The following is a 132,637-nucleotide window of genomic DNA, read 5'->3' as shown; positions in this document are numbered from 1 at the left end:
CCTCGACAGACCCGACCAGCCGCTCCCCAGGACTGCCTTAGCCCGGGCAACCCGTTCAGAGGAGAAGGGATTCATGGGGAAGACGAAGGGACGGACATTCCAGGGTTCCTGCCACCGATAGGGCAGGAAGGACGACACCCCTCACTGTCAGGGCTTACGGGGAATGAGATCCCACAGACTATGACAGGAATGTTCCTGTTGAAACATATAGGTTTACAGCCAGCAAGAGGGAGGGGCAAATGGTGACGGCTAGGATACCTTGGAGGGAATCCGACTTGACTGCTATGGAAGAACGGGTAAAAACCTTGATAAAAGATCAGCCTAATCAAGTGTCCGAATTTATGCGAATATGGATACAAAATTCGCAGGCGGATTGGCGAGACATCTGCCATATGGGAAAAACTATATTGCCCACGCGGGTATGGAAATATGCGAAAATACACGCTCATTGGCCAAATGCAGACCCAAACCCACCCCAAGCGCCGGGGGTGTGGGCCAATACCATCGAGAAACTGCTGGCTGGAGTACAAACCACTTTAATGCCAGCTGCGGGGCCCGACTGGAACAAAATATTCGCTTTAAAACAGAAACAAGGCGAACCGGCAGCGGACTGGAGAGAAAGAGTGGAAAGAGCACTGGTTAAATGGGGAGGGTTTGCCCAGGCACAGGACCTTCCCAGAGTAGTGAACAACTTTCTCGTGGAAGGGATGAGGCCCGCAATTTAAAAAATGCATACAATTAGTTAAACTTGGGTGGAGGAATGCCCCAACCGACGAATTATGTGAAGCAGCTGACCAATGTAGTGACTGTGATGAGAAAAAAGCCGAGGTAAAGGAGGACATATTGCAAATGTTGATACAGGAACGACGGGCCCAATTCAATCATAAAGGGGGAAACTGAGACCGGGAGCACGCTCAGAACTGGAACGCTAGGGCAACTCCCCAAGATAATTGGGACTATGATGACGAAAATGACTAACAATGATGGTGATATACAAGTCAATATGCAGACGAAGGGACCATGTGGACCACCCTGGCTGCAACAATGGGGACAACCGGACCAGCAGCCAGCCAGGCGATCGAGGCGACAGGGACCGTGTAATAACGGCAGACACCCCGCACGCTCGGCTCCGCCGGCTCCACGGGGGCGTGCTTCCTCTGTGGAAAAATAGGACATTGGAAACGTGACTGCCGACGGCTCCGGCTCCGTGGACCCCTCCACCGGGAAACCAAGCAGCCTATTGACGGGACGAGGACGGGTCGCCTAAAGAATGTCCCCTTGTAACAATGTCACCTACAGAGGAGCCGACTGTGACTGGACGTGGACGGACGACAGATAGAGTTTCTTGTGGATACGGGGGTGACCCGTAGTACTATTAATAAAGGGCAATTACCATCACTACGCCCCACGCATAAGAATGTCCAAATAATGGGCGTTTCGGGCTTACCGCAAGCGCTCCCAATTTCTGAAGAGGTGAGAGTGGTGTGCGGCCCGCTAGAAGCTAAACATGCTTTCCTAATGACAACCACCGCTCCTATTAATTTATTAGGACGGGATTTACTTTGCCGATTAGGCTGTCAAATTTCATGTATGGAGCAGGGAGTTTTCATAGATATTGCAGAATCTAAACGTGACCTATTAATGGCACTGGACCAACGTGTATTGGTGGAGGCCAGCAGGGAGTTTTCATAGATATTGCAGAATCTAAACGTGACCTATTAATGGCGCTGGACCTACCGTGTATTGGTGGAGGCCAGACGAAGGGGCTCTGACGAATGTGGTAGAGATAATTAATTGATATGGTATGTTCCGAAGGTGAGGAACTGCGAGATTGGTTACAAGTAAATCGAATCACGATGAACGTAAGATACGACCCACCCCACTGTACAGCTTATTACAACGCAAAGGGGTACAACGAGGAATATCGGGAGCTAATTAAAGACTCGCTGGGCAAGACCTCGAACGTGCATTTGTCACGCGTATGGATTGGCCGTGAGGGGGTAGGGATCGAGGTAAATCTGACACCGGAGCAACATGCGCAATCTCGTTACCCCGACGGAGTAGAGGCTCACGTCACTGTCACAACTGCTCAAGGTTGGCCACCGGAGAGTGTGGGCTGGATGATGGGACGGCTACATCGTCCAGGCAAAATAAGGTTTCACTTGGAACAAATTGCAACAGAAATTATTTCACCACAATGCATTTCTAGAAGGTCCCCAGAACAACATACTAAAAGTCCCAAGCAATCCCAACATGGGAAATATGTCTAATTTGCATAATCCAATATGGCCGCCAATCTGCAATATTTCTCTCATATAACGAATGATGATCTGTCTATTGGTGACAGATACACGAGTTTCATTACAAAATCACCATACTATGCTTATATAAAGATGTTCAGCTAGTGAAAATTGCTGTAGTGATTGCTGTAGGTATACAAAATGCTGGAACATCCAACTCAAACGATTAAACAGATTTGTCATCCTCCTCTGTGAAATCTGGCAGTTCTGCATTGGTACAACTTGTACCATGACATTCCCCGCACACAGCACTGCATGTGAGACCATATTTTCTACAAGTACATCTTCGTGTATTGCAGTCCTTTTTACAGTTGCAGCAGATGACGTCCAGGAGTGCTGATGGTGCTGCGGCCTGATCTGTCAGTATTGGTAGGCAATGTCCATCTACTATGTGCCATCCCCACTCCAGTGGATTTAGATCGATCCCTTTCCACTGCTGTATTTGGTGGTACACACGAAGGCTGTGGTATCTTGCAGCTGCAGAGGTGGGTGGCAGGGTCTGTGGCTCTACATGTGAAACATTCTTGGTGACCTTCTCACAAAACCGCTTGTACCGTAAGGTGTCCAATCCTTCCTCAGATCCTCCATACGACACTAGTGCATGTTCTCCTGCCTTGGCGATAACCTTCTCCTCCATTTGATGTGTTTGACTGAAAACTTTAGCTTGTTGATAGAAGAAGGCATCGTTCATGATTGTTTTCAGTGCTAGACCCTTTGCCAAACCAATCAGACGAGAAGTTGTATCGCAACCAAGAATAGCATGTACGAACAGCATACAGTCACATACATCACTGCCAAGCAAATTCTTTGATTGCTTAATGTTCCAAATCCTGTTCTTTCTTGAAGTTTGCTTTGGTTCTGGTATCAGGAACAAGTCATGTGAGTCCATTTCAGCATGGTGAATAAGAAGGATGAGTAAGTCCGTATCATCTCCCACCAGGACAGTGTCTGTTGTTCGTGCAGAGGCGACAGCTGTTTGAACAATTAACAAATCAGCATCCTGCTTCGCATGAAATGTATTGCACCCAGCTGTCTCCAGTTTGTCACTCAGATAAGAAATGAAGTGCTGTTTGTTCCTCGCATCGTTCAAGAAATCCTCTTTTCTGGATTGAATCACCATTTCACCCGCGAAGTGAACTGTCACACCAGTACAGGCTGCTGTCCTTCTCATGTGTGTGGCATCTTTCGTTGATGGGTCATCATTGTAGCCATCAAAGACAACAGTAGCATCAGCATATTTCTGTACAACATAGTTGGTGTATATATCACACACATAATCAAAGGTAGAACCTCTTGGCCAGGGTAGTCTGTGAAGTAGAGCACCACCATCAAGGATGTACTGGACATTTTCAGTAGGTTCTCGTTGTTTCTCTGGGATGACTTTCCAGATAGAATCAGCAAGAGTTGCCTTATTGGCCTGCAGTGGAAGGGAGGAAGATTCGAACAATGCAGGAGGGTGACTACAGAGTTCATACTTGAACAGTGATGGAACATCTTCACAGCGTTCAGCGACAGTTATCAGCCTCTGGAATATCAGCTGTGAATCCACCTTCACAGATTCGCCTTTGATTTGGACAGTTGATCTTGTACCGAGTGTCTTTGCTCGATCAGCTTTTCGGAAGACAAACTCAGACAGATTTCCCAACCATTGACGCTATAATCCGTTCACCAACCCCTCTTGATCTTTCAACATTGACTCCTTCCTGAGCTGTCATGCCATTTGCAATGTTGAGCAGTGTACTGTTATTAACAAATGGGTTTCTCTTTTCAAGATAACTGATAAGGTCAAGGGTGTCGCTGACATCTCTAGCTTGTCTTGCTGATGATATGTTCTTGTGTTGGTCACTGGTTTCATATGACACACCACTGAGCTTTTGCATGGCATCATTGATGTTTGCACACGCTGGCATAGATAGGAGCCACACCAAGCGCTGGGTTTCTGTCATCCCCTTTCCTCTTGTAAGTCCCCCACTTGTCTTAACACTTCTCATGAGCACTTGTTCAATAATGAGATCGGTCGACAATCCTGACCAATATCTGTCGCTATGTCTCACCACATGGTATCCCTGCTCAAATTTCTGGTCGACTTCTGGGTGTGTCTCTGGCAGATTTAACATCATTTGAAGATAGATATATGCAGACTTTGCATATAGTATGTGTCCAGATGCTGCAAAGTATTGTAACATTTCACGTACTGATTGGAGATGCATTTTCCAATTGCCTGTGCGTTCAGCCTTGAGAAACCTCTGTAGAATGTCTACCATTTCCATATATTGTACCCAGAGTTCTGCAGTCCGCATTGTGGTCATTATATCCTTCTTTTCCTTCAGTTTACTTTGAATTCTGGTCCAGACATCTGCCAAACACACGTTTTCTCCAGATGTTGTAGAGGAAACTGCATTGTCATATACTTCTGCTGCTATGGTCGTCGGTTGTGTCAGAATGTTGTTCGACATCATCACCTGTCATCACTTCATCAGGGTCCTCTGCTTTCATTTTGGATGGCACTGGTACATTGTATGCGCTGGACAGAAGGATGGTGTTCAGTGCAGCATCTACTAGCATGTGACCACGGACTGCTCTGGACACAGCCTTGCCAGTCAACATGTGGCTCAAGGCTCAAGGTTTCAATGCCAAACAGGAAATTAGAGCTGTCTCCCTCGACATATCACGTGCCTTCGACACGGTCTGGCACCCCGCTCTGCTCACCAAACTCTCCTCCTTTGGTATCCATGGAAATCTCCACGCATGGCTGGCGGACTTCCTCTCTAGTCGTCGTCAACGTGTGGCCCTGAATGGGTTTCTCTCATCTCCTCTTCCTGTTCAGGCTGGAGTTCCCCAAGGCAGTGTTCTGGGCCCCGTGCTTTTTCTGGTCTTCATCAATGATCTCTCTGACTCTCTCGAAAATCCTCTCTATCTCTTTGCTGATGACTCCACTCTCTGCCGCCCCATTCCTCTTCCCTCAGATCGGCAGTCTGCTGCCTCCTCACTCTCTGAAGACCTGGACAAAATCACAGACTGGTCAAACAAGTGGAACATGTCTTTCAATCCTGACAAATCTCACACTCTTACTATGTCTCTCCGAAAAGATCGACTGGACAACCCTCCCATCTACTTTCTCAACAATCCTCTCCAAGAAGTTCTGTCGCTCAAGATTTTGGGTCTCACTATCTGCCATGATCTTTCTTGGGAAAACCACATTTCCAAGCTGGCCTCCAAAGCCAGTCGCCGACTGGGCATCCTCCGTCGTGCGAAGTCCTTCCTCGGCACACCTGAGCTCCTCACCACATACAAGGCTTTCATCCGCAGCTCAATGGAATACTGTTCTCCCCTATGGGCCGGTGCTCCTGCCTCACACCTAGCTCGGCTTCACGCTGTTGAAACCAAAGCTTTCAGAATTATTGGAATCTCCCGCGATGAAGCTATCTCTGAGGGCCTTTCACTCACTCACCGCAGGCAGGTAGGTGGTCTTTCTGTCTTCTACCGACTCCTCTCCGGCCTTGCACCCCCAGCTCTCTCTGTGCTCTGTCCCCCAAATATTCCTACAGGTCGCACAATATCTGCCAGCAACCCTCTGATGGTTAAACTGCCGAAATCTCGGCTCTCTGCTCACCTTCACTCTTTCATTCCTCTTTTCTCCCGCCTCTGGAACAAACTCCCTCACTCCCTTCAATCCCACTCCTCCCTCCAGGTCTTTAAAACAGCTGTTCACCACCATCTCTTATCTTCCCCCATCCAAAACCTTGATCTTTTCTACCCCCGCTAATTCACCCCAGATCCACCTTGTTTGAAATTCCAACTTCTTTCCTGGAAGTCCTGGCAGTGTCCATATGTTTTATACCTCTCCCACCGCCCCCTTCCCATGCCCCCCCCCCCCAAAGCCCTCGCCCTCTCTCAGATCTCTCGATGTCTCCATGTCTCTCGGTCCCTGCTCTCAAATGTTGTGTTTGTGTCCTTCCCCCTCTCTCCCATCTTGTCTACCGCTCCCGATGTTATATGTTTTATGTGTCGGTTTGTCTTTCTGTGTGATTAATGTTCGCTCTTTCACGAGCCTCGATCTTGTATACAAAAAAAAAAAAAAAAAAAAAAAAAGGTGTTACCAGCGTACACGACCTCAAGGACTTCTTCCAATCTGGAACCTGCCATCAGATGCCCGATGCTACCCAGGAAACTAATTTCCATGTGAAACCCTCCCAGTTTGAGGACCATTCGCCGGAGATGACTGTCAACTGGTTGAGATCGAACAATTGATAATGCTTTCCAACACAAGGGTTGATCGAATGTGAGGACAGGAGTAACACCATGTTGCATGGCCTGAGCTGACACAAACTTTAGTGTGGAATAGATACAATTTGGATCACTAGGATTGAGATCAATCATTGGAAGTGTTACGTGTTCCTCCCCGCCCTCCTGGTCTCGGTATACGTCCGAACCCCGAGAGGAGCCACGGCAGAAAAATACGTTATCCTGTGTCAAAATTCACTGGTGAAACCACACCAATTGCAAATAATACAAACACGAATAATACAAACAAATATTGTATTCAAAATCACACAAAAATAACAGTACAACAATTAATAGGAATCAAGAGTACAATCAATATCTCCTATGATGGTACCATCCGCTAACATGCATAAGGTAACTCACTGTGCTCCAAGTGAGTGGAAAAGAACCTTCCCCAGTGTCTCTATATTCCCGTCTTCGAGCTCAGAGTAGGTCCCCTCCAGTGATCAACGGAACGATGTCGAATCGAAACCAGAATCTCGTTGAGGACAGGCACAGACACGCCGCCCAAAACGTCACAAAGGCGCACACGGCCCAAAGCGGAGAAAATGGTCACGTGGTTAAAGCGGCACAAAGGCGCCCTCACGGCGATCGTGTTTTTGGTATATTAATAAATCTTGTTACTCCTTTTCATCCTTGGTGGAACTTCGATTGATTCACCGACATTTGGTACCAGGAGTGGGGTTTTCGACTCAGAGTCAAGGGAGAGGACGGACCCCGGAGGGATCGAGCAGAGAGACTGGCCAGCATCCGATTCGATTAAGGTGAGCCTTTGTGCTGGGGTTATCAAAAAATTACGTGCTTCACTCTCTCGCTCTGGGTTTAGTCCATCCTCCTCTTCGTCGTCCAAGCTCGGGCCATGGACAAACTGTAAGCACGGGTGTTTTGCCCAGAGTAACGAGTTTTATTGAAATACCAAGGGTAGGACAGTTAGCAGGAAAGGGGATTGTGAGGTAGACGCAGGGCGACACCTGTAAGACCAAGAACATCCCAGGAAGGAAGGCCTAGACAGACAAGATGAGAAACAAACCAGGAAGGGAGAGTGAGCCCCTCAAAAAGACCCAGTCATATTTTATGTATAACAAGCATAGTTATGCTGCTGTTAGACCAGGGAAATCATGGGCTGAGCTAACGAAGGACCTAAGTAATTCCTGGCCAGAGGAAGGATCATTTGCGCTAGAGAAATTAGGAGCGCTGTATGGAGCTTTAGACAAGCTGGAAAAAGAGAAAAAACATTTCCCATCCGACTATTGGAAGGTTTATGGTTGGTGGAAAGAGGAAGCTATGATAAGATAGGCAGCGTCGAAGCAAGCTAGTCTGACAGGAGAAGTACTAAAACTACAAGGAGAAAGGAAGCAAGTGGATAAAGTTCAGGAGAAAACGATCAAAGAAATAGTTAAGCAGGCAAACCAGCGATTGATGCCGCTGGTTCAGAGTAGAGACCCCGCATCAGGGGAAATAATTACCAGACACCTACCCTCCCAAGACCTGGGCCCTGTCCGCGGGCTCCAGGCACCACCCTCCCAGCCCCCACCCCTGTAACCAGCGTATGGGCCCCCAAAGGACGGGACATCAGCCCCCTCAATAGGACAAGACACAGGGACAATGGGTCGTTCCAGCGTACGTTAAAAATGGATGTTGGTGTAGCGGCTACCGCTGGGTTTTCACAATCGCCTTGCACCTATCAAGGACGCGGAGCGATCACCATGCCGGGCTCGTCCAGGACGCCCGGGCAGGCCCGCGCTCAGCTTGCCAGGCCTCGGTCGGGACGCCCGGGCATGCCCGGGCATGCCCGGGCAGGCTCGCCGTCAACTTGCCAGGCCGCAGCCAGGGACGCTGGGCCACGCCCCCTCTCGCCTTTCCTGGGCAAACGCTCCGGGATAATATGTATATATATTGCTGCCCGATAAACGGGCTTTTCAGAGTGCCTGAGTGTTTGGTTTGATTAAAGCAACTCGGATGAATTCCAGCTTTTTGTCGCGTCCATTCTTCCGATCGACGTGGGAGCCCCAGCTCCTTCATATATATATATATATATATATGTATATGTATATATATGTATATATATGTATATGTATATATATGTATATATATGTATATATATGTATATGTATATATATGTATATATATGTATATGTATATATATGTATATATATATATATATATATATATATATATATATATATATATATATATATATATATATATATATATATATATATATGTATATATATGTATATGTATATATATGTATATATATATATATATATATATATATATATATATATATATATATATATATATATATATATATGTATATATATATATATATATATATATATATATATATATATATATATATATATATATATATATATATATATATATATATATATATATACAGTATGTGTATATATATATACATGTGTGTGTGTGTGTGTGTGTATATTTATAGAGCGGATCCGCAAAAAAAGCGGAAAAGAGAGCGGATAGGTAGGAGGAAAGGATGTAGACCTCGGTTGAGATGGGAGGATTTGTGAGGAAGGATATCAGTAAGGTAAGGATGTCACCCCCAGTTGGAGAGTGGAGAGAGTTGGCTGAGGAACGAGGGAAGTGGAAGTATATCGAAGTCAAGTCAGAGCAGAAGCTTGGTACAGTTGGACCTCTCCCCCTTATAAATGGGAGAGGGGAAGGAGAAGAAGAAAAACATTCCCCAACGCCAGTCAATCTTGTGACCCCCCCCCCTCCAACCCCCCGCCTTCCCGTGCCTCCTCCCCTCAAGCCCTCTCCCTCCCACAGATCTCCCGTTGTCCCTGTTCTCTGCTGTTGTACTTGTGTGCTTCCCTCTCTCTCCCCATCTTGTCTCCCGCTCCCTTTATTGTATGTTTTGTGTGTCCGTTTTTTTTTCTGATTGACGTCAGCTCTTACACGAGCCTCCATCTTGTATAAAGAAAAAAAAACGTTTGCATCGACCTATAGGCTATGAGCCAAGGGGGTTGGTCGGTACCATACAGATGGAGTAAGGCTCATTGTGATTTTTAGCAAGATATATGTCCCTAGATATGAAAAAAAAGTGATAGCAGTGTATAACTCTCGGCCATCTCTGTGTTATCACCCGAAATATTATTATACGCCCGCTTCGCTTCGCCAAAAAATGTGATATTTGCTAAAATTGGAATAAATATGTTTTTAAGGACCACAGAGTGCCAATAATTTGCATACTGGATGACAACTAATATAGTAATAGAAATATAGAACATTTGTGGGGGTTATTTATCAGAATATTGATATAATGACAAAAAATATGTTAAATTTAGTGGAAAAGTGGTCGAAATCGCTTCGAGTTCAGAATTCACATTGTACATTTTTGTCAATATTTCAAAAATGAAAACTCCCAGAGTAACATTTGACCCCTCAAAATCTTCGCAAGGAACCACTGCATTGGAATATATCATTACTTTGTAATATGGTGGTTGTTTGGGGCACATATTTTGGCAAAGTTCAAAATATGTTCAACCATACCCCCTAATTTTGATATTTTGGAACGAAACATAGCTTTTGAACATTTTAGCTTTATTCGTCTACTACTTTTGGTATCTCAGTGTAATTTTTGGTATTAGCTAGTATCCTAAAGTAGGTTTGTAACATCAGCTACATTATATTTCACAATGCATGCAAACTTGCTCCACACTCTAGGTTTATCATGATCTCTCGAACAAATACGATCTCGATCTCGATCTCGGCACTCTGTGGTCCTTAAAAACATATTTATTCCAATTTTAGCAAATATCACATTTTTTGGCGAAGCGAAGCAGGCGTATAATAATATTTCGGGTGATAACGCAGAGATGGCCGAGAGTTATACACTGCTATCACTTTTTTTTCATATCTAGGGACATATATCTTGCTAAAAATCACAATGAGCCTTACTCCATCTGTATGGTACCGACCGGTCAATTTGGGGGGTCTGGCTCATAGCCTACCACGAAGCCGTTCTGGAGAAGCTGATTTTTAAAGGTTTTTATTTTCAATCCAATATGACTGCAAAACCATGTGACTGATGATGTCACAATTATCAATGCAAATTCTACATGACTTGTCACTTATGTTAAAAAATGTGTGTCAATCGGACAAGTGTTTGCAGAGAAAATGAATTTAAAACAAATAAAAGTGAAAAACCTGCAGAAGTAAAATGTACAACAAGAACGAGCAGTCAGAGATTGCAGACCCTCGTCATGACGTGTTTGTGTGGTTTTTTTTAGCTGCTGTGTTTGTGTGTTTTATTGACGACGTAGATTTATGTTCAATCCAATATGGTTGCCGAACCACGTGGCCGATGACGTCATCAATTTAAATTACCATTACAATATTTGTGTAGACCACGCTCCAGAAATTTCAAACGGATCGGACGGATTAAGCATTCTAGTTGTCTAATTATGACGTCATAATAAAGGCACCAATGACATCATGAATACAATATGTTGTTCTCTATGAGGAGTCCTTGACAATGAGCCATGTTTCAATTTTTTTTTCCATGGAGCGGTTTTGGAGCTATAGATGTGCAAAGTTCTTTGATGTGCAATGACGCCACATTGAGTAGCCTTTATGTTCTCCTGCAGGTGCGTTTTGACTACTTGGTGGGATGGCGCAGAAACTCGGGCCCAGGTGGAGAGTGTGATGAACCGGCTGTGACGTCTCGGACACTTCTGACAACTGGCATCCATTGGAAGTGTGTGCAAGGTTGCTCTTCATCCGCGCGCCCGAAATACCGATGTATCGGCTACAACAAGCCGAGTAACTGGATGATCGGATCTGGCACCTTCAACATGAACGTCACAGGTGTCCAAACCAATGCTATTGAGTGAGTTTTTGAAAGCATTACCTGTCTCTAACATTGTACTTCAATGATAGTTTGGATTGATATTTAATTGATATTTAGTTATGGGATCGTTTTGTTATTATGCAATAAATCCTAATATTTAACAATAATTTATCGAAACACTATGTCCTATTTTCACGGTGGATATGCATTGTTCAACTTTTCCCCAATTTGTGTAGAAAACCTATTTTTTGCACGTGGATGGCCATGGAATGCATGATGACGCCATTTTACCACATGTTATGTATGCTACAACATGTCATGTGCAATATGTTGTGTATGTCACATGTCATGTGTCATATGTTTGTCACAATATGTCATGTATCATATGTTGTATGTCACATGTCATGTATCATATGTTGTATGTCACATTTCATGTATCATATGTTTGTCACAATGCCATGTATCATATGTGCATGCCAGCTGTCATGTATCATATGTGTATATCTCACATGTCATGTATCATATGTTGTCTGTCACATGTCATGTATCATATGTTGAGTATGTCACATGCCATGTATAATATGTTGCCATAACATCATCTACCATCTTACCATCTCTTACAGTTCCTCCTTTCTACATTCCCTAAACTATCCAGAACTCCATCCCTCCTCCAGTGTCCTCAAACGTATTTTTGACTCGAAGGTCTCAAACTCATTTTGCAAAAAATGTTCGTTTCCCATGAATCGTACACTTTTCAAAATCCAATCTCACCCCTCCCCTCAAAATCCTCCCCATCACCCATCCCTTTCAAATCTCCCCCCTTGCCCCTTCCCTCCCCTCCCTCCGAAACTCCCCCCACACCCCTCCCCTCCGAGACTCTCCCTCGCTCCTCCCCTCCTAGACTCCCCTCTCACCCCTCCTCCTCAAAGCATCCTCCCTGCTTCTTCCCCCTTCCAACTTTCACCTTTATCTCCCCCAACCTTCTGCCTCGCTCTTCCCCCTCCTCAAATAACACCTCACTGTGCCTCACCCAATCTCCATCAAACCTCTTGTCCGCCCCATTCTTCCCTTTCTCCAAGCTATTCTGAAATCTCTGAAAACTCTGACACACCTTCAACAGCTCTCCCTACCTCTTCCTCCTCTTCCACATCTTACCCTACCCCTCCCCCCCCCTGTTCTGGACCCGATGCTCCCCCTTCCTCTTCATTAACGGTATGGACTAGGCTGGGCCAAATCAGGGGTGATTCTCAATTTTTCATACTACAAGGTTGTAATTTACCTAAAAGTTGTGGCTGGGTAACAGAAACAAAACCATGAAATTTTTTTTCAAAAATATTGACGTCTTACGGTAAAACAGCCCGTTACCATAGCAACCATTACAGACGACTCAAAAAATTATTAAAATCGATGATTTCTCAGGCTGTGTATGACCCCCAGAGTTGATTCTGGTACCAAAAGATTCAGAATTGAAAGCCAAGGATGATTGGATAGCTTAACAATGTCTGTGACACAATTCAATACAACTTTTATCCCAAAAACTCATTTTTATCTCAAATTTAAGGCATTTGTTTGAAAAGAAAATGAAAATTTTGCTTTTTAATCATAGGATAATCATTAATCAGAGCTATAGTCAAATTAAATGTACTTTAAATTAACTTTTGTCATTGATTAAGCTTTTTTGTCTCAAATTTAAGGTCTGACATTGAACATTGATAACAAAATAAAAAACCTAGTCCCAATTGTAATCAATGGAGGCCAATGACTTCTTAGTCACAACCTCAGTGGATGTTGCCAGTCCATGCAGCTTCTCCCCGACGCCCTTCACAACCCTGTATAGAGCCTGGAGCTGCGCCTCAGATTTGGGGGCCTTGTTAGTGTTAAAATCTGTGGCGAGTCCAAGTGTCCGCTCTGCTGCGTCATTGACAACTGGGAGTTTGGCCACAACTTCCTTGCCATGACGATAGCTGTCTGAGGTGGGCCACTGTGCAACGGGGAGCTTGACAAAACTGGAGTCAATACCCAAGAGTTCAAACATGCTCCAAGAGTCGTAACCAACAAAGTCTTTGAGGGCTTTACTCCCCAATTGCTGTGAGGCTGGCATCTCCTGTATCATGTTATGTGCAGTCCCATGGTACCTGAGCATAGCCCTTCTCATAGTCTGCTTGTCAGATGACGTTCTGTCCGAGAAGAGTGCCAAAGACACCAATCTCTCTGAGAGGTACCACAAATGGTTTTGTAGCTTCTCTCGGGCCACAGTCACAAAGGACAGAAATTTGGCAGGCCACTTTGTTGGATTCTTTGCGATACTGGCCTCAGCCTTGAGGAGGTTCTTCAACAGGTACATGTCGTTAGATGGTGCATCTGCAGCACTGGTACATGTCAACCATGCTTTAGTGTAGAAGACTGACATGAATGCAGCGAGACTGGTTATGTCTTCCAGCTCTTCGGGTGTGTAGATATCTCCCAGCTGCCGACGGAAGAGTGCCACCTTTATAGTGTATAAAGTCTTGCTCATCCAACGGGCGTGGTCGAATGCCCCAGGAGCTTTGATAGTGATGGTCCTCATACCATCAGGGGCAGTCCCTCCAAGAAACAGCAGTGTGAGGTGTGCCAGCTCCAGGTAGTCGTGTCGAAGAGTCTCCTTTGTGCTATTGTCCATCCACGTCTGAAGGAAGGTGATGGTGGCATGTACATGGCCAGCCAGCTCTCTCTGTTGAGCAGACACCTCGACCAATGTGTAGTTGCCCTGGTCCAATTCACTCCAAGTGTTGAGCAGTCGCTTGAACAGCTGTTCATTAGGTTCTGTGGTGGGGCCATACACTATTGAGCAAGACGCCCCTCCAACCAATTCGTGGATGTGGTGCCGACACGCCAGTTGCAGAAGACTCCTGCCAAGCTCAGTCTCCAGTCTTACTACGACTCCACTCTTGACCCCAGAGTTCACTGCCGTTGTATCGAAGACAAGAGCGCCTATCCTTGATGTGTGCAAGAGCGCCTTGAACGCCCTGATGAATGGTTACAGTAACAACCGAAAGCAGGCATTAAAATTAATGATTGTAAGCTGCTTTTGTTAACTTTTTTGTATTGAAATGAAGATGGCCAAATTTAAACAACGTTATAACAGTTATAAAAACTGGACAATACAAGGTTGTAAAAGACAATTTAAAGTAAATTTAATCTGATTAATGGTTATCCTATGATTAAAAAGCAAAATTTTCAATTTTTTTCCATAAATATGCTTGAAATTTCAGACAAAAATCAGTTTTTTGGGATAAAAGTTGTATTGAATTGTGTCACAGACATTGTTAAGCTATCCAATCATCCTTGGCTTTCAATTCTGCATCTTTTGGTACCAGAATCAACTCTGGGGGTCAAACACAGCTTGAGAAATCGTCAATTTAGGCATTTTTTGAGTCGTCTGTAACTGTTGCTATGGTAACGGGCTGTCTGACCGTAAAACGTCAATATATTTGAATTTTTTTTTCATGATTTTGTTCCTGATACTCACTCACAACTTTTAGGTAAATTACATTGAATTAGGAAAATCACCTCCGATTTGGCCCAGCCTAGTATGGACCTCAAACATCCGGGGCCTTCGCTCAAACTTGACTAACCTCTCCATACTGGTTGCTTCTGACAAACCAGATGTGATCTGCTTAACAGAAACTTTCCTCCTTCATGATGTCTCTGATGGCTTGGTATCTCTCCAGGTTACTCCCTCCTCAGGTATGATAGACCTGAGCCTCGTCCTGGAGGTGGGGTTGCTATCTTTATAAAAAAACTCTCTTCCTCACTCGCCCTCCACTGCCCTCTCTCCACCTCACCCCCAGGAATACCTTTGGCTACGGCTTCCCCTTCGCTCCCACCTTTTGTTCATATGTGTGTTGTACCGTCCACCAAACAGCGATGACTCCATCTACATCTCGCTGTCTGATAATATGGACCACCTTCTATCTACCCATCCCAACTCTCTCTTCCTCATATGTGGTGATCTCAATTGTCACCATGCCAGTTGGCTGGGTGTGGGTACCCCTCTCACCAGCCATGGCTCTTCACCAAAGACTTCTGCGACTCACTGGGACTGACACAATCTGTCAATTTCCCGACCCGGATCTCAGTCAACGGAGCATCTTCTCTTCTGGATTTGGTTATGACAAACTTCCCTGAAAATGTCTGCTGCTCTTCTTCTGCTCCAATCGGCTCATCTGATCATGTGCTTGACAAAGTGGACATCTCTCTGACCATTCTCAGAGAGCCTCCTCAGCGTCGACGAGTCTGGCATTTCACTCAGGCCAACTGGAACGATCTTCAAGCAGCCATCAATCATCTGGACTGGTCTCCCATCTCTACCGCCTCTGACATCAACTCATCCTGGGAATTCTTTCAAAGTAAATTGCTCTCTCTCATGCACAGATTTATCCCATCTCGTCTTCAGTTGTCATACCCTTCCTCCCGTCCATGGTACACGGAATCTTGTGGTGAGGCTGTTGCCCTGAAACAACTTGCTTTCGTCTCCTGGAAAGCAAATCCAACGGAAGGAAATCTCATTTCCTTTCACAAAGCCCGAAACAAGTGTGTGTCCACCCTCAGGAGAGCCAGGAAACAATATCTCACAGTTCTCAAGACCAAACTCTCTTATCTGTCTCCCTCTTCCAAATCCTGGTGGCGTCTGGTCAAATCTGTTTCTGGTGTTTGTTCCCCCTCCATCCCCTCCCTCACCTCAAACGGCTTAACGGCTGACTCCGCACGTGAAAAAGCTGAATGCCTCAACTCTGTGTTTGCCTCTAAATCTTGTGTCCCAAACCCATCCCTCTCTGTACCCACCGTACCCAGTCGTACCCAGCTGCTCCTGGACTCTGTGTCCTTTCCTCCTGACAAGGTGGAAAAGTTTCTGTCAACCCTCGACTCTGATTCTGCAACTGGTCCTGACGGCATCAGCCCACGGGTCCTAAAATCATGTTCTTCCGCTCTTTCACTCCCTCTCTCTGTTCTCTTCACCCTCTCTTTTGCTCAAGGTCATCTGCCATCTGCTTGGAAATCAGCCAACATCACCGCTTTGCACAAAAAAGGTGCAAAAACAGATCCCAGCAACTACAGACCAATCAGCCTTCTCCCAATTATCAGCAAAGTCATGGAATCCATCATTGCTTCAGATATGAAATCTTTCCTCTTCTCCAATGGCTTGATCTCTGATCATCAATTTGGTTTCAGACCTGGTCACTCTACTCTGGGCATGCTGCTTCTGCTTTCTCAACAATGGATGGAGGTCCTCAACGCCAAACAGGAAATTAGAGCTGTCTCCCTTGACATTTCACGTGCCTTCGATACGGTCTGGCACCCTGCTCTGCTCACCAAACTCTCCTCCTTTGGTATCCATGGAAATCTCCACGCATGGCTGGCGGAATTCCTCTCTGGTCGTAGTCAACGTGTGGCCCTGAATGGGTTTCTCTCATCTCCTCTGCCTGTTCAGGCTGGAGTTCCCCAAGGTAGTGTTCTGGGCCCTGTGCTTTTTCTGGTCTTCATCAATGATCTCTCTGACTCTCTTGAAAATCCTCTCTATCTCTTTTCTGACGACTCTACTCTCTGTCGCTCCATTCCTCATCCCTCAGATCGGCAGTCTGCAGCCTCCTCACTCTCTGCAGACCTGGACAAAATCACAGACTGGGCAAACAAATGGAACATGTCTTTCAATCCTGATAAATCTCACACTCTTACGATGTCTCTCCGAAAAGACCGACTGGAAAACCCTCCCATCCACTTTCTGAATAATCCTCTCCAAGAAGTTCTGTCACTCAAGCTTTTGGGTCTCACTATTTGCCATGATCTTTCCTGGGAAAACCACATTTCAAATCTGGCCTCCAAAGCCAGTCGCCGACTGGGCATCCTCCGTCGTGCGAAGTCCTTCCTTGGCACACCTGAGCTCCTCACCACATACAAGGCTTTCATCCGCAGCTCTATGGAATACTGCTCTCCCCTCTGGTCTGGTGCTCCTGCCTCACACCTAGCTCGTCTTCACGCTGTTGAAACCAAAGCGTTCAGAATCATTGGAATCTCCCGCGATGAAGCTAACTCCAAGGGCCTTTCACTCACTCACCGCAGGCAGGTTGGTGGTCTTTCCGTCTTCTACCATCTCCTCTCTGGCCTTGCCCCCCCAGCCCTCTCTGGGCTCTGTCCCCCAAATATTCCTCCAGGTCGCACAAGATCTGCCTGCAACCCTCTTATGGTTAAACTGCCAAAATCAAGACTTTCTGCTCACTTTCACTCCTTCATTCCTCTTTTCTCCCGCCTCTGGAACAAACTCCCTCACTCTCTTCAATCCCACTCCACCCTCCAGGTCTTTAAAACAGCTGTTCACCACCATCTCTTATCCTCCCCCATCCAAAACCTTGATCTTTTCTACCCCCGCTAATTTCGGTCCCCTTGTGTTTTATACCTCTTCCCCCCCCCCTCCCCCTCCCACGCCTCCTGCCCCCAAGCCCTCTCCCTCCCACACTTCTCCCTGCTCTCAAATGTTGTGGTTGTGTGCTTCCCCTTCTCTCCCCATCTTGTCTTCCGCTCCCTCTTTTTGTATATTTTGTTTGGCTGGTTTGTTTTGTTTGTTTGTTTGTGAAATAAATGTTAGCTCTTTCACGAGCCTCGATTCAGTATACAAAAAAATAAATAAAAATAAAAATCTATCATTTGTTGTGTTTGTCACATGTCATGTATCATATCTTGTGTATGTCACATGCCATGTGTCATATATTGTCTGTCATAATGTCATCTATCATATGTTGTCACATGTCATGTGTCATATGTGTAAGTCAATGCATTCCATGTATCATTTGAGTATGTCACATCATGGATCATATGTTGTGTATGTCATGTCAGGTATCATGTGTAAGTCACATGTCATGTATCATATGTTGTGTGTCATGTCATGTATCATATGTTGTGTATGTCACAACATGTCATGTATAATATGTGCTTATCACAACATGTCATGTATCATATGTTGGGAATGTCTCAACATGTCATGTATCATATGTTTTGTTTGTCATGGTAACATTGGACATGTTTGATTTCCCCATGACAATTCTGGTCCTTTGACGAATGGGTAAATGCGAGAAACACAATTGGCCATGATGGGTAAAGGTACAATGCTAGTCATCTGAAAAATAACTCAACAGGTGGAGGAGTCTATAGAGTGTCTAAGTGAACCCAGGCTGTTGTAGAGAACAAAAGATAGACATGACCTCAAGATACGAGTCACCTAACAACATGTGGGCAAATATGTGCTCACTTAACATGAATATGAAAACAAAGTTTCTATTTGGAAAAAAAATCGTGATTCATTCCAGATTCAGGTTGTATGTACCTGTGTTCTCTTTTTGGGATAACTATTGCTGTTTCCTAATCTTATCTTCTGTAATTTCTTACAGGTATACTGGGTGTTGTTACATCACAACATTCGTGATGACTCAACCAAACACTTTTTCAAGTATGGATGGCTCTTGGAGATTAAGAACATCCATTGATATCAGCATCCGTCAAGACATCGGGAAGCCAAACTCCTCTCCAGTAACCACTTCAAAACCACAGATCAAGTGAGAAAGGAAAATCCTTGTTGGGTATTTTTGTGAAGAGTCCATAGAGAAAAACGTGTGAAGGGAGAGTGAAGAGGTGGTAGAAAGCGTTATGTGAAGGGAGAGAGAGGAGAGTTATCGACGGAGGTTGTTATGTAAATAGGAATGTAGAGTTGGTAGAGAGTTGTCAAAACTCCACTGGGAGCATAACCTAATAGGAAGTCTTCGGAAGAGGATCCCCCTCGTCAAAGAGTATTTTGGCCCTGTTGTGGAATTTTTTAATAGGCTTTGAATTGAATTGAGAAGGCTCAAGAGAATTAAATGTCCACATTCGTCTCAGAAGACAATCAAAGATTCTAATGACACATGGGAATACTTGATTCACTTCCACCAAAGGTATTTACAGAATACACTTCCATTTGAGTTACACATACACGAATAAAACGAAATCACTACGCTACATTCGACACAGATCAACACTACATTTAATACATCACAAGTGAACCTAGAACTCTCCGAGGCTACCGTGAAATGGCTTTTTATAGTCAAAGATCAAAGAGGGGTCAGGTAAGGTTCAAGAAAGATAACAAGCATTGCGTGAGTCTCCAATCCTCGGGTCAGCTGTTTTCTTTCTTCATCAAATGTAAACAAAGCCTCCTGCTCTTTCTGATAGCGTGCATGGAGACATCGGTTAAAGAGAAAAACAGGGTCGGAGAAAGTTCGAATCATTGAGGATTATCCATCATTCTTATAAGTTCTATGTATTAAATCTTTTTAATACATATGTGCATATAGGTGTCGTATGAAAAGTCGTATCATATAAAAGTATACTATTTAAGCAATATCAGGCTAACAATGGACTATATCTCTCTATATATTAATCGAACTTACTTTGCTGCGTGGTTATAAAACGAGATAGGCATCACAGCTTGGGTTGAATGTCTGCCTCTAATGCGAGCCTATTGAATTGTGATATAGTTCATAGAATGCAGTTAACACCGATTAACATATATATTCATTAAGTTTACGTATTTTCAATGGCAAAGTCGAGGCTCAGGTAAAGCTACTTGATTTACACAAATTACGTACACAAATTAATTTTCTTCTTCTACAGCCCTTAAGGGAGGCTTGGTGGTCAGACAGGTGTTTTCCTGATGACCAGTCGGAGTCTCCTCTTTTAAACCAGAGCCACGCTGACGCCTCTTCAGCAGCCGACGACCACTCCTTCAAAACTCTTGTTCTGTCTCTACTTGTCAGGTCGAGATTTTTTTTACAAAGTTATAGGCTGACCTGCCAACTAATCGAGACTTTCGCTCTTTCACGAGCCTCGATCTTGTATACAAAAAAAAAAAAAAAAAAATCAATCCCCTTACTCCATTTTCCACATTAAAGAAGTCAGTAACATGTCTTTATTTGCGCAACTTGGTGATCAGCCCCTCATATTTGGCTCTTTTAACTTCTCCATCTATGATGCGCCTGCTCAACTCTGATTGAATGACAATATCTGGTCTTTGATGCTTCTCAGCGATAATTCCAGGAAATGTATTCATGCCAGGTAGATCAGCCTACATTATCTGATCATTCGCATCACGGAACACTGTATGACGAGGTTGCTCTTTGTGGATGCTTCTATTTTCCATTGTTTTCTTTGAAAAAAAAAAACAGTTTTAACAAAATTGCAGTAACTCAGATTTTCGTTGACTAGGATAGGTGTGTCATTGTTGGTACATTTTCTGTATATATGGTTCTTGTGATACATTTGAATACCCGATATAATGTCCTTTTGCTAGGACAAACTTATATGCAGACAGCGTACGCTCTACCGTTTCATAGCTCTCACAAAATTTACATGGAGCATCAGCCTCAACTTTACATTGAAAGAGATTGGGCTTTCAACTGCTTCGTGGACATTAAATTTATGGCCGGTTCTTATTCTCAGTTGTAATTTACGAATTAATTCATCCCTATAATTTTTGAGAGAAAGAAGCTGTCTATATTTAGCCATCTTAAATTCCTCTGTCAAGGATTTTCTAGTTTACATGTCAAGGATTTACATCACCTTCTCGAAGAATAATGCAAGTGTTGCCACATTAAAGCCATTTTCGCATGTGTTGATCAAACCTCTTCTCGGGGCTCTTGGCAGTTGACAAGGTGAACTCATACATTTCAAGTGGCCACAACAATTTGGGGATCAACATAAATTGTGGTATCCACACTTTGAATCTACCTTTCAATCACGTCTTGTCTGTTAGAGCTAGATTATGAAGAGCTTCTTGAACAACCATCTAACAGGAAAATGTGTCTTTTAGAGACTCTTCGGAGCAGCGTCAAAGGCTCTTAACTTCGATTAATGTTGGAATTTTATGACTTGATACTTTAAAGAAGATGCTAACATGATTTCGACTGTTTGAAATTCAAATGACACCATGTCAGGTGATATAGCTTTGCCAAAATATCTTGTGTTTTCTTCTGGGAATTTGTGAAGATTGTTGTATCATCCATGAACACTCTCGGTGAAGGTGTAAGGATACCATTCCCGAGTCGTGCTGTCACAGCTATTTCCCGCTGGGCTGAATCAATTGTGACGGTTGTCAGTTCACTCAAACCTTCACACGAATCTTTTGTAGAAGTCGTAGTTTTCATTTTGGAAATGTTTTGGATTTCCACAGGTGAGAAGTCGTAGCATAATGTATCTGTTATTCTTAGTTTGTACGGAGAGAAACCATTAATTATACATCAACAACCCATGTTAAACCACATTTGATTATTTGTTATAAAAGACTTAAAATATAGCAATGATATAGTCAGCACACATGCTCGGTACCTATGAATCATGCTTGTGGTGCAGGAAGTTACATTTATTGGTTCCACAGAGTGAAGTCTGGATGTCAAACTCAAATCCCATTGGCGGTCTCAGACCCTGACGGTGACGACGTTCACTGTCGATTGGCTGTTGGACTAGAGGAGTGCAATGAAATTTGTGGAATTGTCCCTTATGGTAGTCTGAATCAGGTGAGTCCAAATTTACTTCTCTGTGTTTGACCAACAAAATTAATGTGATACAATCCCTCATATTCACCCTCGTCTGCCCCCACCTGACCAAAAAACGATGTCTGTTCTCACATAGCATAACCATACACATTATAAACATGATGAACAAAAATTGACTGTTAAATACCATCGTCGTCATACTAAAATATACAATTACAACACACTCCCATTTACAACACACTCCCAACACACTCCCATTTACAACACACTCCCAACACAATTACAACTAACCCTAACAAAATCCTCCTCTTGACATACAAAGCCCTCCATAACCTGGCCCCATCCTACCTGGCTGACCTCCTCTCCAGACACACTCCCACCCGCAACCTCCGCTCTGCTGGTACCAACCTCCTGACCCCCCCCCCCATGCGGACCAAATTCAGATCCTGGGGGGACAGGGCCTTCTCCATCGCTGCTCCCACCCTCTGGAACTCACTACCTCACACCATCAGAGACTCCTCCTCACTCACCACATTCAAAACATCACTAAAGACCCACCTGTTCAACACTGCATTCAACATTCAACCCACTGCATTTAACCCCTGACTATCTCTTCTCCTTCTCCCTCCTTTTGCTTTAAATATTTCCCTATTGATTCTTGTCTTTTTGCAATTGTTGTTTTCATGTATTGTTATGCATTATGTTTTCCACTCTGTCAAAGCGCCTTTGGGCTTCTGAAAAGCGCTATACAAAATAAATGAATTATTATTATTATATTATTATTAATTTGGTGTCTGGCTGTCTGGCTGGCTGTCTGATGATTTTTGACCGCGATACATTTCGTCGTTACTATCCAATCTCAATCAAACTTGACAGGAACACTAAGGGTCACATGATGAAGGTTTCATCAAATTAATTCCCCCTCCTTCACCAAGGCGGTTTTTTTCCGCCAGTGGGGTTGCGTGTTGAGGTGCATATCCATGTTAAGATAGCTTCATCATGGCGTTTTTCCAAAGCCTCTTCCAATAACAGCTCTAATGATAATGGCATAATATTAATGTTATTACAAAACAATATTAATACTCATCATATCCTGTCTCCCCAAGGGGTTTTTCCTCCTTGAACAAACACCATGATAAATTGTATAACTATCCTATCATGCTGTTTTTGTGGGAGCACTCCCTACCAGAAGTATAAATATTATAAACCACAAACACATGTGATTACCTTTTGAAACAGTCACTACTAATGTTTAACACTAAACTGAAAGGGAGGAAACTCAGGGTGTTTTCAGTTTCTAAGCAACTAGATTGTGCTTGCCAACGCAGCCAATCCTTATCAAAAGTTGTGAATGGAGTGCTTGCTCGGATGTTTAAACCACTTGGCAAGCACTCCACAAGAAACTTGGAAAATGAACACTATACTCCTTCTCCCCCATTTATTGAGGCTCGACCCTAGATCTACTGTAATCTATATATCCCAGAGAAGATTGATTCTTCCTGCTGCTCTCAAAGGGAGCGAGTATACTACGAGTAATAAAACTGCAAATTAATAGCACCCCCATCCCCTCTCTCTCTCCCTAGCATTCAGCAACAACCAACCAACCAAACAGTAGCACCACATCACAAAAAATGTCAACAGAAAACCACTGTTTAAGTGGTAAAATAGAGTTGGACAAGGCAACAACTGCCGGAGGAAAGCTAACTGCTATTCCTAAAATGATTTGTCCGACACCTTTCAAACCATATGCAACAATGGTATTGGATGATAGTTGTAAAATTTCGCATCGATAGGGTAAACGGTTTCAGAGATATAATTATTTAATATTCTCCTTCAATCCATTATGGCTGCCACACCATGTGACCAATGACATTTTCATGGTCAACCTTTAATCGCCATGCCTAGTCAATGCCACACGTAAAGTTTTGAGTCAATCGATTCAGTGGTTTGGGAGAAGATGGGTTTAAAAAAAGTTTTTAGGTTAAATCCATTATGGCTGCCAAACCATATGACCTATGATGTCATAAATTTAATATTTCAATACAAATGGGTCATAGATCATGTGCATGCAATTTCAGATTTTGAGGATAAGGGATTCGATTAAAACATTTATGGCTGGTATACCACTTCACTGATGATGTCATCATTATCATGCTTTTATTCCCCATTGGGAGTACTTGACAATGTGCCAAGTTTCCAATTTTTCCATTCAACAGTTTCCGAGAACTATCCTTTTGATCATTTGCATTTAATCCAAGATGGCTGCCATACCATGTGACCTATGACGTTACAATTATCATAAAACCATTCTGCATGGGTGTCACTCCTACCCTGAAAGTTTCATCTCAATCGGACATGTGGTTGCTGAGAAAAACGAGGTTTAGCCCTTACAGACGGATGTACATACGTACGGACTTATGGACAACCTGAAAACATAATGCCTCCGGTCACCTTCGGGGTCGGAGCCATAAAAAAAATACTCGCTCATTTCAAACCAACCTAACATCAAGCTTCAGCAACACCAAAATCACTAAACCAAACACAAAATCACTTTAGCAACGACTAAAAACAACAAAAACTAGATGGTATTCTTAGGATACTTAACCTGTGCAGTCAACTTGGTGCGAGCCAACTCTTCTGTTTTTGAAGGTTTTTTTTTTCTTTGATCCAATATGGCTGCCAGACCACATTTATGATTACATCATAAATTTATATTCTCCAATATAATTGTTGTATGGATCATATAATTGTTGTATAGATCACACTCAATAAATTTCAAACTGATCAGACTAAGCGTAGTCCGTGTCAAATTATGACGTCATAATTATGACACCAATGACGTCATCCTTAACAACACTTATTCCCCAAGTGGATTACTTTACAATGAGCCACGTTTAAATTTTTCCCATGGATCGGTTTTGGAGATATAGAGGTGTAACGTTTTTCAGTTTTTCCAAGATGGCGCCTGCCTGTACCACATGACCTATTACATCATAATTATCATTACAATATTCTACAGGAGGAGGCTCTTCTGTGGTGACAATTTCGTGTACATCAGACCAACAGTCGCAGAGAAAAAAAATTCATACTGATCGGATGAAGCGTTATACTTGTCGAATTATGACGTCATAACGAAGGCACCGATTACATCATCACTAACACATCTTATTGCCCATGGGGAGGACTTGATAAAGAGCCATGTTTCAATTTTTTCCATGAGGTGGTTTCAGAGATATAGAGGTACAAAGTTTTTCCAAGATGGTGCCTGTACCAGTGTACGACGTGACCGATGACATCAAAATTATCATTAAAATATTCTACAGGAGGAGGCGCTCCTATGCTAAAATTTCGTGTCAATTGGACCAATGGTTACCGAGAAAATGAATTTTAAAAATGCAGACATATACGCCATATGCCGTTGTGTACCCCGGTTTAGAATAGGTACACCGTATCCCTGCGCATCGTAAGAGGCGACTAAGGGTTGGCGTCAAGAAGGGCATCCGGCCATAAAAACATTGCCTCAAAAAGGGAACCATGATTGTCATGGGGCCCGCAAGGCTAACCCCCGCTCTAGTGGGGAAAATGGCCTTATAAACGATCATTCATTCATTCATTCATTCATTCATTCATTCATATTCAGACATATACGCCACATTTACACACGCACCCGAATGCCTTGCCCTGCTTTTCGCTTTGCGAGCGCAGGGTAATAACCACATGACTTCTACTGTAAAGAGCGATGAATCCACCAACCACTGTGTTCCAAATCTGATTGTATCAATTGTTAAAAACAAGGGTCTTGGCGAAGGGTCTAACCAAGCCAAATTTGGGGCAAATGCAACCTATTTCCCCTTACCTGTTCCACTTCTCTTACATCCCTCCACAGACAACATGTATCTTGCACTTCAACCCCCCTCGTAACATACAAGGTCTCTGGACGCTCGCCCTCACCCTGGAAGACTTTGCTACGGTGAATGGTCAAAGGAATGGACCTTTCTCCTCCATACCGTTGCAGGTTCTCATTGAATGTGAGTTGTGTTTTCATTCCAATCTTAGTTTTCCATTATGTCCTTCCCTGATACATTGACATTGTGTCCTTATTCCCACAGACTTTGTGTCCAAAAAAGGTTATTTTCATTGTCCATGTCACGTGTACCTTCCTAACCAAGGATTGCATCAATGAGTATTCAATCCCTTCGAATATCTTTCACCAGTTCAAATCTTGGGTCTGTCGGGTTTTCAAAAAAAGTATAAAATTCTTCCATTGTTTTATTTGTATTACCTTGACATAATTCACCTGTGCAGTTTTCTCTGTAATTCCCCACTTCTCTTCTGTTTATAGTTTGTCACTCAATCCTCCATGAGCTTTATTGTTCCCCGTCGCACCGCGGAGCGAAAGAGGGACTATGGTTTTCCCCTCCGTCCGTGTGTGGGTGCAACTTGGCATATGGAAGAACCCTATTGAAAATTAGGTCGCCACGTCAAAATCCAAGATGGCTGTCACCATATCTAAACCTTGTGAGCGCGATATCTTGAAAAGTAAATGTCTGAACCTTGTGAGCGGAATATCTTGAAAAATAAACGAACTACTAGTACCCGACTGCAAAGCCGCAATGAGCCGGCGAAGCCAAAGCCTCTTGCCACTATTTTACCCATCACGATGGCATCAGTAGGTTAGGTAGTTGGTAGTAGGTAGGTGTAGTAGGTACCGTCGGTGTAGTAGGTGTAGTAGGTACCGTCGGTGTAGTAGGTGTAGTAGGTGTAGTCGGTGTAGTAGGTACAATTTGCATTCTGGATGAGATTAAAATTGATAAAATTTACTTCTTGATTAATTCGGTGAATTCCGTCTCAACTTCGGATATTTCCAGCCGTGAAAAACTATCCCCTACGGCCGAGGGAATTCTAAAAAATAATTCTTCGTCAATTTTAGAATATTTGACGCCGTTTTCACCCTCCGAAACGCGTAATAAGCCTTTTAAAAATATTCTTCAAATGCTCGAATCTCATTGGTTCCGGTGTTTGGTGACGATTTTCGTTGAAGATAACGAGGTTGGTTTTAACGTTTTTTTGTTTTTTTTGTTTTTTTTGTATACAAGATCGAGGCTCGTGAAAGAGCGAACATTAATCACACAGAAAGACAAACCGACACATAAAACATATAACATCGGGAGCGGTAGACAAGATGGGGAGAGGGGGAAGGACACAAACACAACATTTGAGAGCATGGACATGGAGACATCGAGAGATCTGAGAGAGGGCGAGGGCTTTGGGGGGGTGTGGGGGGGCACGGGAAGGGGGCGGTGGGAGAGGTATAAAACATATGGACACTGCCAGGACTTCCAGGAAAGAAGTTGGAATTTCAAACAAGGTGGACCTGGGGTGAATTCGCGGGGGTAGAAAAGATCAAGGTTTTGGATGGGGGAAGATAAGAGATGGTGGTGAACAGCTGTTTTAAAGACCTGGAGGGAGGAGTGGGATTGAAGGGAGTGAGGGAGTTTGTTCCAGAGGCGGGAGAAAAGAGGAATGAAAGAGTGAAGGTGAGCAGAGAGCCGAGATTTTGGCAGTTTAACCATCAGAGGGTTGCTGGCAGATCTTGTGCGACCTGTAGGAATATTTGGGGGACAGAGCACAGAGAGAGCTGGGGGTGCAAGGCCAGAGAGGAGTCGGTAGAAGACAGAAAGACCACCTACCTGCCTGCGGTGAGTGAGTGAAAGGCCCTCAGAGATAGCTTCATCGCGGGAGATTCCAATAATTCTGAAAGCTTTGGTTTCAACAGCGTGAAGCCGAGCTAGATGTGAGGCAGGAGCACCGGCCCATAGGGGAGAACAGCATTCCATTGAGCTGCGGATGAAAGCCTTGTATGTGGTGAGGAGCTCAGGTGTGCCGAGGAAGGACTTCGCATGACGGAGGATGCCCAGTCGGCGACTGGCTTTGGAGGCCAGCTTGGAAATGTGGTTTTCCCAAGAAAGATCATGGCAGATAGTGAGACCCAAAAGCTTGAGCGACAGAACTTCTTGGAGAGGATTGTTGAGAAAGTAGATGGGAGGGTTGTCCAGTCGATCTTTTCGGAGAGACATAGTAAGAGTGTGAGATTTGTCAGGATTGAAAGACATGTTCCACTTGTTTGACCAGTCTGTGATTTTGTCCAAGTCTTCAGAGAGTGAGGAGGCTGCAGACTGCCGATCTGAGGGAAGAGGAATGGAGCGGCAGAGAGTGGAGTCATCAGCAAAGAGATAGAGAGGATTTTCAAGAGAGTCAGAGAGATCATTGATGAAGACCAGAAAAAGCACGGGGCCCAGAACACTGCCTTCGGGAACTCCAGCCTGAACAGGAAGAGGAGATGAGAGAAACCCATTCAGGGCCACACGTTGACGACGACTAGAGAGGAAGTACGCCAGCCAAGTGTGGAGATTTCCATGGATACCAAAGGAGGAGAGTTTGGTGAGCAGAGCGGGGTGCCAGACCGTGTCGAAGGCACGTGATATGTCGAGGGAGACAGCTCTAATTTCCTGTTTGGCATTGAGGACCTCCATCCATTGTTGAGACAGCAGAAGCAGCATGTCCAGAGCAGCGTGAACTGGTCTGAAACCAAATTGATGATCAGAGATCAAGCCATTGGAGAAGAGGAAAGATTTCATATCCGAAGCAATGATGGATTCCATGACTTTGCTGATAATTGGGAGAAGGCTGATTGGTCTGTAGTTGCTAGGATCTGTTTTTGCACCTTTTTTGTGCAAAGCGGTGATGTTGGCTGATTTCCAAGCAGATGGCAGTTGACCTTGAGCAAAAGAGAGGGTGAAGAGAACAGAGAGAGGGTGAGATAGAGCGGCAGAGCAGGATTTTAGGACCCGTGGGCTGATGCCATCGGGTCCAGTTGCAGAATCAGAGTCGAGGGTTGACAGAAACTTTTCCACCTTGTCAGGAGGAAAGGACACGGAGTCCAGGAGCAGCAGGGTACGACTGGGTATGGTGGGTACAGAGAGGGATGGGTTTGGGACACAAGAATTAGAGGCAAACACAGAGTTGAGGCATTCAGCTTTTTCACGTGCGGAGTCAGCTGTGTAGCCATTTGAGGTAAGGGAGGGGATGGAGGGGGAACAAACACCAGAAACGGATTTGACCAGACGCCACCAGGATTTGGAAGAGGGAGACAGATAAGAGAGTTCGGTCTTGAGAACGGAGAGATATTGTTTCCTGGCTCTCCTGAGGGTGGACACACACTTGTTTCGGGCTTTGTGAAAGGAAATGAGATTTCCTTCCGTTGGATTTGCTTTCCAGGAGACGAAGGCAAGTTGTTTCTGGGCAACAGCCTCACCACAAGCTTCCGTGTACCATGGACGGGAGGAAGGGTATGACAACTGAAGACGAGATGGGATAAATCTGTGCATGAGAGGGAGCAATTTACTTTGGAAGAATTCCCAGGATGAGTTGATGTCAGAGGTGGTAGAGATGGGAGACCAGTCCAGATGATTGATGTCTGCTTGAAGACCGTGCCAGTTGGCCTGAGTGAAATGCCAGACTCGTCGACGCTGAGCAGGCTCCCTGAGGATGGTCAGAGAGATGTCCACTTTGACAAGCACATGATCAGATGAGCCGATTGGAGCAGAAGAAGAGCAGCAGACATTTTCAGGGAAGTTTGTCATAACCAAATCCAGAAGAGAAGATGCTCCGTTGACTGAGATCCGGGTCGGGAAATTGACAGATTGTGTCAGTCCCAGTGAGTCGCAGAAGTCCTTTGCTGAGGAGCCATGGCTGGTGAGAGAGGTACCCACACCCAGCCAACTGGCATGATGACAGTTGAAATCACCACATATGAGGAAGAGAGAGTTGGGATGAGTAGATAGAAGTTGGTCCATATTATCAGACAGCGAGATGTAGATGGAGTCATCACTGTTTGGTGGACGGTACAACACACATATGAACAAGAGGTGGGAGCGAAGGGGAAGCCGTAGCCAGAGGTATTCCTGGGGGTGAGGTGGAGAGAGTGCAGTGCAGGGCGAGTGAGGAAGAGAGTTTTTGATAAAGATAGCAACCCCACCTCCAGGACGAGGCTCAGGTCTATCATACCGGAGGAGGGAGTAGCCCGGGAGAGATACTAAGGAATCAGAGACATCATAAAGGAGGAAAGTTTCTGTTAAGCAGATCACGTCTGGTTTGACAGAATCAACCTGTATGGAGAGATCAGTTAAGTTTGAACGAAGGCCCCGGATGTTTGAGGTCCATACCGTTAATGAAGAGGAAGGGGGAGCATCAGATACAGAACAGGGGGGAGGCGGGGTAGGGTAAGATGTGGAAGAGGTAGGGAGAGCTGTTGAAGTTGTGTCAGAGATTTCAGAATAGCTCGGAGAAAGGGAAGGATGGGGCGGACAAAAGGTTTGATGGTGATTGGGTGAGGCACAATGAGGTGTTATTTGAGGAGGGGGAAGAGCGAGGCAGAAGGTTGGGGGAGATGGAGGTGAGAGTTGGAAGGGGAAAGAAGCGCGGAGGACCCTTTGAGGAGGAGGAGTGAGAGGGGGGAAATTGAGAAGCAATGAGGGTGGGGAGATTTGAAGGGGAGGGGCGAGGGGGGAGTTTGGGAGGGAAGGGACAAGGGGAGGGATTTGAAAGGGATGGGATATGGGGGAGATTTGGAGGGGTGGGGTGAGGGAGGAGTCTAGGAGGGGAGGGGCGAGGGGGCGTCTTGGCGGGGAGGGGTGAGGGGGTAGTTTAGGAGGGAGGGGGCAAGGGGGGAGATTTGAAAGGGATGGGTGATGGGGAAGATTTGGAGGGGAGGGGTTATGGGGAAGATTTGGAGGGGAGGGGTGAGATTGGATTTTAGAAAGTGTACGATTTATGGGAAACGAACATTTATTGCAAAATGAGTTTCTTGTGACCTTCGAGTTAAAAATACGTTTAAGGATGCTGGATGGAGGATGGAGTGCAGGAGAGTTTAGAGAATGTAGAAAAAAGGCACTATAGGAGATGGATATTTTTTTGGGGATGAATTGATTTGGTGAGCAAGTCGAAAGCAGCCTTTTAAAGAAGAAAAAGAAAAAGGTGTTATAATATATGACTGAATACATAACTTGAGGGGAAAGTGTAAACATTGAAGGTTAATAACAGTGAAAACTATCTGGGGAAATGGGGGAGAAACACGTGGTCGAAGAACGAACGAACGAATAAGAATGAATAAACGAATGAGAACAGAGAAGGAAATGTTTTTTTTTTTGTTTTGTTTTTTTGTTGAGTTGAGATTTACACAAGGAAGTAGGCTATGGGGTGAAAAGACTGGGAATACAGAGAACGAAATTTATTGGATCACAAACGACAGACCGCTGAGAGAAAAACAAAGCCTCAAGGTTGTACAGTGTACACTGTACAAGGCCTCAAGACACGACACGAATTAACACGATTTTCAATACAGGTATGAAAGATTTGCACCGAAAAATCTTCGTCGGGACACAATATACGTACAACACCATAAATAAATACAGTTTTAACGAAAATACAAATGGGAACAATCACTTAACTTCGATTTCAAATCGTTTGCGACGCGGCAAACAGACGATCAATTTATGAAAGATAAACACCGAGAAACAACCAAAGTTGCACACAATAACTTCACACACCGAAAGATAAATACAGTTTCGACAAAATACAATTGTGAACAGACTTAACTTCGAAAAACGTGGAGACCGTGTGGAGCTTCGAAAATCCCTGCCACCGTCTCCGAGATCTCGCGAGATCCAATCATTTTAATTACAAATTAGAGGTGCATTAGATTGTGAATCAAACAAAGACAGGTGAAACAAACTCCTATTGAACTTTTTCGCAATTGTTTTATGCAGGTATTTTAATTACAAATTAGAGGTGCATTAGATTGTGAATCAACCAAAGACAGGTGAAACAAACTCCTATTGAACTTTTTCGCAATTGTTTTATGCATTCAAATGCTCGAATCTCATTGGTTCCGGTGTTTGGTGACGATTTTCGTTGAAGATAACGAGGTTGGTTTTAACGTATTTTAATTACAAATTAGAGGTGCATTAGATTGTGAATCAAAGAAAGACGGGTGAAACAAACTCCTATTGAACTTTTTCGCAATTGTTTTATGCAAACTTCCGCATCCGGTCGATGGCGGCCTCCATTGCGCGATTTGGTTTTAGTAATATTTTTTCAAATGCTCGAATCTCATTGGTTCCGGGGTTTGGTGACGCTTTTCGTTGAAGATAACCAGGCCCGTGCGGGCCGAGGTTGGTCTTAAAGTATTTTAATAACAAATTGTATGTGCATAAGATTGTGAATCAAACAAAGACGGGTGAAAGAAACTCCTATTGAACGTTTTTCAATTTGTTATGCATACTTCCGCATCCCCAAGATGGCGGCCTCCATTGAGCTTCGGAATTCGCAAGCCAAGGCATAATCTGGTTTTCGACATAATACGTATGCGTTTATTGACAACACCGGCTTCGCCGGCTACTAACATCTAATCTGGTGTGTGGGTGTGTCTGGGCATAAGGAAGAACGCTATTGAAAATTGGGTCGCCACGTCAAAATCCAAGATGGCCGCCGCCATGTATGTCTGAACCTTGTGAGCGGAATATCTTGAAAAATAAGCGAAGTACCAACTTCTAATCTGGTGTTTGGGTGTATCTAGGCATAAGGAAGAACGCTATTGAAAATTGGGTCGCCACGTCAAAATCCAAGATGGCCGCCACCATATATATGTCTGAACCTTGTGAGCGAAATATCTTGAAAAATAAACGAACTACTAACTTCTAATCTGGTGTTTGGGTGTATCTACGCATAAGGGAGAACGCTATTGAAAATTGGGTCGCCATGTCAAAACCAAGATGGCCACCTTGCGTCTTCCACTTTGTCAACTCATATCACTTCACCGACGGGGGACCTAGGCATAACACTTTTTCTCGATGACTTGTAGGAAACCCCCATGACCTCCAATGGTAAACTTCGACCTAATTGACTCGCCTTTTATCGAAATGTGCACATTTTGATATAAATTAATTGCCAGATATGCTTTTCCTCACTGATCATGTACTTTTCCTACAGTCCAACCGAATGCCGCATGTGCATCTCCCAAATTTGTCGGGCGTACACCAAACAACAACGACAAATTCAATATCGCCATCAGACAACCCTTCAGCTTCGACATCGACATCCGGTCGAGTTCATCAAGGTACAGACAGACAATAGAAAGACGAATCCACACAGATGAAGTTATAAAACATCATGTCATTCATCAACATGGAAAGCTCCAGGAAGTTAATGTTTGATGTAAAATGTAATCTCATCGAGTGCAACTATGAAGTACTTCCTATCACACCTTATTAATTCGAGTTTGATAACATATACTTAGATCCAGAAGTTATCTATTCAAATTGAAGTTGAACATATGAATGAATATGAATGAATTATTGTGGTTGAGTGGTCTTCCACCACCAATGGACCACCAGGCAGGTAAGCAATGAAGAGAAGTTGCCACATCTACCCATAATTTGCTGTCAGTCGGTGATTTAAAAGCCACGCACCATTCCAAATCTGCCCTCCAAAATTTGGGAATTTGGAATCCAAAATTTGAGCAAAGTGATGCTGAAGAACAGTTTGATTTTAACTAATGGCACCGCTTCCCAATTTCCCATGCATGGTTTTATGTGCCAAATAACTCGCTGCAGAGCTCCCGTTCACTCAGTGACCACAAACGAAGTTCTCATTCACAAAGGATTTATTCACAAGAAAGAAATAGGGAAAGGATATAAGAGAAAATAACATAACCGGTGAAACAAACTGAAACAAATTAGCATTTAGGTGGAGCGCACTGCATTAGGTGGAGCGCATACCGACACCAGGCTGAACAGTTTACCTTTTGCATTCCACCGATAGGCCGGATCTGGATCTGGACCTGAAACAAAATCTAACCAATTCGTCCTTGTCACACTCACAACCTGTCTGCCAAGTTTCATCCAAATTCATCCATACAGTGTCCTGCAAAAGTATTCACCCCCAACCAATAATGCCACATTTGATGAATTACAAATTATGTGGAAACTATTTTCTAAACTAAACAGACCAAACTAAACACTGTTATAGTTGAAGGAGGTTACACGTCAGGAATATCTGCAACAACCATGTACAAATCACCATTCAATGGTTGCAAGAGTATTCAGCCCCTTAGTTCAGTACTTGGTGCAATCACCTTTTGCAGCAATGACTGCTGCAAGTCTTTTTTGTGGAGGTCTCTACCAGCTTTACATAATGGGATGGTGAAATCTTTGCCCATTCTTCACGTGCAAATTGCTCTAGTTCTGCAAAGTATGATGGGGATCGTCAATAGATGCAATCTTTAAGTCTTGCCATACATTTTGATTTGGGTTCAAGTCAGGACTTTGACTGGGCCACTCAAGACATTTATTTTCTTCTTATTCAGCCACTCCAGTTTGGCTTTAGCTTTGTGGTTTGGATGATTGTCCTGCTGAAATGTCAATCTCCGACGCAGTTTCAGATTCATGGATGACTCAAGCAGGTTTTCATCAAGGATTCTCCTGGACTTTGCACCATCCATTATCACTTCGATCTGCTGATGAAAAGCAACCCCATAACATGATGCTGCCATCACCATACATGACAGTAGGGATGGTGTTGGCTGGATGATGTGTAGTTTTAGGCTCGCGCCAGACATTAGGTTTTGAATTTAGACAAAAAAGTTCGTTTTTTGTCTCGTCTGACAAGACTTTTTTTCGCCACATGCCTGCAGTATCATTGAGAGGTTTTTTTGTAAACTCCATGTGAGCTGTTAGATGTGTCTTTTTCAGTAATGGATTTTTTTGCCACCTGTCCACAGAGGCCAGCTTTTTAAAGGGAATGGGATATTGTTGATTGATGAACACTGACTCCCATCTCAAACATAGAGACTTGCAAATCTTATCAGCCATTATTGGATTTACAGTGACATCCCAAACCAGTTTCCTGCTTGCCGGCTGCTGAGTTTGGATGGGCAACCTGATCTGGACAGAGTCTGGGTGGTATGATACATCTTCCACTTCTTAATGATGGATTTCACCATACTCAAAGGGTTAATGAGTGATTTTGAAATCTCCTTATAACCCTCTCCTGAACAGTGCTTCTGCACCACTTTATGTCTGACTTCTTTGGAAAGCTCCTTCATCTTCATGTTTCCCTTCTTGATTGACCAAACGAGTTGCACCTTAAAACTCCTTTGATAATTGGTGGAGTTTAATTTTTAAGTTAAACCACCGATTACATACAAGTGAAACCTATTACACTCATTTTGTACACTTTAAACAAATAATTTGCTCCTAAAGTGATTTAGGGTTAATTTGGCAAAGGGTTTGAATATTTATGCAACTGAGAATTGAATAGCTTTATTACTTTGGAGTAGTTTGTGAAGACTATATCTATTAAGTTTGATTTGAAAGCTTCATGGAATTAGCTCAGGTGCCATGAAAATGTGAAAACTCTGGTGGGGGTGAATACTTTTGCAGACCACTGTATCCTTTTGAGATATCCTGCTCACAGACAGACAAACAAGGGAGAAAACACACCATCTGTCCACCTTCAGTGGTGGAGGCAATAATTAACCCTTATGACCATAATGCCAACGACGGACTTAGTTATTTAATCTTGAGAACTCTCTCTCTCTTTCTCTCTCTCTTTCTCTCTCTCTTTCTCTCTCTCTTTCTCTCTCTCTTTCTCTCTCTCTTTCTCTCTCTCTTTCTCTCTCTCTTTCTCTCTCTCTCTCTCTCTCTCTCTCTTTCTCTCTCTCGACACAAACAAAACCCGGGGTAGGGAGAGGGGGGCAAGCGGCCCTTGCTCGCACCTCATTTTGGTATTGAGATGCAGCAGTGTGTGGCGTTGAGGTGCTTTATCCATGCCACAATTTCCTGGCTTTGTTACCATAATGCACCATTAACGGCTGGAAACAGTGCCAAGACACCTATAGGACCAGAGTGCCGTGGGAATCGAACATGGGCGCAGAGAGCAGGAGATCCCGTGGAAAGAAGTCTAGTTAGTGTCACGAAAGGCAGGTCCAAGTTAGTGTATAGAGGTCCATGAGTTCGTTACAAGCAAAGAAAAGCTCTGCAATAGCCACTGGAAGACAAGACTGCAAGATTCCACCTGTTGGGATGACTCATTTTAATTTAAGGAAAACACATGACTGATCACAATTTGGAAAACCCACATGGAACACAAATGTGAGGGAAATGAGGCTCAGAAAGTCTCAGTCAGATTGAAGGGATCTCCACGAGAACAAACTCGATGGCAGTTATTCACTTATGACATACGCTTATGCTGAAGAGGTTTTTTTCGCTTTTGCGAATCTCACTCTTGTCAGTTTCTGTAAACGAACAAATTAAATATAGTTTATGGGTCATATTTTTGTTACGTACACATGGGACGGAAATTCCACAGTATCTGCGTACGCAATAATTAGATGAAGCCTTGTGCAAATGTGATGACTTTTTGATTTGGATGATTTGAAAACCGAAAGCGAACCTTGCTTGATAAGTTGTTTGCATCTGCACTTGTCCCCGAACCAATCTTTTCCACCCCTAACCAATCTCTCATTGTTTCTCTTCCAGTGAAAGTATCGTTTCGCTCAGCACAATTAGCTCTGAGTCCGTAACATGGCAAAATATCACGAGAAACCCTTTCTCTTCCGGTGTATTCCACACCAGCATGACCTTGACTCCTCAAGCGAATTCAGAAGGGGAAAAGCAGATCTGCTTCTTTGCTACAGAATCCTCTGGGTTAGTTACTCACGATCATCTCTACCATTGCCTGGAAGTCTTGATATTGCTTCATTTATTTATTTTGGCATTTTATATTTCCGTTTTTATTTTTCACATGTTGTGTATTTGTTTATTTCATATTTTGTTGTTTTCATTATTTGTTGCTCATTTTTGAGTTGTTACTTTTGTCAGCTGACCGACAGGATGATGCACATGTAATACTTAACTTTGAGCTGTTTAGGCTTGGTTTGATTTCCAACCCGATCGATTGGTACTTCCCAGGTAGGGAATTGCATCACAAAGCGTACCATCCATGTTATGGATGTTAAGCCGGGTGTCACATCTGCTAGCATCACTCAATGGACGTTAAATATCCCATGGTGTCCATCGCAAAGATGTGAGTTATCGCTGCACCCTGAACATATTTTAAATTTTTGGCTAAATCAACTTCAGTCCAACATCAGGCCTGGCCAGTTGATTCCTGAAAAATGTTCAGCCAAAGCTTTCTTCGATCCATCACCAAAACGGTATGAATAGTTTGTGCAATTAATTTCATAGTAATATTTATAGTCGTGATTGTAGTGGTCCTATTGTACTCTTTGTTGTCTTCACCAGTTTGTCATTATGAAAACATCTCTAGGTAAATAATTCATGCTGTTGGGATCATGTGCATGTGAAGCTATAACCCATCCATCGTGTGTCTGTGCAGACAAGAAACCGAGCTGCGTTGCATCATCATCACAATTATCCAAAGTGAGTGGCACAGACCAACTGTCATGGCACAATATATTGTTGCGGTTTTGAGAACCCACACAGGTAACATCATTGAAGGTTAAAGGTTGCACCCCATAGTTAGGCCACAAGCAACACATAGGTCACCTTAGAACGTTAGTTATTTCTTGGTCTATGTGAGATAAGGCCATTTCCAATAGTTGCATCTGCATTGTGTAAAACAAATAAGAGTAGGCCCCGTTCAGTCTGCAGCCCTCCCTCCAATCGACTCCATTGAGCACTATCCAGTCTGCACCCCATGCCCCCTCACAGTTTGTTACGCGTTGGGCCGGCAGCGTTAGCTGCCAGTTGCTCGCTCAAACCAGCCCAAATGCCACGAGGTAAGGCCTGGACAAGGGGGTGGAGCGCAAGGGTGGAGGAGTGGCCACGTCAAGCAGCCATCAAGGGCGGAGCCGGTAATACCCCATCAACCAACCAGGGCTCGAGTGGGCATGGCTAAGGGGCGCGGTAAGTGTGTGGCTAGAGATTCCAGAGGGTTCGCTGGGCGTGGCAATAAAACCCTTCGCGCGAGGCACCCACCTCAGTTATGAGGAGAGACGTGCTGTGACAAGCATTGAAAGGATTGATTGTGCTTTACAAAGGACTGGCGAAGGACTGCAGCATTGTGAGGACTCGTGAGGGAAGCCAAGCATTGGCATTCGTGCAGAAGGACAATTGTGGAAGGCGCCAGTATTGAAGGGTTTACGTGGCATTGCGGAGGACTTGAGTTATGAGGAGGACATGTGCTGAGTCAGATCCCCAAGGGGACGCTTGCTGAGTTATGAGCCGGGGTCCTCTGTTGAACGAGTGATGAGAAGGGAGAGGCGCTTGTCAAGTTCGTGAGCTGAGTTATGAGGAGAGTCAAAGGACTTTTGTGGGGACTTTTGTGGAAAGGCGCTTTGGTGACATCATTGTGGAAGTGGCGCATTGTACCTAGCGATACCGGGGGCGCGTATAAAGGTGCCGGTACAACTATTACGTATGCAGTATAATCGCCAGCTTACCGATCCTTCCCAGTGTAATTGTCCGATCCGCGCCACCGACACGGGACGATCTCGCCTGCCGTCTGCCGTCTACCATCACCAGCTGCTTCGTGGTATGAGTCGGGGACCGGAGCGAGCTGTGGACGCCATCGGTGGACCCTCAACCCGACCATCTACAACCCCGTGTGAGTGAGTCTGAGATTGAGTCTGATTGCGAACGGGCCCGTGTCCAGGGATAAGTATAAGACTGAATCAGGCTGCCCTGTGTATCTGCTTCTTCCTCTTCCCTGTACATTGCTTCTTTTTCTTCCTCTTCTTATTTGTACAAAGTGTGTACTTCTCTTCCTTCCCATACAATTGTAAATAAATTACCTGTTCTTCCTGTTTTCCTCTTAATTCGATCACCTTTGTGATTTCTCCATTGCGTAAGCGTGGCACGATTAAGAACCGCTCCAATCGCGTTAGTTCCCGTTAACGGCCCGAATCGCGGCTCACTTTCGCTCGGCGTGTCCACTAACGCCGTGTTTCGTGTGGGGTTATTTCCTTGCTTCACGGCCGGTGTTAGTACTTAGGTAATAAGACGAATTCGGCTTACAACCCTATTTAACACCGACCGGAAGGAACGTGATAGCCCCGGATCGCGTTGGCTAGTAAAAAGACAAGGGGATTAATCCCCCCTTGATAAGGGGTAGGCCGACGTTTGGAGATCCGCTTGGAGATCTGCAATATTTATATATTTACAAGTGGGGCTTGCTCGCAGACTGCAAGCGCATCCTGGGATGCATGCTACGTGTAGACATAATAAATTACAAACTATATTTGATGAAGTGGATTTTGCTTGCATTGTGCATGCAGCTAAATACATCAAGTAAATCGAGAATGTGTTATTTATTCAACAGTTTACAGGAAGGTAACTTTTAATGTAAAAAAATAAATAAATCAAAAGTTGTTTAATTCCCATTAGGTATGTAACGAAATTGAAAGATAGAATGACCCAGCTCATGGCCTGTGAGAGGAGGTGAGCAGTGATTCAGGATTTGCGGAGTTTCAACAGAAGAAGGAGTTTAACCTGGTTTTGGGTTAGCGGTTAGGGTTCCGGCTTTGGATCCTAGGATCCTGGGTTCGAATCCCGGTCGATCGCTGAATTAACACCAGGTGGGTTGACTCAGCCTGTCATCCTTCTGAGGTCAGCAAATTGAGTACCAGTTCACTGGTAATTCCCTGTGTGTCGCAAGAGGCGACTAACAGGGTTGGTGGCAGGAAGGGCATCCGGCCATAAAACATTGCTTCAAAAAGGGGACCACGGTGCCCCAAAAAGACCAACCCCTGCTCTGCAGAGGAAAATGGCCTCTAAAGGTGGTTCTTCAACAGAAGGGGGTTGGCGATGGACCTATGAACCTTGCTGCTGACTGGTTTTGAAGGGAGGCCAGCTTAGAAATGTCGTTTCCCAGAGACAGAGACAGAGAGACAGACAGAGAGAGAGGCAGGCAGGCAGGCAGACAGGCAGACAGACAGAGATTTGTCAGGATTGAAAAATATATTCCAAGTTTTTTTTTAGCAGTTTGTGACCCATCGTCCAGCCTTTCAGCCAACGAAACCTGCTGCAGCCAAATAACTCGTGCTTCTTCTTCATCCCAACCTGTGACGGACCACCTGAGTGCTTACAACCTGAGTAACACAGCCATCGACACGGTTTCTGTGAGTAACGTTTTCATCTACACCTACGACGATGGCAAACTCAAATCGGGCTCCCAAACAATGGTGCCTTACTAAATCAGAGACGATTAATTCTTTTGAAAACTGGAAACAAAATCTCCATTACACGTTATCGCCAGACCTGAGTTTCTCCCCCTTTCTTGTGACTGGCTCACAATGGCTCAAGAAAACGAGAACAACACCTCTTCAGGGCTTCACTGACGATGGTGAAGATATTAATCAAGGCAATCCCCGCACAGCTCAGCTAAAAGTCAACCCATTGGAGATGATGCTTGGTTAAACAGCCAATTATTGCCCAGTCATTGCATGCAACACAATCGTCCATGATTCTATCTTCTTAGGTCATATATGGCAAGTCATCCGCCTGCATTTCGTTTTTCAGTTGACCGGCGCACATTTCCTAGATTTGTCTGATATCCGTTTAGAACTAGAAGAACGCCCAGAAGACCTGCACCAGCGCTTGGCAGCTTTTATCGACGACAATCTGTTACGCCATGATGGAGGCATCTCGCACCATGGTGAAGTTCCTGCAGATGACGAGGAGCTAACTCCATCCCTCGAAAATGTCGACGTCCTCAGCTGGCTTCAAATAATCCACCCGACGCCACCGAAAATAGTCAAACAACGTTATGGTACTGAACTACGTTCTCATACATTGGCGTCCATCTAACTGGAAATCTCTCTGGCCCTACCATCCTTATTAGATGAAATAACGTTCCGGTGAAGATACAACAGTCATGCGGGCCCGGGTTTTTCTAAAAGTCAAAAGAGACCTGTCTTTCCACGTGTAACATCTACTCCTAAACCAAGATACAAACCTTCCCAGTGCTGCCAAAAATCCTGCCCATTATGTCACCAAGCGGGGCGTGCGGACTGCCATTTTTTTCAGCGAGTGCAGCTACATCCCAGAACAAGATCGTAAATATATGGCCACATTGAGGCAGATATCTAACATCTTGGACCCCTCTGACGATGATGAGGAAGTGGCAGACCCCACCATCGACTCTCCAGATGACTCTGACAAGTCCTCCACCCCTGCGTATAGAATTCAAGTATGCCAGTCACCTTACTTGGACACATTTTACCATCACCACACTATCCGTGCCATAATTGACAGTGGTGCCACTGGAAACATGATGAGCCTACCGATTGCCAAACGTCTCGGTCTACCCATGAGAAAGAGTTCTGTCAGCTCACCAGGTTGATGTACTTGGTGAAGTACTCCCTACTCACAGTACTTGGTGAAGTCAGTTTTATCATGACCCGTGACGACTGACAGTTTACCTTAAAAGGACTTGTTATTGAAAACCTGGACGTTGATGTCTTGGCAGGGACACCTTTCATGGAGCTGAATGACATTTCTGTTCATCCACCTAAACGACACATCATCCTCAATGATGGGTCAATATACCGACACGGTTCATCTGATTTATCTCCCACTCACCATGCAGTCCGTCATGCCCATTTGCTCCGTGCCCCTCCACGAACTTCAACTGTATGGCTCGGTGAGTACATCGAGCTAAACCTCCCTGACAATTTGTCTGATTCTACATACGCCCTTGAACCTCGCAGTGACTAACAGGCTCATCGTCCTTCGACCGAAATATGGCCTTCCCCAAGTCTCGTATCGAGTTCATCAAATTGTTAGTTCATCAAATATGATCATCAAATTGTTAGATCACATGAACACTTTTGTCAAATACGTCCCATCTTCATGCCTTCAAACCTCACCGGTGAGACCAGTACCACTCATCCACTAAGATTCAACCCAAACCCCCCAAAAAACTGCCCCAAGCCTTTACTCTGCCAGTGGCACACTCGACCCGGACAATTCCTTTCCCCTTGATATTAGACGTAAATTTCAGGCCCTTCTTCAAGAGTATGACGATGTCTTCGACCCCAGGCCCTAAGAGTACAATGGTGCATCTGGTTCATTCCATTCGGTAGTTAACATGGGTCCTGTCCCTTCCCCTCAATGTAAGGGTTGCCTACCTTTATACTCTCACAGCAACCTCACATAACTACAACGCAAGTTTGATGAACTAGAAGATATGGGTGTCTTTGCTAAACCGGAAGATGCAGGAGTCGACGTCGAGTACCTCAACCTGTCTTTCTTGGTGAAAACGTCCAGTGGCGGGTTCCGACTGGTTACTGCATTTGCCGATGTTGGCCGAGATAGCAAATCCCAGCCTTCCTTGATGCCCAACGGCGATTCCACTCTTCGACACATCTGGAAATGGAAGCACATTATCACTTCTGACTTGACTAATGCCTTTTATCAAATCCCACTATCTAAAGAGTCAATGAAGTACTGCGGTGTTGCGACTCCATTTTGTGGTGTTAGGGTCTATGCCCGATCCGCCATTGTTATGCCTAGCTCTGAAACGGCACGAGAATAACTAACATGTCGCATCCTTGGATACATAGTGGAGGAGGGTGTTGTGGCCAAACTCGCTGATGATCTCTATTGTGGTGGAGCAAGCATAGACGAACTGTTAATCAACTGGAAACGACTGCTTTACGCGCTCCAAGCCAACCGCTTAAATCTGTCAGCATCCAATACTGTCATTGGCCCATCTTCCATCACTATCCTGGTGTGGAATGAAGGCACTATAACAGCCCGTCCCCATCGCATCTCCACATTATCCATGTGTGCCCCCCCCCCCTCCCCCAAAAGGTCTCCGGACTTCGATCCTTTATTGGCGCTTACAAAGTCCTAGCTCATGTTATCTCTGGCTGATCAAGCGTACTCTCGCCATTAGACGACGCTGTGGCTGGCCGCCTATCCCAAGATAAAATCGCTTGGACCTCCGACCTCATCAAAGCAATCCGCACTGCCCAGAAAGCCCTTTCTTCAAACAGAACCATTATCCTTCCATGCCCTGAAGACCAATTGTGGATTATCACTGATGGTTCAGTGATGAAAAATGGCATAGGAGCTACGATGTGACCTATTAACTTGCTGGTTTTTTAGCGCTAAGTTGTGAGGATACCAGGTCACTTGGCTTCCCTGCGAAATTGAAGCACTCTCAATCACTATGGCTACGAAACACTTTGGACCATTCATCTTTCAATCCAATCATAAAGCTTGCATACTGACCGATAGTAAGCCATGTGTACAAGCCTTTGAAAAGCTATGTTGAGGAGAGTTTTCGGCTTGTCCCCGCATTTCAACCTTTCTGTCGACGGTCAGTCGGTTCCAGGCCTCAATCCGCCATCTCGCGGGCTCCGCTAATGTCCCCTCAGATTTCGCCAGCCAGAGTGACCTTGATTGTGACAATCTCCAATGCCAAATTTGCTCATTTGTAGAGTGGACAGAAAACTGTATTATACGTCATTCCTCCATCCAAGACATCATCACCGGTTACTCCAAATTACCGTTTACAAACCGTTATGCCTGGCTAGCCCTACAGTCTGAGTGTGCAGATTTACGCAGAACACATGCCCATCTCAATCAAGGTACCCGACCATCGAAAAGCTGACCATTATTAAAGATGTGAAAAGGTTCTTGATTTCAGTTACTATCTCAAAAGACGGGTTATTGGTTGTCCGATATCACGACCCCTTGCAACCTTCCCGTGAACGCATCGTTATTCCTCGCCTGGTCCTGGACGGCCTTGTCACGGCTCTCTACATCAAGCTTGATCACCCGTCTTGCCACCAACTTAAGCAAGTGATGCATGCCACTTATTTGCTCTTGACATGGATAGGTCCATCAACAATGTAACTACCAGTTGCCACCACTATGGTGGTTCCCTGCGAAAAATCACTCCATGCGCCATTCTTCAACCGTCTGATGATCCTCCAAAAACAGTTAATGTGACATTTGCAGCAGATGTCCTAAAGCGTGGGTGTCAACTGATCTTGGTCTTGTGTGAGTGCATTATTTCATACACCCGTTCCTCTCTCATTTATGACGAACACCATGACACCCTACGTGACTTGCTGCTCGGACTCATCAGTGAACTTCATCCGAAGGAGGGGCCACCTGCTGTCATCCAGACTGATCAAGCCTTTGCATTCAAGTCTCTCACTGATGACAAGCTCCTACAAGATCACCGCATCTCCTTCGAGCTTGGTCGCATCAAAAACCCCAACAATAACCCTGTTGCCGAGAAAGCCATTCAGAAATTAGAAGCTGCATTACTACACCAAGACCCTTTAGGAGTTCCAGTGTCGCCTCGTCAGCTTTCCACAGCTACTGCCTGATTAAATTCACGTATCAGTTCTCACGGCATGTCTGCATGGGAAATGTGGACACAACGTGACCAGTTCACTAACCACTAGATTCCGATCTTGGATCAGAACCTTATCCGAGAGCAGCATGCCTAATGCTCCCGGAACCATATTTATAGCGAGAGGTCCAAGTCCCCATCAACAAAATGCCCTGCTACTCCAGCAGTTCATGTTGGAGACCTGGTGTACTTACATTCAGATGGGTCCAAGTCTCAAGCACGGGAACGTTACCTGGTTGTGTCTGTGGATGGGAACTGTTGTGACATCCGCAAGTTTGCTGGCTCCCAACTCCGACGTTCATCGTATCGTGTACTACGAGTACAATCTGAATGTTACATGGTACCCACGTGGACAACACATACCATCCCGCATCCGCACAGTGATTCCTGTGATGATTCTCTCGGTTATGAAGACGACTCAGATAGGCCACATATTGCTCCCCCCGATCCACCTCACATACCTCCCATTCTGTCGACTCCAGCTGAACGTGTTCTGCCCCCAAGTCCTCCTGCGGTTCTACCCTTTATGTTTCAACCATCCCGTGATTCCCAGGTCCAACGCCATGGTGTTGACAGCACAGCAACTGCGTCACCTCGTATTAGGAAGTCAGGACGTCTACATTCACGTCCCAAACACTTGGATGACTATGTTCTTGATGGATGAGTGGTTGCATATGTGTCAATGTGGCAGTATAATCCCGAGGCACCTGAGGACAGTCTATCCAGTGATGGCGCTTTTCCTCGTAGCTTGGCATCGTCGGTCTACTGCCTTCAGGCACATGTGCAAATACTGTTCTGGTTTTCAGTTTTGTGACATCCCGGCAATGCAGTAGTGAATGGTTTGACTGAATTTTGCTGGTGTGTATTCCCAATAGTGTACGTTTCGTCTACATCTTGATATATCACAAGTGCATGCTGATTTGTATGAGTAGTGAAAGTCAGGAAGCCATTAGTGGTGTTGGCCTTGCATGTCATAGTCATACATAGAGAGTTTGAAGAGTAAGGTGGGGTGGCAGACTGTATCGAAAGCTGAAGATATGTTCAAAGAGACGGCCGTTATCTCAGGGTCTAGAGAGATGGCCTCAATCCATTATTGGGAGAGCATAAGCAGCAGGTCCAAGGTGGAGTGACCAGATCGGAATCCATATTGATGATCTGAGATGAGGACATCAGAGAAAAGGAAAGATTTGATGCCAATTGTGACTGCGATTATGGATTCCATGACCTTGCTGATGGTTGGAAATAAGCTGATGGGGTTTATAATTTAGGGGAGCCGCTTTTGCACCTTGTTTATGCAATGTGGTAATGTTGGCAGATATCCAAGCAGATGGAAGATGACTGAGAGCAAATAATAGGGTGAACAGAGTAGAAAGAGTATGTGCAAGAGCAGCAGAGCAAATTTTTAGGACTCGTGAGCAGATGCCTTCAGGTCCAGTTGCAAAATCAGGGTCGAGGGTTGCGTACTGTTTTTGTAGTTACTATTTTTTGGTTGGGTACATTTTTTAAAATCAACTACGTGTAATTTTTCTCATATTTACAAATATACATAAACTCGTGGATTAGCAAGGTTACAGAGTATAAAAAGGCAATGTACTGATAGTAAAGCAACAGTGTACATACAACAAGAAAGGAAATGAACTAACACAAAAAGAAGAGCCAAAGGTGGAGTGGAACCACAACAACCTGGCTCTTTCTTCTCTTCTTCTTTCCAATCTCCCATCCCGCTTTTCTTTTCTCTGGATTCTGACTTCTGATATTTTGCAATTAATTTCAACCCCGCTCCACAATGCACATTTAAGATATCAGTGTAATATATAGACAACATATTTAATTTATCTTTCTCACATATACCATGCACTCATTATACTCACTTTCACTCCATATATTTACATTCCTTATCCTTCCAAAAAGCCTGGCCTCGACGAGGACTATATAGTCCGTGACTGAAGTCATTGACGTTAAAAAAAACACCGAAAGTCTAACAGCGGCGTAGCCGTAGTACTCCAATCGCTGCAACGTACAGCAGTCCATGTGTAAAAACACATGACAGGTTCAACCGCTTCGACGACATGTTTGGCCTGTATGGCATATGTACATTAAAATGTCGGTCGGTGGAGTCAGCCGTCGTACGCTATCGGTGCGATGTCGTCTCCCGTAATGATGCAGTGTGACGAAAGGACACAAAACTGCCGCTACTTTTTCGAGTCTCCTCGAGCAATGATGGTGTGTTTGCCATCATATTGCCTTTCCATGGCTGGTACACACGAGTAGGTGTGTGGTATAGACGGGGGTCGCCACTCCTCTCCGTCCTTCTGCCGGCCGTTGGGGAATTCATCCTCTTCCGCCCATGATGTTGGAGTCGACTGGACTCTCATCCACAAGATGTACAGAGCCATCTGCCATTTAACCCACATGGCTGCGGACCGTTACCCTGGTAAGGGGGGCTGACAGGTAGTACACCTTGCCCACAGGTAACCTGGGATTATGCGAGGCAGGGGCATCCATCTCCCTGGGGTATCAGAAGACACCCGCATACCAAATATATACATAAGGCTAATGATAACATCCGCATACGAAGACGCTACTTTAATATATAGAAGATGATATATTTTAACCTCCAGTAACTTTGCAGTCACTACAAAGGGATTAGTGTTCCGATTATATTTACGATAATATTAATGTTGCTTTATCATTATTACGAAAATGATATTACTATTAAAAAACCATGGCTAATTCCCTTACTTCCGTGGATATTTACTATAATGTTATTCGTATTAACGCTATTATTATTATTACGAAAACAATGCCACGGTATTAAGAAAGCTGGGATAATTTGTCTGAAGGTGAGGCATGAAGGTCTGATGCCGAAGGCCTATAAGTACTGTGTCGTTGGAAGATCCGTAACGTCAATGCTTTTGATATTTGATGATAATTTTAACACTCAGTTTGTTTGTGTTTCACACTGCATGAAAAACATAAAGGTAGAGCATGGCGATTGTGATACATGACAGGTTCAACGATATGTTTGGCCTGAACAGTATAGGAATCAAAATGGCGGAGTATGGAGTCAGCCGTTGTACGCCGCCGTAATGACATCAGACGTAATCACATTACCCTGTCATGTGACCAGATCCTCAGCTCTGATTGGTATACGTTTGAGGGGACATCCATCCATCCATACATACATACATACATACAAACATACTGTTACGTTTGTGGGGGTAGGTGATGACATACCCTAGTACAGATAGGATTGTGTAGTATTAGCATGGACCACGTTCTAGTAGGAAGCCCATCTCGATGTACATAAGTCGAAAAAACTGTGAGCTTAAGGAGTGTTTATGTGTCACCACACGGAGGGTGGTTTTGTGTTAGTTATATAGGGCTTAAGGATAATTCCCAGTATATAATTGCCTCCTGCGATTTTCCCTTATGTTTTTACATTCACTCGGCCAGCCATGCAAACGCGCTCCATTAAACCACAACAACCGACATGATGCCGACAGAGACCCGGACATTACAATCTGAAAGTCAACCCCGCCCCACCAACCCACTAAAGACCAAGGCCACACCCCCAGAGTAGGACGAGGGGCATGGAAACTATCGTGGCCGGCAGACCACGCCCCGAGCTTCGTCATTTGTCGAGCAGACCATGGAATGATTCGGCAGAGCTCTGCGATTGGTCGGGGTGTTGTTGGTGTGACGCCAGGTTCGAGCAAGAAGGTTTGATAACGAAGAGTAAGAATCCGTCTCTCTCTCTCTCTCTCTCTCTCTCTCTCTCTCTCTCTCTCTCTCTCTCTCTCTCTCTCTGTCTCTCTGTCTCTCTGTCTCTGTCTCTCTTTCTCTCTGTCTCTCTGTCTCGGACATGGAAGGTGGCACCATTGTGTGGTCCTGGAGCTTGGAGTTTGGGCTCACTTTTGAGGATAGTGTGGAGCTCTTGGCTGCGTGGGCAGCATTGTGAGGTGTTGGTTGACGGTGGTGATCTTCGGAGACGGAGGAGGTCGCGATCCAAACAAAGAAGGCTATCCAGCCTGCATGCCTCATGCCGGCGGCTGGCTATGAGGGCGATTCCGCGCTATCTTGTGCGCTTCCCACGCAGTGACTCTGGTTCGACAACCAGCAAGCCCAACCAGCCATTTGGAAATGCAAAGCTAAGTGCTGGCCGGCTTGAAACGAAACCATTTATTTTTCTTTTATCATTCCCCTTGTGTGTTTTTTTGTCAGCTTGGAGGGTCCCTCAATGTAGCGGATATTTATTTTACCTCACCTTTCATTTTTATCGTATTACATTTACTTTCATTAAATCATTATCGTGGTACTCGTACTTTAATTTGTTGTATTGTTGATTTTCCTTGTCTCGTGTCTGTGTTTGTGGGTTCAAGAAATAAACTCTGTGTAGTTCCGTCTGAGGTAAGCATCCTGGTTTTCTTCGCCTGTGCACGACGGACTGACCACCAATTTTTGGCTTATTCACCTTGGAGTTAAAGCAAACTGTTTGGCTATATGCTGCCCATGAACTTGTTCACCGGCGACACGACAATACATACATACGGATGGACAAACGCTGTTCTAGATGGCTTTTTCCTATAGTATAGATGTATATAAATAAAAAAGTAGTAAAATAAAAATATACATATATGTGTGTGTGTGTATATATATATATATATATATATATATATATATATATATATATATATATCTATAATTCCATTAATCTCTGTGTGTATGTGTGTTTGTATGTGTGTATGTGTGTATGTTTGTCTGTGACCGCTGTTTCTCGACAACCACGGGTCCGATATACTTGAAACTTGCCAGGTATATTGCTGGGGACCCGAGGATGTGCCTTTTCAAGGTTTCATATTAATCGGACAATTACTTACCGAGCTATGTCCAAAAAACGATTCAACCAATCAGAGAGCAGCGAGCTATCGCGTGTGCCGAACGTGGCGAACACACTCTGCCTCGGATGGCACATTTGAGAGCGTATTCATTTATTTCACGTTTGCAAACTATGTTGGCGCTATGTTGGCGTTAAACTATGTTTTAAAACTAATAAAAACGACTTTGCGATTCATCGTAACTGCGATATACGAACTTCCGGACAGTGAGGACTGCACTTCCGGCATCCAATCACAGAACGCGTTATTGCGTAGGCGTGGCCGATGTGAGAGCGAGCTGATGCTGAGCCCAGCGCGTGCGCCATTACGGTACGTAATTCGATTTCTTCCGGAGAAAATAATAATTTCTCGATTTCTTATGCGCATTATTTCTCCCAATTCAGTCAGAGCGAAGGGCGGAAGCGAAGAGCGTTGTTTTTTTTTGTTTACGGGCGTACGGGCGGGGTAGAGCGCACGGGTAGCGTTTTTTTTTTTTTTTTTGGCACATTTGAGAGCGTATTCATTTATTTCACGTTGGCAAACTATGTTGCCGCTATGTTGCCGTTAAACTATGTTTTAAAACTAATTTGCGATTCTTTCGCTTTCCTGCGCATTTGTGCACGCTATGGCGATTTCTTTACCAAACTCCGCTAGCCGTTAGCTTTGGACCAAACCATTTCATGTAAATAGAGGGGGGGGATTGTCACCGTACTCGCAAGCCGTTAGCTTTGGACCAAACCATTGCATGTAAATAGAGGGGGGGGGGGGGATATACTTTTAGATATCTATCTATAATTCCATTAATCTCTGTGTGTATGTGTGTATGTGTGTTTGTATGTGTGTTTGTATGTGTGTTTGTATGTGTGTATGTGTGTATGTTTGTCTGTGACCGCTGTTTCTCGACAACTACCGGTCCGATATACTTGAAACTTGCCAGGTATATTGCTGGGGACCCGAGGATGTGCCTTTTCAAGGTTTGAAATTAATCGGACAAGTACTTACCGAGCTATGGCGATTTAGCCGTTCGCCGTTCGCTTTGGCGTTGCGAATGGACCAAACCATTGCATGTAAATAGAGGGGGGGGGGGGTTCTGTGGTCGTTGCGAATGGACCAAACCATTCATGTAAATAGAGGGGGGGGGGGGGTTCTGTGGTCGTTACTGCCACGTGGTTTCAAAGTTTTTTTTTGTTGTTGTTGTTTGCACGCATGTTTTTTGCACCCACGTACGGGCACGCCCTAGGATGTTTACACACACACACCCCTACACAAAATTTTTTTTTTTTTTTTTTTTTGGCAAGGAACGGGCACCCACGTACGGGCACGTCCTAGCTTATATATAGTACGGGCATGCCCTAGTATATATAGTACGGGCATGCCCTAGTCTATCTATAATTCCAGTAATCTCTGTGTGTTTGTATGTGTGTATGTGTGTATGTTTGTCTGTGACCGCTGTTTCTCGACAACTACCGGTCCGATATACTTGAAACTTGCCAGGTATATTGCTGGGGACCCGAGGATGTGCCTTTTCAAGGTTTGAAATTAATCGGACAAGTAGTTACCGAGCTATGTCCAAAAAACGATTCAACCAATCAGAGAGCAGCAAGCTATCGCGTGTGCCGAACGTGGCGAACACACTCTGCCTCGGATGGCACATTTGAGAGCGTATTCATTTATTTCCCGTCGGCAAACTATGTTGGCGCTATGTTGGCGTTAAACGATGTTTTAAAACTAATTAAAACCCCGGGGGGATTGTCACTGTACTCGCAAGCCGTTCGCCGTTCGCTTTGGCGTTGCGAATGGACCAAAACATTTCATGAACCAAACCATTTCATGTAAAGCGTTCGCCGTTCGCTTTGGCGTTGCGAATGGACCAAAACATTTCATGAACCAAACCATTTCATGTAAATAGAGGGGGGGGGGGGATATAATTTTAGATATAGATATAGTACGGGCATGCCCTAGTATATAAAAGAGGAGGAAGTGGAAAGCAAGAGGGCTGTCAGATGCTTGTGATTGGCAGGTGGTGGCAGACCGAAAGCCACAATTGGTATTCCCAGAAGAGATCTGTGTGACAAGGTTGCGGCCTGCCATTGTCATTTGGTCAGGTGCAACAAGACAGGTCATCTTAGGGGAATTGTCTGTACCTTGGGAAGAGAACATGGGTTTAGGTGCACGAGAGGAAGAGAGGAAAGTACAGTGCCCACAGAGTGCCGGGAGAAGGGTTGGCGAGTTTCGTGTCAGCCATTTGAGGTGGGGTGCAGAGGGTATGTTGGAAATTCCTTTTCTGCATTTCTTGCTCGGCTTGGAGTGTGTGGGACAGAAAGAAGGAGGCTGTGTGACAAGGTGGCCCAGGTTGCCTTGAACGGCTCATTTTGGATTTGGAGGAAGTTTATGGAGGCATGTCGAATGGTGTAGGTTGAGGTTACGGAATAGAAATGGAGGTTAGTGTGTGTGTGTGTGTGTGTGTGTGTGTGTTGCAGGAGTGGGTCATGAGTGGGTGTGGTTTTGCATGTTTGCATGAGTGGTGCATGTTGGTAAGGGTAGGTGGTTGGTTGTGTGTGTGTTTTTTTTTTTTTTGTTACTACAGTAATACCCCGGCCGACGTCATTAACTGGTCCCATAAGCCGTGATGTAACTCGGATTTTGACGTAAACCGGGCATAATGTCTTTAAAATGCCTTAAAATGAAGACAAACACCGTAATTCGTAAAACTAGAGTAAATAACTGGAGGAGGCTGCGGCTTCGCCCTGAATCTTTGCCGCTCCCCGTCGGGAGTCCCTCCGTTGTTTTCTATTGGTCGGGCCATTCCACATACGTACTCATGCACCCAAACAAGCACTTCTTCCTACTTCCTGCACCACAGATATCAATTTCCAAACAATTTACCTACTTCCTCTACCTAACTTTAAACTACCCTCCCCGGGTATTCGTGAAGGGGTCCACCCTCCCCCGTCCCCCATCCACTCCTTCGCACCATGCACTCCACACCACTCATTCCACACCACTCACTCCACACACCATTTATTCCCACACACCAAGTATTCTCTCCATTTATCCACTTGCACCCCATGCAAGTCAATCACTCAACACCATTACACATGTCCTCAATACACCACTCATACACTTTCTCCGGTCAACCCAGACCATTGCCTCATTTCACCAAGTTCAACGATAACCAGATTCTCACACACACAACCATTCTCGACCAATGCCTCATTTCACCAAGACCAAGAGGCACCCACAATTACACACACACAGCATCATCTAACTAACTACTTCCCTCTAATACTTGTGCTTTCCCTGTCTTCCCTTATACTAAGCACTTCCCTCGTCATTAACATCCTTCTAATCTGACTATGTCCCCTCTACCTGTATCAATGTCTCTACTTAAATCTCGGTCTCCTATTGTCATCCTTCTAAATCCCTAACAATATCCTAGCCCGCCCTCGGCTAGTTCACACTGCCAAACCCCATAAATCTACTGCTCCTTTGCCCCAACGTGAGGGATGGTAGAGCTACCATCCCTCTACATCGGACACTATCTCCCACTATCACCCCCCAGTCCTCTCGCACTATGAGCCCCCATCATTTGAGGTACTGGGTCCTGCCTATATATATATACAAACGTATACTGTACGTCCGAGCCGGCATCCTCATGTTTCGCCGTTGCCACGTTACGTTGGTTGTTTTACACAGTAAAGGAACCTTTACACAGTAAAGGAATAATCACAAAAATACCAGCAAAAGGCAAAGCAAGCACGCGACCGCAGCACAGGACAAAATGCATATGGCGTCGCCTTTGTTTTGAATGAGAACCAGCAGCTACGCGTACGTATACTGTACGTACATTTTAAAATATTTTTAATGTGCTTTTTATTGTATTTTAAATTGTTTCGATCGTTAAAACATCAACGTTAAAACAATGATCAACGATCGTTAAAACGTTGAAACATCCAATTGTTTAAATTGTTTAATTTTTTTCACGTCTGTAGGAGTGACGTAAAGTCGCACATAATGACGTTCGCTGAACTGAAATTTACTCGAGAAGAGTGGCGTAAGGTCGGATTTGACGTAGGTCGAAATGGTGTAAAACGGGGTATGACTGTATTATTAATTCTTATTTTTTGTATGTGAGTGAGTGGGTGAGTGGGTGAAGGTGTGTGTTTTTGCATGAATGAATTTTTGCATGAGTGTGTGTGTGTTTTTGTATGTTGAGTGGTGTATGTTGTAAGGGTAGGTGGTTGGTTGGTGTTGTGTGTGTATTTGTGTGTATGAATGATCTGGTGTGTTTTGTTGGTGAGTGGTGAAGGGTATAAAGGTGGGTGTTTGAGTGTTCCACCATGTTTGTTTGGTGCTGTTGTTACATATTTATGTGAATGTATGTGAATTACCATTCAGGTCTTTGCTTATCCATGTGTAGTAGATTAAGGGTTGTTGTGGTTGGAGGGTCAGGAGCCCTTCTGAAAAGAGACCGGAAACGGAAGAGGAAAAGACACGAGGAAGAAAAGCGAGGAGGATTCTTCTTCCTCGCCGCGCTCCGACGAAAGGTGGGATCGACCTTGCGCCACGTGGAAAAGTGGCGTTCCGAAGCCCGTCTGGCGAGAGGAGTTACCGGGACGTGTACCTACCCGGTGGAGACGTCAAGTTGACGTGGGGCCGTGCATCGACCCCGCTTCTGGCACCGTTCGCGGCACCGTCAAAAAGACGCGTACGGGTCGCACGTTGGGGCCTAACACGCGTTGCAAGCGGCGTGGGGCTTTTGCTTGCTTTACCGTACCCGCTTCGCGTGGCCACGAGGGGCTGCAGCCGTGGTGCCTGGTACGATACCTGCCCGGTGGAAACACGTCCACCCGGGGTTCGTTCAACCGCCCGAGTGCGGCGACGCCGACCATCATCTTGGTCAGGAGGGGCCCAGAGACATTGTGAGGGGCAGAGACCAAAAGGGGGTCGTGAGTACAAAAGGGGACACACATATATAAGATGGCCATCTTAAACCTCTAGGGGATTGATTGATTGTTGAGTGTGAATTGTGGATGGTGGATTGCTCGGGGAATATACTCTTGATTGTATCATTGAAATTGTTTGGTATCATTACCCTTGAAATATATCATTGAACATCAGTTTTCTCTTGGGTGGAATTCATAGGGATTGTGTTGCGAAAGCGCATATATACCACTACTTTCTGGCGAAGTTCCTCTCACGGTCCGGGGGTCACTGAGACCAGGTAGTCACCGAGGGGACCACGTAACAGAATTGGGGGCTCGTCCAAATTACGATTTGCGGATTCGCAATTGGGTCTACGTCCGGGATCTAAAATTGTATAAAATAATAAAATAATATTTTTATTAATTAAAATTTATTAATTAAGTATTAATTGGTAAATTTGGTAAATCAGAATTGGTAAATTTTGGGGGAAATTGGGGTAAAGTCTTGGGTGAAGGTTAACAGGTGTTAACGATAGTCACCATGGCGTTTGTGGCACAGAACTTTGCGGTAACACCGAGTGAGGCACAGTTCCGAGCGTTACTAAAGTCGGACCTCTTGAAATTGGCCAAACATTTTAACTTGGAGGTCCGAACTAATTTGAGGAAGGCAGAGTTGCAGGCCACGGTGATACAATCTATGGTGGGATTAGGAACATGGGACGAGTTAGCCTGGGAGTGGCTACCCGAAGAACCAGAAGATGTTGAGCTCCGGAAACTGGAGTTGCAATTACGGAGCCAGGAACGGATTAAAGAAGAAGAAAGGAAAGCAGAAAAGGAAAGAGCAGAAGAAGAAAGGAAAGCAGAAAAGGAAAGAGCAGAAGAAGAAAGGAAAGCAGAAAAGGAAAGAGCAGAAGAAGAAAGGAAAGCAGAAAAGGAAAGAGCAGAAGAAGAAAGGAAAGCAGAAGAGAGGAGAGAAGAGAAACAAGCAGAGGAGAGGAGAGCTGCAAGGGACCTCGAAGCAGAGGAGAGAAAAGCGGAAAGGGAATTAAGGGAACGTGACATGGAGCTTCAGCAAGAAATCAAATTCAAGGAGCTGGAGTTAAGGAGAGAATGGGGAGAGGCACCACCCTTGCTGACGGGGTCGACACCTAACCAGAAAACCTGGGATGTGGGCAGACATGTGAGGCTGGTTCCACCGTTCAGTGAAAAGGAAGTCGCGAAATTTTTTCCACACTTTGAGAAAGTGGCTCGACAATTAAACTGGCCGGAGGAGGCCTGGACCATACTCGTGCAAAGTGTGCTGGTGGGAAAAGCTCAAGAGATTTATTCGGCACTACCAATGGACCAATGTGCAGATTATGAGGTACTGAAGAAGCACATCCTCAAAGCCTATGAGTTGGTTCCGGAAGCTTACAGGCAAAAATTCAGGAATGCCAGGAAGAGGGAGAGTGAGACCCATGTGGAATTTGCCAGAGTGAAAGAAAACATGTTTGATCGGTGGTGTGAGTCAAAAGGAGTCGGGAAAGACTTCGAAACATTGCGTGACTTGATCCTGGTGGAGGAATTTCAGCAGTGTGTCCACGAGGACATCAAAGTGTACCTGCAGGAAAAGAAAGTACCAAAGTTGTGGGACGCAGCCACCATGGCAGATGATTATGCCTTAACCCACCGAATAGGGGTCCACGAACCTAACTCCTCGCCTAGATCTCCGCAGGGGAGGTGGGGAACAGCAGGTGCGGAGAACGACCATACATGGCGGCGGCCTCGAGAGGATTATGGGGACAACGCGGATACCCCACCTGTTCGAAATCAGAGGGATGCGGGCCCAAGACAAACTTATAGTTCGGGGGGCCCGAGGCAGACCACGAGTTTTTCCTCCGGGCCTACTTGCGCTTTTTGCAAGAAACCTGGACACTTGATGTCCAGTTGTTACCGCATGAAAAGGGAAGACCCAGAGCGGAGTCCGACTATTACGACTCCAAATGCAATGGCCATTGTGAGAAATCGCCATCAAAAGGGTTACCAACCATTTATTTCAGAGGGGTTTGTGTCACGGGATGGAGCCTCGAATAACCGGAGACCGGTTAGGATATTGAGGGACACAGGGGCACATCAATCTTTAATGCTTGAAGGCATTTTGCCATGGTCCGAGGAGACAGCAACGGGGGATAGTGTTCGTTTACAGGGGATCGGGGGCGGTGTTAGTGCTCCACTTCATGTCATCCATTTGGAGTCCGATTTGGTGTCAGGACCGGTCACCGTCGGTTTACAAGCCACGCTTCCTGTAGAGGGTGTATCTGTGGTTATCGGGAATGATTTGGCCGGGGGTCAAGTTTATGGTAACCTGAGGGTTGGTAAAGAGCCCAGCAGGGAAAATAACACCACACCAGCTCGGGATGGCGACAAAAGTGCCAAGTTATTTGTAGGGGGACTGAACTTCAAAACAGAGGAAGAAGTTCTGACCTCTGTCTTCAACAGATATGGGCCGCTGGTGGAAGTGCGGTTGGTAAGAGACAGGGAAACGCAACAGTCAAGAGGGTTCGGCTTTGTCACGTTTGCCAGCACAAAAGACGCCAGAGAGGCAGAGAAGAATTGGAATGGCAAGGATTTGGAGGGTCGGACCATAACAGTAGGGAAGGCATTTCGTAGGCGTCGAGAGGTCTACAGGAGAGGACAACTGGGCGGTAGTTTTGGGGGTGGCCGCAATCAATATTATTATGGAGGCTCCCTGAGTTACGGCAGCTCCCGAAGGAAGGATTGTCAAAGTAGTGGCCGAGAAGGAGACCGCTATTCATGGGACTACAGGGACAAGTGGTCCCACCATAATTATTAGGGAAGTTCTGAGAAGTTGAAGCACTGAATGCGGCGGAGCCGCCGAGCCAAGATTCCTACACGGATTAACCGTGAACGCCGTTCCTAAAGGCGTCCATGTAGGGAACTTTCATGCACGGACTAACCGTGAACTCCACGTTCCTCAAGGCGCCCATGTAGAGAACTTTCCTGCACGGACTAACCGTGAACTCCACGTTCCTAAAGGCATCCATGTAGTGAATACTCGGCTTGGCCTCCCGGAAAAAGTGCTATCGAGTTGCTTAACTTTGGATCTTTGATCAACCCCTTAACCTTCATTCACAAGAAACTGACGGTCAAAGTCAGAGGGTCATGAGATGGAGTTTGGCTTGGCAGGAGTCCAACGGGAAATTGAACATGTAAAGGGCAGGGACAATGTCGTTGCTGGTGCTTAGTCCAGAGTGAGTAATCTGGGGGGGGTTGTGGTGAAATTTTGGTTGCTTTATTTTTAAGTGATAACTGTGCCCGGGGGGAACTGATAATGTGGGGGGGGGGGGGGGGGGGGGTTGAGTTATCTGGTTTGTTTCTCCAAATTGGCCGGCAAAGAAAGTTTTCGCTGGGTTCAAACTTTCTTTCTGGAAGGGGGGGAGTGTTACATATTTATGTGAATGTATGTGAATTACCATTCAGGTCTTTGCTTATCCATGTGTAGTAGATTAAGGGTTGTTGTGGTTGGAGGGTCAGGAGCCCTTCTGAAAAGAGACCGGAAACGGAAGAGGAAAAGACACGAGGAAGAAAAGCGAGGAGGATTCTTCTTCCTTGCCCCGCTCCGACGAAAGGTGGGATCGACCTTGCGCCGCGTGGAAAAGCGGCGTTCCGAAGCCCGTCTGGCGAGAGGAGTTACCGGGACGTGTACCTACCCGGTGGAGACGTCAAGTTGACGTGGGGCCGTGCATCGACCCCGCGTCTGGCACCGTTCACGGCACCGTCAAAAAGACGCGTACGGGTCGCACGTTGGGGCCTAACACGCGTTGCAAGCGGCGTGGGGCTTTTGCTTGCTTTACCGTACCCGCTTCGCGTGACCACGAGGGGCTGCAGCTGTGGTGCCTGGTACGATACCTGCCCGGTGTAAATACGTCCACCCGGGGTTCGTTCAACCGCCCGAGTGCGGCGACGCCGACCATCATCTTGGTCAGGAGGGGCCCAGAGACATTGTGAGGGGCAGAGACCAAAAGGGGGTCGTGAGTACAAAAGGGGACACACATATATAAGATGGCCATCTTAAACCTCTAGGGGATTGATTGATTGTTGAGTGTGAATTGTGGATGGTGGATTGCTCGGGGAATATACCCTTGATTGTATCATTGAAATTGTTTGGTATCATTACCCTTGAAATATATCATTGAACATCAGTTTTCTCTTGAGTGGAATTCATAGGGATTGTGTTGCGAAAGCGCATATATACTACTACTTTCTGGCGAAGTTCCTCTCACGGTCCGGGGGTCACTGAGACCAGGTAGTCACCGAGGGGACCACGTAACACTGTGGATTCTGGATGTGGAGGTGTTGTTGATGTAGTCTGCGTTCGCACTGGCTGGGGGTGGGGGTATGTACGCATCCAGGTGTAGTTGCTGCATGTGGATGTGTATGTGCCCCTGCTGGCCCACCTTAGCTGACCGTATCGAGGTTGAAGGGCCGAAACGGGATGATGCTGAGGACCTCGACTGAGGACCCGGTCATTGCGGCACACTCGTGACCAGGTGTGTTTTGAACATATATATATATATATATATATATATATATATGTTCAAAACACACCTGGTATATATATATATATATATATATATATACTGTATATTATAATAGGTGTAGGTGATCCGTCTGTCCGGGGGTGTGGCTTAGTGCGTTTGCAGAGTAGCTCCACCCATAGCTCCACCCATTCTTGGAGAGGCTTCATGTAAACAAATATCCTAAAGCGCGGCGTTACGCGCGCTGCTTGTGAGCAAGGAGGAAGCGGACAAGCGGTAACATATAAACGTCTTTATTGTAAGACTACACTGTAACACTGAAATGTTCTGGGCTGGTCGCCCGGTGTATATCATGAGGCCACGCCTACCCCTCGGGCGTGGCCACCGCCCACTTGGTGCGTGGAATGATGTCACCACGCCAGTGGGCTTTTGTGTCCGCCACACGCGCCCCCCCAGAATTCCCGCGCACCTGGAGGGCCAGTTTGCGGGGCAGACGAATGACCCGGCCGAAGCGCCCCCTGGCGATCGGCGGCGTCCGGGGTGCAGGGATGCCAGGTGGGATGCCCCTGGCTGCCCCTGGGATGGGTGCAGGACCGGGGGGCGGCGTGGCGGCGGGGCTGGGCGGTGCCGGGGGTCCGCCCGCAGGAGGGCGGCCCCGACGTGGGGGTCGGGCCACTGGCGGTGGATGGTCCACATCGAGGTGGGCCGGCTTGAGGCGGTCTACTGAAACGCGGTCAGGAGTACCGGCGATGTCCAGGGTGAAGTGCTTCGCCCCAGTCTCCAGCAAGCGGAAAGGCCCGTCGTACGGGGGCCGCAGTGGTGTCCGATGGGCATCGTGGCGGACGAAGACGTACTCCGCCGTGCGAAGCTCCGGGGCGACGTGCGTCGGTGGGTGCCCGTGGCATGCCGTTGGCACCGGGGCGAACCTCTGGGCGGTCTCTTGCAGAGCGGAGCGCTGCTGTGCCGCGGACCATGGTGCCGTGGAGTCGGGGAGGAACTCGCCCGGCACCCGCAGCGGTTGCCCGAAGACCAACTCCGCCGCGGATGCGCGCAGGTCCTCCTTGGGCGCCGTCCGGAGGCCCAGCAGGACCCAGGGGAGCCTGTCGACCCAGCCGCCGTCGCGGAGGGTGGCCCGGAGCGCGGCCTTCAATGAGCGGTGAAATCGCTCACACAGGCCGTTAGCCTGGGGGTGGTAGGCCGTGGTTCGGTGCAGCCGGACCCCGAGCCCCTGCGCAACCGCCCCCCAGAGCTCCGAGGTGAACTGGGGGCCGCGGTCGGATGAGATGTCTGAGGGGGCGCCGAACCGGGCGACCCAGGTGGCGATGAAAGCCTGCGCGACATCGGCCGCCGTTGTCGACGCCAAGGGCACGGCCTCCGGCCACCGGGTGGTGCGGTCCACCATGGTGAGGACGTAGGTGAAACCCCGCGAGGGGGGCAGAGGTCCCACCAGGTCCACATGGACGTGGTCAAACCGGCGTTCCGGCACCGTGAACGGGGCCAACGGGGCCTGGGTGTGCCGGTGCACCTTGGCGCGCTGGCACGCGAGGCACGTCCTGGCCCAGCCGCGGACGGCCTTCCGGAGGCCATGCCAGACGAACTTGTCGGCGATCAGCCTTTGGGAGGCCCTCGCGCCCGGGTGGGACAGGCCGTGGATGGCGTCAAACACCTGGCGCTGCCAGCCCGCGGGCAGAATGGGGCGAGGACGCCCGAGGGAGACGTCGCACAAGAGGGCCGTGCCCGCGCCGTCGAACGGCACCTCGGTGACGCGGAGGCCCGTGACGGCGGTCCGCAAGGCCTGGACGTCGGGGTCAGCGGCCTGGTCCGCTGCCATCCGGGCATAGTCGATGCCGAGGTGGACTGCGTGGGCGACGGCCCGGGAAAGGCAATCCGCCACCGGGTTGTCCTTCCCCGCGACGTGCTGGATGTCCGTCGTGTACTCGGACACGGCCGAGAGGTGACGCTGCTGCCGGGCCGACCACGGCTCGGTGACCTTGCCCATCGCGAAGATCAGCGGCTTGTGGTCGACGAAGGCAGTGAACGCCCGGCCCTCGAGCAGATGGCGGAAGTGCCTGACCGCCAAGTGAAGTCCGAGCAACTCGCGGTCGAAGGTACTGTAACGGCGTTCGGGCGGGCGAAGCTGCCGGCTAAAGAACGCCAGCGGTTGCCAAGCTCCACGCACCCATTGCTCGTGCACCGCGCCCACCGCGTAGTCCGAGGCATCGGTGGTGAGGGCGATTGGTGCATCGGGCACCGGGTGCGCGAGCATGGTGGCGTTAGCCAAGGCGAGCTTCGCGCCCGTGAACGCCGTGTCCATCTGCTTGGTCCAGGTAACGTCGCCTTTGCCCGGCTTACCTCGGAGAGCTTCGTGCAGGGGGCGCAGGAGCTGGGCGATACGGGGCAGGAACCGATGGTAAAAGTTCACCATGCCCAGGAACTCCTGCAGCCCTCTGATCGTGCGGGGGCGCGGAAACCCCTTCACCGCCTCCACCTTGGCCGGCAGGGGGACGGCTCCGTGCCTGGTGACACGGTGCCCCAGAAAATCGATTGTGGCGGTGCCGAACCGGCACTTTGCGGGGTTCACAATCAGGCCATGCTGGCCCAGGCGTTCGAAGAGCGTGCGGAGGTGGCGTAGGTGCTCTTCGCGGGACGCGCTGGCGACGAGGATATCGTCCAGGTAGACGTAGACAAAATCCAAGTCGCGCAGGACGCTGTCCATCAGTCGCTGGAACGCCTGAGCCGCATTCTTCAGACCGAAGGGCATGCGCAGGAACTCGAAGAGTCTGAATGGCATGATGACCGCCGTCTTCGGGACGTCCTCCGGCCTGACGGGGACCTGATGGTAGCCGCGTATGAGGTCCACCTTCGAGAAGAAGGACCTGCCCGCCAAATGGGCGGAAAAGTCCTGAATGTGGGGGACGGGGTAGCGGTCGGGAGTCGTGGCGTCATTGAGACGGCGATAGTCCCCGCACGGTCGCCATCCCCCGCCGGGCTTCGGCACGATGTGCAGCGGCGACGCCCAAGCGCTCTCCGAGCGCCGAACGATGCCGAGTCGCTCCAGGGTAGCGAACTCCGCTTTTGCCACGGCCAGCTTCGTCGGCTCGAGGCGGCGTGCCCGGGCGTAGACCGGTGGCCCGACGGTGGGGATGTGATGGGCCACCCCGTGCTTGACGGCCCCCGCCGAGAAGGTGGGCCGCGTGAGGACCGGGAAACCGGCGAGGAGGCGGGTGAATGCGTCCGCTGCCGGAAGCGTACAGACCAACGTGGCCGGAACCGAATCGTTCGGCAAGCCGCTTGGCAAGCCGCTCATTGAGCTGGGCAACGCACAAGCAAGCGAGCTGAACGTCTCGGCCTGGACAAGCCGTCTGCGTTTGACGTCGACCAGGAGCCCATTAGCGCACAGGAAGTCCGCGCCAAGCAGTGCCATGGGCACGTCGGCGGTGACGAACGTCCATCGGAAAACCTGCCCTCCAAACCGCAGAGAGAGGCAGCGTTTTCCGTACGTACGGATGGGCGTCCCGTTCGCGGCAAGCAGCGCGGGGCCCCCACCCGTGGCGTGCTTGTCTGACGTGCTGGCGGGAATGACACTCACCTGCGCTCCCGTGTCGCACAGGTAACGGCGCCCGGAGAAGGTGTCCGTTATGAACAGCAGGCTGCTCGAACGGCCGGCGCTCATCGCCAATATTGAGCGCCGGCCCGGGCGTTTCCCGACCCGTTGAAGGAGCACGGCGGATGACACCGCCGAGCTTCGTGGCCGAACTTGGCGTGGAACCAGCACCAGGTGGTGGAGCTGGAGGAGCGCGGCTGGCTCCGCCAGGCCGGTGGAGTCGACGGGTTTCCCCGCGGTGGCGGTTTTCGCCGCGGCGGTGGGCGGGGCGTGGCGGCGTTCACGAGGTGCGTATCAGCATGCTGCTGAACATCAGCGCGCTGCTGAACATCAGCGCGCTGCTGAACATCAGCGTCGAATGCCGTGACGGCCACGCCGACGCTCGCCCGCGTGTCCGAAGCGGCGAAGTACTTGTCCGCCTCGGCCGCCAATGCTCGGGGTTCCGTTAGCCCGGTCCCGGCCAACGCGAGGCGAACCTGCGCTGGAAGTTGGCGACGGAAAAGCGCCCGGAATAGCGAACCGGGGGCTTCGTCGCCCAACAGTGACAGCATATGGTCCATTCGGACCGACGGGCGCGTCTCACCGAGCTCGGGGAGATCCAGGAGGCGGTCGGCCCGTGCGTCGTCCGTGAGGCTGAACGTGGCTAGGAGTAGCCGCTTGAGTGCCTCGTACTTGTGGCCTTTCGGTGGGTGGCGAAGGACGGACACAACTCGAGCGGCTATGCCGGGCCCGAGGGAGGCGACGACGTGGCAATAGCGCGTGTCATCGCCGGTGAGGTGCCGAAGCTGAAATTGGGCTTCGGCCTGGACGAACCAGACTTCGGCCTGAGCCTCCCAAAATTCCGGAAGTTTGACGAAGTCGGCCATGGCGATGGCGTCGCGTGTGGAAGGATCGCTCCGGCAGATCCAACGTCGAGGGTCACCAGTAAAGCGCGGTGTTACGCGCGCTGCTTGTGAGCAAGGAGGAAGCGGACAAGCGGTAACATATAAACGTCTTTATTGTAAGACTACACTGTAACACTGAAATGTTCCGGGCTGGTCGCCCGGTGTATATCATGAGGCCACGCCTACCCCTCGGGCGTGGCCACCGCCCACTTGGTGCGTGGAATGATGTCACCACGCCAGTGGGCTTTTGTGTCCGCCACAATCCACCATTTTATTACCTCGAATGGTTTTGAGGCCTGTTTAGTTAGGCCCGTGCTGTCTTTCTCTCTCACACAGGTTTATTTCAATTCTAGTTCGATATATCATTTCATTTTTAACAGTCGCTAACATAGTGTTAGACTCGGTTGAAAAAAAACGGGAAGAGAATCCCATGAAAGTTTCCGTTTATAGAACGAAATGATTTCTCAAAGGCCTGTAAAATAAAGCCCATTCATTGAGAGTCACCCTCACGATTTTATCGAATTCACCATCTGATTTAATTTTTATCGATGGTTTTAGACTCGGTGTCAGAAATAATTGAGAACATTCACGAACACACGGGAAATTGCCGAGATATATTTATAAAAATCGCGCCACGATGATACACGAAAATACACCGCCTAAAATAACATTCGGGGAAAATGTCGACATCTATCTATAATTCCAGTAATCTCTCTGTGTGTGTGTGTGTGTGTGTGTGTGTGTGTGTGTGTGTGTGTGTGTGTGTGTCTGTGTGTGTGTGTGTTTGTCTGTGACCGCTGTTTCTCGACAACCACGGGTCCGATATACTTTAAACTTGCCAGGTATATTGCTGGGGACCCGAGGATGTGCCTTTTCAAGGTTTTAAATTAATCGCAGAAGTAGTTACCGAGCTATGTCCAAAAAACGATTCAACCAATCAGAGAGCAGCGAGCTATCACGTGTGCCGAACGTGGCGAACACACTCTGCCTCGGATGGCACATTTGAGAGCGTATTCATTTATTTCCCGTCGGCAAACTATGTTGGCGCTATGTTGGCGTTAAACTATGTTTTAAAACTAATTTGCGATTCATCGTAACTGCGATTTGCGACCTTCCGGACAGTGAGGACTGCACTTCCGGCATCCAATCACAGAACGCGTTATTGCGTAGGCGTGGCCGATGTGAGAGCGAGCTGAGCCCAGCGCGTGCGCCATTACGGTACGTAATTCGATTTCTTCCGGAGAAAATAATAATTTCTCGATTTCTTATGCGCATTATTTCTCCCAATTCAGTCAGAGCGAAGGGCGGAAGCGAAGAGCGTTGTTTTTTTTGTTTATGGGCGTACGGGCGGGGTAGAGCGTACGGGTAGCGTTTTTTTTTTTTTTGGCACATTTGAGAGCGTATTCATTTATTTCACGTTGGCAAACTATGTTGCCGCTATGTTGGCGTTAAACTATGTTTTAAAACTAATTTGCGATTCTTTCGCTTTCCTGCGCATTTGTGCACGCTATGGCGATTTCTTTACCAAACTCCGCAAGCCGTTAGCTTTGGACCAAACCATTTCATGTAAATAGAGGGGGGGGATTGTCACCGTACTCGCAAGCCGTTAGCTTTGGACCAAACCATTGCATGTAAATAGAGGGGGGGGGGATATACTTTTAGATATATATATAGTACGGGCATGCTCTAGTATATTAAAATTTCGCTTTTCCTTTTCCGTTAAGATATATTACTTTTACGTTTTATGACAGTCGGCACAAAAACGACATATATATCTTCGTTCTTTCTTATTTCATTCAACATTATTATCCGGAAGTAAAATATGTTTCAGGAAATTACCGAGAGATATTTCTTCGTTTTTTTTTTATTAGTTATGTGCGCATACACTTTAAATAGGTTTATTTGAAATCTTTAATTTTCACAATGTAGTTTACTTGCCATTTGTCATTTGATTTGATAATTACGAGACACTTCCTCTTGAGGATCGTGACAATTCATGCGTTGCGTGGAAACTTCCATTTCCAAAATGAATGCGACGGTCGATGAAGAACGCAGACTTGAACAGGATGAAGCAAGAAAACGAATGAGACGGGCGAACGAGTCCGTCGACGAACGTCAATGCAGACTTGAACAGGATGTAGCAAGAACCGCACAGAGACCGCACGAGACGGGAGAACCGCACAAGATGAGCGAGGGGTTGGAGAGCGAGGTGCTAGGGGTTGGAGAGTGAGGAGCTAGAGGTTGGAGAGTGAGGAGCGAGGGGTTGGAGAGCGAGGAGCGAGGGGTTGGAGAGCGAGGAGTTGGAGAGTGAGGGCCGATTGGAGCGGAGAATGAGGACCGATTGGAGCGGAGAGGAGTGTGAGGAGGTATTGGAGAGGAGTGTGAGTGGTTGGAGAGGGGTGTGAGTGGTTGGAGAGGAGTGTGAGGGGTTGGAGAGGAGTGTGAGGGGTTGGAGAGGCGTGTGAGGAGGTGTTGGAGAGGAGTGTGAGGGGTGTTGCAGAGGTGTGTGAGGAGGTGTTGGAGAGGAGCGAGGGGTTGGAGAGTGAGGAGCGATTGGAGAGGCGAGTGAGGAGCGATTGGAGACGCGAGTGAGGTGCGATTGGAAAAGCGAGTGAGGCGCGATTGGAGGGGAGTATGAGGAATTGAAGACGAGTGTGAGGGATTGGAGAGGAGTGTGAGGGATTGGAGAGGAGTGTGAGGGATTGGAGAGGAGTGTGAGGGATTGGAGAGGAGTGTGAGGGATTGGAGAGGAGTGTGAGGGATTGGAGAGGAGTGTGAGGGATTGGAGAGGAGTGTGAGGGATTTGAGAGGAGTGTGAATGATTGGAGAGGAGTGTGAATGATTGGAGAGGAGTGTGAATGATTGGAGAGGTGTGTTAGGGGTTGGAGAGGAGTGTGAGGGATTGGAGAGGAGTGTGAATGATTGGAGAGGAGTGTGAGGGGTTGGAGAGGAGTGTGAGGCATTGGCGAGGAGTGTGAGGGGTTGGAGAGGAGTGTGAGGAGTTGGAGAGGAGTGTGATGGGTTGGAGAGGAGTGTGAGGAGGTATTGGAGAGGAGTGTGAGGAGGTATTGGAAAGGAGTGTGAGGAGGTATTTTGAGAGGAGTGTGAGGAGGTATTGGAGAGGCGTGTGAGGAGGTATTGGAGAGGAGTGTGAGGAGGCATTGGAGAGGAGTGTGAGGAGGCATTGGAGAGGAGTGTGAGGAGGTATTGGAGAGGAGTGTGAGGAGGTATTGGAGAGGAGTGTGAGGAGGTATTGGAGAGGAGTGTGAGGAGGAGTGGCATTGGAGAGTCATGAGGGTGGAGAGGAGTGAGGGGTCGCATATTATGTGAAATAAATAAATTGTGTTCATTACACCATTTTAACCAATTTGTAAAATTTAATGTGCAGCATCTAAATCAAGATGTCCAAATGTCACACAAGTCCATACCCATGGGATTCCCACGGGTGACCCAACTTTGTGTGTGTGTGTGTGTGTGTGTGTATATATATATATATATATGTGTATATATATATATATATATATATATATGTATATATATATATGTGTGTGTGTGTGTGTGTGTATGTATATATATATATATATATATATATATATATAATATAATAAAAGATAAAGTGTCAATCAAGGAAGCAGCACGCACAGACTCGGAGCGTATCCTCCAGCAATTACACGGATCTCCCAGATCGAGAACGTATCCTCCAACCATTACACCCCTGAGTCTACTTCGTGTCACATAAGGAGAGAGTATGTCGCATTTTTAAAGAAGGTAGCATGTTTTTTGTTTCCTGTGCAGATTGTGTCCCCATCAGCTATTCGTACAGCCCCAAAGACTTCAACAGAGATATCATCACGTGGTCAATTACCTTCGGCAAACAAGTAAGTAAACTATCATGGGCTGGTACTGTCATTCAGGTTGTGCGGCCAGTTCCACACCTGGAAAATGCAGTTTTACTTTTCCGATGGCATTTTTGTTTTGTTTACAAGCTCGAGGTTTGAGGTGGCAGTGTGTGAACTGCCAATCATAAATGGGCTTGTGCAAGTCCAAAATACTGCTGTCAGGTTTGGTCACCGTGATTACCGATGAACCTCCTCAACCTCAACGCAGGTTTCAAATTTAGGATGGGATTACACTGCTCTTTCACCTTTTTTTTTTTGATGCAGTACAATTTTAGGTAAAAAAAATTGTGTAAAAAAAAAAAAAAAAATTTTTAACCTTAAGGAAAGTGTACATTGTCAAGGAATATAAATCTGGTGTGGTCCGTAATAAATCCGTAACAAAAGTAAAAAGGAAAGATCTGGCAGTGTATTTACTTGACGTTACTATTATTTATGGTGCCATTCCCCATGCATTATCTGATCAAATGGGTCAAAGCAATGTCAGTAACTGTGCCTCCCTTACTTTGACTCTCTCTGTCCTTAGTTTCTTCCGAACTCAACGTCAGGATATATCAGGTTTTGGGACACTCGCTCGTCCCGCATGATTGTCAAAGTCGCTGCATCTTCAGCAGACATCCGAGGAGACCTCAAAACCCTTGCCTTCGGGCTTTCCCATCGCGCCTTGCCCAGTGGACAGCCAGTTCATATCACAGTGGATGATGGAGTGGCTGAGTCAATAGGTGGACTCTCATGCAAGGGATACAACTTCACGGACCAACCTTTCACCATTCCACGAACACCGTACTGTATGTTCACCATTGCACAAACAACCACAAGGACCTTACTGGGGCAATGTTGCCAGAAAAAAAAAGGATTAAGATGGTCGATAAAGAAAAGATACAATGACGTATACCTCAAACTGATGGGGGTTTGAATCTCTTTATTATCATTTTCAGCCAATTACCATTTAAAACTCAGCCAATTTGAGAACATGGTGTTGTGCAGGACACATTACACAAACCTAACAAATTATTAATTGTCTAACTTACCAGGACAAGACTTATGGTAATGACTGTAGTTATGCTGATTATGAAGTAAATAGTAAGTTATGAAGTAACCAGACACTCACAGCGCACTTTCACAGACAACATTTGCTTTTGGCTGCAACCTTTGATGGGGTATATAGATTGCAGTAGATCTGAGAACTAGTTGCGGACTTACTCACTTACTCATTCATTGACCAACACACAGCACCATTACAATAACTTTGATACGTCACCCAATAAATTACCACGTGCGTATATGTCATGATAAATACATCGGTAATCAAGGGAGGCGCAAAGCACCCCTCCTTTTATATGGAACGGTTTCTCTGTATGCAACTTTAACATGGGGACTGAAAATTAGTTTCTTGGCTTCTACTGGACGAAATTGGCTGCAAGTTTCCGAAGTAAATGCTTTGTATGTTGAGGTAATATGTTCTAAATTTCAGCAACATCTGTTTCCGCATTCTTGAGTTTTATTAAGAAAATCCTCAAATTCACATTGGTGTCTGTCCGTCCGTCCGTCCACCCAAAATGGGTTGGCGCTCATATCTCAAAGGCTATACATTGAAACTAGCTGAAACTTGGAATATGCATCGGCCAATACATCTAATTCATGGCTTTTGAAACAAATTCCACCTAAGTGCCATAGTTATTGCTTTCAAATTATATATAATATATATATATATATATATATATATATATATATATATATATATATATATATATATATATATATATATATATATATATATTGCTCTAGGAAAGTTCATATAAAGGGGCACCCTACATATAAAGGTTAAAATACATTTATTTCTTCATGCAGCTGTATGAATCAAATTGGCACCCCTTTATATGAACTTTTCCAGAGCATTACTTGGTTCCTCCTAAGGACACAAGAGTATAGTACAGTATGCAGATGAGATTTTTTTGAATGTCCCTTATTTTCTATCATCTGGCATTTTCCACAGGCCATGGAATATCCCTTATTTCCTATGATTTGGCATTTTCTACAAGCTATGGAATATGTCCCTTCTTTTCTTTCGTTTGTCACATGGCACATACCATATAAAGGGGCCTTTTCTATGCCTCTGGAATTTTTCCCAAGAATAGTTTGTGTGTCGTACAATTTTGTGCCGAAGATTGGGTGCACTAATCGAGCCCAGAGGCATACCTCTTGGTAAGTGTGACGTAACGCACGCGTTTGGACCCGGAAACAGAATTATGACGTGGCGCGTTACGTCACGGCTTACCGAGAGAATATCACAATCGATATGCTCTGCCTTCACGTCTTTCATTCAGTGTGAAAAACAAAAAACCAATTGTTAAAATGATTATCAAATATCGAACGCATCGGCGTTACTGGTCATTCCAACGATGCAGAAGGATCATGTTATTACGCAACCCTTGTGGGGTATATTGATCACAGTAGATCTTCGCTCAGTTCTGTAAGCAAAACTTACCTCACAGATGTCGGGATTCCTCCAAATTTCTTTGTTTAATGTTATAAACGGCATTAGCGACTATTTAAAAGCTAATAGGCACATGCACGGCTGCTCACATGCACGGCGAAGCCGGTGTGAATAAACGCGTACGTATTATGTTGAAAACCAGATTATGCTGGATCCCTTGAGAATACCAAGCATGGACGCACCAAATCACTCAATGGAGACCGCCATCTTGCGGATGCGGAAGTATGCATAACAAATTGAAAAGAGTTCAATTGGAGTTTGTTTCACCCGTCTTTGTTTGATTCACAATCTTGCACCTCCATTCCGGTTCCGGTCACTTCCGTTTCCGGTCTTGCTGGCGAGGGTTCGTTTATTCTCAGCTCTCCATGCTATCCATCGAAATCGAAGTTAAGTAATTGTTCCCATTTGTATTTTCGTTATAACTATTTATTTTATGGTGTATATATTGTCTCCCGACGAAGATTTTCGGTGCAAATCTTTCATACCTGTATTGAAAATCGTGTTAATTCGGGTCGTGTTTTGAGGCCTTGTAGTTGTACAGTGAACACTGTACAACCTTGAGGCTTTGTTTTTCTCTCAGCGGTCCGTGTTTTTGTGATCCAATAACTTTCGTTCTCTGTTTTCCCAATATTTTCACCCCATAGCCCTCTTCCTTGTGTAAATCACAACTCAAAAAAATCCAAAAAAAAACATTTCCTTCTCTGTTCTCATTCGTTTATTCATTCTTATTCGTTCGTTCGTTCGTTCTTCGACCACGTGTTTCTCCCCCATTTCCCCAGATAGATTGTCAAATTTCAACTCGTTATTTTATCGTCCATGCGTTATTGTTTTGATTATAGTTACTTTTGGTTTGAATTTCCTGTAACTTGTAATTATTTAATCGTGTTCTGCTCCTCGTGTGCGGCCTTGTAGTTGTACCCCCGTCGGTGTTTGTTATCTTAATCGTGTTTTGCTTGGCTCTTAGTTTTTTTCCCTTCTACCCCGAACATAATAATCTGTCTAACGTTCTAAATCCCCACCTCCCCCCTACCCCCCCCCACCCCCAAAAACCAAACAAACAAAAAAAAAACCAAAAACATTTATTTTCCTTTCTCCACGTGTACTGTTGACTCATCCTGTATTTTCTATCCAGGTGTGCTGTTCGCCCCGCCCCCATTAACTCCTTGCCATCCACCGTTTGCCCTTCACGTGACTCGTGGTGGTCCCTCTCGGCTCTCCCCCCGTTGGTATTTTTGTGCACATAAGATTGTTCACGGTTCTGTTTAAATATTATTTAAATATGTATAACCTTTCCCCTTCAGTGTTTTACTCAGTGGTATTTTACAACACGCTGTTTTTCTTCCTATTTAAAAGGCTTTTCTCAATTTCCTCTCCAACTCATTCCACCTCAAAAAAAAGAAATTCAATATCTTATACGTCTCCCTCACTACATGGTCTAAATTCACATTCATTCCATCCCTCCTCCATCATTCTGAACCGGATTGCTAACTTGAAAATCACAACAAACCCAATTTGTTTTCAATGTTCGTCTTTCATTAATCATCCACTTTCTAAACTCCCCTCTTGCCCCTCCCATCCAAATCCCTCCCCTTGCACCTACACTCCTAAACTCCCCCCTTGCCCCGCCACTCTTAAACTCCCCCCCTACCCCTCCACTCCTGAACTCCCCCCTTGCCCTTCCACTCCTGAACTCCCCCCTTGCCCTTCCCCTCCTAAACTCCCCCCTCACTCCTCCCCTTCAAAACTCCCCCCCAACCCCTCCCATTCAAATCTCCCTCCATACCATTCCTCTCCAATTCTCCCTCCTCCCCCCTCCTCCTCAAAGCTGCCTCCTCCCCACTTCGTCTCCCTTCTATCTCATACCTCCACCCCCCCCCAGCCTTCTTCTTTCCTCTGCCCCCCCTCAAACAACCCCTCTCTATGCCTCATCCCTTCACCTTCAAACCTTTCATCCTCCTCATCCTGCCCTTTCTTGGAACTCTTCTGCAATCGCTGACACACTAACAACTGCTCTCCCTACCTCCCCCTCTCATCCTTCATCTTACCCTACTCCTCCCCTCCCCTGGCCTGTACCCGATGCTCCCCCTCTCTCTTCATTAACGGTATGGACCTCAAACATCCGGGGCCTTCGCTCAAACCTGACTGATCTCTCCATACAGGTTGCTTCTGACAATCCAGACTTGATCTGCTTAACAGAGACTTTCCTCCTTCAAGATGTCTCTGATTCCTTAATATCTCTTCCTGGTTACTCCCTCCTCCGGTATGATAGACCTGAGCCTCGGCCTGGTGGTGGGGTGGCTATCTTTATCAAAAACTCTCTTCCTCACTCTCCTTGCACTGCCCTCTCTCCTCCTCACCCCCAGGAGTACCTCTGGCTACGTCTTCCTCTCCGCTCCCACCTTTTGTTCATAAGTGTTCTGTACCGTCCCCCAAACAGTGATGACTCCATCTACATTTCACTGTCTGACAACATGGACCAACTTCTATCCACTCATCCCAACTCTCTCTTCCTCATATGTGGTGACTTAAATTGTCATCATGCCACCTGGTTGGGTGTGGGTTCCTCTCTCACCAGTCATGGCACCTCAGCAAAGGACTTCTGTGACTCACTGGGATTGACACAATCTGTCAATTTCCCGACCCGGATCTCAGCCAATGGAGTATCTTCTCTTCTAGACTTGGTTATGACTAACTTCCCTGCTAATGTCTGCTGCTCTTCTTCTGCTCCAATCGGTTCTTCTGATCATGTGCTTGTCAAAGTGGACATCTCTCTGGCCATTCTCAGAGAGCCTCCTCAGCGTCGACGAGTCTGGCATTTCACTCAGGCCGACTGGGACGGTCTTCAAGCAGCCATCAATCGTCTGGATTGGTCTCCCATCTCCACTGCCTCTGACCTCAATTCTTCCTGGGAATTCTTCCAAAGCAAACTGATCTCTCTCATGCACAGATTTACCCCATCTCGCCTTCAGTTGTCTTAACCTTCCTCCCATCCATGGTACACTGAATCTTGTGGTGAGGCAGTTGCCCTGAAACAACTTGCCTTTGCCTCTTGGAAGGCTAATCCAACTGAAGGAAATCTCAGTTCCTTCCACCAAGCTCGGAACAAGTGTGTGTCTACCCTCAGGAGTGCCAGGAAGCACTATCTCTCCTCACTCAAGAATGAACTCTCAAACCTGTCTCCTTCCTCCAAATCCTGGTGGCATCTGGTCAAATCCGTTTCTGGTGTTTGTTCCCCCTCCATCCCCTCCCTTACCTCAAATGGCCACACAGTTGACATCGCACGTGACAAAGCCGAATGCCTCAACTCTGTGTTTGCCTCAAAATCCTTAGTCCCAAACCCATCTCTCTCTGTTCCCACCTTTCCCAGTCGAACCAAACTGCTCCTGGACTCTGTGACCTTCTCTCCTGACAAGGTGGAGGAGTTTTTGTCAAACCTCGACTCTGATTCTGCAACTGGACCAGATGGCATCAGCCCACGGGTCCTAAAATCCTGCTCTGCCGCTCTATCTCACCCTCTCTCTGTTCTTTTCACCCTATCCTTTGCTCAAGGTCATCTGCCAGCATCCTGGAAATCAGCAAACATTACCGCTTTACACAAAAAAGGTGCAAAAACAGATCCTTGCAACTACAGACCAATCAGCCTGCTCCCAATTATCAGCAAAGTCATGGAATCCATCATTGCTTCGGATATGAAATCTTTCCTCTTCTCCAATGGCTTGATCTCTGATCATCAATTTGGTTTCAGACCAGGTCACTCTACTCTGGACATGCTGCTTCTGCTGTCTCAACAATGGATGGAGGTCCTCAATGCCAAACAGGAAATCAGAGCTGTCTCCCTTGACATATCACGTGCCTTCGATACGGTCTGGCACACAGCTCTGCTCACCAAACTCTCCTCCTATGGTATCCATGGAAATCTCCATGCATGGCTTGCGGACTTCCTCTCTGGTCGTAGTCAACGTGTGGCCCTGAATGGATTTCTCTCATCTCCCCTTCCCGTTCAGGCTGGAGTTCCCCAAGGCAGTGTGCTGGGCCCTGTGCTTTTTCTGGTCTTTATCAATGATCTCTCCGACTCTCTGGAAAATCCTCTGTATCTCTTTGCTGATGACTCCATCTCTGCCGCTCCATTCCTCTTCCCTCAGATTGGCAGTCTGCAGCCTCCTCACTCTCTGAAGACCTGGACAAAATCACAGATTGGTCAAACATGTGGAACATGTCTTTCAATCCTGACAAATCTCACACTCTTACTATGTCTCTCCGAAAAGATCGACTGGACAACCCTCCCATCTACTTTCTCAACAATCCTCTCCAAGAAGTTCTGTCGCTCAAGCTTTTGGGTCTCACCATCTGCCATGATCTTTCTTGGGAAAACCACATTTCCAAGCTGGCCTCCAAAGCCAGTCGCCGACTGGGCATCCTCCGTCGTGCGAAGTCCTTCCTAGGCACACCTGAGCTCCTCACCACATACAAGGCTTTCATCCGCAGCTCAATGGAATACTGTTCTCCCCTATGGGCTGGTGCTCCTGCCTCACACCTGGCTCGGCTTCACGCTGTTGAATCTAAAGCTTTCAGAATCATTGGAATCTCCCGCGATGAAGCTATCTCTGAGGGCCTTTCACTCACTCACCGCAGGCAGGTAGGTGGTCTTTCTGTCTTCTACCGACTCCTCTCCGGCCTTGCTCCCCCAGCTCTCTCTGTGCTCTGTCCCCCAAATATTCCTACAGGTCGCACAAGATCTGCCAGCCACCCTCTGATGGTTAAACTGCCGAAATCTCGGCTCTCTGCTCACCTTCACTCTTTCATTCCTCTTTTCTCCCGCCTCTGGAACAAACTCCCACACTCACTTCAATCACACTCCTCCCTCCAGGTCTTCAAAACAGCTGTTCACCACCATCTCTTATCTTCCCCCATCCAAAACCTTGATCTTTTCTACCCCCACTAATTCACACCAGATCCACCTTGTTTGAAATTCCAACTTCTTTCCTGGAAGTCTTGGCAGTGTCCATATGTTTTATACCTCTCCCCCCCCCCCCCCCTTCCCATGCCTCGCCCCCAAAGCCCTCTCCCTCCCACAGTTCTCTCGATGTCTCCATGTCTCTCGGTCCCTGCTCTCAAATGTTGTGTTTGTGTCCTTCCCCCTCTCTCCCCATCTTGTCTACCGCTCCCGATGTTATTTGTTTTGTGTGTCTGTTTGTCTTTCTGTGTGATTAATGTTCGCTCTTTCACGAGCCTCGATCTTGTATACAAAAAAAAACAAAAAAAAAACTCTAATTTGTAATTAAAATACTTTGAGACCAACCTCGGCCCGCACGGGCCTGGTTATCTTCAACGAAAATCGTCACCAAACACCGGAACCAATGAGATTCGAGCATTTGAAAAAATATTTCAAAAACCAAATCACTCAATGGAGGCCGCCATCTTCCGGATGCGGAAGTACGCATAAAAAAATTGCGAAAAAGTTCAATAGGAGTTTGTTTCACCCGTCTTTGTTTGATTCACAATCTTATACACCTCTAATTTGTAATTAAAATACTTTAAGACCAACCTCATTCCCCGGGCCCTCACGGGCCCTGGTTATCTTCAACGAAAATCGTCACCAATTACTGGAACCAATGAGATTCGAGCATTTGAAAATATATTTTTTAAAGCTTCTTACGGCGTTTCGGAGGCTGAAAACGGCGTCAAATATTCTAAAATTGACGAAGAATTATTTTTTAGAAATCTCGCGGCCGTAGGGGTTAGTTTTTCACGGCCGGAAATATCCGAAGTTGAGACGGAATTCACCGAATTAAGAAGGAAATTTTATCAATTTTAATCTCATCCAGAATGCAAATGGTGTCATTTTGAACTAGGTACGGTACCTACGACACCTACCTACTACCAACTACCTAACCTACTGATGCCACGGTGATGGGTAAAATAGTGGCAAGAGGCTTTGGCTTCGCCGGCTCATTGCGGCTTTGCAGTCGGGTACTAGTAATATGATTATGGTTTATAATATTTTACAAGCCCGGCTTCGCCGCTGTTAGACTTCCTGTCTTGTTGTCCTCTTGGTAAGCCGTGACGTAATGCGCCGCGTCATAATTCTGTTTCTGGGTCCAAACGCGCGCGTTACGTCACGGCTTACCAAGAGGTACAAACTCAGGAACGTGACATAATCCACGTTAAAAGCACTAAATTAACATCTGGTTCATTTTGATGTGAAGTATTGTGGTTATGCATGAGACAACTTTCTCAAACTGCGATTAAGACCGCTTCAGGAGTAATATTAAAGTACCTCACCTAAGAGGACTGTATTAAATTTGGTCTGTGTGCGGAATCACTTACTGACACGCACACATGCAGGTGAGGCAAAAGATAGTTCTGGACTTTACACAGTGGTAAGTGTTTTAACCCAGTTTACCCCAATCGATCTCTCCCTCCCCCAACCCTAACCCCAACCCCTGCTCTTTCTTCATCCTTCACTTCACTGAATGATTTGTACTGGAACACATCTTAACCCCACATGAAGGGTTCAGTCAAACTCCATCAGATAAACTTTTGTACATGTTGAGTTCTAGCCCCAAGCTTGACCCCTAGGTTCACCCCTCAACCCCAATCCTTTGCAGCTGAATGTCATGCCAGTGCTGATCCGCATTTCAAAAACTTTCAAAATTTCCATTTCTCATCCAATTTCACTGGAACGCTGCTTTTGGCCGCACACTGCCCGACCGGACAACCACGTACCTGGGAGGTGTTCATATATATGGAAACTGAACCCAATTCCATAGTCTCATCCACCACCCGAGCTGACATCATGGTTTACGGCAAGATCGTCAGTTTCATCCATCATAAGGGCACTGAGGTACTCATGGGATTTTACCCTGGGTAGATACTAATTTACATTAACTACATTAATTATTACATTTATTTCCCCTCTATTTCCTCACCTCGAAGTATCCTCATCAATGTTGGAAATATTAATTTGATTTCTCCCTTCTCAGGTTAATGGAGTTCTTGTTCAGCTGCCATATTATGACCCAAGTGGGGACTTCCACATCTTGTATGAAAAGTTTCCTGTTTCTGTGCTGCACACCAAGAGCTATTTCACCGTCAAATACAACGGTACCTGACACTCACAACTCGATCTATTGAGACAGTAAACACTCCCATCACTTATCTAACAGATTTGATATCCTTAACTGGTGACGTGACACAGCCAGATGTTAACTCCCAAGGTGCCAAGCAGAGGCTTTCTGCACAAGTGGTAACCCAATGGTGTGATGTGCTTATGATTAATTGATTTGGCCGTGCGGTGATTTCGGCGCACACTTTCGGTTTTACAGGGAAATTTGGTTACGCTGGAGGTCGATTCAGCAGTTCAAATGCACAGCGAAACTGCTGAAAAGTGCAACAGGTCAAATAAATAAGAACTGAGTTCGGGACGCAAGAAGGAAACGACGAATAAACCGACAAGATGTAGACCCGCTCAACCAGATAAAAATTGTCTCCACACCTAAACCTTAAACTAAACTGCTCACATGCACACTCGTTCAGTGATATAGGACATACAAAAAGGTGTGACAGGATGGATGAGGTAGAGGTTTTGGTGGTCCACTCAGGACCCTTTTCTCTCCTCTCTAAGGCTACACTCAGCTCAACTATATATCCACCGTCGCGCGCTCCCTGCCCTGAGGCTTTCATCCCCTCTCACCTCTCCATCCCCACAATGTTCGCGTATGCAACCCACACAGTGACGGAGTTTCTCACCTGCTCATCCCGCTTGATCGTTTCACCCGTCATTTCAACAGAGCCGTGTGGGGCTCGCACTTGTACACACTCTAACACATCCAGTGGCTATTTCAATGCGGTTGAGTGGGGCTGATACGCACGTAACCACCAGGTTGATGCGGTCTTGTGTGACAGATGAGAAATGACAATGTAAATGATTGAGAATGCTCAGTGGAAAAGTAAAGAGTAGAAAAGAGACAGGAACATGGAGCTTCTTAAACACCCAATCCTGATAACTGGAGTTATGAAACACTTACACCAACATTCATTAGGAGATAACTAATTAATAATTGACCTAATAAATTAATAACAATAAATTAATAAGTATTTTCATCCCAAATCGAAGTGTGGGACAGGAGTGGAATGAACCACTTTTCGAGGCCATTTCCCCCCACAGAGCAGGGGTTGGCCTTTTTTGGGCACCATGGTCCCCTTTTTGAAGCAATGTTTTATGGCCGGATGCCCTTCCTGCTACCAACCCTGGTAGTCGCCTCTTGTGACACACAGGGAATTACCAGTGAACTAGTACTCAATTTGCCAACCTCAGAAGGATGACAGGCTGAATCAACCCCCCTGGCGTTAATTTGGCAAACTGACCGGGATTCAAACCCAGGATCCTAGGATCCCAAGCAGGCACCCGAACCGCTAAGCCAACACCAGGCAACAGGAATGGAATGTTAAGAATTAATAAACATTTCTGATAAAACACTCAATGAAAGCACACTCACACCCCCACACCCCAACCTGACTCCACCCTGCAGCCTAATCCCGTGTAATGTCATTCTCCCCAGGCTGGCGACGCGTGCAGGTAGAGCTGGAGAGTGAGGAACTTTATTTTGGAGAGATGTGCGGACTATGTGGGAGTTATGATGGAACTGAAGGAGGAAACGCTCGACTTCCAGATGGCTCTGTTGCTCCCGACCTAAATACCTTCTTCGAGGCCTGGGAAGACTAACCTCGAGTGACAAAATTAATCTTCTTCATTGTGTCTCTTCTCAAGGCATCTTCCCTCCCCTCACCTCTATCTCTCTCGTGCCCATCTCTCTCGACCTCTGAAGTGAGTGTTCAACATCTGCAATCTCTCCATTACGTAATTTTACCGAAAACGTCACTCCGCTTCTCCCCCCAAACTTGCTCACTTTTGTTTTTCGTAAATTGTGTAACCTTGTGAGTGATCGTGATTTTTCACAATACTTAATAATCATCCCTGAACATGTAATCAGATCAATCAATTCCACACTATGGATATAATGTTCAAACACATTGCATCATTCATGGGTTTCTTCATCGGTTGACTTTTGTGACACATTGATGTTTCACTTTCTCTTGGTAAATTTTGATAGTACCGTGTTGTGTTTAATCTTCATTTGGTGAAAAAATAAAAAAAATTGTTCTCTCGGGTTTAAATGCGTTTATGTTGGTGGTATTGTGTTTGTGACGTTTTCAACGTTTATATTCCATGGGGCATTTTTACCCGTCGCCTTGTTGATGTATTTAATGAAAAGTCTTTGTGTGGTCATGAATAAATGATTTGCAGAATGTTGTCCTGATGTGTGAAATCTGGATCGGTAACTCTGCTTTCATTTATTTGTGACCATAAATGCAAAAATCTCAGTCTGCAAAGACCTGAGTGCCACAGGACGCCATATCAGTTTGGATGTGACGTGTCAGCATAATTTATGTTCATGACGTCAGTGTGCTCCTTTCGTTGACGATTTATATATACATATATATATATATATACACTACATGGCCAAAATTATGCGGACACCCCTTCTAATTAGTGGATTTGGCTGTTTGAGCCATACCCATTGCTGACAGGTATATATAATCGAGCACACAGGCATGCAATCTCCATAGACAAACATTGGCAGTAGAATGGGCCGCACTGAAGAGCTCAGTGACTTTCAACGTGGCACCGTCCTCGGATGCCACCTTTCCAACAAGTCAGTTCGTCAAATTTCTGCTCTGCTAGAGCTGCCCCGGTCAACTGTAAGTGCTGTTATTGTGAAGTGGAAACGTCTAGGAGCAACAACAGCTCAGCCGTGAAGTGGTAGGCCACACAAGCTCACAGAACGGGACCGCCGAGTGCTGAAGCACATAGCACGTAAAAATAGTCTGTCCTCGGTTGCAACCCTCACTGCCGAGTTCCAAACTGCCTCTGGAAGCAACATCAGCACAACATCTGTTCGTCGGGAGCTTCATAAAATGGGTTTCCATGGCCGAGCCATGACAAGATGGGGTGCAAGATGAGGTGTTGGCAATATGTTTGGACCAGAAGCACTCACTCACTACAGGAGTGGCCACTAGTTGTGTGGGTCATGTGTATGTACATGTGCGCAGCATGAGGACATCGGTGTGCTAATATTATTATTACACGACCCCAGATAAAAAGTCAAATATGCCGAAGCGCACAAGAAAGCTGCTGACAGCAAGAAAAGAGAAGAGCGTATGTGAGAGTAGAAGAAATGCAGAAACTGAAAAACAAGTATGAATGAGGGAAGAAATTAATGCAAAGCATCAGAGATTGACAAGATCTACAGAAACCAAAGAACAAACTAGAAAGCATCTGAAAATGCAAAGCCTGTCTGCAGCAGTTTGTATTCAGACGTCTTCTTCTTCCGTATGCTCAAAATAATAAGCACAGTTTCAAAAAATATGAAAATTGATGAATTTACTCAACCTTGACCTTTGAGATTTATGTCTAAAAAAAAAAATGACCTTCTAGCTTTTGATTGGTGAACCAATTCTGTAACCCAATGTGCAAATTCTTAAAATTTCAGGTCAGTTGGATGAAAATTGATAATTTTATGCAACCTTGACCTTTGACCTTTTGATCTAAAAAAAAACAATTGACTCGCCTTTTGAATGGTGAACCAATTATGTGACCCAATATGAAAATTATATTTCAGGTCAATTGGGTGAAAATTGGTGGTTTTACACAGCATTGACCTTTGACCTTTTGATCTAAAAACTAGAACAACACTCCGATGTCACGACGTCGACCGATATGCCTCCACCCACATTATTACATCATTATAATACTTGTACCAAGTTTGATTTAAGTCCATTCAGCTGTTCACAAGTTATCAAATTTTTACCTGACATAACCTTTGGCCTTTGACCTATTGACCCCAAAATCTATTCAGTTAATCTTTACATCATTATAAATACCTGTACCAGGTATTAATTTAAATCCCTTCAGCTGCTCACAAATTCTCACATTTTTACCTGACATGACCTCTGAACTTTGGCCTTTGAACTCAGAACCCCAAAAATCTAATCAGTTAATCTGTACATCATTATACATACCTGTACCAAGTTTTAATTTGATCACTTCAGCCGTTCTCAAGTTGTAGACTTATTACAGACCTTTGTCCATTGACATATGACCCCAAAATCTAATCACTTAATCTTTACAACATTATACAAACCTGTACCAAGTTTGAATTAGAACACTTCAGCCGTTCTCAAGTTATAGACCTTTTACAGTTTTTGACCTTTGACCTCTCGACCCCAAAATCTAATAAGTTCATCTTTACGTCATTATACATACCTGCAACAAGTTTGACTAAGATCTCTTTAGCCGTTCTCAAGTTATCAGGGTAACGAAAACCTATCGCGGATGGATGGACGGACGGACAGCCGGACGGACAACCTGAAAACATAACGCCACATCGACGGAGCATAAAAAAACAATTAAAAAACCAATTAGGTCAAAAACCAGTGACCTAATATGCAAATTCTATTTTAGATCAATTGCGTGAAAATAGGTGGTTTTACACAGCATTGACCTTTGACCTTTTGATCGAAAAAAAAAACAATCAGCTTCTACCTTTTGATTGGGGAGCCAATTCATTGACCCAATCTGAAAATTCTATAAATATTAGGTCAATCGGATGAAAATTGACTATTTTATGTGACGCTGACCTTTGATCTTTTGACCAAATTATTAATTTGCCTTCTCCCTATTCTCATAATAAAGCTTAGGTGAAAATTTGATGATAATAGCTCAAATGGTAAAAAGGTACAGGCCCGGACAGACACATACACAGACACAGACACTGACAATCACACAGAAGTGATTGCAAAACCCCATCTTCTGCTGCGCATGGGACGGGCTAACAAGATTGAGGCGGGATATTGAATACAAGTTTCACAGAAGAACAATATATACAGAAACCGAACAACAAACATGTCAGCAGCGAGAAATTGAATCCGAGTGTCACAGATTGACAACATCTGCAGAAACTGAAGAACAGGCACGACAAAGATGGGAAATTCATTCTCGCCGAAAGAGGACATTAAGAGGACATTCACGTCATGGCAAATGCAACAAGCAAAACTTGAGTTGCATGAAGAATCTCCGCGAATACCACTTCCACAAACACACCTTGTTGGACAAATGGATGGCACCTGTTCATGAGTGTGAAGCAAAATATTTTCTGCAGGTACATTCACAAAATGCTGCCATGAGTGAAAAGTCATCCTCAATAATATTGTTGCGGACTCCGGTTCTGTCGACGTACTAGAGGGGGGAGGGGGGGGCGGTGAAGTCCCCGTTTCCCCTCAGACCCCGGGTCCACAGGCCGCCAGCCATGACGAAGCTCACGGTCGACGGGTTGCGAAGCAACTTCAATCGCCAATCTCCCAACCACGGGCTGAAGGGTTAGCAACCGGGATTCCGAATACCTTCGAAGCACGCAGCTGGAAAGACCAGGGATTGAACCTTCGCGTTCCCACACCTTTTGGTGTGCCGAGCGGATCGCACGCTGTGGGTCGCGGCGTTATCCTGCGTGATTTATGTGCCGAATTAAAGTCAAATTTGGTTCGGGCTATACTAGGCCAATGAATAAAAGGACGATACGAACAGGTTGAAAATGACCAAAAAATGTACAGGCCTTTTATTTACAAGGCACAGATAAAAGGGACGAGAGGCAGTTTTTAACTTAGCAATTCTTACCTATCTAGATCCCTGACAGGCGCCTTCACACACAGACGGGAATGAATCACACACCGGTTATTCTCGTACCAATGAAAACGTGCAGGGACTGACTCGAGGGTGGCCGCTGCTGTGCGCAGTGCCCGGTCCGGCAGTTTGCGCGCATGGCGCACGGATCTATCCGGCCGTGCAGCTTTGCTACGGTCCATGAGACGAACCACCGCGTCCAAGTCCGCACGAGCGACGATCCAGGTCGAGGGTGATTCAGGGCAGATGACGATTCAGCACGCAGGACAGCCAGCTTCAGGACGAACGACGAGAGAGAGGCCCGAATGATGATGAGCACGGGGCTTTATTGGGTGGAATGTCCTTCTGGAAGGTTCCACGGCCTCCCATTGGCTGAGATGACATTGGCCGGTTGCTAAGGAAGGGTAGTAGTGTAATAATGTTGCTTCTGGGACACCTCCGTTTAACATGGGAAATCCCTATCTAATGTCATTTACCCCCTTGTCTTTTTCAAAAATCATAAACACCTCTATTTCTCCCACCCTCATCTTTATGAACCTTTTGTCTGTAGTACCTATCCTTAATGTTGTTCATTAGACCACTCAAACACTACAAATATTTGTTTTCTCTTATAGACCTATCATCCTTCTTCTACATATCATCTGGCAGATTAATCTTTGACCCACTCAAACATTGACCCATTCACTTCCATATTAATTCTTTCCCTCCCTCATTGCCCCTAAACACCTATATTTCTCTCACCCTGTTCTTTACGAACCTTCTAACCTTTTGACATGTTATCCTTATTCATTAGACCACTTAAACACCTGTGATCCTTCTGACCTCATGGACCTTTTAACCTTTTACTCTTAATATCATCTGGTGAATATAACCCACTCAAACAACGACCCTACAAATATTTGTTTATGCGTGGGAAATAATTTAATTCTCCTACAACTCTCTTCACCATCTAATATATTAACAAAAAATATGTTTGAGTTTGGTTCTTTATTAAGATATTTTAACTGAGCTAAGATAAAATGGTAAACCTCCCCTCAATGTTCTTGTTTGAGCGCCTCCAGTGCCACATACCATTTTTTGGTAAGCTCCGCCCACTTTTTGGTAAACCACGCCCATTTTTTACTAAGCCCGCCCACTTTTTGTTAAGCCACGCCCACTTTTACTAAGCCCCGCCCACTTTTGCTAAGCTCCTCCCACTTTTGCTAAGTCCCACCCACTTTATAAACTCTTCAGCATTGTATCATTTCCAGGTAATACATTACATCATTTTCAGGGAATTTCCATCACATCATTTCCAGTTAAGACACGCCCAGGGAATTTCCACAGGAAGACACACCCAGTCCTTATAAAAGGCACCGACCACACAGGCTTTTTCAAACACGCTTTCTGCTTCACTTGAGAATGGACTACTATGCCGAAATGGAATGGGATAACTTTGCTATTCCATGGAGTCCTACTACCTGTGTAGAACTCAACCTTCAGATTGATGAACTGGACTCGAACCTCTTATCAATGGAGGTAAGTTTGTTTATTTATTTATTTATTTATTTAATTTTTTTTTTTTTTTTTTTTTTTTTTTTTTTAAGATGAGACTCGTGTAAGAGTTAACAAAGTTTATTTTAATATTCATAGAGCTTGATTTATACAAATAAAAAATATTGTATTAAATTAATACATTGTTATTTTCTTTCACAGGAAATTGTATCTGAGATACGAAATGAAAATTCTGCTTTTAACACAACTTGGGATGAAGTTATTTTTTTGTTTGAAGACATTTTGAACAACCAAGACCCCCAGAACGAGTTCTACCTTGATGACCCAGCCAAAGAGTTATACCTTGGAGATCCACAAAATCCTGAAAAAGAGTTTTACCATGATGATACTTGTTGTGAGTTATCAAAACAAAACCCACTGAACAAGTTCTACCTTGATGAGCCAGAATACAAGTCATACATTGGAGACCCACAAATTTCTGAAAATTGGGAAAGGAGAGTTCTCCCTGATGGTCCGCAGTTATACTATGTGAGACACATCATAGAAACCCTAAAAAATTGGGCAAGGAGAGTTCTCCCTGATGGTCCGCAGTTATACTATGTGAGACACATCATAGAAACCCTAAAAAATTGGGCAAGGAGAGTTCTCCCTGATGGTCCGCAGTTATACTATGTGAGACACATCATAGAAACCCTAAAAAATTGGGCAAGGAGAGTTCTCCCTGATGGTCCGCAGTTATACTATGTGAGACACATCATAGAAACCCTAAAAAATTGGGCAAGGAGAGTTCTCCCTGATGGTCCGCAGTTATACTATGTGAGACACATCATAGAAACCCTAAAAAATTGTGAAATGGGAATTCTCCCTGATGGTCCGCAGTTATACTATGTGAGACACATCATAGAAACCCTAAAAAATTGGGAAAGGGAAGTTTTCCCTGATGGTCCGCAGTTATACTATGTGAGACACATCATAGAAACCCTAAAAAATTGGGAAAGGGAAGTTTTCCCTGATGGTCCGCAGTTATACTATGTGAGACTTATCACGGAAACCCCCAATATTTCTGAAAATTGTGGTTTTACCTTGGGGACTTGGAAAGATGGTTATATTTTTGGAGACTCGGAATGGGGGTTTTGTTTTGATGACTCGGAATGTGATACCTATCTTGGAGGCTCAACAGGAATGTGGTTATACCTTGGGAACTTGGAAAGTTGGTTTTATTTTGGAGACTCTACCTGTGGGGTTCCTCTTGGAGACTCTTTGGATTCTAAAGCAATGAACAATGTTCTTTATTTAATGACGCTTGATTTAAGCAATATCAAGAAAGTTCGAGGAAGAAAATGCTGGAAAATTCTTTCTTCCCATTTCTACTTCTTCAAACTTAAAAGCCTTGAAAGACAGAATTGGAGGAAGAGGAAAAAAAAAAAAAGAAATACGTATTTAAAAAAGAAGAAAAGAAAGATTATGTTAGGGTTTGGGTGGGATTTTGAATGTGAGGGTTAGGGATGGGGTTGGGTTAGGGTTGGGATTTTGAATGTGAGGGTTAGGGTTGGGGTTGGGTTAGGGATGGGGTTGGGTTAGGGATGGGGTTGGGTTAGGGATGGGTTGGGTTAGGGTTGGGATTTTGAATGTGAGGGTTAGGGTTGGGGTTGGGTTAGGGATGGGATTGGGTTAGGGTTGGGATTTTGAATGTGAGGGTTAGGGATGGGTTGGGTTAGGGATGGGGTTGGGTTAGGGATGGGGTTGGGTTAGGGTTGGGGTTGGGTTAGGGATGGGGTTGGGTTAGGGATGGGGTTGGGTTAGGGATGGGGTTGGGTTAGGGATGGGGTTGGGTTAGGGATGGGGTTGGGTTAGGGATGGGTTGGGTTAGGGATGGGTTTGGGTTAGGGATGGGGTTGGGTTAGGGCTTGGGTTGGGTTAGGGTTTGTATATTATTATGACTCACTCGCACATACACACACACACAAAAGTTAAGCCCCAACTAAAAAGTTGTGGGATTCTGTGTTTGGGGTTCACAGATTTAAAAACGTATCCGCATTATACACACACAAAAGTTAAGCCCCAACTAAAAAGTTGTGGGATTCTGTGTTTGGGGTTCACAGATTTAAAAACGTATCCCCATTATACACACACAAAAGTTAAGCCCCAACTAAAAAGTTGTGGGATTCTGTGTTTGGGGTTCACAGATTTAAAAACGTATCCCCATTATACACACACAAAAGTTAAGCCCCAACTAAAAAGTTGTGGGATTCTGTGTTTGGGGTTCACAGATTTAAAAACGTATCCCCATTATACACACACAAAAGTTAAGCCCCAACTAAAAAGTTGTGGGATTCTGTGTTTGGGGTTCACAGATTTAAAAACGTATCCCCATTATACACACACAAAAGTTAAGCCCCAACTAAAAAGTTGTGGGATTCTGTGTTTGGGGTTCACAGATTTAAAAACGTATCCCCATTATACACACACAAAAGTTAAGCCCCAACTAAAAAGTTGTGGGATTCTGTGTTTGGGGTTCACAGATTTAAAAACGTATCCCCATTACATTTTATTTATTTATTTATTATTTTCAAGGGTATTATCTGCTTACTTGTGTTTTTTGTAATTCTTGTGAGTAAAATGAACCCAAGATTTCTTCTCCATTTAAATCATATAATTTGTAGGTCCAAGGGACTGTATCCATTACATCAATGATTTTAAATAATTCACGAGTCCATTTTTGTGTATAACCTTTCTCAAAATGACTTTTCCATTTGTATATTCTTACAATATCACCAACTTTAAACTTGGGCTTTCTCAAATTAATCTCCTTTTCATATTCTAATTTTGTAAATGTTTCTGATGGTTTTGATTGTGTTGATGAATGAACTGTATTATTGTAATTATCTACAATATCCTGAATTAAATACACCCATTTTTGAGAACCGAGTTGTGTGAATTTTTTATATAATTTCTCTTTTAAAGTACGATTAAAACGCTCAATAACAACTGCCTTTCCTTCATTAAAGGTGCTGTATAATTTAATACCCTTCCCCTTAAGAAATTTCATGAATATTTTGTTATAGAACTCTGTTCCCTCATCAGTCCATAACTTCTTTGGTTTCCTTTTATCCCGATCAAATATTAGCTTAAAGGCTAACATTAAAGTATCACCCCTTTTATTTTTTAAAGGGACAACCCAGGCAAATCTACTCCTCAAATCAATAACGGTTAAAGCATACCTGTATCCCCTGTCATTATTCAATTCAATTAAATCAGCGGACCATATGTGGTCAGTGTATTTAGAATAAACCTTCCTTCTTTTAAACTTTGTGATTATAGGTTTGTGTAATTCTTCAGCCAAAAGCTCCTCAGTCTTGATGACATCATTAGAGCCTAATAGTTTTTTGAGGAATAACCAAGACCAAGTTTCAATTTAGCATTTATCAAATTTCTCACAATAAACCTATCAACTTTCTCTCTCAACGTTGGATTTTGTATCAAAGACAAATTATACAACATTTCGCTGTCGGCTTTATGTTTTTCAGTCAACGTAGTGGTTTTCCCATAAGCAATATCATGCTTCATACACACTTCGTCAACCCTATTTGTAGGTTTAGACCAAGGTTTAGGATTGTCAGCCTCATCTAATCTTTTATCCAAGTTTGTTCCTGGACCACAGAAAGAATACCCTGGAAGGTGTAATTCCCCTGGAATTCCAGTTGTTGTAAATTTACTTCCTGACAGAAACTTTTGTATGTCTCCTCCTCTTTTAGGAGAGATGAATTGGCACTTTTTAGAGCCACATACTTGACATATTCCTTTTTGATAAACTATTATTTTTAGCTTTAACATAAGAGATATTTTTAGATTTAGTTTTCTTTTTACATTTGAGACAATAACTCATATTTATTTATCAGAAAAATTCCGACAGAGTATCAAAACCTTTTTGGTTTTCAACATATACATTTCAATCTTTATTTTTAAAACATAAAGAATCCTAAGGAATGCCTTCACTCTCTCCTCCATTTATTTACAAATAAAAACTAACTAAAGTCAATGACACCAACATCATCAATCACATAATCTTTTCCTTCTTCTTCTTCTTCTTCTTCACCACTTTCTCGTTTAAATCTCCTCCCTGAAATTGAAGACATTGACGTTCTTATTTTTGAAACCATTATCTTCATAAGAGTTGTTAATTCTTTAATTTCCTCTTCGGTGCGTTGAGATTGATTTATTTGCTTTAATACACTCAATCTTTTATGAATCTCAATGATTTCCATCTTTTTATATTTTTCCTCCCTCTCTCTTTGCTCCCTCTCCTCCTCCTCCATTTTCTCCCTCTCCTCCTTCTCCTTTTTCTCCCTTTTCTCCCTTTCCTCCTTCTCCCTTTTCTCCCTTTCCTCCTTCTCATTTTTCTCCCTCTCCTCCTTCTCCTCCTTTTTCTCCCTCTCCTCCTTCTCCTCCCTCTCCCTTTCCTCCTTCTCCTTTTTCTCTCTTTCCTCCTTCTCTTCTTCAACTCCTTCCTCATCCCTTGCTACCCTTGAGTTTGAACCCCAAAGAATATTATACATATACTCATCTGGATTTTGAGATATTCTTGTATCTATAATTATTTTTCTCATAATAGGATACCAATAAGATTTGTTGACGATTTCTAAAAGAGTTTTATATTTCATAACTTTGAGAAGTTCATTTTTATTTAATATTTTAAACAAGTCTCTATTTGTGGGTTTAACAATATCAGTATAAGGCCAGTTTTTAATGACAAAATTCCCATGTATATGCTCCAAATCATAAGGTATGTAATACCGAGCACCCTTTTCTTGTAGGTATCCTTGAATACAAAAATTATAATTCTCTTGTAGTCTTCTTCCTGCCATTTATGTATCAGAAATATATGTGAGATTAATATTATGACAGGTAATACCACCCCATCTTCCCACTACCAAATCGGTTTGTATTCCTCGGCTTTCTATCCTTATCTCATTACCTTCCTTCTTTGTCATGCGAACCATCGCTATACTATCATATATTTTTCTTTTCTTAAAATCACGTATTTGTTGTTTACTAATTGTACTTCCACATAAATCCTTATCCTCACCAAGTGGATAATATTCTTCTTTACGAGACTGATTTAAATCATGTAGGTCTTCTATGTTTATTGAAAAAGACCAATTATACCCTAAATCAGGCATATCATACCCCCATTTATTAATTCGCATATTAACTAAATGTCCTTCTTTATAAAATTCAATTGTAAGCAGGTAGTTAAATTCAATGAGGAAAGGTGTATGGTCAGTATAACCAGGTGTTGTGGTTGTAAATTTTACTTCTTTCACAAAACGTGCTGTTTTCTTTAAAAATATATATTGTGATAAATCACTTAATCTAATTAAGTCATTCGCATCTGTAGGGTTTGGATAATTGATTAATTTATAAGTATTCTTCATATTAATATTTTTACTTACACTATATTTTTGTCGTTCAGCCTGTGCCTTTGTATAATAATTTGATAAATCAATATCCTGAGAGGATTTTCCAAAGATAGAACCATCTTTTCCAACATAAGTCATTTATATTAGATTTAAAATGATATCATAAAAATTTTCATTATTGTTGAGTTGAAATAATACATATAAACATAATTGACCACAACATTTAGAATTAATTTCTTGAACTTGAAATGTTTGATAAACACCATTCTGTAAGAATTGTATTACTTCAACAGGTGGTGGCATACCATAACTATCAAAATAATATTTATCCTGACTATTATGAATACAAACCCAATGAGAACCATTCTGTGTGTCTAAATTCATAATAATATTCTTTGTATTCTTATTTATATGTATTAATTCATCTCTCATACAGATTACCACATTATCAATTTTTAGTGTTTTACAATACTTGGCTAGTTCTATATTTGACGTTGTATTCTTTCCAAATTGTTTAAACCATTTATCCATTTATTTATGAGAAAGATACAATCCATTACCCCGTTTAGTTAGTTTAACACCCGCTTGAGCGATAGAGGAAAGCATATCACCAACCAACAATCTAGCTTTATCAGGTAGACTTTCAAGTTTTTGAGCAAAATCTACAATTACACCACTTCCACTAATTTGTTTCTCCAACTCCTTGTTATGTCTTTCCAATTCTTTTTGAGCTTTTAGTTGTGCCTTCCTTTCGTTAGCAGTTTTTACCGCTGCTGAAATACCACCAGTCAATGCTCCCGCCGCACTTAAACCAGCAAATAAAGGAATTAGAAACGGGAGAAATCCTCCTCTTGACTCGTCTATTGAATATTTCTTTAACATAGGTTTCGTCATTTTAATTTTAAGTGATCCAACATCATTTAGTGTTTTTACTTGTGTGTGTGTGAGTAAAACATCAATTCTTACAGCTCCTTTTCTTTGAATTGTATTAACATTAATAATACAAGGCTTTTGATTTTGAATACAAGATGTTAATTTATTAAGATTGATTTGATTAACATATACCCCTACCATTTATTTATGAGAAAAAACCTATGTGATATTAATCATAACACCATTATCTGTATTAATCTGTAATTCTGTTTCCTCCAAAAGCAAACAATAAGCATCAACTTCTTCATTCTCCCCTCTTTCAATGTATAGAGAAGTATCCACTCGATTAGACTTTATAGTTTCCTTTTGAGAACTCAGGTCAATTGCGTAGATTGTATATAAACCTTTAAATGCAACCATATCCAAAATAGGATCATTATTACCATTACTTTCACACACTTTTTGGTAGGACTTGTAGGCTTCCGCATAATCATTTTTTTCCCAATCAATTTCCAATCTATCTCGCGGATAAAATGTGCCATCAAGAGAAACCCGAAGTTGTTTCACCTTAGCATTATCACTCAGCGCATTATTCTTATTAGTACCCTCCTCTCCATCTGGTTTTTTAAAAATGAGCCATAGGTATCGTGGCTTTCCTTCAAGAACACCCAAATTCCAAGTGTAGGTAGTGTGTTCCAGTTTAACGTGTTGACATCTTCTTTTAAGGTATGATACATTTAGCGGTTTCTTTGAGTTAAGTCTTCTATTTAACATCTCCTCCGTTTTAAGATTAGGAGTATATTCATTGATATACCAACACAAATCATTAATAACAAATTTATTATTGTCGCCAAAAGCATTTTCAGCCCCAAAAAGCAATCTATTTACATTATCATTCCTTTGTAGTTGAAATCTAATTTTAAGACCATACAAAACTTTATCATAATCACAAAATCCAAATATACCTTTAAGAGGTACTGCTACGGTAAAACTATTCTCAGCTTTTGCGTCATCATTATACATTGACTTCCTTTGACTATAACCAGGGTCTGTGTTTGTTCCCGTTGACATATCAGGAATAAAGCCTTCAACAGCTCCCTTACCCATTCTATCACCAAACGAATATAGTGTAAATTTCATCATTTCAGATGTAGCAGAGACATAATCAACCGCTTCAACCTCTTGTGTTCCAATATACAGGCGAACACTGTCAAACATTTTCCAGAAGAAATCATTTACGAGTGTAGCATTAGTATTATTCGCAGCCTTAGTGAATTTAAATTTACACAGCAAGAAACTATCAGCTATATTCAAGTAAGTTTGTTGATTATTTATTTCAAAACTTTTTGTTCCGTTTGAATTCCAGTCGGTTCCTGTAATAGCATTTACCTTAAAATAGTCTTCCTTTTTAGTAGAGTTTGAAATGATAATCGTATCATCCAAATCATAGATACTATCAATCGCTTCCATACTTGTATTTATATAGTATTAAAATTGTTGAAACCCTGACCCAAGTATTTTAATGATTTTTTGTCGTTCTTGTGAAGATAGTTGAGTTTTACCTTTTTTAATTTCTTTGATTGCTTGTAATTTATGGGACTCCTTTTGAGCATCTTTTATACTCTTTACAACACCTGCTACATTTCCCATGAGAGAAGCAGTTGAACCAATTAGGTCTTTATGTTTAAGAATGGTTGAACCAATACCCATTAGAGTATCAATTATCCCATCTCCTTTATTTCGAAATTGATGACCCACACCCCGTTGTCTCTTAGGTTTATAGTATCCTTTACCCACATACCTTGTATAGTCTGGTGAAAGGAACATGCCCTCCCCTGTAATTATTTTATATTTTCCCAACTCGTGTTTTCTTACAATAACCATTATTTATTTATTGAAAAACTTCACGTAGGTGAATTCTGATGGATATAATTTCATCATTAAAGGATATCATACGATTATCTTGGTCGGTTATCCTAAAATTTACTCTGTATATGGTTTTTCCTGACACAGGTAAATAGACAAGATTTTTTGGTTCCATATTAAATTTATAACCAATCGGGGTTGAGTATGCACTGAATGAAAATATTGTATTTGTTCTTATTCCATCGTTATAAGCACCATCAATCAAATCACAATGAATTAATACTGAATTTATACCGGAGGATATTTGGATAACATTATCACTGTAAAACGTCCCGTTATTTTCAATCTTTTTTGAAGAGAAACCCAATAGCTCTCTGAACGAATTTTCAATCGTGAAATCAACTTTATAATTATTTTTCAGTTTAATAGTTGATTTTGAAGTGTGTGTTTGAATATCTATTACAATATTTTTTGGTTCATCACCTTTTTCTTTCATAAGGCGAGAGACTTCTGAAGATATTTGAGAAATCTCGTAAGCTCCAGGTGAAACAGTTATAGTTTTGTAGGCAGTGCCTGGATTATAACTAAACTTGTTGTTTTTCTCTGTGATATTAAAAAGGGTATTGTAAGTTTCCATTGACAACAAAGATGCCTCATATGAGGTAAGGGGGTCAAGTTGTAGTGGGTAAGGGAATGAAGCTGTGTAATCGCTCGTTGTGAAATTAAAACTAAGAATTGTGCTTCTCATCTTATTTAATATCTAATAAAGTATCTTTGTATTGACATTTATTAATTATTTTCATGTTCATCAACTGATCTAAAATGGCTGAGGATTCATTAAAACAATTGTTGTTTCCAGCCTTCTTACTACCTAATAACAATAATAGCCTATTAACTAATTGTGATGGGTCATTTGGAAGAAAACTAACACCCGAACCAAGCTTACTTAAAGCATCAATAATATGTTTCTCCTTCTCATTCTTCTTACTTTTACCAGCAACAGAAACTCCATAATCAAGTGTATTTAACAACTCAATATATACCCTATCTTCCTCTCTTTCCATATCAAGTGGTTCCTCAAAATATTTTGAACCGCTGAATCCGGGGTTTGTTAGAAGAAACATTAATCTTGGAGTTAATTTAACATTTGGTTGAGTAGAACTCAAGAACATCAATTCATCATTAAATATCAATACCTTTTCTTCCACAAGATGAAACACTGCTGGTTCTTCTGTTGGAATGAGACCTGCTCTGGTTTTTGAACCCGCAGAATATTCATTGTTTTGAAGAGCTTCCACAACATAATTAGGGGGTTGATTTACCTGCTCAAGTTTCCGAAATAATCCCTCGTCATCATATTCTAATTCACCAAGTTCTTGTTTTGTTATCTGACTAAAATCTTTGAGCATTTGAAGTTTTTTCGGAGTAAATTCTACCGTGGGAACTGTAGGGTGTTGAGTTTTCAAAAGTGGTTTAAAGAATTTCTCTTGTTTTCTTTCAAAGGCTTCTTCACCAGTTAGTTTCTGTCTCCGTTTCTTCTTTATCTCTTCCTGTTGTTTAACAACTTTTGAAAGTAATTGTTGATGTTCCTTAAACTTTCTTTCTCTTTCTTCAGTATTCATTTTCTGTATTTATTTATTGAAAAATATCATTTAGTATCTCATCTTGTTTCACAACAATATATTTATATTTTCCAATCGTGTGTTTCATATAATTTTCAAATTCTTTTTTACTACATAACGTAGAGCAATTATCTCTCCAAAAATTATTTACATCTATTGAATTTAACTTAAATAAAATAAAAGTATTGGCATTGTTTCTTATTGAGCGTCGAGGGAGTTGAAAATATGATTGACTAAGATATATACAATTACAAGAAGAATGTCTCCCTCTTGTATAGTAGCTATCCATTACTGTTTGGTTTCTCTCATTAACACAATCATCAAAGATGACAAGGTTCTTTTTTGATTTATCTAAATCTTGAGGTGAAGGTATATCATCCGTATTATCACTGAGAATACAAGTTATGGGTTTCGATTTTGATTTCTGTGTATCACAAAATAATTGTATTATATCATCAATATTATAATCATTTAGTTTGTTTTGAAGTTTAAATAAACCGATAATGTCTTCCTTTTTAAGACCCGCATTAAAACCCTGTGAGAGTAGTTGATACTCGGGTTGAAAACTTGACTTTGTAAAAATTATTAAATTATCATAATCTAAAAAATTAGAACCAAGGAGCATCTTTAAAAGTAAACAGGTTTTTCCACATCCGCTTGAACCAACTATTAGACATCTCAATGAATTTGGAATGTTTTTATGGTTATTAAATTTTATCTTATTTTCCCAAACGGGTAAAAAATCATTCATTTATATATTTGGAAAACAAGTTATCCAACTTTTTTTGAGCTATTTGAGAAACTCTATATTTTATCCTGAGTTCGGGTTTAATTTCAAAATAATCCATTATTTTATTTATATAGTATCTTGTATTAACATTTCCATTAAAATTATTTTGAATAATAAATATCATTAAACCCTTATACATTTCCTCAATACAATTAGTCTCTTCCCTTGAAAGAAATGGTGTATTATCATCACAATACTTAACATTCATCTCTCTTATTAATCTTGTAAAGTAATTCATTTTTGGTTCTAATTTAAAAGAGTTATATATTTTTTTATATTTCTTATTATCATTAATTAAAATTAAATCACAGAAAATACATTGTTTATATGAATCCTCATCATTAAGCCCCACTCTATCACAAGCCGGACAATTCTCTAATTTATCATATGGAGAGTCTGGAAATTCTAAATATCCTTCAGAACTTATCATATTTATGTGGTAAATTTTTACTTAAACTAAACGCAAGTTTATTCATTAATAAATACAATGTTTCAAAGCACAAAAGACAAATTTCAATCAATCTCTACTTCGGTGGAAGATATAGAAAAATATGTCAAAGATGTTAAATTGAACAAAGATAAATATGGAAATTTTTGGGTAAAACCAGTTATGGAAAATAACATGAGCCCCTCTATTTCATTTAAAGGAAGAGCTCTAACTATACCTGGAAAGACATCCATTAAAGTAAATCTAACAAAAGTTTCTCCTCTACTCCTGGCAATTTATTCAAAGCTTGAAAAAGTGATTGACCACGATACTTTGAAAAAGAATGATAAGACCATTAATAATTCTAGAGGAGACATTTGTATTTTCTTTAATAATCCAAAGGGTGTAGATCTAAGTAAAATGAATGATGTTAATATTTCTGGTGAAATGTCATTTCGTTCTATGATAGTTAGAGATTATTTAAAGATAACTTTTGATATAAAAATTGTAGAGATTGAATCTGTTAATGAAAGAAAGTATATAGATATTGATGGGAATATTTTTCTTGCTAATTAAATATGAGTCAATACAGCAGTGAAGATTTTACTATTTCATTGAACTCAGACGATAGTGATGATAGTATTTCATTGAACTTGGACGATGGTGATGATAGTATTTCATTGAACACAGATGATAGTTATGATACTAATAGTTTGTGCTCAAATGATAGTTATGAGAGTAGCTTTATTGATGACTCTGAGTATGATTCTGAGTATTCATGTGATAGTTATGACTTAGATGATTCTGAGTGAAAAAGTGTTTTAGTTTAAGCACAGCGATATATATAAAACGGAGCTGTAAAGCTCAAAAGTGTTTTATTTTAAGCACAGTGATATATATAAAACACCACGTTTTCTCACGCTATAAATATGGTTTATTGTGATACTTGCGAGAAGGAAGTAAAATATTATAAACAACATATTCTCACCGCAAAACATACATACAACATTTTAAACAAACTTTCCCCTCTTCCACCTGAAACAAAACACTGTTCTACATGTAATAAAAATATCCTCAAGAAAGGCTTCAAAATACATCTTAAAACAAATCTACATTTATCAAATTTTATCACAACTAAAAACTCTGATGGAGCATTCAAAGGACATATTAAAATAAGAGTCTTTAACTTCAAACCTCCTGAACCAGAGTCTATAGTTGATGCTGTAGAAATAGTTAAACCTGCTGTTCAAACGTTGATTGAAAAAACACTAAAGGAAATGAAACCACTTAAATTTTATATGGGAGTAAAATTAGAAATGACAAAGGATGAAGGAGTTATAGATGCACCATACATGAGAACTGAGCCACACTTTATATCTTCATATCAAGATTTTAAAACATCAGGAGTCTATGATGAACTTATTAAACAAGAGCAAGATGTGGATAATTCAATCGTAGGAAGTGGATTCAATATAGGAAAAATTATTTACATAGACATTCATATTCTTAAATCAGATCCTCTAAAAGCTTCTTCTTACATTGATTTACCCAGTGTTATCAAAAATAGAAAAGCAGTTATCAATATCAAAAATAAAGACAATAAATGTTTTCTCTGGTCTATTTTAGCACACTTACATCCTCCACATTTTCATGATGAAAGAGTATCTCATTATAAAAAATATGAGAATACATTAAATACGAAAGATCTAAAGTTTCCGATGACTTTAAATGATATTCCTAAATTTGAAAAGATGAATAATTTATCAGTTAATGTTTATGGTCTAACAGAAACAAACAACATTCAGGTTTTAAAGCTTTCTGACAATTGTAAACAAACTCATATTAATCTTCTATATTTTAATTCAGACGAAAATTCACATTATACATACATCAAAGATATTGCTAAATTAATAAAACCACAAGTCTGTAAGAGAACAAATAAAATATATATTTGTTTGCGTTGTCTTAACTTCTTCAATTCACAAGAAAGATTAGATAAACATTCAAATTATTGTGGCGAACATAAATCAACGGTAATCAATATGCCTAAAGAAGGCTCAAAGATCACATTCAAAGATGAAAATAAAAAGATCAAACATCCATTTGTTATATATGCTGATTTTGAAAGTATTTTAGAAAAAATTGATACTGCTTCTCAAGATCCAAAAGAATCATACACAAATAAATATCAAAAACATACTCCTTGTGGTTTTTGTTATTATATCAAATCATCCGTTGGTGATAAATATAACAAGTTAGAGATGTATAGAGGCTCAAATACCCCAGAGGAGTTTGTGAAACGACTAGAAAAAGACTGTGTTCGATTAACCAAGATAATGAGAGAAACCAATAAACCAATGTCCTTAACAAGTAAAGAAAAAAGGGAATTTATAAAAAACAATGTCTGTCATATTTGTGAGGAGAAAATTGGTAAAGGTCTAAAGGTTAGAGACCATTGTCATCTCACTGGTAAATATAGAGGTCCGGCTCATCAAAGTTGTAATATTAATTATCAACTCCCCTCTTTCATTCCTGTCTTTCTTCATAACAACGCTCATTATGATACACATCTATTTATCAAGGAACTCTCAAAGACTTCTGGAAGTATCTCAGCAATTCCAAACACGGATCAGAAATACATTTCATTCACAAAAACAATTCACACATCTCCTATTACTCATATCAGATTTCTTGATACATTTAAATTCATGGCAAGTCCATTGGTTAACTTGGTTCAAAATCTAAAAGAGTTTCCATGTCTTTCAGAGTATTTTTTAGATAAAGATTTTCTAACACAAAAGGGAATTTACCCCTATGACTATATGGACTCATTTGAGAGATTCAATGAAACACAACTTCCTTCAAAAGAAAATTTCTATAACAAATTAAATAATAGTCATATATCTGATAAAGATTATGTACACGCACAAAATGTTTGGGAAAAATATAACATCAAGAATCTTGGCGAGTATCACGATTTGTATCTCAAAACTGATGTGCTTTTATTGGCCGATGTATTTGAAGCCTTTAGATCTGTTTGTCGCACTGGATATGGATTGGATCCTGCTCACTACTACACAGCACCTGGATTGGCCTGGAGTGCGATGTTGAAAATGACAAAACAAGATTTGGATTTGATAACCGATGTTGATATGCTTTTGATGATTGAAAAGGCAAAAAGAGGTGGAATTTCACAAGTCTGCTCGAGTAGATACGCAAAAGCAAATAACAAATATCTTCCAAATTATGATCCAACGAAAGAGAGTTCTTACTTGATGTACTATGACGCGAACAACCTGTATGGCTGGGCAATGTCTCAGGCTCTTCCTTATGGAAAACTTAGATGGGTAAAGGAAAAAGACTACAAAAACGTTTTACAAGATGTATGTATCTCTACACAAAAAGAATTGGATGAAGAAAAAGTTGGTTATTATTTTGAAATTGATTTAAAATATCCAGAGGAACTCCATAACCTACACAAAGATCTCCCATTTGCTTGTGAGAAAGCAAGTCCAAAGAAAGAATGGTTGAGTGATTATCAACGATCGTTTGATATAGGTGAATCAACAGAAAAATTACTTACTACATTATATAACAAGAAAAATTATGTTCTACACCAAAGAAATTTGCGACAATATTTATCAAAAGGTCTAAGAGTAGAGAAGATCCATAGGGTTCTAAAGTTCAATCAAAGTCATTGGTTAAAGGGGTACATTGATTTTAATACACAAAGAAGAACAGAGTCAAAAACAGATTTTGAGAAAGACTTTTATAAATTGATGAATAATGCGGTCTTTGGTAAGACTATGGAGAATGTGAGGAAAAGACAAAATATCAGACTATCAACATCTTGGGAACAAGCATCAAAATTAATTAATAGACCGAGTTTTACTCGAGCTGAGGTCTTTACTGAGAACTTTTGTGCGATCCATTTGATTAAAGAGAGTATTGAAATGAACAAACCTATTTATATTGGAACAACAATTCTTGATTTATCAAAGTCATTAATGTATGATTACTTTTATAATAACTTGAGGAAGAAATATCAAAATGATGTTAATCTACTTTATATGGATACAGATAGTTTTATTTTGAAAATTAATACCAACGATGTTTATTCAGACATGAAAAGAGACATTAATATCTATGACACGAGTAATTACAGTCCAGAGAGTGAGTTGTTCTCTTCTAAAAATAAAAAGGTGATTGGAAAGTTCAAGGATGAATTAGGAGGAAATGTTATGAGTGAATTTGTGGGATTGAGGTCAAAGGCTTATGCTTATAAATACATTGTGAATAACGTTGAAAAGACTGATAAGAAGTTAAAAGGTGTAAAGAAAAATGTTATTAAAGAAACAATAAACTTTAAGGATTATTATAACTGTTTAACAACAAAGAAAGAAGAGTTTAGAAAGATTAATGGAATAAGAAGTTATAAACATCAATTATATTCAGAAGAGATAAATAAGAAAGCATTGGGGGCTTTTGATGATAAGAGGTTTATTTTAGAAAATGGAATTGATAGTCTCCCTTATGGTTATATAAGTATATAAGTGATAAGATATATATATAAGTGATAAGATATACAGTAGTGACCCCTAATTCCGAACGCCCCTCATCTCGAACTACTCTAATTCCGAACCGTAAATTCGAGAAAATTTTGTCCCTAATTCCGAATGTATTTCTATAACCGAACCGCCAACATAGCGTTAGCGTCGTTCATATTTCCCGCCGCGAGCGTCGAGATTTTGAAGGCTTTGAAGAACCTATTGTGCCTGCTATTGTAGCATTGGGTCAGTCCATGGGCTTGGAGGTGAGTGAAGAGGATGTGGAGGAGTTAGTGGAGGATCACAACAAGGAACTCACCACAGAAGAACTTCAGCACCTCCACAAGATGCAGCAAGAAGAAGTGGCAGTGGAAATTTATTCAGAGGAGGAAGAGGGAGCTAGTGGTAACATTTCCAGTGCTGAAATTAAAGAACTGTGCTTCCATTGGTCTAAAACACAGGCCATTGTTGAAAGGTGGCACCCTAATAAAGCAGTGGTTAACAGGAGCATTAACTTGTTCGGTGACAATGTGATTGACCACTTTTTTTTTTTTTTTTTTTTTTTTTTGTATACAATATCGAGGCTCGTGAAAGAGCGAACATTAATCACATGAACACACAGAAAGACAAACCGACACATAAAACATATAACATAGGGAGCGGTAGACAAGATGGGGAGAGAGGGGGAAGGACACAAACACAACATTTGAGAGCAGGGACCGAGAGACATGGAGACATCGAGAGATCTGAGAGAGGGCGAGGGCTTTGGGGGGGGGGGGCGTGGGAAGGGGGCAGTGGGAGAGGTATAAAACATATGGACACTGCCAGGACTTCCAGGAAAGAAGTTGGAATTTCAAACAAGGTGGATCTGGGGTGAATTAGCGGGGGTAGAAAAGATCAAGGTTTTGGATGGGGGAAGATAAGAGATGGTGGTGAACAGCTGTTTTAAAGACCTGGAGGGAGGAGTGGGATTGAAGGGAGTGAGGGAGTTTGTTCCAGAGGCGGGAGAAAAGAGGAATGAAAGAGTGAAGGTGAGCCGAGAGCCGAGATTTCGGCAGTTTAACCATCAGAGGGTTGCTGGCAGATCTTGTGCGACCTGTAGGAATATTTGGGGGACAGAGCACAGAGAGAGCTGGGGGTGCAAGGCCGGAGAGGAGTCGACAGACCACTTCAGAAAAATTAAGAAAAGTCGCCAACACCAGGCAACTTTGGAGAGGTGGTTCTCTAAAGAAAGCAAGCCTAGTGAGCCCCAACCCTCTACAAGTGGTGTTAAGAGACAAAGAGAGCAAACACCAGAAGCACAGTCATCTGATGTTAGCTTGGAAGGTGCCTCACCTTCCAAGCAATAAAACCCTCTCCCTCCTTCCTCCTCTCCAGCTTCCACATGCACCATCAGAACTCTCCACTAAGGTAAATGCAGTTATTTTCATGTTAGTACATTTATTTCTTGTTATTATTATTATTATTATTTGATATTTAGGGCATTTACTCATCTTATTTTACCTTGAATCATGTGTATTTGCAGTTAACAGTGTCTTGATAATGGATTTTTGGGGTCCAGGAACGGATTAATTCACTTTCCATTATTTCTAATGAGGAAAATAGTTTCTAATTCCGAACTTTTCCCAATCCGAACTTCCGCTGGAACGAATTAAATTCGGATTTAGAGGTCCCACTGTATATATAAGTGATAAGATATACATAAGTGATAAGATATATATAAGTGATAAGATATATATAAGTGATAAGTTAAAAAGGGGGGGGGTTGGGGATTTTAACGGGCTACCGCCGCCTTTTTTACTATTATATAAATGATAGAACCAAGTATCAACCAGACTAAAGAGTGGAGGTGTAATCAACCTTGGTATATAAATGGAAAACATAATGAATGTGAAAAATATCAAATAGGTATAATTGAAAAGGCAACTGGTAAAAAAGTTCACAAAACAAATAAGAGAATTAATTTAAATACCGGTGAATTGGGTAAAAAAGATGGAAATATTTTTGAGTGGACGGAAAACTTTGATGGTTGTCAGGAAAATATATACTTTAATTTAAAAATGGTATGTGGCACTGGAGGCGCTCAAGCAAGAACATTGAGGGAGGTTTACCATTTTATCTTAGCTCAGTTAAAATATCTTAATAAAGAACCAAACTCAAACATATTTTTTGTTAATATATTAGATGGTGAAGAGAGTTGTAGGAGAATTAAATTATTTCCCACGCATAAACAAATATTTGTAGGGTCGTTGTTTGAGTGGGTTATATTCACCAGATGATATTAAGAGTAAAAGGTTAAAAGGTCCATGAGGTCAGAAGGATCACAGGTGTTTAAGTGGTCTAATGAATAAGGATAACATGTCAAAAGGTTAGAAGGTTCGTAAAGAACAGGGTGAGAGAAATATAGGTGTTTAGGGGCAATGAGGGAGGGAAAGAATTAATATGGAAGTGAATGGGTCAATGTTTGAGTGGGTCAAAGATTAATCTGCCAGATGATATGTAGAAGAAGGATGATAGGTCTATAAGAGAAAACAAATATTTGTAGTGTTTGAGTGGTCTAATGAACAACATTAAGGATAGGTACTACAGACAAAAGGTTCATAAAGATGAGGGTGGGAGAAATAGAGGTGTTTATGATTTTTGAAAAAGACAAGGGGGTAAATGACATTAGATAGGGATTTCCCATGTTAAACGGAGGTGTCCCAGAAGCAACATTATTACACTACTAAGGGTGCATGACCTGATTGGTTCCTTACGTGTTCACGATCTCTCATTGGGCGCTCACATGTTTACGATGTCATTGGAGCTTTGCTGGTGACGTATATACAGTGCATTCAGAAAGTATTCAGACCCCTTCACTTTTTTCACATTTTGTTATGTTGCAGCCTTATGCTGAAATCGTTTAAATTCAATTTTTTCCCTCATCAATCTACACTCAATACACCATAATGACAAGGAGAAAACAGGATTTTAGAAAGTTTTGCAAACTTATTAAAAATAAAAAACTGAAATATCACATTGACATACAGTCATGTGAAAAAGTAAGTACACCCCATGTAAAGTTTTGACTTTTTCAACATATTTCAACATACAGCTATTTGATCTTCATTTCAACAATATTGATAGATAAAGGTGATATAATATAACAAATATCATGAAACATTTACATTTTGTAGTCCATTGTATAATTTAAATAAACATAAATGCAAATTTTGCATGTGGAAAAAGTAAGTACACCCCTACATTTATCACTACTTCAAATACCTAAAATTAGAATCAGGTGCACCAGCTCAGGTGCAAATGATTAGAACATCATTAGAGAGGATCTTGGAGGAACCTGTCTTATTTAAACTTCAGACATTTAGTTTGGTTTGCTCTTTGTTGTTGAAGTGTGTGGCGTCACCATGCCTAGATCAAATTAGCTCTCTGTGGCCTTCTGAAAGAAGGTTATAGATGCCTACGAGTCTGGGAAGGGATTTAAAAAGATCTCCAAACAGTTTGAAATCAATCATTCGACTGTCCGGAAGATCATCGACAAGTGGAGAAGATTCCAAACGACTGCCAACTTGTTCAGGCCAGGCCGCCCCAGCAAGTTCAGCCCGAGAGCAGACCGCAAGATGCTGAAAGAAGTCTCTAAGAACCCCAGAATGTAATCATGGGACCTAAAGGTTGCTCTTGCCACTGTTGATGTCAAAGTGCACGAGTCTACCATTAGAAAGAGGCTGCACAAATTTGATCTACATGGGAGGTGTGCCAGGAGGAAACCTTTGCTGTCCAGAAAGAACATCAGAGCAAGACTAAAGTTTGCCAATGACCACCTAGGCAAAGACCAGCACTTCTGGAACAATGTGCTCTGGACAGATGAGTCAAAGGTAGAGCTATTTGGCCACAGTACCAGAAGACATGTTTGGCAAAAACCAAAGACAGCATTTGACCACAAGAACCTGATACGAACTGTAAAGCATGGTGGTGGAAATATTATGGTTTGGGGCAACTTTGCTGCATCAGGGCCTGGGCAGCTCACCATCATAGAATCCACTATGAATTCTTCATTGTATCAGAGTGTGCTTGAGGATAATGTGAGGCCATCTGTCGGCAAGTTGAAGCTCAACCGAAGGTGGACCTTGCAACATGACATTGACCCTAAATATACCAGTAAATCCACTAAGGAATGGCTGAAAAGAAAGATATGGAGGGTTCTGGAATGGCCAAGTCAAAGCCCGGATCTAAATCCCATCGAGATGTTGTGGGGGGATTTGAAACGAGCTGTGCGTGCAAGAAACCCCTCAAACATAGCACAGCTGAAAGAATTCTGCATGGAGGAGTTGGCAAAAATTTCTCCCAGTCGATGTCAGAGACTGGTAGACAGTTATAAGAAACGCCTACTTCAGGTTGTTTCTGCCAAAGGGGGCAATACCACCTATTAGAGCCAAGGGTGTACTTACTTTTTCCACATGCGAAATTTGCATTTATGTTTATTTAAATTATACAATGGACTACAAAATGTAAATGTTTCATGATATTTGTTATATTATATCACCTTTATCTTTCAATATTGTTGAAATGAAGATCAAATAGCTGTATGTTGAAATATGTTGAAAAAGTCAAAACTTTACATGGGGTGTACTTACTTTTTCACGTGACTGTAAGTATTCATACCCTTTGCTATGACACTTGAAATTTAGCTCAGGTGCCTCCCATTTCTCTTGATCATCTTTGAGATGTTTCTACAGCCTGATTGGAGTCCAACTGTGGTAAATTCAATTGCTTGGACATGATTTGGAAAGGCACACACCTGTCTGTATAAGGTCTCTCAGCTGACAATGCATATCAGAGCAAAAACCAAGCCATGAGGTCGAAGGAACTGCCTGCAGAGCTCAGAGACAGGATTGTGTCAAGGCACAGATCTGGGGAAACCTACAAAAAAAATCTCTGCTGCATTGAAGGTTCCCAAGAGCACAGTGGCCTCCATAATTCTTAAATGGAAGATGTTTGGAACAACCAGGACTCTTCCTAGAGCTGGCCGCCCGGCCAAACTGAGCAATCGGGGAGAAGGGCCTTGGTAAGAGAGGTGACCAAGAACTCAATGGTCACTCTGGCTGAGCTCTGGAGGTCCTGTGTGGAGATGGGAGAAACTTCCAGAAGGACAACCATCACTGCAACACTCCACCGATCTGGGCTTTATGACAGAGTGGCCAGACGGAAGCATCTCCTCAGTGAAAGGCACATGAAAGCCCGCATGGAGTTTGCAAAAAAGCACCTAAAGGACTCAGACTGTGAGAAACACGATTCTGTGGGCTTTCATGTGTCTTTCACTGAGGAGAGGCTTCCGTCTGGCCACTCTGCTATAAACCCCAGATCGGTGGAGTGTTGCAGTGATGGTTGTCCTTCTGGAAGTTTCTCCCATCTCCACACAGGATCGCTGGCTTCCCCAGATCTGTGAATCGACACAATTGTCGGGGATATTTTCCCTACAGTAGTATGTAATATATGAACCAAGAAATTCAATGTCCATCAATTTGTCAGAAGAAAGTCACAAATTTAATTCCCGAGGAGGACAACACTTTCTGTCTTCAAAATACACAGCAAGAAAAACAATGACCCTTATTAAACCAAGGAGAGCAAGATACAATTCACAAAAAACACACAAGGAAGGTTTACAACAAATCTTAGATCAAAGTCCAGGGTGAAAATCCTGGTACAGTAGGGATGCACAAGGAAATATCATACCAAACATCAGCATGCACAGTATACAGTAACATACAAAATCAACCAGCCAAGTGAAGTATCCTGGCTATTTAGTCATTCGTTCTGATTTTTTATACAGTTTCAAGTGGGAGGAGCAAGAGGAGGGGGGAGGAGTGAAGAGAGGGGAGGGGAGCAGTAGGATTGGTTGGGCAAAGTTTGGGTGGGAGGGGACAAGTGGAGGGGGGAGGAGTGAAGTGAGGGGCGGAGAGCAATAGGATTGGTTGGGCAAAGTTTGGGTGGGAGGGAGTAGGTGTCGAGGATGAGGTTGCCTCCTGCTGGGAGTAGGTTTGCATCCCAAATTCTTTCTGCTTTCCCATTGTCTCCTGCAAAACACCCGGAGCCCTGTCTCTAATCCCCTGTAACAATTTTAAACCAATCTTCACGAAACTTCACCAAATGGCAGAGTTCGTGGTCTGACAAAATCTTTTTTTTTGAGGTCAAAGGTCAACATAGGTCAAAGGTCAACCATTTTTCTCAAATTTCTAAAATCCTCGATTTTCATCCGATTGACTTGAAATTTGAATCAGATTTACATATCCGCGAACTGAATTCAACCACCAACTATTTTTCAGATCACCATAGGCCAAAAGAGCAACATAGGCCAAAGGTCAACAACAATTTCTAATTTCTAAAGCCCCAATTTTCATCCGATTGACTTGAAATTTGAATTCGATTTTCATGTCAGCTAACTGAATTCAACCACCAATTAATTTTTGAAGTCAAAAGGATGCTCTACTGAGTCCCATTCTGCTTTGTTCTCTTTTGCCAAGTGTCGCTCTATGAGTGATTTTTCATTTGTTTGTTTGTATGTCTGCACAGAATAAATATGATTTTCTCTGCAAGCGTTGGTCCGATTTACAGGAAATTTTCACCATAGGTGCAACTCCACCTGTATAATTGTCCCCCGTCGCACCGCGGAGCGAAAGGGGGACTATGGTTTTCCCCTCCGTGCGTGCGTGCGTGCATGCGTGTGTAAGTGAAGGACCGAATTCTATTTTGTTGTGTGGGTGCAACCCACGTCAAAATCCAAGATGGCCACCACCATGTATGTCTGAACCTTATGAGCGAAATAGCTTGAAAAATAAACGAACTACTAACTTCTAATCTGGTGTGTGGGTGTATCTACGCATAAGGAAGAACGCTATTGAAAATTGTGTCGCCACGTCAAAATCCGAGATGGCCGCCTTGCGTCTTCCACTTTGTCAACTCGCATCACTTCGACGACGGGGGACCTGGGCGTAACGCTTGTTTTATTATAATAATTATGACGTCGTAGGTCACGTGGTTCGGCCGCCATCTTGGAAAAATCGAAAAATTTTGCACCTCCATATCTTTGAAAGCACTGAATAGAAAACATTGAGACATGGCTCATTGTAAATAACTCTCCATGGGGAATAAGATATGTTAATAATGATGTCATAGGAGCCTCCATTATGACGTCATAATTCGACAAGTACAAAACTTCATCGGATCAAGATGAAATTTCTAGAGCATAATCTAGGAATAAATTGGTTTAGAAAAAAAAAGATGACGTCATCGGTCACGTGGTTCGGCCGCAATATTTGTTTTAACACAAAAGCCTTTTTAAAAAACACTGAAAATACATCCTGGTGAGGATTTGTAATATCTGATTGCTCTTTCTTGTTGTAATTGTCGTTGGTTGTCCCAAGGAACCCAGGGAGGTGCAGAAGTTGCTCCTCGATTCAATATACAAAAAAAAAAAAAAAAAAAAGAAGGTCTGAGGGGTCTCAGCAGTCTAAACATAATTAAGAGGGTTAATTAAGAAGGTGTTAATTTAATTTTACTTGAAGAAGAAGACGTTTTCGTCGCATACATAACCATATCCGTTTGCTCTATTTATATAATAACATATTTGAAAAAATACATTGTGTCGTGACACACAACAAAAGTGAGCATGTACGATGCACCTTCTCCTTCTCCAGCATCGGAAGTGGCCGCGTATTTTTATATCCAGCCGCGTTTATGAGTGACGACTCGCAAACGTTTTGTGCCTGATCGATTGTGATTATACGAACCTTTCTGTGAGAGGTACATGTCAGTCTGCTGTTGGGTTCTCATGTATTGTCATGTTTACATGTGTATATGATGAGTGTATGTCTTGTATTAAACTGGAACGACTTGGTGAGCTCTTCGAGGGCCGGGATGTGTTTTTGTGGATTTTGGATCAAGCTGTCGTCATATATGGTCATATACTTTTTTGGGTGTGTGTCGTGGGTTGTTGGTTAACCGGAATTGTGGTGACTTTCTCGTGAGAAGCACCACGCGTCATTCATGTGAGTAATGTTAGGCAAAAAGGCTCTGCGCTGTGTCTCAATGACAGTGACACATTGAGAAGATGGACATATGTAATGGGGTTTTGTGTGATTTGTTGAGCCAAACATTTTGAGATGTATGAGATGTTTTGCTTTGTGAAATTTGAAATTGTGGCTTCCAGGTGTATATTTTAACTCTAGGATGGATGAAGCGATTTGGGGGTATCGTATATGGTTGTTGGAGCTGTCTACATAATTACATATGCGGTTGGTATCTTGTGTGATTTTGGTAGGGACGTGGCTGCCTGGGTTTTCCGTGGGAATGGCTATGGCTGGTGTCACGAGTGACTGTAGTCTGTGTGTTCTGTCTGGAGTTACACCTGCCGTGTGTTATTAAATAATTATCAGCCAGGGTCAATTTGACGTTATAAACAACTCATTGGGAAGATCAATGTGGTACTTATCCAATCTCCAAACTTGACAGGATGACCAACGGTTACATAATGAAGGTTGCAGCGCATTCATTTGCCCCCCTCCCCAAGGGGGTTTTCTCCACCAAGTGGGATTTTCCCACCATTGCAGTCAATGGGGTTGCATGTTGAGGTGTATATCCATATTAAATTAGCTTTATCGTGGCGTTTGTCCAAAGAAGAAGATTTATCGTGGCGTTTTTCCAAAGAAAGACGCTTTCAATAACAAAATTGTTAATGAAAGTCAGGAGACGACGATGGTTCACGAGCGAGCGCTATTCAATGACAAAGGACGGACTGTAACCGAAACAGGCCCGGACAGGTCAGGCCCGGAAATGTCAAAACGAAGGTTACTGACCTTGAAATGAGATAGAAAATAATGTATAATCAGTTATGAGGTTAGTTAGCTGCACAATACCAAAATTTGGTGAAAAATGAAATGAAAGAAATAATAATAATAAAAAATAAATAAATAAATGAAAAATAAAAAATAAAAAATGAAAAATCGAGCTCCGTGGGGCTAGACACATGGCATTGGCCCAACCAAATATCGAAACCCCTGTCAGATTCCACCAAACCCCTCGGAGAAGATGTAGCTTGAACTTGATTACCTCCTAAAAAGACATCTTTTTCGGGCGTGGCTCCGCCCACAATGGGCGCAATACGCCCACTCTAGGCAGGACACAACTAGATCATGATATCAACCTCCCACCCAAGTTTCATCAAGATCGGATGATATCTGACAGACAGACACACCGACACACACACACACCGACACACACACACACACACACACACACACACACACACACACACACACACACACACAGGCAGACGGTATCCCTCTTGGGGTCATAATTATCTCCATATCGTAATTATATTGCAGCATTGTCATAACTAGTGAGGTACCCGTGCTACACACGGTTGGGAGGCTAGAGGCAAACAGGCAATGCAGATATGGCGAATGCTAAAACATGAAACCAATAAATTCCACATTCATGTAGCACCTTCAGTCGCACATCAGACATGGACAGCAAGTTCGTGAAGGACTTCCATGAAAAACGTACCCGTTCACAAACAAACGGGTACGTTCACGTATAGAAACATCGATCGTGGAACCGTGGCGAATCTGCATATGGCGATCCGCGAAGTTCACGTTCAGAAAGTAGAGACCATCACGGCATGTCATTTACTTGAACTCGATATCTATTTTTCATTCCAAACAACATATCTCCAATCACAAAATAAACGTTTAACAACATTGATAATATTTCCTTCATTGTAAAAACTACCAAGTCAACAGTTAAAAGGATTTTGAGCCGATAGGTGTTACGGCCTTGGCAAGATCGATGGAGACAGCGATCTGTTGGCTGAAACACCGCCCAAATAGCTATGTGGAATTCTCTCATGTAGAGATTAAACCCACGTCATTTGAACTTTGGCCGAGGTCATTATTTACTTTTATCCTTTCCACATATATCGTGGGATTGTGAGTTGGAGAGACGGCCGTGATGGCGGGGAGGAGGTTGGCATTCTCTCAAGCAGGGATTCAACCCATGTCCTTATAAAAGGTCTTTGTCCGAGGTCACCGAGTCCAATCGGTGCAGCTGTGCAGCCGTCGGTGCAGCTGTTTGTGCGGCACCCGGGAAAATAACATTATGCGGGAGTCCAAACCTGAAAATGCTGGAGGCCAAAGCTGAAATTGGAAAAACAATATAGCCTATTTTACTCCAGGGGATCCCAGGATTACCCACCCAAAATATCATTGCGATCGGTTCAGCCGTTTTTGTGGTACATTCGAACGGACGGACATGTGGTGAATTATAGTAACATTTGCCTCTTGGGGTAAAACAACGCATGGGATACCTGGAAAGTCATGATCAGGCTACCACAGCCATGAGCCGAATGTGAAATAAAAAAGATCTCAAGTTATGATAGTTTGTCGTACAACGTTGTTCTGAACCTCCTACACACTACGCATTTTTTTTTTTTTACTCCTTTTCCACTCCCTTCTGCCTTGGTTAATCTGCATTGTCTGTATTGATCTACTCCGCACGGTTGGCAAGCTCTCGCCGGCATTCTCCAATTAGCAGCTCGACCATCACGATGTCATACAGGTTCGACCCACAATGCATTTCCTAAAACCATTGTCACGTGGGCTGAAAGCCAGACTGGGCTCGGGGCAATACTTATTGAACTTTGGCCGAGGACTTTGGCCAGACTGGGCCCCCTTAATTCGTTCAGATCTAATATATTAAGATTAAACCTGACCAGGTAATATTATGTACTCCTGCATTCCCAGCAATGATGAAACCAGCAGCCACTGGATGCAGATGAAAAGGAGGATCGTCCAAGTTATATACCGGGTGGCCCAGAAGTAATCGGGCAGTCAGTGAATCCACATTTAAGCAGAATTTTTTTATGAGCAGATCATAATATATGTATGCAATGTATGTGCAGAACATAATATTTAGACATAAATAGATATTTAGACACACAACAAAACAGAGGCTGTTACAAAAATTGTTCAAAGTGCTGCCCATTCTCATGAATGCATTTATCAACTCTTTTCACCAGAGTAGCATAACCTTCCAACATAAATCAACAGTCATTTGTGCGCAAGTAGCAACAATTTTCTGTTTAAGTTGCTCAATTGTCTGGGATTTCTGAGTGTAAACCGCATCCTTTAGAGTGCCCCAGAGGAAAAAATCTGGTGGAGTAAGATCTGGTGATCGGGCAGGTACTCAACTTGTCCACTGAGACCAATCCACCGCTGAGGGAAATGTTCATCCAACCAATTGCGCACAACGATACTGTAATGGGCTGGTGCCCCATCATGCTGGAACCACATTTCGTCAATATTCGGCCAGTTAGCAACAGCTGTAAGAAATCAGTTGTTCAGCATAGCCACATAACTCTCACCTGTCACTGGTCAAAAAAGAACGGGCCCACGAGACCAGCAGCACAAATCCCAACCCAAACGGTGACACCTGGGGAGTTGACATCCTTTTCAATTTCAACTTGTGGATTTTCACTTGCCAAATAAACAGTGTTGTGCCGATTGACATGGCCATTCAACTTAAAAGTTTCTTCATCACTCCAAAAGGTTTTTTCAGGAAAGGTGTCATCCTCGACACATGTTTGTCTAAAATGTTTGCAAAACCCCACTCGCCGATCTGGATCGTCTTCAGTCATAGCCTGGAGCAAATGAGGATGATCTGGTTTCAAGTTGAGCTCGTGAAGCATCCTCTGAATGGATGCTCTTGAAATGCCATTTTCTTGTTTTTCTCACCTGGTAGACTTTTTTGGACTTCCGCTGAAAGCAGCTTCAACAACGTGTTTGTTTTCTCCGGTACAGATGGACCTTGGTCTTTCAGGTTTTACCAAGTATTTAACTGAACCAGTGGTTTCAAAGCGCTTGGTAATACCCCCATTCCACTTATGCCGATCGACCCCGATCTGCACAACGGGAACGATCCTATTTGGAACGGGATCAATCGGCATGATCGTAAACGGAACGTCTTCGATCTTTGTCGATCGGGACAAAAAAATAGATCGGGGCGATTTTTTAAACATGTTTAAAATTTCCATCCCGATCTGAAATAGCGGGACTGATCGTGATTACAGCGTGAATGCAACGTAGTCCATCGGAATGATCGTAGTTAGGACGGCTTGATCGTAGTTAGAACGGCTTGATCGTGATTACAGCGTCGTTGCAGCGGGAGGATTATCTTGTGCCGTTTCGACGACGATCGTTACCTATCCGTCCCGCTCCAATGCCGATCAAAGCCGCTGTATATAAATCGGTCCGCATTGCATCGGCCTCACCCGATCGAGTATTTCGACACGACAATTTTTGTCAACGTTGTTAAGTGGAATTGATAACTGCATGAGCCAAATTGCATTGCCCAATAACCCCATGGTCTAAAATTAAAAGCGGTACAAGTTAAACAAATATTATTAATGATCAATTTTACCGCTTTTAATTTTATGACCTTTTAATTAAGTGAATGCAAACTTTGATCCCCTCTACCCAGCAAAAACTTGTCAAATTTTTAGCTTTTATTTTGAAGACCTTTCATTTTGCAATGCATTCTCATCCCCTCAACCCAGCAATAATAACTTCTCCCTTTCCAACCAACACAAGGCAAACATTGAATATCAAGTTTCATAATGTTTATTGTCACATGAATATCAATAGAAATCATTATCAATGCAATACATAACAATACAACAATGTCCTCCAAAATGTCTTTCAACTCCTTCCCATAGTGTCTCTAATGATGTCTCACCATCCTCTCCTGCCATGAAACTGCACCAGCAGGGCTGTTAAAATAGAGTCTCAGTACCTCCCTCTGACGCTTGGCCTCTACACTGTCCCTGTTACCTCGAACTGCCTGCTCCACCTCTAACATGTTGGCTTGATCTCTCCATTCACCAGGGATGATGTGTCGATAATCCTCCTGGTCCACCTCGGCATGCTGAATACTTGGAAACCCGATGCGGAGCATGTTGTGCAGACAGATAGCAGTTTCGACCAGGTCACGCACCACCTCAGGATACTGTTGTAGTGTTGTAGTGTCTTGAGCAAGCATTGCCAACGGTTTGCCAAGATGCCAAAGGCGTTCTCCACCACTCGTCGACCCCTTGAGATGCGGTAGTTGTAGACGAGTTGTTCAGGAGAGAGTCCACGTCTGGCATAGGGTTTCATCAAGTAGGTGCGGAGAGCAAAGGCATCATCTCCAAGGATGAAGAATGGCATCTCTTCATCATCGTTCCGCATGGCCAGGGGGTCGGGGAATCCAATGGTTTCATTCTCTATGCACTCTTTGAGCTCCGAAGCATTGAAAATCTGAGCATCTGACATGTGTCCCATTCCACCAACATCCACCCACAAGAACTTATAGTCGGCGTCCACCAGTGCCATCAACACGATCGAGAAGAGGCCTTGTAGTTGTGGTAGAGGCTGCCTGAGTTGGGTGCGCATCTGAGGGCGACGTGTTTGCCATCAAGAGCTCCGAGCACATGAGGGATGTTCCATTTACTTTCGAAATCATCAGCGACCTCTGTCCATTCTTCTGGGGTGGTAGGGCACTTCACCATTTCTTCTTTGAACTCTGCAACGATGGCTTGACACACCTCCGGAATGAACTTGACGATGGTGTTTCTGCTGACCCTGACGTCGTAGGAGAGAGTTGGGTAGAGGTCTCCTGTAGCCAGATGCCTCAGGGTGATGGCGAGCTTCATTCCAGGTTGTAGGGCCTTTCTCAGCCTGGTATCTTCTTTCTCAATCCTGGGGGTGATTCTGTGGAGGATTTCATCAAAGAGAGCAGGTGGCATCCCCACAAAGTTCTGGAAAGAGTTGATGTCCTCCAGCCTCAGTTCATTCATCAAGCGGTCGTAGTGCCCAAACTGCAATCTTCTTTCTTCTGTCAACCATGGCCGGACCCAGAACTGAGGGGCTCTTCTTCTTCATCTCATTCTTCTTCTCACTTGAGCAGCTCTTCTTTCATTAATTGCATATTGTTGGAGAAGTAGAGCGAGCTGCAGACGGCCATTTCTCTGATGTTGATCCATGGCTGTCTTCGACGATACTGATGATCGGCAAGCAAATCGGGCCCTATTTATATGGATCGGGACCTGAAATCTGCTTTTTAGTCGGCTTAAAGACGGGAATAGAGCGTAGTTAGATCGGTTTGGTCGGGAATGACGTAGTTGAAACGGCAATAGATCGGCAGCATCGGCGTTGGATCAGTTTTAGATCGGCGGCGATCGGGAATGCATCGTGTCAGAGCGGCGGCAATCACGAATGCAGCGTGGTTACAGCGTACGCGAGCGGGAACACAGCGGCTCTAAACGGCTTCGATCGGGTCTTCAGGGACCCGATCTACCCACGATGAGCGTGGTTACAGCGTAGTGATCGTAATCGGAGCGTACTTAGGACGTAGATACAGCGTAGATGACCAGTTTTTTCCCAAAGTGTCCCGATCGCTCCCGACCTGGAGATCGGGGCTAATCGGGGCCAATCGGCATAAGTGCAATGGGGGCATAAGGTTGGCCACTGTGTCTCGTTTTATTAACCGGTGAAGGTGCTCTTCAAAAATGCGGCACGTCTCACTCTTATTGACCGTTTTGTAAAATGTCTTCACAATAAAGACATGTCTGTGTAATGTTGGTCACTACGGTCCTCCATGATTCAAATCTTCCACTTTTGGGGGATTCTGAAATCAATTAATAACATCAAACAAACAATTAATAATCAAAATAATAACAATAAATTATAAAATAATAATGAAGTTGTAGTGACTGTTGTTCGGCAACTGTCCTATTACTTCTGGCCCACCCTGCGCACTGAGCACCGGACTTGTGTTGAGAAAAAGCAGACATGGCTGCTAACTTTTTACAACTTACAAGATCAGTTCAGTACGTACTGCTGTACTGTGCTGCATTTCTATAATACTAATGTCCCTAAATGCAAATGACATGCAAATGACATGCAAATGAGCTTTTACATGGGGAAATTTTGTCATTCAAACTCCTCCTAGGCGCTTCAACGGATCCATTCCCGCTTTTCACCCTCGATTCTTCCCATGCTCGACTTTGTTAGTAACGGTGAGTTTGTAATTTTAACTATTTTATTTCGTTTTTAAATCGCAAAAAACAAACAAACAAATGTTCACAAAATGGCGGAAGAGGCGAGCACGACAAGGATCACGTGACGCCAAAACCGTGGGCGAGTCGCAAAGAGCGGACTGGATTATTGGATTCGGAGTGCTCTTTATCCGGGTCGCAAAGAGCGGACTGGATTATTGGATTCGGAGTGGTCTTTATCCGGGATCCGGGACGTTTGGATTCGGAGTGTTCTTTTCCACTCCATGCGGGCGAACAGAATCCTGTCAGACTGGTGCTGCAAGGCCTCGCGAACGCTTCAGAGAACATTTCGGATGGTTTTTGTTTTGCTACTCTAAACTTTCATAGGTTTTACTTAGCCGTGATTTCCTTCATCTTTTGGGTTGCTTTTTCGGATATACGCACGGTGAGTTTGTAATTTTAGCTATGCAAAAAAGTTTCCCCGAGGCCAGCGCGTTTCATCCTCGCCTACTCACGAATCGTCGCTTATTGTCCTTCGTCGGGGGGTCATGCCGCATTGAAATGCCCTTTGTTGTGCCGTCTGTTCTCTTCTTTCAATCTAATAGTATCTAATAGATAGATAGTACTATGGACCGTCATGGAGACGCGATCAATGCCACCACGCTGTGACCCATACGTGCCTGCCCCCGTCCTGCTTCTTCGACTTAATTGAAAAAATACTTCCTGAAGATTTTGAACTGATCAAATGAACTACACACTTTTTTTATGAGAATACCTAAAGTCTGACCGAGCCTCAATAATAAAGCCTCAATAATAATTCTTAAGATTGTTCATTTGAGCCAGAAATTATTCTTAAATAGATATAGAATTATATAAATATAGAAATATAGATTATTTTTAACCAACACAAGGTGAAAACTATTCTTAAGGTTGTTCATTTTGAGCCTGAAATTATTCTTAACCAACACAAGGTTTAATTTCACCTGAAGATCAGGGAGAACATATCAAGTCTGTAATGACATTATAGACAAGTCTGTAATGAATGATGTGTTGCTTTATCCTTACTAATCATCAAGCCTGTTCCTTCCTCACAGCCCTTAAAAAATGCCACGACGTGCCAGAGCCCACGTGGAAGGTAGGGCGAACAGATTGCGCCTGCGAAGAAACAGGTACGAACAACGGCAAAGGGAAAACCAGGATGCACCAAACAATGATGACCAACCAATCATTGCTGCATTGAATGATCTGGCTGAATTGCAGCTACAGCATCCGCTTGCCGTTGATCCACAGCCAGAGGCATTGGGGGCAGAAGAACAACCACTGGTACCTGACAATATAATAATTGAAGCAGAACAACCAATTCAGTTACCACCCCCACATCGCCTCACAGGGATGGACAACAGATGCCCACACTGTGCAGCAAGATATTTCCAGGAAGAGCGCTCGGCACAAGTCATCTTCACAAGATGCTGCTTCCAAGGGAAAATCACGTTACCTCCAATTGAAGCTCCATCGCAGAACATTACGGAGCTTTTCGTGGGTGACACAGCACCTTCCCGTCACTTCCTGGAAAACATTCGCAACTACAACGCTGCCTTGGCAATGGCCTCCTGGAATGCAACAGTCACTCAACATGCTGCCAGGGGACCACGTGTTGTTACCATTCATGGGCAACCTTATCACCTTACATCTGCACAGGAAGCTCCACAAGACCAAACACCCCAGTATGCACAGCTGTACATCCTTGATACCAACGAAGCAATGCAGCAAAGGCTTAATGACCCAAGGAATCAAGTCCTTCGACCTGCCGTACTCCAGCTGTTGCAAAATGAGATTCTGGCTGTAAATCAATATGCACAGCAATATCAAAACATGGGTCAAATACTTCAGAGAGAAAGACAGAATGCTGCTGCCAACAATCAACCTGTTCAGCCAGTCAGGATGATCATTGCCAAGCGTCCTTTCCAGGATAGGCGCTACGATGATCCAACAACCGCAGAGATAGCAGCAGTATATGTTGGAGATGATGGCGCACCGCCTGATCCAGCTAACAGAGATCTGGAGATTTATCCAGCCGGTGACATTAATGCAAACAACACTGTCAAAATCAAGGCTACATCTCCAAATGCAGACCCAATGACCTATCCATTGTTGTTCTTCCATGGTGAATTTGGCTGGAGTGTTGATCTCCAGATCAATGTCCAACCACATCACAGACAACAACAAGGTGCAAGACGCAGAACACGCCTGACATTGAACGAATTCTATGCATTTAGAATGGCAGTTCGTGACAACTTCTCAACCATTCATCGTTCCCGTCTACTATTTCAGCAATACCTGGTAGATGCATTCACAAAAATAGAGGGAAATGAATTAAACTACATCAGAACACATCAGGCAGTGCTACGTGTCGAATCATACCCAGGCTTGATGGATCATGTGCACAGGCGTGCTGAAGCAGAGGGTGCAAATGTAGGCCGCATTGTCATACTACCATCAAGCTTCACAGGCAGTCAAAGAAATATGTACCAAAACTACCAAGATGCAATGACAATTGTAACAAAGTTTGGCAAGCCAGACATCTTCCTCACCATCACTGCCAACCCAAAGTGGCCTGAAATTCAAGAAAACCTCCTTCCCAACCAGTCTTCAAATCACAGGCCAGACATTGTCAGTCGCGTCTTTCAACTTAAACTCAAAGAGCTTCTTCATGATCTCCTTGAAAGACACGTGTTAGGACACATCACCGCATATGTCTACACCATCGAGTTTCAGAAGAGAGGCTTACCACATGCACACATGGTGTTATTTCTAGCAGATGCTGACAAACCACGTACACCAGCAGATGTCGATCGCTTGGTATCTGCAGAAATTCCAGATCCACATATGCAACCAGAATACCATGAAACAGTCAAGAAACACATGATTCATGGTCCATGTGGAGCACTCAACCCACAGTGTGTCTGCATGGAAAATGGGGTATGCAAAAAGAAGTTCCCCAAGCCCATACAACAAGGCACTGACTTTGCAGTAAATGGATATCCACTGTACAGAAGACGTGGCGAACACACAGCACAACTTCGCAACAACACTGTCAACGACTCATGGGTTGTGCCACACAATCCTTACCTACTCATGAAATTCAGTTGCCATATGAATGTGGAGGTATGCACTACAGTTCAAAGTGTCAAGTATATTTTCAAATACATTCACAAGGGAAATGATGCAGCCCATGTGGAAATCAGGCAGAACCATCTGAATCATGATGAAATACTGCAACATTTGAATGCCCGCTACGTCGGACCACACCAGGCAGTATTCAGACTTATGCAGTACAAAATGCATGGCAGAAGCCACACCATCATCAGACTTGCAGTTCACCTCCCACTGCAACAGAATGTTTATTATCATGAAGGTGGCGAACAAAGAGTGCTTCAAGTCAACCCAAACACAACACTCACAGCCTGGTTTATACTCAATCAAGAGGATGAAAATGCGCATGAATACTTCTATGCTGACATTCCTCAACATTATACTTTCGACCAAAGAAGAACCAAGAAATGGAAGCTAAGACAACGTTTCACTGCACCCATCATTGGTCGAATTTATCAAGTGCAACCCTCTGATCCACAAAGATTTGCTCTTCGATTGCTCCTGCTTCATCGAAAAGGAGCAACATCATTTGAGGATCTCAGAACAGTCGATGGTCAATTGCACAACACATTCAAAGATGCAGCAAGAGCAATGGGATTGCTTGAGGATGACGCTCAACACAGGCGCTGTTTGCAAGAAGCAGCGGTCATGAACATGCCCTCACAAATGCGTCAACTGTTTGCAACATTGATGGTCTTTCAAACTCCATCTGACATCAGAGGCCTCTTTGAAGAATTCAAGGAAGCCATGTGTGAAGATTACATCAGACACGATCAATTGCGAGACCCAGAGATCACTCTGCAAGACAGACACATTCACCTCTGTCTCTGGGACATTGACAACTGCCTCAGGGTTCATGGTAAGTCAATTTCTAATGAGCAATTTTCTGAACTTCCACAGCTTCCAGCTAATTTTATCCGTCCACAGAATCAACATGAAGACATTGACATTGTTCATGAAAGACAACAAGGTGAACAAATGTTACAACAACTCAATGATGACCAGAGGCACATTCATGACACCATCATGAATGCAATCATAACAAACTCTGATCAAAATTGTTATTTTGTGGATGGACCAGCAGGTACTAGTAAGACCTACCTTTACAATGCCTTAGTGCACAACCTTCAGGCTCTAGGAATCAAGGTGAAATGTATGGCATATTCTGGCATTGCCAGTACTTTGCTCATAAATGGAGCCACTGCACACTCCACATTTCAAATACCTCTTCCTTTACTGCCCGATTCTACGTGTAACGTAAAAAGGCAAAGTGCCAGAGCAGAAATTCTCAGGCAAACAACAATCTTCATTTGGGATGAAGCATCAATGATCCCATCAAATGCACTTAAAGCTATTGATGTGCTCCTCAGAGACATAACACAAGTTCCCCAACCATTTGGGGGTAAATTCATGTTTCTTGGGGGTGATTTTAGACAGGTTCTCCCAGTTCTTCCTCGAGAAGGTAGACAAGCAACTGTCCGACAATGCATCAGAAACTCACACCTGTGGCATCACTTCCAACAATTCCGAACGGTCATAAACATGAGAGCTGTTCGAGACGAAACATACAGACGGTTCTCTGAATGGCTCTTGAGAATTGGCACAGGAGATGAACCACATGATGACAACAATCAAGTAACCCTTCCACAGGAAATCATGTGTGAAACATTGCAAGACATGCTCAACTTTGTCTACCCACCAACACAACCTGGAGCTCCAAATCTCATGCAAGATCCCGTGTACATGTCAGAGCGTTGTTGCTTAACACCATTGAATGAAGATTCTCATCAAATTAATGATCTCATTCTACAACAACTGCCAACACCAGTGCACACATATCTCAGCATGGACAGTGTTCTCAGTGATGATCCAGAGGAAGTTGCAGCATATGCAATAGAATTTCTCAATGCACAAACTCCAAATGGACTACCAAAACACAAACTAGAACTAAAGGTACAAAGTTCAGTTATTTCACTTCATCATACATATTTCTCCTCAGAATTTGTTCCATTTCTTTTTTTACAAATGTGTTTTTCTATCCAATGCATCATTTTTCTTATATCCAAGAAGATATCTACTGCTTAAACCTTTTATATAATACCACATATTCTACTTTTTCTTTTATATTTTATTATGCTTTTTACAGCTTGGAGCAACAATCATTTTGATGAGAAACATCAATCCCCAAAAAGGACTGTGCAATGGCACCCGTCTCATTGTCAGAGACTTGCAACGTCATGTCATATGTGCAGCAATCCTATCAACTGAATACAGAGGCCAGTATGTCATGCTACCAAAGATTGCAATTTCATCACAAGATTCGCCTCTGCCAATCACCATTGTCAGGTGCCAATTTCCTGTCAGACTTGCATACTGCCTTACAATCAACAAAGCCCAAGGGCAGTCATTAAGGTATGTAGGAGTTTACCTTCCTAAACCTGTATTCAGTCATGGTCAATTGTATGTGGCAGTCTCCAGAGCAAAATCATTTGCTGGACTCAAAGTCTTCACATCAAATGGCAGACTAACAGAAAATGTTGTCTATCATGAAGTACTCACATGAACATTATTCAACATGAATGATGACAACAACACACATCAACATGACAAGACAACAAGACAACATGGATGCGTGCACCAAAAGTCCTGGCTTATGAACTCTAGAAGCATCAATGCGTCAATCATGAGTTCATCATCAACTGATCACTCGCTCTTCGCTGGTTCATGCATACAAATGCCTCCAATCAGCGTAACCATTCGCTGGTTCATGCATGCATAAGTATGCCCACACTCAGCGTGCTCATGAGCAAATGGATCCTTTTCAACAGGCACCATTGCTGCAAAACAGGCACCCATTGCCTGTTTTGTACTCACTCATTTCCATCTTCCTGTTTATGCCATTTCATACTTCATACATCGTATGTTTGGCCAGTGAGCGCATGGATCCATTACAAGTGATTCTGGTGCGCCCCTCAGTCCTACCCGGACAAACATTTGCATAGCACCAGTTTAAGCCAGGCAGATGAACTCACCCTTTCATATCTGGCCATTGCTTCTTAATGGCTGGCGACCATTGATGTGCTCATTAGAGTTCTCTTCGTCACTCAGCTCTTACATGCAAAAAAATGCAGCAATCGGTGCATCATGAATCGGTGCATCGGAGCAGATGATAGCAATCGGTGCATCCATTCATTCATCTCATCACAACAACGAGCCTCCTTCACAAGTAAGTCCATTAATATATCCATGTGTTACAAAGACAACCACTGACACAACCTTCACACAACTGTTTTTGTTTACTATCATTTGCACTGGACAACATATTTAACTTCACATATGTATAAGTCCATTAATATATCCATATGATACAAAGACAACCGATGACTCGACCTTCTCACAACTGTTTTTGTTTACTATCATTTGCATTGAACAACATATTCAAATTCACATCTATATGTATTAGTTGTTTTAGCACAGGTCTCTTATGCAGAATAAACTGTACAGCAACATAAAATCATGCCTGTTCACCCTGCTCAAAAACTAGGTGAGAAAACACATTTCTTAGCCAATCAGGTAAGACAAATATTCTGTTTACCTCACTTCGGTCATCAAATGATACAAAGAAATCAGGTAAGACAAATATTCTGTTTACCTCACTTCAGTCATCAAATGATACAAAGATTAATTTATATATTTTTTTTTCCAAGACTAATTTGCATCATGTTTTTTAAGCGGGTTTTTATTATAAAAAATAATATAAAAAAGACAGATTTATGCCCGCGTTTAGCGGGCTCTCATTCGGCTAGTATTATAATAAGATCTCTATCAAGTTTGAATTTGATCCCTATAGCCACTCAAGTTATAGACCTTTACAGACTTTGACCTTTGACCACTTGACCTCAAAATTTAATAAGTTAATCTGCACATCATTATAAATACCTGTACCAAGTTTGAATTAGATCACTTCAGCCGTTCTCAAGTTGTAGAGTATAGACCTATTAGGAGACTTTGACCACTTTTCTTCAAAATTCTAAAATCCTCAATTTTCATCCGATTGACTTGAAATTTTAATAGGGTTTTCATATCAGCTAACTGAATTCAACCATCAACTATTTTTGAGATCAACATAGGCCAAAAGGTCAGCATAGGCCAAAGGTCAACGACTTCTTTCAAATCTCTAAAAATAATGCTCAATTTTCATCCGATTCAATTAAAATTTGAAGATAATTTGCATATCTGGTCACTGACTTCAACCCCACCTATTTTTTGAGGTCAACATAGCCCAAAAGGTCAACATAGGCAAAAAGGTCAACAACCATTTCAAATTTCTAAAATCCTCAATTTTCATCCGATTGACTTGAAATCTGAACAGAATTTGCATGTCGGCTCACCGAAACAAACCACCCATTATTTTGAGGTCAACATAGGCCAAAATTCTAAAATTGTCAATTTTCATCCGATTAACTTAAACTTTGAAGACGATTTGCATATCAGGTCACTGAATTCAACCACTAATTATTTCTGGGGTCAAAAGGATGCCCTACTGAATGCCATTCTACTTTGTTCTGTTTTGCCAAGTGTCGCTCTATGAGGGATTTTTCATTTGTCCATCTGTCTGTTTGTTTGTCTGCACATAATAAATATAATTTTCTCTGCAACTGTTGGTTCGATTGACAGGAAATTTTCACCATAGGTGCACCTCCACCTGTAGAATTTTTGTTCATGATAATTATGACGTCATATGTCACGTGGTACGGGCGCCATCTTGGAAAAACCGAAAAACTGAAAAACTTTGCACCTCTATATCTCCGAAAGCACTGAATAGAAAAACTTGAGACATGGCTCATTGTAAATAACTCTCCATGTGGAATAACATATGTTAGTGATGATGTCATAGGTGCCTCCATTATGACGTAATAATTCAACCAGTACAAAACTTCATCGATCAAGATGAAATTTCTTGAGCATCATCTTGGGATAAATTGGTGGAGACAAAAAAAATGATGACGTCTTCGGTCCCGTGGTTCTGCCGCCATATTTGTTTTAACACAAAAGCCTTTTTTTTAAACCCCCACTGAAAACACGTCCTGGCGAGAGTCTACAATCTCATTGCTATTTTTGGTCAATTACATGCTATTGGAACGCACCTTTTAGAACTTTAGACCCTTCAATACCCTGTTGATCCCCGAGAGAGGCTCTTTAGATTCTTTTCTACCCTTTCGGCCTTACAACGTATCGATCTTCACACCTTTAAAAACCTTCATACCCCTTCGACCTTTAGTTTTAGACGTTTTTAAGACTCTCAAGACAATTCTGTTCCTTTAGAACCTAAATTACACCCTTTTTAGCATTTTATGGCCCTTTAGACGTTTCATATACAATCAAAGACCTTTAATTTAGTACATCCTTCCATTTATTTACCACACAATATACACCTCACAAAACAAGAACAAAGGCAAGGGTCTGCAATCTCTGATTTCTATTTTGTAGTTTTTTTTATAGACACCTCATTACAAAAGGCATGAGTAATAGGGTTCTCAGGATGCCAGAAACACATTTGCATGATGTGGTATCCTTTCAAGGATGTAAAAGTAGAAAGGAAAGATCTGGCAGTGTATTTCCTTGACGTTACAAATATTTATGGTGCCATTCCCCATGCATTATCTGATCAAATGGGTCAAAGCAATGTAAGTAACTGTGCCTCCCTTACTTTGACTCTCTCTGTCCTTAGTTTCTTCCGAACTCAACGTCAGGATATATCAGGTTTTGGGACACTCGCTCGTCCCGCATGATTGTCAAAGTCGCTGCATCTTCAGCAGACATCCGAGGAGACCTCAAAACCCTTGCCTTCGGGCTTTCCCATCGCGCCTTGCCCAGTGGACAGCCAGTTCATATCACAGTGGATGATGGAGTGGCTGAGTCAATAGGTGGACTCTCATGCAAGGGATACAACTTCACGGACCAACCTTTCACCATTCCACGAACACCGTACGGTATGTTCACCATTGCACAAACAACCACAAGGACCTTACTGGGGCAATGTTGCCAGAAAAAAAAAGGATTAAGATGGTCGATAAAGAAAAGATACAATGACGTATACCTCAAACTGATGGGGGTTTGAATCTCTTTATTATCATTTTCAGCCAATTACCATTTAAAACTCAGCCAATTTGAGAACATGGTGTTGTGCAGGACACATTACACAAACCTAACAAATTATTAATTGTCTAGCTTACCAGGACAAGACTTATGGTAATGACTGTAGTTATGTTGATGAAGTAACCAGACACTCAAAGCGCACTTTCACAGACAAGATTTGCTCTTTGCTGCAACCTTTGATGGGGTATATAGATTGCAGTAGATCTGAGAACTAGTTGCGGACTTACTCACTTACTCATTCATTGACCAACACACAGCACCATTACAATAACTTTAATACGTCACCCAATAAATTACCACGTGCGTATATGTCATGATAAATACATCGGTAATCAAGGGATGCGCAAAGCACCCCTCCTTTTATATGGAACGGTTTCTCTGTATGCAACTTTAACATGGGGACTGAAAATTAGTTTCTTGGCTTCCACTGGATGAAATTGGCTGCAAGTTTCCGAAGTAAATGCTTTGTATGTTGAGGTAATATGTTCTAAATTTCAGCAACATCTGTTTCCGCATTCTTGAGTTTTATTAAGAAAACCCTCAAATTCACATTGGTGTCTGTCCGTCCGTCCGTCCACCCAAAATGTGTTCGCGCTCATATCTCAAAGGCTATACATTGAAACTAGCTGAAACTTGGAATATGCATCGGCCAATACATCTAATTAATGTCTTTTGAAACAAATTCCACCTAAGTGCCATAGTTATTGCTTTAAAATTATATATATATATATATATTGCTCTAGAAAAGTTCATATAAAGGGGCACCCTACATATAAAGGTTAAAATACATTTATTTCTTCATGCAGCTGTATGAATCAAATTGGCACCCCTTTATATGAACTTTTCCAGAGCATTACTTGGTTCCTCCTAAGGACACAAGGGTAGGACAGTATGCAGATGAGATTTTTTTGAATGTCTCTTATTTTCTATCATCCGGCATTTTCCAGAGGCCATGGAATGTCCCTTATTTCCTATGATTTGGCATTTTCTACAAGCTATGAAATATGTCGCTTCTTTTCTTTCGTTTGTCACATGGCACATACCATATAAAGGGGCCTTTTCTATGCCTCTGGAATTTTTCCCAAGAATAGTTTGTGTGTCGTACAATTTTGTGCCGAAGATTGGGTGCACTAATCGAGCCCAGAGGCCTTTCTCCATAACTCAGGAACGTGACATAATCCATGTTCAAAGCACTAAATTAACATCTGGTTCATTTTGATGTGAAGTATTGTGGTTATGCATGAGACAACTTTCTCAAACTGCGATTAAGACCGCTTCAAGAGTAATATTAAAGTACCTCACCTTAGAGGACTGTATTAAATTTGGTCTGTGTGCGGAATCACCTCCTGACACGCACACATGCAGGTGAGGCTAAATATAGGTCTGGACTTTACACAGTGGTAAGTGTTTTAACCCAGTTTACCCCCAATCGATCTCTCCCTCAAACACCCCCAACCCCAACCCCTGCTCTTTCTTCATCCTTCACTTCACTGAATGATTTGTACTGGAACACATCTTAACCCCACATGAAGGGTTCAGTCAAACTCCATCACATAAACTTTTGTACATGTTGAGTTCTAGCTCCAAGCTTGACCCCTAGGTTCACCCCTCAACCCCAATCCTTTGCAGCTGAATGTCATGCCAGTGCTGATCCGCATTTCAAAAACTTTCAAAATTTCCATTTCTCATCCAATGTCACTGGAACGCTGCTTTTGGCCGCACACTGCCCGACCGGACAACCACGTACCTGGGAGGTGTTCATATACATGGAAACTGAACCCAATTCACCACCCGAGCTGACATCATGGTTTATGGCAAGATCGTCAGTTTCATCCATCATAAGGCCACTGAGGTACTCATGGGATTTTACCCTGGGTAGATACTAATTTACATTAACTACATAAATTATTACATTTATTTCCCCTCTATTTCCTCACCTCGAAGTATCCTCATCAATGTTGGAAATATTCATTTGATCTCTCCCTTCTCAGGTTGATGGAGTTCTTGTTCAGCTGCCATATTATGACCCAAGTGGGGACTTCCACATCTTGTATGAAAAGTTTCCTGTTTCTGTGCTGCACACCAAGAACTATTTCACTGTCAAATACAACGGTACCTGACACTCACAACTCAATATATGAAGACAGTAAACACTCCCATCACTTATAGTACTCTAACAGATTTGATATCCTTAAATGGTGACGTGACACAGCCAGATGTTAACTCCCAAGGTGCCAAGCAGAGGCTTTCTGCACAAGTGGTAACCCAATGGTGTGATGTGCTTATGATGAATTGATTTGGCCGTGCGGTGATTTCGGCGCACACTTTCGGTTTTACAGGGAAACTTGGTTACGCTGGAGGTCGATTCAGCAGTTCAAATGCACAGCGAAACTGCTAAAAAGTGCAACAGGTCAAATAAATAAGAACTGAGATCGGGATGCAAGAAGGAAACGACGAATAAGCTGACAAGATGGAGACCTGCTTAACTAGATAGAAATTGTCTCCACACCTAAACCTTAAACTAAACTGCTCACATGCACACCCGTTCAGTGATATAGAACATACAAAAAGGTGTGACAGGATGGATGAGGTAGAGGTTTTGGTGGTCCACTCAGGACCCTTTTCTCTCCTCTCTAAGGCAACTCTCAGCTCAACTACAGACTTGGCATTTAAGATGGAATATTTTATTTTCTTGACTTGGGTTTACTTTCTTAACTCATTATATCAATCTGGTGAGTTTCTTTTACACTTTGGTGATTTATTTGTTAAAAGAACCATGTCACAGATTGTCTGTCACAGCAAGAAGTCAACAACAGGATTATATCACAGGTGGCGTGGCAAAATGTACGGACAGGTGCATTTGATGATTGGCTTCACAGTCGGGTATACAAGGGTTGTTGCGTTCTGTATTAGTGGAAAACAACTGCTGCACGTCTCCAAAAGTTATTGCCGCTTCCTCTGGAGATGGTCCGTCAACTCGACAATGCTGTTTGTCATGGAGTGGTGGCTTTACGAAATTACGGCATGAAACAGCGTGCTATTGCTCGACAGTATGGCATCACTCAAGGTCAGGTGTCAAAGATCCTGAAACAAAATGCTCAGAGGGGTGTCCCTACTCCAATACCGAGGCCAGAACGTCCCCGCAGAACCACAAGGAGGGATGATCGCCAGCTGCACCGGTTAGACCGCAATGGCCGTACCAAGTCAGCTAATCGGCTTAGGGCTGAGTGGCAGCAACTGACAAATGTGCCTGTATCCAGAAGGCTAGTCAACCAACGACTGGTTCAAGCAGGTTATCGTGCCAGGCGTCCCCTGAGAAGCCACGCCTGACCAGACAACACCGCCAGCGCCGATTGCAATGGGCCAGAGAGCACCGTCAATGGCAGCCAGGACACTGGAATCACGTGATCTTCAGTGACGAGTCTAGATTTCTGGTCTATCGTCAAGATGGCCACGTCCGAGTGCGCAGACAAGTGCATGAAGCCTACAACAAAGATTGTATAGTGCCAAGAGTCCAAGCTGGAGGTGGTGGGGTGACCATTTGGGCTGCTTTTCATGCAGGGGGCAAAACTGACCTGGTTGTTCTGAATGGAAACCTGAACCAGTTCAAGTACAGGGCCATTCTGGAAGAAACATTGCTTCCATTTGCTCGTGCAGCCTTTCGAGGAAACTTTGTCTTCCAAGATGACAATGCACGGCCTCATCGTGCTCGCATGATCCAACACTTTCTTGCTGACCGTGGTGTAGAGCATATGGAGTGGCCTGCCATGTCCCCGGATATGAATCCGATAGAGAACTTGTGGGCAGAATTAACGCATCAAATCGACCACTTGGACCAGCAGCCGACCTCTGTGCGTGAATTGCAGCAGGCTATTGTCACTGCATGGCAAGCGATTCCTGTCCAAACCTTGGCAAATCTCGTGAACAGAATGCCTCAACATGTACGTGCTCTCCTGAATGCTCGTGGGGGTTACACGAAGTACTGAACTGTAATTTTACTGTCCATAATCCCAGTCGTAATTTAACTTTTGTTTTTGTTAAAAAAAATTGGGCTAATGTGCAAAATAAAGAGATACTTCTGGAATACGTACAGAAGTTTAACACAGTACTGTCCATGAATTGAGTTCGATATCAGTTTACATCACTTTCAAGGATCAATTTATTTGTTTCGAAATGTCAAATGTGGTTTTTGTTTCTTTTAAAGGTCACATTAACAAAATCTAGAATAATTTCAACATAATTCCAATGAACTTTTGGTTCTAAGACATCTTGAAAAGTAAGTTCACCCCCACAAAAAAAAATTGCATATTAAATGCCAAGTCTGTATATATCCACCGTCGTGCGCTTTCTGCCCTGAGGCTTTCATCCCCCTCTCACCTCTCCATCCCCACAATGTTCACGTATTTAACCCACACAGTGACGGAGTTTCTCACCTACATCATGCCGCTTTATCGTTTCACCCGTCATTTCAACAGAGCCGTGTGGGGCTCGCACTTGTACACACTCTAACACATTCAGTGGCTATTTCAATGCGGTTGAGTGGGGCTGATACGCACGGAACCACCAGGTTGATGCGGTCTTGTGTAACAGATGAGAAATGACAATGTAAATGATTGAGAATGCTCAGTGGAAAAGTAAAGAGTGGAAAAGAGACAGGAACATGGAGCTTCCTAAACACACAATCCTGATAACTGGAGTTACGAAACACTTACACCAACATTCATTAGGAGATAACTAATTAATAATTGACCTCATAATTAATAACCATAAATTAATAAGTATTTTCATTCTAAATCGAAGTGTGGGACAGGAATGGAATGAACCACCTTTAGAGGCCATTTTTCCCGCATAGCGGGGGTTCGCCTTTTTCGGGCACCATGGTCCCCTTTTTGAAGCAATGTTTTATGGCCGGATGCCCTTCCTGCCGCCAACCCTGTTGGTCACCTCTTGTGACACACGGAATTACCAGTGAACTGGTACTCAATTTGCCGACCTCAGAAGGATGACAGGCTGAGTCAACCCCCCTGGCATTCATTTGGCAAACGACCGGAATTCGAACCCAGAATCCTAGGATCCCAAGCAGGCACCCGAACCGCAAAGCCAACACCAGGCAACAGGAATGGAATGTTAAGAATTAATAAACATTTCTGATAAAACACTCGATTAAAGCACACTCACACCCCCACACCCCAACCTGACTCCACCCTGCAGCCTAATCCCGTGTAATGTCATTCTCCCCAGGCTGGCGACGCGTGCAGGTAGAGCTGGAGAGTGAGGAACTTTATTTTGGAGAGATGTGCGGACTATGTGGGAGTTATGATGGAACTGAAGGAGGAAACACTCGACTTCCAGATGGCTCTGTTGCTCCCGACCTAAATACCTTCTTCGAGGCCTGGGAAGAATAACCTCGAGTGACAAAATTAATCTTCTTCATTGTGTCTCTTCTCAAGGCATCTTCCCTCCCCTCACCTCTATCTCTCTCTCGTGCCCATCTCTCTCGACCTCTGAAGTGTGTTCAACATCTGCAATCTCTCCATTACTTAATTTTACCGAAAACGTCACTCCCCTTCTCCCCCCAAACTTGCTCACTTTTGTTTTTCGTAAATTGTGTAACCTTGTGAGTGATCGTGATTTTTCACAATACTTAATAATCATCCCTGAACATGTAATCAGATCAATCAATTCCACACCATGGATATAATGTTCAATCACATTGCATCATTCATGGGTTTCTTCATCTGTTCACTTTTGTGACACATTGATGTTTCACTTTCTCTTGGTAAATTTTGATAGTACCGTGTTGTGTTTAATCTTCATTTGGTGAAAAAATTAAAAAAAATTGTTCTCTCGGGTTTAAATGCGTTTATGTTGGTGGTATTGTGTTTGTGACGTTTTCAACGTTTATATTCCATGGGGCATTTTTACCCGTCGCCTTGTTGATGTATTTAATCAAAAGACTTCGTGTGGTCATGAATAAATGATTTGCAGTATGTTGTCCTGATGTGTGAAATTTGGATCGGTAACTCTGCTTTCATTTATTTGTGACCATAAATGCAAAAATCTCAGTCTGCAAAGACCTGAGTGCCACAGGACGCCATATCAGTTTGGATGTGACGTGTCGGCCTAATTTATGTTCATGACGTCAGTGTGCTCCTTTCATTGACGATATATATACATATATATATATATATACACTACATGGCCAAAATTATGCGGACACCCCTTCTAATTAGTGGATTTGGCTGTTTGAGCCACACCCATTGCTGACAGGTATATATTGTTGCGGATATGGAATTTGGCCTCCATATCCGCTTGTAAATATTCCCCTATTTCCCCAATACTCCCCAACTATCCCCAATCCCCCATTCTCTAGTCCCATTGTCTGTAAACAACACTCTGTAGAACCGACCTTCCCCTTTTTTCCCCCATTAAATGTCGTGCCCAGGTCCACCGCATCTCACGTAGACAACTTTCGGACATCTTGCTAGTTATTCGTAGTCTATGTCAGTTAAGGACTCGTTTCCATTAATTCTGACTCTTCGTTGCACCAGAATGTGATCGTATGGCACCAGTAGTGAGTTTAGGACCTCCCCATACCTCCTCCCATCTTCCCCATGAAACAACTACAACAACAACTACAACAACAACTACAACAACAACTACAACAACAGAGGGGCGCGGCGCGGCGCGGGGAGTGTGCGTCCTCACTCCGGCTCGGTTAGCCGCCATTGCCCATGCGCTCCACGGGGTTACCACGAAGGGGCTGGCTGTCAGCTCCTCATCAGGGGCGGAGCCCGGTAACCCCCCGCAGCCAGTGAGAAGCGGCGGGCCGATTCCATCTGGGGCGGAGCTAACGAGCCGAGGGCGTGTCACTCCCCGCCGGATATACGCAGCGACTTACCGGACGTGACGTCAGATGCGCCCCCAGCTTGAAAAGACAAGTCGCGACCTCCGAGCGCTGAGCGACCTCCCCGCATCTACTGGACCGGACCGGGTCGATTCTGTCCCTGAGCCAAGAGTGCACCTTGAGCCATCGACTACCCGCTTTCCTTGCCATCAATCCCCGTGTGAGTCAGTTTTGTCCTGTTTATCTGTCGTCTGTCGGGGCTACTATAAGACCGTAATTAAGTGCCTACCTTACTATGCTGTCTCTCTCATCCCTGTAATCTGACCTTCCGCAATATTATAACCTCCTCCGGAGGTCTTGAGAACTGAACCCTTGGTGTCGTGTCATTTTAACCCAGCCGTTGTGTCCTTTTCCTCAATTGATTTAGCGTAGCGCGACTCGGCCAACGTTCGAGTATAATCGGGTAACTTGTGCGAACACGGCGGCCATTCCGCTCGGCCCACCATAACATCAAAGTCGTGTCCGTAACAATATAATCGAGCACACAGCCATGCAATCTCCATAGACAAACATTGGCAGTAGAATGGGCTGCACTGAAGAGCTCAGTGACTTTCAACGTGGCACTGTCATAGGATGCCACCTTTCCAACAAGTCAGTTCGTCAAATTTCTGCTCTGCTAGAGCTGCCCCGGTCAACTGTAAGTGCTGTTATTGTGAAGTGGAAACGTCTAGGAGCAACAACAGCTCAGCCGCGAAGTGGTAGGCCACACAAGCTCACAGAACGGGACCGCCGAGTGCTGAAGCGCATGCCACGTAAAAATAGTCTGTCCTCGGTTGCAACCCTCACTACCGAGTTCCAAACTGCCTCTGGAAGCAACATCAGCACAACAACTATTCGTCGGGAGCTTCATAAAATGGGTTTCCATGGCCGAGCCATGACAAGATGGGGTGCAAGATGAGGTGTTGGCAATATTTTTGGACCAGAAGCACTCACTCACTACAGGAGTGGCCACTAGTTGTGTGGGTCATGTGTATGTACATGTGCGCAGCATGAGGACATCGGTGTGCTAATATTATTATTACACGACCCCAGATAAAAAGTCAAATATGCCGAAGCGCACAAGAAAGCTGCTGACAGCAAGAAAAGAGAAGAGCGTATGTGAGAGTAGAAGAAATGCAGAAACTGAAAAACAAGTATGAATGAGGGAAGAAATTAATGCAAGGCATCAGAGATTGACAAGATCTACAGAAACCAAAGAACAAACTAGAAAGCATCTGAAAATGCAATGCCTGTCTGCAACAGTTTGTATTCAGACGTCTTCTTCTTCCGTATGCTCAAAATAATAAGCACAGTTAAAAAAAATATGAAAATTGATGAATTTACTCAACCATGACCTTTGAGATTTATATCTAAAAATAAATCAACTTCTAGCTTTTGATTGGTGAACCAATTCTGTAACCCAATATGCAAATTCTTAAAATTTCAGGTCAGTTGGATGAAAATTGACAATATTTTATGCAACCTTGACCTTTGACCTTTTGATCTAAAAAAACCACATTCGACTCAACTTTTGAATGGTGAACCAATTATGTGACCCAATATGAAAATTATATTTCAGGTCAATTGGGTGAAAATTGGTGGTTTTACACAGCATTGACCTTTGACCTTTTGATCTAAAAACTAGAACAACACTCTCCGACGTCACGACGTCGACCGATATGCCTCCACCCACATTATTACATCATTATAATACTTGTACCAAGTTTGATTTCAGTCCATTCAGCTGTTCACAAGTTATCAAATTTTTACCTGACATGACCTCTGAACTTTGGCCTTTGACCTCAGAACCCCCAAAATCTAATCAGTTAATCTTTACATCATTATACATACCTGCACCAAGTTTTAATTTGATCACTTCAGCCGTTCTCAATTTGTAGACCTATTACAGATCTTTGACCATTGACATATGACCCCAAAATCTAA

The 132,637-nt window shown here is 43.5% G+C and overlaps 1 protein-coding gene across 2 annotated transcripts; it reads left to right on the top strand.

Moving 5' to 3' along the window:
• Window positions 1-11,207: 11,207 nt before the first annotated feature.
• On the top strand, window positions 11,208-129,227 carry LOC137439586 (uncharacterized). Of its 2 annotated transcripts, none has more exons than XM_078768071.1 (12): window positions 11,208-11,445; window positions 18,828-18,992; window positions 21,845-21,983; window positions 25,849-25,990; window positions 33,012-33,138; window positions 36,560-36,727; window positions 37,419-37,462; window positions 67,038-67,120; window positions 67,665-67,926; window positions 76,244-76,479; window positions 125,799-125,919; window positions 129,049-129,227. In XM_078768071.1, the coding sequence occupies exons 1-12, from the start codon at window positions 11,387-11,389 to the stop codon at window positions 129,210-129,212; spliced, it is 1,710 nt and encodes a 569-aa protein (XP_078624197.1). In that variant the 5' UTR covers window positions 11,208-11,386; the 3' UTR covers window positions 129,213-129,227. The 2 variants fall into 2 exon arrangements, with proteins under 2 accessions (XP_078624197.1, XP_078624196.1); XM_078768070.1 differs by lacking the exons at window positions 125,799-125,919; window positions 129,049-129,227 and adding exons at window positions 76,619-76,739; window positions 78,197-78,944.
• The last annotated feature ends 3,410 nt before the right edge of the window (window positions 129,228-132,637 follow it).

The sequence above is a fragment of the Myxine glutinosa genome, chromosome 14 (assembly GCF_964187855.1).
Source record: "Myxine glutinosa chromosome 14, kmMyxGlut1.1, whole genome shotgun sequence".
NCBI lineage: Eukaryota > Metazoa > Chordata > Myxini > Myxiniformes > Myxinidae > Myxine > Myxine glutinosa.
This window is presented reverse-complemented; position numbering and strand designations above follow the sequence as displayed.

Coding starts and splice junctions, on each gene's coding strand:
- LOC137439586 (XM_078768071.1), top strand. CDS start 11,387: ATGATCGGATCTGGCACCTTCAACATGAACGTCACAGGTGTCCAAACC. Junction 25,991..33,011: donor GTTGCAGGTTCTCATTGAAT/GTGAGTTGTGTT, acceptor CTTTTCCTACAG/TCCAACCGAATGCCGCATGT. Junction 33,139..36,559: donor ATCCGGTCGAGTTCATCAAG/GTACAGACAGAC, acceptor TTTCTCTTCCAG/TGAAAGTATCGTTTCGCTCA.